General features: G+C 44.6%; 11 protein-coding genes, 2 long non-coding RNA genes and 4 other non-coding genes across 34 annotated transcripts; 7 read left to right on the top strand and 10 right to left on the bottom strand.

The window, feature by feature from the left end:
• Nucleotides 1-20,202: 20,202 nt before the first annotated feature.
• LOC4332635 (transcription factor bHLH148) lies at nucleotides 20,203-21,287 on the bottom strand. Its single transcript, XM_015773791.3, has one exon. It carries the CDS (start codon nucleotides 21,113-21,115, stop codon nucleotides 20,498-20,500), a length of 618 nt encoding a protein of 205 aa, XP_015629277.1. The 5' UTR covers nucleotides 21,116-21,287; the 3' UTR covers nucleotides 20,203-20,497.
• A 10,756-nt stretch (nucleotides 21,288-32,043) lies between these two features.
• On the bottom strand, nucleotides 32,044-49,868 carry LOC9266341 (protein SUPPRESSOR OF QUENCHING 1, chloroplastic). Of its 16 annotated transcripts, none has more exons than XR_010739902.1 (28): nucleotides 49,434-49,868; nucleotides 47,944-48,044; nucleotides 47,805-47,861; nucleotides 47,624-47,718; nucleotides 46,735-46,834; nucleotides 45,984-46,042; nucleotides 45,313-45,440; nucleotides 44,874-45,012; nucleotides 44,519-44,606; nucleotides 43,414-43,492; nucleotides 43,001-43,061; nucleotides 42,797-42,892; nucleotides 42,464-42,574; nucleotides 41,564-41,659; nucleotides 41,307-41,429; nucleotides 38,367-38,564; nucleotides 38,142-38,239; nucleotides 37,680-37,744; nucleotides 36,569-36,662; nucleotides 35,617-35,774; nucleotides 35,240-35,289; nucleotides 35,038-35,159; nucleotides 34,793-34,900; nucleotides 34,283-34,375; nucleotides 33,993-34,029; nucleotides 33,408-33,655; nucleotides 32,772-32,918; nucleotides 32,044-32,385 (listed from the first exon to the last, which is right to left on the bottom strand). XR_010739902.1 is itself a non-coding variant. In XM_015776273.3 (28 exons), the coding sequence occupies exons 1-28, from the start codon at nucleotides 49,804-49,806 to the stop codon at nucleotides 32,209-32,211; spliced, it is 3,324 nt and encodes a 1,107-aa protein (XP_015631759.1). In that variant the 5' UTR covers nucleotides 49,807-49,868; the 3' UTR covers nucleotides 32,044-32,208. The 16 variants fall into 16 exon arrangements, 7 of the variants coding, with proteins under 7 accessions (XP_015631759.1, XP_015631760.1, XP_015631762.1 ...); XR_010739905.1 differs by having other exon boundaries at nucleotides 44,874-45,003; XM_015776273.3 differs by having other exon boundaries at nucleotides 35,231-35,289; nucleotides 38,142-38,243; nucleotides 42,434-42,574; nucleotides 42,817-42,892.
• Nucleotides 49,869-53,921: 4,053 nt separating this feature from the next.
• On the bottom strand, nucleotides 53,922-54,616 carry LOC136355737 (uncharacterized). The gene is made up of 2 exons (XR_010740061.1): nucleotides 54,407-54,616; nucleotides 53,922-54,318 (listed from the first exon to the last, which is right to left on the bottom strand). It is a non-coding gene; the product is annotated as an uncharacterized lncRNA (long non-coding RNA).
• A 5,361-nt stretch (nucleotides 54,617-59,977) lies between these two features.
• On the bottom strand, nucleotides 59,978-60,848 carry LOC4332631 (calcium-binding protein CP1). The gene has a single exon (XM_015777624.3). It carries the CDS (start codon nucleotides 60,752-60,754, stop codon nucleotides 60,233-60,235), a length of 522 nt encoding a protein of 173 aa, XP_015633110.1. The 5' UTR covers nucleotides 60,755-60,848; the 3' UTR covers nucleotides 59,978-60,232.
• Nucleotides 60,849-63,107: 2,259 nt separating this feature from the next.
• Nucleotides 63,108-64,150, bottom strand: LOC9271682 (uncharacterized). Its single transcript, XR_010740060.1, has 2 exons — nucleotides 63,758-64,150; nucleotides 63,108-63,642 (listed from the first exon to the last, which is right to left on the bottom strand). It is a non-coding gene; the product is annotated as an uncharacterized lncRNA (long non-coding RNA).
• A 1,577-nt stretch (nucleotides 64,151-65,727) lies between these two features.
• On the top strand, nucleotides 65,728-69,397 carry LOC4332630 (uncharacterized). Its single transcript, XR_010740059.1, has 2 exons — nucleotides 65,728-65,829; nucleotides 69,101-69,397. It is a non-coding gene; the product is annotated as an uncharacterized protein (transcript).
• Nucleotides 67,775-67,850, top strand: LOC112938373 (small nucleolar RNA R66). Its single transcript, XR_003241572.1, has one exon. It is a non-coding gene; the product is annotated as a small nucleolar RNA R66 (small nucleolar RNA).
• LOC112938445 (small nucleolar RNA snoR118) lies at nucleotides 67,949-68,036 on the top strand. The gene has a single exon (XR_003241645.1). It is a non-coding gene; the product is annotated as a small nucleolar RNA snoR118 (small nucleolar RNA).
• LOC112938424 (small nucleolar RNA snoR109) lies at nucleotides 68,199-68,286 on the top strand. Its single transcript, XR_003241624.1, has one exon. It is a non-coding gene; the product is annotated as a small nucleolar RNA snoR109 (small nucleolar RNA).
• A 1,784-nt stretch (nucleotides 69,398-71,181) lies between the features above and the next one.
• LOC136351112 (UPF0481 protein At3g47200-like) lies at nucleotides 71,182-72,799 on the top strand. The gene has a single exon (XM_066308629.1). The coding sequence runs from the start codon at nucleotides 71,391-71,393 to the stop codon at nucleotides 72,651-72,653; it is 1,263 nt and encodes a 420-aa protein (XP_066164726.1). The 5' UTR covers nucleotides 71,182-71,390; the 3' UTR covers nucleotides 72,654-72,799.
• A 507-nt stretch (nucleotides 72,800-73,306) lies between these two features.
• On the bottom strand, nucleotides 73,307-82,608 carry LOC4332629 (uncharacterized). The gene is made up of 16 exons (XM_015777202.3): nucleotides 82,237-82,608; nucleotides 81,459-81,653; nucleotides 81,290-81,364; nucleotides 81,027-81,191; nucleotides 79,958-80,121; nucleotides 78,416-78,634; nucleotides 77,897-78,023; nucleotides 76,683-76,871; nucleotides 76,023-76,109; nucleotides 75,745-75,899; nucleotides 75,377-75,496; nucleotides 75,042-75,267; nucleotides 74,522-74,581; nucleotides 74,260-74,433; nucleotides 74,063-74,172; nucleotides 73,307-73,893 (listed from the first exon to the last, which is right to left on the bottom strand). Exons 1-16 carry the CDS (start codon nucleotides 82,426-82,428, stop codon nucleotides 73,728-73,730), a joined length of 2,424 nt encoding a protein of 807 aa, XP_015632688.1. The 5' UTR covers nucleotides 82,429-82,608; the 3' UTR covers nucleotides 73,307-73,727.
• A 766-nt stretch (nucleotides 82,609-83,374) lies between these two features.
• LOC4332628 (probable enoyl-CoA hydratase 1, peroxisomal) lies at nucleotides 83,375-85,424 on the bottom strand. Its single transcript, XM_015776836.3, has 3 exons — nucleotides 84,918-85,424; nucleotides 83,957-84,239; nucleotides 83,375-83,613 (listed from the first exon to the last, which is right to left on the bottom strand). The coding sequence occupies exons 1-3, from the start codon at nucleotides 85,337-85,339 to the stop codon at nucleotides 83,512-83,514; spliced, it is 807 nt and encodes a 268-aa protein (XP_015632322.2). The 5' UTR covers nucleotides 85,340-85,424; the 3' UTR covers nucleotides 83,375-83,511.
• Nucleotides 85,425-92,243: 6,819 nt separating this feature from the next.
• On the bottom strand, nucleotides 92,244-94,570 carry LOC4332627 (GDSL esterase/lipase At4g16230). Its single transcript, XM_015776835.3, has 5 exons — nucleotides 94,138-94,570; nucleotides 93,741-93,868; nucleotides 93,173-93,418; nucleotides 92,753-93,008; nucleotides 92,244-92,645 (listed from the first exon to the last, which is right to left on the bottom strand). The coding sequence occupies exons 1-5, from the start codon at nucleotides 94,385-94,387 to the stop codon at nucleotides 92,422-92,424; spliced, it is 1,104 nt and encodes a 367-aa protein (XP_015632321.1). The 5' UTR covers nucleotides 94,388-94,570; the 3' UTR covers nucleotides 92,244-92,421.
• A 3,202-nt stretch (nucleotides 94,571-97,772) lies between these two features.
• On the bottom strand, nucleotides 97,773-98,267 carry LOC107280282 (F-box protein SKIP2-like). Its single transcript, XM_015774012.1, has 2 exons — nucleotides 97,939-98,267; nucleotides 97,773-97,860 (listed from the first exon to the last, which is right to left on the bottom strand). Exons 1-2 carry the CDS (start codon nucleotides 98,265-98,267, stop codon nucleotides 97,773-97,775), a joined length of 417 nt encoding a protein of 138 aa, XP_015629498.1.
• Nucleotides 98,268-100,901: 2,634 nt separating this feature from the next.
• Nucleotides 100,902-105,914, bottom strand: LOC4332626 (pentatricopeptide repeat-containing protein At3g06430, chloroplastic). Of its 3 annotated transcripts, XR_001544870.3 has the most exons (5): nucleotides 105,477-105,914; nucleotides 103,829-104,954; nucleotides 103,261-103,429; nucleotides 102,521-102,647; nucleotides 100,902-101,389 (listed from the first exon to the last, which is right to left on the bottom strand). XR_001544870.3 is itself a non-coding variant. In XM_015777715.3 (2 exons), exons 1-2 carry the CDS (start codon nucleotides 105,870-105,872, stop codon nucleotides 103,845-103,847), a joined length of 1,506 nt encoding a protein of 501 aa, XP_015633201.3. In that variant the 5' UTR covers nucleotides 105,873-105,914; the 3' UTR covers nucleotides 103,649-103,844. The 3 variants fall into 3 exon arrangements, 1 of the variants encoding a protein (XP_015633201.3); XR_010740126.1 differs by lacking the exon at nucleotides 100,902-101,389 and having other exon boundaries at nucleotides 101,986-102,647; XM_015777715.3 differs by lacking the exons at nucleotides 100,902-101,389; nucleotides 102,521-102,647; nucleotides 103,261-103,429 and having other exon boundaries at nucleotides 103,649-104,954.
• An 8,144-nt stretch (nucleotides 105,915-114,058) lies between these two features.
• Nucleotides 114,059-114,628, top strand: LOC107280281 (transcription factor MYB44-like). Its single transcript, XM_015774011.1, has one exon. It carries the CDS (start codon nucleotides 114,059-114,061, stop codon nucleotides 114,626-114,628), a length of 570 nt encoding a protein of 189 aa, XP_015629497.1.
• Nucleotides 114,629-118,775: 4,147 nt separating this feature from the next.
• Nucleotides 118,776-120,890, top strand: LOC4332625 (probable pectinesterase 67). Its single transcript, XM_015774575.3, has 5 exons — nucleotides 118,776-119,205; nucleotides 119,449-119,611; nucleotides 119,725-119,931; nucleotides 120,029-120,273; nucleotides 120,408-120,890. Exons 1-5 carry the CDS (start codon nucleotides 118,940-118,942, stop codon nucleotides 120,562-120,564), a joined length of 1,038 nt encoding a protein of 345 aa, XP_015630061.1. The 5' UTR covers nucleotides 118,776-118,939; the 3' UTR covers nucleotides 120,565-120,890.
• Nucleotides 120,891-124,300: the final 3,410 nt, after the last annotated feature.

The raw sequence follows: 124,300 nt of genomic DNA, 5'->3' as shown, positions 1-124,300 counted from the left end.
TAATATAGACCTATGACCCATGGACTAGAATTATCCAATACGTAGTATATATACTATATGTGTATAGGGGCCCCCTAGATTTTGGGGGCCTTGGGCGGCCGCACGGCCTGAGCCCCCTCCCCCCAAGGGCCGGCCCTGTGGCCCCGTGACGCAAGAGGCATGGTTGACGGTGACGGGCGCCGGCACTCCTCCTGCTCCCTCACACGACAAGGACGACGGCACCGCGTTGGCTCGGCCACATCGGCATTGTGCTTTCCCTTGTGAGGGCGCTGCAGCGTCAGCGTGCAGCGAGGGGGGCGAGGATGGCAACGGCGCCGTGGCGCAGGAGGTGTGGTTGACGGTGACGGGCGCCGGCACTCTCCCACTCCCCCACCCAATGAGGACAACATCGCCGTGGGGTGCCCCTACGTCGGCTCAACCCCGTCGGCACCACGCTTCCCCTTGCGGCTCCGTTGGCCCTGGAGGCAGAAGGGAGGAGGCGGCATGGTGAATTACGACTAGTGATTTAGGGAGGAGAAGAGACGAGAAGGGAGGAGAGGTGAGGGAGGTGGTGGCTTGGGAAAGAGGAAGGAAAGGGAGAGGAGCACGGGCTGGACGAGAAAGGAAAAGAAGGAAGAAAAGAGAATAAGAAGAAAGCGAAGAGACTGAAGAGACAAGGACAGGAGGACGGGAGATAGGTATCTGTTGTATTAAAAACCAGCACTTTTACCTTGTATAAAGGTGTCGTTTTTTAATAGAAATTGACACCTTTCTTTGACAGAAAAGATAGGTGCCGGTACCATTTAAAAACCGACACCTATTTATAAAAAAGGTGTCGATTTTTGCCATTGGCACCCTTGCGAGTGTGCGTGCGTGTGGAAAAAACATTATAAATGTCGGTTTAGCTATTCCAACCCTATAGTGCCGTCTCCTTTATGGCTTTCTTAGTCGTCAAATGACATATGAACATTATATATACATAACTGTTAACCTTAAATGAAGAACACATTAAGGTGGATTTATGTCGTATCCTCTACCATTTTAATCCATGTTATGATTTATATTACCCTTCTTCTTCGATCCAGCTCCAACGAGATGACGATGTCTCCGACGAGATGGCGACGGTCTGATCAGTTTGAGTTTGTGGTTAGGGTTAGGATGAGAGGGATTGCGAAAGAGGAAAGAATATTGTTGGCCTTAATTAGAGGGATGTCAATCAGAGATGGTGGCGTGGTAGTGGGAGAGGCGCGCGATACCAAAGCCATGGGAGATGGATGCCAACGATGGGCTAGGTAGGCAACGGGATGAGGGATGTCGTTCGGTGCGGATACCAATCTTCAAAGGAACAAATTATTCATTGATGTCACTCGAATTACAAAACTTCTAGTTATGTACCTAATACAGAAGAACATTCAGTTTAATTGGTATTTACCGGGTATTTTTGCTTAAGCCGAATTTGAGTTCACAGCTGAGCGTGGTGTTGCGCCACGCATTCTCTTCTAGTGTGCTCTATGCCTCTAGTTAACATATAAGCTTATAAGTTTCACCGCGTTAGCTAGTACTAGGCTTTTGTTTGTCAAGCTTGTATTAGAGAGACATACTCATGGTGTATGTAATAATGTGTGACAACGAAACGGGCATATGTAGACAAAGGCTTTGCCCAATGAAATTATTGGTAAGGAGCTTTAAATCACTAGAGAAGTATGGTTCAATTTTCAGTAGCATCGGAAAAAAAATCCAAAAAGGAACTCCCATCATACAGCACATCGGCTTTGCAAGAAAGCCAATGGACGAAACAAATTAAAGTCTGACAATTAACATCTCCGATTGAAAGATATATTGCAAATTCTTTGCTGGATAATACTCCATATAAGAATGTTTTCTAAGGGTCAGCGTTATACGGGTATTCCCAAATTACGCTTCTGTTCAATGTATCATATTTTTTTTCTAGCTATAGTATACATTATCCTTGTACTACGAGAGATGGCTCTTTGTGCTTCCCTACAAGAAACCAGTGATCAAGTAGCTTATGATTATGCTCCAATGATGCCCCCTTGCATGTACATACGCGTGCGAACTTGACAATGTCTACGTAAACAAACAGCTGCAGAGTTATATAATACCTAGATTCTCATTGCTAGGATAAGGATGTGGGTGGGTGATCATCTCGTTGCAACGAAAATATAGTTTAGTTAGTATAAGAGCTCAAAGAGGCAGCATCTGTAGAACAAGCTAGGTGTGCCGCCTTTGCATCATGATCCCACGTGCATCCAATAGCAGCAAAACCGTAATAAACGGCACTGGAGTGACCCGCACGTATCTTCTTCCAGCGCAAGCCGTTTAAGCGAGGAGACAGGGGGCATTAGGCCGGCCTAACCATCATGAACACTCCATCATATTATTGAAGAGATCAATTAGAGACACTCTTAGCACAAGCCTAACTTGTGTACTAGTTTCTGTTTACTCTGTTTTGCAGATCTTGCTTTTCTTCTCTAAAGTCTGGAGGGAAACTATTGTAAACTCTCGAGAAGATGATATCTCGTTATTTATATGTCACTTAAATAGTTCTAAAATAATTTTAAAAAATAAGATAGATAGATTAATATGTGGTATGTCACTCCACAAACATTTAAATATATGTCAACTAGCTATAATTTAATTTGTTTTCTACAGCTCGTAAAGTTGAATTTTAGGTTGTACGTTTGTTAAGGGATATATCACATGTTAATACATCTTATTATTATTATTTTTATTTTTTTCATAATTATATTTTTATAACATGTAAACAATAAGAAAATATTTTCTCGAGAGTTTAAAAACCACTCTCGAAATCTAAAGTACGTAATCTCGGAAGTTCTGTAACGTTTTTTTTCCCTATTCATGCGACTACTCTGAGCTCACGAGAGTACGAAGCTGAGGCCATTGGATGCGGTAGGAAGCTATCTTTAATAGGGTTAACTGAATCCATGTCATTCAAAATTACCATATAAGAAAAATATTAATACTATTTGTGATTAGTTACATGTCACGGAATTTTTTGAAATTAAAACCGCATCATCGCTGTCACATTTTATGTCATTATATAGACCAAAATGCTTCTGTATGTGGGACCTACATGTCAGTTTTATCTTCTTCCTCCACCCTTCCCTCTTATCTCTTTCCAGTTATCCCTCGGTGGTCAAAGAATGTGGCGGTGGGTGGGCCATGGGTGTGTGGCACGGGTGGCTAGAGAGCGAGGCAATGGTGACCTTGTTGGCGAGGGAAGTAGAGGTCGTCGAAATTTGCTCTATGGATGGAGCCGTCGTGCGAGCTCCCCGAGGGCAAGTAGGAACTTTGAGATGTCGATGGTGTTGCACATGGAAGTAGCCGGACGAGCGACACGCAATTGACGCTAATCTCCCCTCTCTTTTCTCACTCAGGAGGAGATGCATGAGCTACTCATCCTTACTGTCAGGAGGTCGCCAGTAGAGGTGATGGGCGGCGTGAGCATATCCAATGATAAAGAAGGGGGTGGAGGGGATGGGCGATGGCTGCAGGTGGTCGGCGCCTGAAAGAGCATAGATGTAACCTAGAGGGGGGGTATGCTTTCCTGAAAAATACACAAAATAATCGTAGCAGTCAAATTAAATAGGGCCCGGAACCTCCTGGTAAAGAACACATGAACTTACGGGTAGTTATATACTGCCCGGAACTTCTGGTGTTCTTGGCTTAGGAATTTTCGGGTACACCGAAACTTAGAAAAACGACTTGAAGATTAAATTATTTTCTAATCATATTCAATCACAGGGATGCATAGAGGAATAAAAGAAGAGAAAAACACAGGCACAAACACAGATCAAGCACAGGAGAGACAAGACCGACTTTTTCCCAAAGTCCGGATCTCACCGATCCTACTCTCCGTTGAGGAACTCCGAAGAGCTGGGTCTCGATTAACCCCTTGCCTCACTTATGCAAAGATCCCAGAAGAAGTCTACAGCCTTCAAACCAACACCCCTAGGTCATTCTCTAGAATTGAGTGACAACCAAGATCCATCTTAAACTCCTTCTAGAGAAGACCACAAGTGAGGCTTGCTCTACTAGGACAACCTCTAATCTCAGCACAATTTCCTTAATCACTTACCTCTTTTACTTGCAGAGGTGTGGAATAAATTCACAAACTTTCCTAGGACATCCACAATTGCAAAGGAAGGTCGCGGGTGACACCTAACCGCCTAGGAGAGGATCTCCAAGAGTAATAAGGCCAAAGTGACAGCCCACGAGGTACCCAAAGTGCTCACACCTTCCTAACCTTCAATCCTTCTCCAAATCACTCCAACACCCTCATCAACGCTCTCAATCTCACTATAATGGCTCAAGATTTGGGTGGAGGAAGCAAAAGGATCTTGGGAGAGGCTAGAAACAGCTAGGAGGTGAAAGAACAAAAGTGAAATGGCCAAAGAGTGAGCGGGAGATGAAATCCATATATATATAACGGGTAGGTGACGCCATCTAGCCGTTACTCACATTTTTGAACTGGAATACTACCTGGAAGTTCCAGACTGGGGTGCCAGGAACATCCGGCCAACACTTAGGAAAAATCTCAATTTCACCTAGTGGCCCAGAAGTTCCGGACAAGAGTGCCAAAACTTCCGGGTGGGACTCTCTGTCCTGGGAGGGGCTATTTTCAAAAATAACTCCCAAAAATAGTTCAATGAGTTGAAGAGCCTAAGAGCACTTAGGGAACCTCAGAGCATCACTTGAAACCCCTCTTAATAGTACAGTTTTTTTCCTAAACTCGAAGCGAAAAATAAAACTAGCCTAAACCGGCTCCGGTTCTTCTCACCACATTGAATCTGAAGAACTGGTGGGGGGGGTCTCCAAGCGTCCTAGCCACCTCGTAAGCAACCTGGGACTAATCTCTTGTACTTAAGCTCAATAAAATGCATTAGTTCATTTAACCATTTAGTCATTAATCACCAAAACCCACTAGGGGGTTAGATGCACTTTCAACGTCGGCATCGGAGTCAGAGAAGCCAGGGAGGTTGATGCAGCGCGGGCTACAGGAGAGGATGCAGATCTAACAACGATGACGAAAAACGTGACGACGATGGTATGGTTCTATTTCACAAAATTCCAATGGCACGTAGGAGATATCACGAATAGTAATAGCATTTTTATAATATAGTAATTTTGCAATGGCATGATCCAATTAACCCCTTTTAATAAGGATTCTTTTATTAATAAGATGTTTATGAGTCTTAAAAAAAGTCCGAGGCTGAGCCACACGTGTTTCTATAGAGAGCATATGATTGATGAGGCATTAAAAAGGTTTTTTTTTTGTTATGCTTCGAACGGTATATAACCTACTTAAGGGATTCCTTTAAGAAAGGATGTAGCCAGAAGTAGAAATAGAATTGGAAATTCACCTTTGTATCCGCTCTTGAGTTTTTCGTTAGTCTTTGAGAGGTGCATACCATTACTACTAGGAGGTATATATCTATTGATTAGAACTACAAAGTATATATTCCTTTTTACACTACAAAAGGTGTTTTGCAGAGGGCTTCCACGGCGAGGTTGTGTGGTGGCGTGTTGGGACGAAGTCGAAGCTGCTTGTCGGAAGTGGCAAAATCAGCAATGATAACCCTTTTCTGCTTTGTCTCGGCACCGTTATGGACTTGTGGCGGCTTTAGTGTAGTTGAAAAAGAGGGGGAACTGGCTGAAAGCCGCACATGTTTTTTTACTAGTGCCAATGACGCTGTGACACCCATAGGCGTCATCCTCCTTCTTGAAGGTGTATTTATTTGCTCTCTTCCTTCTCCTTGCCCCGCCGATAGTTCACACTCTAAGTCTAGTGGGAGTGCACTCGTCGATAGCTGCCTGATCACCTTAGAAGAGGATTCGGCTTCCTGATCCTTCTCATTACCTGGAATCTCTGGTTAGAGAGGACCGCTCGCGTTTTTGATGGGGTCCTCTCCCAAGTGGATACGGTTATTGATCACGTCGTGCAGGAGGGGAGGCTCTGGGTGAAAGCGAAGCTGAGTCCTTCTGGAGTTCTTCTTGGCATATATAGTCATTTAGTTTTTTCTTTTCTTTTCCATGCGATTTTGCTTGTTCAGGGTTTGGTTCTATCTAGCTTAGCTAGCTGTTGATCTCCTTTTCTCCCCGTGTAAACCTTCCATACCCGTTACAGTAGATTATAGTTGTACAAAAGAATTTTCTCGTAATATTAACATGTAAGGTTCTTGCGTGTTCGAAAAAACAACGAATCAGTCAGCGAGATATCCCAGCAGCATTTCTTCGTAATCATGCATATCAAAAGGTACTGAAGTAGCCTCGTTGCGGTTAACCACCATATATAAATTCACGTGCTTCCTGATTAGTTCAGTTTGGGGAACGATCCATATCTCACCCAAAATAGATCTCAGCATAATCCAACGTTCTGTGAAAGAACATATAGCCGACTGGTTACAGTGGCCTGAGTAACACTCTAAGATCAGTCATGAGTTCAAATCTGTCTAAGCTAAGATCCCAATTTCAAAGGCTGCATACATAGCCTCATGTGTACAGGGTCCCTTCCTGATATACTCCCGTATCAGCGTATCTCAAAACCGCAGAAAATATGAACTCCTACCGTATATTAATTTAACAAACGAGGTCTTTATACTTGACACCAGCAAACAAGCTAGTTAGCCAGTACTAATGATACTACTAACAAATAGCCTGAAACAAAGCCCTGACTTGGGAAAATCTGACAATAATAGCCCGAAAGAACTCGTCGATGTGTATAGTTTCTTTTTTCAAATTGTCCATGTTTACACTATACCCCGCCTGAAATTTACAAAGGATCTGGCGAGAAAAAGGGCTTCCGTGTCCAGTGGATCAATAGTAAGAAGTAGTACTCCCGAGTACAGAAACCCCTATAGGTGCCGGTTGGGAACTGGCTATAGGTGCCGGTTTCTAAGCCGGAACCTATTGGTCGGCACCTTTATCTCAATCTTATTGGTGCCGGTTATAAAACCGACACCTATACTATCAAAAAAATTAAAAAAACGATGGCACCTACACTGCCGGCCTTCTCCACCGCCGCCACCACCACCTCGCCCGGCCTCCACGCCGTGCCAACCTTCGCGCCGGCCTCCACGACGTCACCGCCACGAGGAGAGGAAGCCGAGAGGGGTGAGTCTCCACCTAGCCATGCCCGCCTCCGCGCCGCCACCCAACGTCGCGCTGGAGGATGATGAGGACATCCTCCACTATTACCCGCTGGCAAAGATGCAAAATTCGGGCGGCGACCGTGTGAGCCTCTGAATAATCCCACCTTGCTTAGCTTGGGAGGAGGAAGCCACCTTAAAAGGGAGAGCCACCCTTCCCCTACCGGACTAGTCTTTTAGGGAGATTGGGCCTTTCCCCGAGTGGGTGTGCCTATGAACTGGAGATTGGGCCTTTCCCCGAGTGGGTGTGCCTATGAACTGTTGGGGTCCGGGCAACCTTAAGTTATTGGGCCTCGGCCAACCTCACCTGGGACGGATTGTTATCAAGGGGGGAGGTCCCCTGGGAGAGAGGCCGCCACCTTGCCGGGGCCGGATTGTTATCAAGGGGGGAGGTCCCCTAGGAGAGAGGCCGCCACCTCGCCGGGGCCGGATTGTTATCAAGGGGGGAGGTCCCCTGGGAGAAAGGCCGCCACCTCGCCGCGGCGGCCGCCACCCCACGCCATGCTAGAGGAGAAGAAGGGAAGGGAGGCGAGGTCCCCCGGGAGAGAGGATGCTGGCGAGATCCAGGCCTACTCCACCACCACTGCCGTCGCCGCCACCTCGCCGCGCCAGCCTTCGCGCTATCGCCACCGCGAGGAGAGGCAGCCGAGAGGGGTGAGCCTCCTCCAGCTGTCAGCCGCCACGCCGGCCAACCTTCTCCACCACCGCACCGTCTCTTCGCCCGCGTCGGTCGGCCTTCTCCACTGTCGAGCCACCCTGGAGGAGGAGAGAACGGGGGAGGGCCCCCAGGCCGAGAGAGGACCGCCGCGCCATTCTTCTCCGTCGGCCGCCGCCACTACTCTGTCACCGTCGCTGCGCAATGGGAGAGGAGGGGCGAGCGAGCGAGAGAGAGGGAGGGAGGTCAGAGGTGGATGGATGGATTAAGATGAGGCTGGCACTGTGGGTGGTCAAGAAGAGCCGGCTCGGTTTTTTTAAATATAGGTGCCGGTTTTTAAATAGAACCGACACCTATATTTATATTATAGGTGTCGGTTCTAAACAAAAAACCGACACCTACAGTGTAGGTGCCGGTTTTTTTAATAAAACCGACACCTATAATGTTTAAAGGTGCCAATTTTAACTTTTTTTTATCGTGCGGAGGTGGGAAAATGCTCATAGGTGTCGGTTTATTTAAAACCTACATTATTTATCTATAAATCTATAAGGTCGGTCCCTATGAGGGCTTTTGTAGTAGTGTTACTCCTTGAAGGAGTTTAATAATATAACGATTAACTACTAGCTCCAAAAATTGAAATATTATTTATAGATAATCTAATAGTCCACTCATACAATAAGAGCAAGTACAATAAGATGCCATAAGCATATTGTATAAGTTGCCACATCACATTTGTATTTATGTGGATAGGTAAGGAAATGAGAGAGAAACAAAGCGGACTATAGATTTATAGCCAGCTTCAGCGTGAGTTCCAATAAACTATGTGAGAGAGATGGGTGAATGATATATTAATGATGCAGTATATATCTCCAACTAACGATTATATGAGTGTACTATTATGTTGGCTATATATGATATTTAGATTTTTGAAGCCAGTAGTTAACTATATTATTGATTTTGCTCTAATTAGTTGTAGATATATATATTGTATCACTAATATCTAATCCATCTATCTCTCTCACATAGTCAGTGTTTGGCTAATAGGATAGGGAAATAATTTCCCACCAACCAAAAGACATACTTAAATCATAACCATTCATTCTCCCTCTTCCATTTAATTCTAACCCTTCATTCATTTTCCAATCCCAATCCCACTCCCTATTTCCTATTATCCAAACACACCCATAGTTTATTGGAGCTTGTGCTGCAATTGGCTAAAATTTGTAGCCCACTTTTTCTCTCTCCTTCACATAAGTAAAAATATGATGTGACAACTTGTACCTCCACCTACATCAGGCCTATCTTACTCGCAGTAACACTCCTAATACAAAGAACATGAAATAATTTAATCACTTTCTCGGTTGGATCACCTCAATAATGCGAACAATGTGATTGAGGGTTTTGATGGTATAGGATTTAAAACAAATTAATTTTACAAGATCAGAGCTGTTAGTTAAGTATGTATGCATACACGTCTTATATATTATAAAACATGAGAAAAAAGTGGTTGTGTTTTATATTATAGGATAATAGAAGTACTACATAGTAATAAGTTTCATCCGGCAGAAATTCGTGCCGAGAACATGCAAAACAAAACTGGGCCAGAGAAATGCACACATATCTGTAGAAGCCCAGCGCGCAGCCTGAGCTGAGCCGGCCGGCCTTTTCACCTTTTCTCGTGCATGTTTCCTGTATTTTCAATCAAAATCATCTAGTAATGCTCTCTAGCTATGCTGTCGTTTCTTCCCTCCGGGAAATCCTCCTCTGCATGTGCGAGCGACTGCGTCGACAGGATCCAGGCAGGCGCATGCGTGTATGTCTCCATCCATCGGGTGCCCTGTCAACCAAACTAGTACTACTACTCGTATTCCTAGTGCAATCTCTTTCGTAAAAAAAACAATAGTATTAAATATGACATAACTTAATACTATTATAAATTTAAATATATCTCTGTCTAAAATTATATTACTCAGATATATCATGTTTAAAGCTAGATTGATTTTTTAATGTAAGGGAGAGAGTACTGCACTGCAGTGTGCGTGTTTTGCCCATTCAAGCGCACCTACGTTAGTGTACGTGTGGCCGCTTTATCTGCCCACTGCCGAGCTATCTATCAATCGCGTCGACTACAGCGGAAGCCGTCAATCCACCGGCGATCGGTGTCGCGTATGCGCAAGCGCAATGCATGGATGAGTGACTTCAACTATTGCTCTCCGGCCAGTTCTCTCGTGTATATATACGTGGAATCACCAACTCCCAAATCTTCTCCCGTTGTCGGGGCGATAATCTCTTCTTGTTTCTTTATTTTGCGATTGCGATTAGCCGCGGGTTGGCCAGATGTCTGGTGATCGAGGAAATTACTCCCTCCATCTCTTAATATAGCAACCTAATATTGAATGGGACAGCTAGGTTACTATGTTATGGAACGGGGGAGTATTATTCTCCGTGGCTCCTAACCATCCATCCATCGTAGTAGTACGTTTTATCGATCAACGGTCATCGGTCGACGGATCGACTTGACGAGGGTGTGTGATCAGTGTGTTCCCTTGTTGATGTCATGTTGTCATTCTAAGTTGAACATTTGTCGCTTACTTTGAGATTTTTGAGATTCATGTATATATGTCATAAATCACATTATTGTACTTTCTTTTCTTTTCAGTACAGGACGAATCTTAACAAAAGCATTCAATGGTTCAGCATGTTGCACATGAACTTGGATCGTGAAAACAATCTTTCCGTTTCGATTTTACTGTACTGTCCGTGGATAACGTCTTACCTGGAGTGTTTAGCTCATGTTATGCCGTTCACAATTTCTATTTGGGCTTAGGCCCAAAACTCTAACAGTAACCACATTCCCCGCTGTCCCGTGACAGTTGCTCCAAATGTACACTCGAATATGATTCGACGATCTTTTTCCCTGCTCAAATCAGCGGCTGAGAGCGCTGAGAGCACAGAGAGCACGGTTTGTTATCATTACTTTTATCTCTTTCAATAAATCAGAGACAGATATTAGAACGGTGAAAGCTAAAACTATCAAAAGCATACAAGTCAATTGCAAGCCCGCCCCGCGAGACCTGCCATGTGCATGTGACATGCACGAGGGCAAAGTGAAAAAAATGCGGCATTGCGTTTGGAGATATGTCCCTTCCGCACGGGGGAATCCACGAGCGCTGCAGCAGGCTGCATCCGTACGCTCTGGGGGCCAGAGGCGGGGGCTGGCTGGCTGGCTTGCTGGCTTGCTTGCTCCAACAAAGCTGCAAGCTGCTCCCGGTGTCCGGCTGGATCGTAGGGCCCTGCCGTGCCGGAGAGCGAGCACGCGCATGTGCCGACGCCGTGCAAAGTCCCCCCCTGCGCGCGCGCAACCGATCGACTCATGGCACGCAGGCAGCAGCAGTACCAGCGACGCGCGCGCTTATTATTGGTGGTCCACGCTACTTGCTGTGGCTCCGCTCAACAGCCAGAGCCAGCGGTAGCGAAGCCGATCGATCGCGCGCGCGCTCGCTCTCTCGCTCGCTCCACCGCGTTGTTTGTGTCGCATTGGTTGGCCCTCTCTGGTCTTTAGCTAAGCTACCGTAACGGCTGGCCGGACAGGCCACATGCATGCGCGCTGCCACACAGCAGAGACAGAGCTTATCTTAGGGTGTGTTTAGTTCTAAAGTTTTTTTTCAAACTTCTAACTTTCCATCACATCAAATCTTTCATACACACAACTTTTTAGTCACATCGTCTCCAATTTCAATCAAATTCTAAACTTTGGTTAGAACTAAATACAGCCTTAGCTCTAAGCTCCGCGCCGCGACGCGATCGATCATACCACCACGGTCCACGACCACCACGAGGCAAAGCAAAGCAGCTGCGGCCCTAGCTCCCGTACGCGTCGCATGCGGGACATGCTGAGATAAAACTCGTAAGTGCACAGATAAACTAGTAGTGCGTGGTGTATCGTACGTACGGCCCGGCCGTCCGGTCGGCAGTCAGGCCACTTTGCAGGTCGGCCCGCCCCCGGCCGGGCTGGATGGCTCAGCGTGCATGTGAGCGATGTAAAACGAACCGAGAAAGCTTGCGATCGATCGAGGGGACTCCATGTCACACCACGTAAAGTACATCATCCCGGCTTCTTCCCTGCTAAGCTAGCTAGTAGTAGCTCGCGGCTTTTGCGACCCAATTCGCTTTGCCATTTTGGTGCGCCGGGGTGGTGTGGTAGTGTACAGGTGTGCGTGCATTGCCGCGCTCGACGAGCCGTGTACTCCGTATGTGTGTGTCCCGGGCATCGTGTCGTGTCCCCCCATCCCCATGTGCAACTCCGGTCTACTCCCTCTCTCCTCTCGTCAGGCTCAGGCCAGCCTGCCGTATAAATGAAGGCGTCGACGCGTCGACGTGACAGTGTGCGGCTTACTGAAGTACTCTTCATACTCTCTCGTCTCTACGTGTACGTACGAGTCAGAGTTATGCACTCCAATTATTTCTCAATCATGCATGACTGGTGAGGATGTGAGTGTGTTGAATGTGCGTGCATGCATGCATGACACACGTTTGATGGAGTGATGGCTGTCATTTCTCGAGTGATCTCGGAACCACCGCGGCGTGCAGCCGGCCAGTGCATGCATATCAGCATATCCATTGGACGGTGACGCATTTCTTGTGGGCTGTTCGTGTCCCCCGCAAGAAGATTTTTTTAAAAAAAATACTTACTCCTGATCAAAAGAGCACATGCATACGCTGAAATGCATATGCTAGTAACTCTCAGCATCTGCCAGAAGTGGCTTTGACCCCTGAATATGAATATATGATCGTGATGATCGCGCTCGTGGCCAGCCGGCCGGCCGGTCAGTCCAAACCCTGCATGCGCCGGCAAGGTTGCATGGCGACTCTGCCCCATTTTGCGAGTCTTGTCGGTACAGGCAGCCACATGTACACGCATGCTTTCAGGGTCAGGTTATACAGCAGCCCTCCCTTTCTCTTGGAGCCGTCGTGGCCGGAGCCCCTCCAATCGCTTGCTCGTGCATTTTTCAATTGCGTGCCCCCTGCGCATGTGTTAAAGACATTCTTTCCACCCAATTTGGCCTTTTCAATCCGATCGTGCCTTTCTGGCTGCCATATATTTTAGCTCCCAACCACATTTACGGTATGACGAAAAAAATGATCGATGTGACACACCCAATTATTGGACGCGGTACCAGCACAAAAATCTTGCGTAACTTTATATATATGGATCGAGACATTTGGATGTGTGATGGTCACATACAAAAGTTCAGTAAGAAACTAGTAAGAATATTTAATTTCCCTGTTGGATCCCCGCAAAAAAAAAAATTCCCTGTTGGAACATTCATGCAATCAACTTAATTAGCACCCAAACAGTCAAATTTTGTGACACAAAATTCTTTATTTGAACTTGCGTTTGTGAAAAATTATTTGTACTCCCTCCATTTCAAATCACTTGTTTTATTCTAGTTTTGTCGTAAAATAAAACATTTCTATCTTTAATATTAATTTATAAAAAGTTCGTAAAGTTTATCAACATGTGAGTATATATATGTCATGGAAGTATTAATACTAAGGATAAATCATGATAAATCAAAAATCTGAATCTTATAATATAAAACAGTATCAATTTACTTAGGATATACATACCAGGATATATAATCGAAAATGCATTTAGTCGGTATCCCGTTCCAAGAGATTGGCACGGGATCCTCTCCCTCCCTCACGCGACTACAGCAATAAAAAAAATGCAGATGCGGCTGGATTTTGCTGGGGCTATTGTAGCACAGAGGCATATGGATTTTGCGGAAAGGTTGTGGCGTGGCGTTGGCCATTCAGTGCTTTAGTGCGGCGTCGCTTCTTCGCATATGGGGGTCGGAACGGGTGCATGCAAGGCTAGGTCGAGTTAATGGCGGTGATGACGGAGCCGCCGAGAGATGGGGGCAACTCGCCTCCTAGCCACATGGTGCAAAGAAGGGAGGAGTCGGGTATCTCTTGGTCTAGAAGAACTTGAACAGAAAGAAGATTGGAAGGAGGAAGGAAAAATGAAAAGAGAAAGGAAGGGGAAATGGTAAAGGGATTGATAGAGCTATCAAAATTTTGTTTTAACCATTGCACAGGAGTGAAGCGGCTGCAACGGCTGCTTCACCGGGTCACCATGGCCACACACAGAGGAGAGGGATGAGGAGGTCTAGGTCTTGAGGAGTGGCCGAAGAAGGATGGAAAACACCGCCACCATCACGTCAAGGGAGGATGGGAAACACTACCACCGTTGTGCCGGTAACCATCTCCATCCCTTCCTCTCTCCCCTCTCCGCTTAGATTTGATACCAGATAGGTACAGGATTTGTATCGGCAAGTACATGTGTGATACCAATGAGGTTTAAGTTGGTACCTGACAAGGTATCGGTTGGTATATGGCAGATATTGGCCAGTACCGACGAGGTATCAGTTGGTAAGTAACGGGTATCGGTCGGTACCGATGAGGGCCAGTACCTACCAGAAATGATACCGATAGGAATCAGGATATGATACCTTCTCGGTATCATCTCCTTGAGACGGGTTCTCGTATAGCCGTCTCCTATATAACACTAGAATGACAAGTAATTTAAAAGAAGACTAACCATCACTATTAAAAAAACATATATTTTGTAAACATGCAAAATAGATTTTTCCAGACGGCCATCCACCCCGCCTGCACATAAAGGCCTGTGAAAATGCACGATTTTTGTAGGCGCCTCTTCATTTTTGCAGGCGGTACAACCACCCGCCTGCGAAAATATACTCTATGAAAAAAACCCCCGCCACCACCCCTACCCGCCATCGTCGCCTGCTGTGGCCCACGCCCTCCGCTGGATCTAGGTGGGAGAGGGAAGGGAGGGAAGCCGGATCTGGGAGGGTGGGAGGAAGCTAGGGGATGGGAGCGCCGCCACCGTCGCTCCCTCTACGCCGCCGCCGCCGCCCTCCCCCTCCAACCGAATCTGAGAGGTCGGGGAGGGGAGAGGAGTGCCGCCGACCGGATATGAGAGGGAGGGAGGGAACTAGGGGAGGGGAGTGCTTCCACTGACGCTCCCGTCTCCGCCACACTGCATGTGGTGGCCACCATATCTCCTTCCACACCGCCCCCTCCACCGCTTGCGGTGGTCGCTCCCCTGGCCTCTTCCTATCGGATCCATGAGCGAGGAGGGAGAGAGGGGAGTAGAGCACCGCCACCATTGTTCCCTCCATGCGTGTTGCCTCCGCTGTTGCATGCAGTGGCCGTCACTCCACCTCCTCCAGGCAGATCTAGGAGTGGGGAAGGAGGGAGAGGAGGGGAGTATCGCCTCCACACCACCGCCCTCCCCTCCTCCGGTCGGATCTAGGAGGGCCACACAGCCTGCTGAGAGGGGTGGAGGGTGAGGTGAGGGAGATGGGATGAGCGATGGGAGGGGAGAGGACTTGGTGAAAATTAGGCTAGGTAGCTAGGTGATGATTTTTATGAGGTATGACCTTTTCACAGGCAGACATATTAAGACCTCGCCTGTGAAAATCGATTTTCACAAGTGGGACTAGGTTTATGGTATCTTTAGGTATTTTTATGAACATTGATTTTATGGTCGCTTGGAAAAATAAATCGTAATGTTTGGAAAAATCGTTTTTCTATTAGTGCATGATGCGTTAGCTCATCTCAATTTTAATGCACAATAATTATTTTATTTAAGTACCTAGCTAAATGGCAGCTACTAATTAACATTCATATATACCTACCGGCTTGGTGGACTACGTGAGAATGCTATTCTAGTTTTTTCTGGCATTTGTCGTAATGGAAAATGTCTAATATATGATCATCGGATTGAGCAGTCGCCTAATTGCGAAAAGCGCGTGACTTCTCCATCAATAGCATGCAGCCTGCCTACTGTCATGATTGATGAATATTTGTTCCTCTTCTTGCTCATCATTATTGTGTCGTTTGCGTATTTAGAAACAACAATTGTTGCAGTAAAATACAAATGTATTGGTGCTGTGTGGATTGGGAACTGGCAGATCTAGTGATGCAAGCAACTAATTAGAGACGGAAAGGTAGAGGGAGGACGAGAGAAACACATACCTCTACGGCTTTACATCATGTCATTGCGAGAAAATATATAAACCATGCTTGGTATGGTCAGTTGGAGATCTATCCAACGGCTAACGCAATCCACAACTAAGTAACCAGTAACAGAGCTCTGCTACGGTTACTCTAGCTAGCTAAGGTTGTATTCTTTGTCCTGGGTTCCCAACCACTCTCCCTCTTTTTCACGCACGCACTTTTCAAACTGATAAACGATACGTTTTTTAAAAAAAAAAATTCTATACGAAAATTACTTAAAAAACTCAAATTAATCTATTTTTTTTAAAAAAATCTAATACTTAATTAATCACGCGCTAATAGACTAATCTGTTTTCCGTGCGGAGAAGATGGGTTCCCAACCCCATTAGCGAACACAGACTTAGAGGATCCATTTTCCCTTATGCTGATCAATGACTATTTTTATTTACCAATATATTGATTTTTTTTCACATTGCATTTTTTTCTTTTTTTTTCTTTCTTATCGTTAGTCCATAAAGAAACGCAATATTCGGAAGAACGTGCAAAAATCTTTCTTGTTTGTATTACAAACTAACTATGGTAGCCCGGCATGCAACGTGTTATAGCTAGCTATTGGGAGAAGCGACCTTGCGACCATCTAATTCCAACAGTACGTAGGAGAATTGCTTCAAAACATTTGCATGTCTTCATGTGCCGACAAAACAAAACCAGACCAACTGAGCCAGAGAAAACACAAAAAGGTTCCACTAAGAATAGCGATTGGTAAATTAACCCAAGCACATACTGATTGACAGAATCTAACACGGCAACAACGACGTTTGTCTTTTTCTTTCTCCCCTTTATTCCTGGTAGACAATAATCGCAAAGAGGAAATTTTAACTGCTCGGCCATGAATATTCATACCCGGCCATACCCTACGCGAAGTGGCGGCATGCGCCCCTCCGCTCCGGCCCATACACGGTTACGTAGGACCAGCCAAATTAATCGATCCGCCTTTGTAACCGACCCAACCGTAGCAGCCATCCCACATGGCTCGTCGTCACTCCTCACTGCCACTGGAGCTCTTTTTCGGCAAGTTGGCGCCACCACAACTTGACGCACTTGGCATCTGTTTGCCCTCGTCTCTCGGATCGGACCCACAATCACAGTCGGAGTTCCATGTCCCTTCGCTCTCAAACTAGACGAGCTCTCTACAGCATCGACGACCGAAAAAGAAACAGCTATACCGCACAGCACCGGCCTTAATTCGACGTCGAAGCTTAGTACTACTAGTACGTTGTGTCGTTAGGCTAGCCAACCCGGCGAGTACAGATGCCGTCGCCGATCGCACGCGGGCACAATGATTACCGGCTACGATCCGTACGCGTCACGTCGTTTCCCCGGGCCTCGCTCTGTCGCGAATTCACGGGGCATGAAGAAGGTAGCGCAAGGAAGAGAGCTGGAGGATGTAGTAAAACCGATCGACCTGCGCGACGTACGCCCGGCCGTGTCCATGTGTGGTCGCTCTCGCCGGCGAACACCAATGATTGCGCCTGTACCCGCTTTCATGCGCGTGCCTGCCTGCCCCGGCCGGCCCCCTTGCGGCGGGTCGCCAACATCCAACGTGCGTGCGAAAGCAACACGCGCCGTGGCTTCGCAACAGCTCAGTTAATTAGGAATCATCAAGGATGCACGCGACGCGCAACAGAAATTAACTACGTCTCAGAGATCGGCGGACGGACACGGGTGGGGCACAGGGCACGTACATGCATACACATACCAAAACTATATGACCGACAGCTTACATACGCATGGCCGACGCATCTGGCTTTGCGACTGAGGTATGGACCGTCTCGACTGTACGTACGTACGTATAGTACTTATTATGGTCTTATGGGCGAGCACCTGCAACCGCATTTGATGAATGCGAGAGACATATAAATCCGAACACAGATTGCGTGGCTGAATCTGGTCTGGACAAAGCCCGAGACGACAACAGAGGAAGGGATTAGGCGAAGACCATAATTCCACCCCAATTAATACCACCACGCCCTGAACAACCTGCTCCAGGTCACCGGCGACGAGCCGGTGAGATTCCAGTACGGCCGCGCGCCTGATCTGCCCGTTCGTTTCAGCGCCCAGAGATCAGGAGAGGAGATCTCGGCGCCCGATCCCAGTGACGCCAACGAGAGGAGATCAGGTGAGGCGGCCACGTCACTCGCAAAAGCTGCCAGAGCACCGGACGTTTTATAGCTGGCCCATCGGTGGGCCCGGCAAAAAATTATACACCCACGTGCTGGGCTGCTTCACGGTTTCCGTTTCCTGTTCCGTTTAGGAAGAGAAAAAAGAAAAACACAGAGAGAAACAGCTAATAGGGGGATGGCGACCCCACCTGCAGCGACGGAGAAAGCGGACGAAAGTAAAAGCGGCGCGATGCCACGCCACCACACGTCCACACCCATGCCATGCCACACATCGCCACTCCGACCCGACGAAAAAAGGGCGGGAACGTAGAACTGGACGGGACCCCACGTTTTTTATGGGCATCCCACATGGCACGTTGCGTCGTGGACTCATGCGTCGGGGGCCCAACCGTCACTCGGAAGAAAACAATCCAGGGGCCCCGGTTACCGCTGCCCCTGGCCGTTGCAGATTATGTGAGAATCACGGCTGCCCTGACTCAGGATCAGCCCCTAATTAGGAGCTCCTAGCTTCTGTCGTTGGGTAAGTTCAGTTTTTTAGATAAAGTACGAGTTGATCTTGAGCTCATTTTCCTTTTTGAGATAGAGATATCGAGGTTAGGTTTAGGTACAATTGGACGTTTACTCAAAAAGGTTTTATCCAAAACCCTATTTAAAAGACGACATGCATTTTGTGATGGAAGGGTATATCTCAGTTAATCAGCTAAACAAAACAGTGGGCAAAGCAAAAAAAAATTAAAAAAGGAGAAATTGCCAAGTTCAATATAGCACTACCCTCACTGTCGGGCTGAAAACTGCTCGGTGGTTGGATGACGCCGCATGCAGGTATAGTAGTAACAATTTGCAGCGATAGGCGGTACCCAACGTAGAGGTCAGGATATGATTCAGGTCAGGAAACAGGTAAACGGATGGCACGACACGGCAGGGACCGGAGCATCTCGCAGATCGCCGGGTCGCTTCATACAGGAGACGAGAAGGACAGAGAGGCGCACAGGGGCGCGCGCCCATGATACAAAATACAAATCGCGCATACTACCACTGTACACCATCAGTACATACATACATACGGTTTGTCACGTAGCCCGGGCAGGCACGGCACAGCCTAGCATTGCAGCGGCACACCGCACACACAACCCCCCACACCTGAATGCGGATGGCGACGGGGCCAGCCAGCCAATCATGCCCGCCACATCACCACCGTCCATCCATCCCCCTGCCCAACCCCGTACGGACCACGTGGACGCCTCCCCCCGTCGGCCCGGAGGAGGAGCCCTGGCTTACAGGTGGGCCCTGCCCTTCATTATGAGACAGCTAGGCATTAGCCTATGGCGTCCGACCGACCGAACCACCACCGGTGGCCTCGCCCGCCCGCACGCCTGCCGCGCTCGCGCGACGGAGCACCAGCGCTGCTCCCGGCCAGTGTCGCGTAGCGCGGGGGCAGCGCCGTACTTTCCCCTACCCACGCTGCCCCGATGATAAATTACAACGACGGTGAAGAAAAAGAAAAGGCACGGCCGTGCCCTCATCCGCACCGTGCAGATGAGAGACGAGGGATGTTTTTTTTAAAAAAAAAAAATTTACCGCGTGCGAAGGACGGCCGCGTCCGGCTGGCCGGAGCCGGACCCACGGTTCGTGGCTGCACCGTGGGGCCCGCGGGTTTTTAACCCGGCGCGCCGTTCAGATCAGATCGGCCACGTGCCACTGAATCCATCGCCACATTTCCCGTTCCATGTTACTCCTGCCTCAGCTCGAGATGAAGCAAACTGCAAACACGAGAGGCCTACTTCCTTGCGTTGGCATTTCGTAAAGTTAGCAGTAGTAGTATACTCCACTAATTTAGTACCGTTAATTGTAGTTTGAGAGAGACTACTACAGGCTTGGGATCCACATTTGGGATACTCCGTTCCCTTTTACCGAGATGTAGCAGAGAATTCATTGCTTTATCGTCCTTTCTCCATGCGACCATGCCTCTGTCCTTCACGAGAGCAGTAAGTATGATTAGGAGATGATGGCATATAACTTGAACCACACTGAAGACAGTATTAGATACAGTAACAAGATGGTTAATTAGGCCTTTCGTCGACAGGAGGAGGAAAGACATTCATCCCCACGCACTGGGCGCACGAGAGAAAACACAGTGGTAGAGAAGTGATGTGAACCATTCATGGTGCATTTATCAGAGATGGAAGAAGAACAAACGAGGCATCCTACAAAAGAATCCTGAGGAGAAAGAAGAGAACAAAACAAATGTGGCCTACTGCATTACAGCGCGGGTTAATCACCGCAATGCCATCACCACCACCGCCATAACCGCTCACCCAGCTCATGGAAAAGAAGAGGACAAACTAGAGAGCAGACAGCTCGAGGCTAACTAATCCCAAGGAAAAAATGAAAGAAAGAAAAAACAAATTTACAACGAATGCACGAATCTTGAGGCTTGGGGGTCACGCCGGCGAAGAGGAGCCGCCGGAGGAGGAGGCTGAGCCTGAGCCGGAGACGGTGGAAAGGACCTCGGCGAGCGCGGTCATGGCGCGCACCTGCATCTCCAGCGCGGCGATGTAGTCGGAGGCCTCGGCGAGGAGAGCCGGGAATGGGAGCTTGCGGCAGCCGGGCACCAGCCGCCCGAGCACCTTCGCCTTCCTCGCCAGAGCTGGGGCCTTCGGCCCTTTACCGGACGACGAGGATGGGTGGCGCGACGGCGGGGAGATGGCCTCGCGGAGGCGCGCGCGGCGCGCGGCCTGGATGCGGCGGCGGTGGGACGCGAGGATGGCGCGGCTCCAGCGCGTCCGCCCGCGCGCCGAGACGGCGAGCGCGCGGTCGGCCGCCTCGCGCACGGCCCGGCTGCGCGGCGGGGCCGCCGCCGAGGAGGAGGGCGACCCGGAACGCACGAGGCGGATGGCGTCGAGGAGCTTCGACGAGTAGATCTCGTGCGCCCGCCGCGTCCGCCACTTGGAAGGCTGCGCCTCGGACCCCTCCGACTCCCCCGTCGCGCCACGCTTCCTCTTCCGCTCACTATTCCCCCTCTCCTCCACCGCCGCCGCCGAGCCCGAGGTGGACGCCATTGCCTCGCGCAGCAAAGAATTCTTGCCACAAACCCAACTTACAGCACAGAGACCACCAAAAAACAGCAGGATCAGGATATCTGTGACCTCTCAAGATTCCCTCCTCCTCATGGAGCATACACCTGGTTGCTGTGCAGAGGAGGAGAGGGGTGGTGAGATGGATGGAAGGAATGGGGGAGGAGGGGAGTTGGGAGGTTGGGGAATATAAAGGGGGTGGTGGCATGTGCAAATGCCAACACTGATGGTGCTCCCATTAGTCCTGTGATCCTTTTGGATTTTCCGAGTTTTTTTCTCTTCTCTGTGCTGCTGCTGTGTGTGTTAGTTAAATAAGTGTAATTTTGCTCGTCCCATTTCTTGTAATTTTTTTTATATCCCTATGGTCTATCCATTTTGCATGTGTGACACTGGGAGTAACCAGCTAATTATGAGGTCCACCAGGTTTGGACTTTTTCAGATCGGTGTCCACCGGTTGGTTCAGGGTGGCAAGAGGGTGCGAGTGTGTAAAGAGAGCGGACAATATCTGTTTGTTCAATCGACCGAAAGCTTGAACAACCGAAATCTTAGTATGAAGCAAACAAGGAAGATGTACATGTATTTTTAGGCGTGATCTGTTCTAATTACGAATCCAACGGAATGAATGTGGAATATCAAATGCTTTCTCTATTGGCCTTGCATATATGCAAATTTTATAATTAGGTACTAAGAACAAAAATAATTTAATCTCATCAACAATTTCAAAAATCAATATAATTAGTACTTTTAAAAAAGAAAGTTACCGAAAAAAGCGTTAAGAGTGGATTTTAAAAAGATCATAATTAGGTACTCGGCTTTGGAGTCAACTTTTTCCCCCAATTCAATAATTTATAAATTTAAAATGAATAAATAAATGGGATTTAACTCTTAATTAAAAAGCATAATTATAAAGTTGTGACTGTGCTCATTTTCGATTTAGTTAATTAACCTGTTATGATTCAGGTGTGTCCTCATTTGCTCCAATATTATGCACTATCGAGCGAGGTTTGAATACAATTGGTCCCATCTTTTCGCTTATGTTTATGCTTATCAACCAAAATTTAAATTTTCAACATTAAATTTGAAGCTGATTTTGAGGTTTTTCATCGAAGTTTATTTTTCAACCTTTGCTTTTAGGTCACTAAGAACACGTAAATAAAAGTTTTATTCACAATTATTTATCGTTTGCAAATATGACGTTTAGCTTATTCCTGGGGCGGAACATGTTTATCATGAAGATCTGAAAATTACCATATTAATCGAATTAGAAAAAGAAAGAAGATGCACACTTAGGCCAACTTGAGCTATTCGGTAGCTTGAGCTGCGGTTGGGGTGTAGCCCAACGCCAACGGTGTCGCAAGCATCATATAAACGTTGGGTTGTGCAGCCGTAACCTTCTGAACACCCCCTTATATCGTGATGGTCCATATTATGACATCTAGTGATTTTTTATGCAAATTTTTTGCAAAGCTATATAAAAGTAAAATTGAATTTGATATACAACTCTTAGCTTCTATTTTAATAAATACAAGTATATTTTTTATAATGTATTTTGAAAAAAAAACATAATTGGATATCATATACAATTGTTAGCTTTTGTTTTCATATATACAGTGTGGTTTGTATACAATGAAAAACACTCAGGGATCTTCCGGCTAGCTTCAAAAGATGGTGGGCTAGTCGACTTGGGTTCAAAGCCCTACTCTTTTTAATTATTTGATATTATGTCATTCCCTAATATTCATATTTTTAGTTTGTATACAATAGTTTTGAAAGTAGAGTTCGATTAGATATGCAATTATGATTTTTTTATATATATATACAAGTATTTTGTGTACAACTTATGATTTACGTACGAAACAATCTACACATCATCTGAACCCATCATGATCTAACGGCACAAATATTTAATTAATGTGAAATTTTGTATGTCTCTAGAACGAATATGGTAGCTCCTTTTAGATCTATATTGACAATATATATAGATAGATAGATAGGTATATATTTATTTATTTGTATACGAAGTATAATTTTACATAGAAAAAAAGGGAAAGATAAGTACTGTATATCAAATCAAGTTGCACTTTCAAATATATTACATATATAACACAATTCTATAGGGATAAAAGTTGAGTAAATTTCTAAAACTATAAATACTTTCGTCAAAGTATCACAAAACTACAGATTTAAGAGCGTATATCACGAATTCATAGGTTCGGTGTAAAATTTATGTAAAACTACATATTTAAATCATCATATCACAAAACTACAGAACTTGTGATGAAATTATCAAAGAACTACATGTTTTAAAGTTTTTATCCATAGCACTGTTGAGGTTACAAAAGTTGTAGGTTTATGATAAAATTAATATTAAACTTATAATTTTCTAGTACAATCAAAATCTATAGTTTTTTTGAAAAAGGGTAAAATGATGCTAAATATGTATTTTGTTATATACATTCTCAAACATATATGTAGTTTTATAGTTTTATGATAGATTGATCAAATTATCTGCAGTTCTTATGAACTTACTCATAACAGTTATATATAATATCTGATTCAATATTCAAATTATAGCTCCGTGCAAAACTGCACAAGAAGATAAGTTAATTAGTCACCTCTAATATTGTATGCCATAGGTGCTTTTGTATGAAGAAGTTGCATGTTTTTTTTTATCAGTTGTATAATCAATGTCGGGGCCATTGAAAATTTTAATGTTGTTGAAGGGATTGAAAACTGAATTTTTACGTAACAAATATGTAATGTACTTAGATATGCTCGCGGGCACTTTGAAATTCGATCCGGGCTCAGCCACTTATAATATAAAAAATATCATGTGTAAATTGCGAATAGAAAGAGTCACTAAATTTTGTTCTGAGTACGGTCTGGTTTAGTTCCCAACTTTTTTTATAACTTTCAATTTTTCTATCACATCAAAATTTTCATACACACAAACTTCCAACTTTTCCGTCACATCGTTACGATTTCAATCAAACTTCTAATTTTTGCGTGAACTAAGGCCTGGTTTAGTTTCCAACTTTTTCTTCAAACTTCCAACTTTTCCATTACATCAAAACTTTCCTAGACACATAAACTTCCAACTTTTCCATCACATCGTTTCAATTTCAATCAAACTTCCAATTTTAGCGTGAACTAAACACACCCTACATCCATCACATGAATAAAATCACTTATATTTTAGACTGAAGTAGTACTATTAAATTATGAGATGAACCGCAGAAGTAACAATCTTTCACTGTGAGATGTGGCCGGCGGATCCACAACTTCAGTTGTAGCGCCAGTACAGCCTAGGCATCGCATTTCCGGGGTGTAGGTGAGGTATACTAAAAACGGGGGAGCTCCAAACAAGGAGTACTTTGCTCATGCAGCGAGCGAGTGATCCGATGCTAGTGGCCATCATTAGGGCAGTACTACATGCAGGCCATAACCACGGTGGTACTACCAATCTAGCATACTCCTATGCATTGAGCTATAGCACAGGCAAGCAAGCATGCACGTTCCTCAGGGGCATCCAGTGATGAGCCACTAACACTAACATGGAGCCAGGGAGAGGGTCACATGCAAGGACGTTGCTCGGCACAAGCAACCTGCGCTCAACTGGGCTAAATCATTCGTGCCCTTTGCTCCTCAAATAATGCCGGTATTCCTCCCCTCGAAGACGTACGTGCTTATCCTGTCGATCGATCACATGTCGTTTTCTTTGAGTGAAACAAACATGTTTTTTACGTACGTTAGTACGTACCCCGGTTCGGTCCAAATAAAACTATGGATTTACCCCGGTTCGGTCTAAATAAAATTCCTACGAGATTCTGTGGATTTAGATTATTACCGCTCAACACGTCCTTATCTCTGTCTGTCCAAATTAAACACGTGCAGTGCCATGCAGTAAAAACTTGTTAAACAGGTTGGAATTAACGGGAGTATATGGTCATTAATTTGATTGTCCGTGTAAAAATGATGCGTGCATGCATGGCTGTGTCCTTGCAGATGCTCGCCCCCGTTTTATGAGGCGGCTGCCCAACCTTTTAATGGCCGCCAAAAGTCAAATGCTCGTCTCGGTAAGCGTAAACTAAGCTGAAAGCAAGCCGCGTTGTAGGTAGCCGTCGCGATTCGACTGTTTTTTAAGCCGTCAGCTAGCGTGCTCTGCCAGGCCGGGCCTTGTTTTAAATTTGAAAGCCTATCTACTTAGGCTGCATGCTTGCTTGTTTGCTTCCGTGTTAGCACGTACTAAGCCGCTGCTAACCTCTAATTAGAGTCTTAGACTGTGTATTTACTAGTGGCACTGCTAGTACAAAAGTACTACCAGTGCTGTGCACTTGCGTTGCAAACAGGGGGACAGCTTGATCCACAGCTTAGCTGAGGCAGAGGCGATGGTAAATGCATGGTGCTCCTTCAATTTGTTTTGCTCCATCGTCACACACTCGCAGTGAATCAGGGATAGGCTGTTGTAATCAATTATGGTATCTCCTTGCAGTGTCGTCTGATGTTGTAACCAACCGACGGCACAGATCAAAGCACCAATAGAAAACCCTGCGCCTTTTCCCTATGGCCTGCGGCTCTGCATGTGCTCCCACCGGGTGTATCGGTTGACTGCAGCAGATATATATCAATCCACGGGCCTGTGCCGATCGAACGCAGAGACGAGACGAGACGAGACGCAGGGTACGTGCCTAATCAGGCACGGGGCTGACGCACGCATCACTCGCTCACCGCCAGTTCAACAGTTGACAAATTGCGTGCGTATCGTGCGTCCAAGCCAACGCAGATGTGTGCATGCAATGAGGGATCAAACGTACACTCGATTGGTTGGTAGGATCAGAGAGACGCAGGCAGGCAGGCAGGTGAAGAGAGATCGATGGCCAGATTCCCTCCTGGACGATGCCCCCACATACGCCATGATAACGCCCGCACAGTAACTAGATAGTAGTAGTAGTACCCAGTAATAATTCAGCATGCATGCTGCAGGAACACATGAGCCAAGTAAAGGCAAGGCAAACGCACTGTCATTTCGTCCCCAGCCGAGCTTAATGTAAGACAGTGAAGAGAAAGAGATGGGGTCAGATGCTTGCAGCTATATGTGCTTTGGTTGGTTCGCTGTACGTACGAGCGAGAGCGATCAATCGCACACGACGAGGACGGACCGGCGCTTGTGTTCAGTGCTCGTCTCGTGTAGTCGTGTGTGGGGGCGCGCGCGCGCGCGCGCAGCGCGGGTTTACAGCTGCATCGATCGACCGAGTGCATGCGCCTGCAGCGATCGAGCGCAAACGCGGAAACGCGCATGTGAGCACGCGCGAGGACGGAGGGTGCATGGCAGCGAGCGAGCGGACGCTAGCTGCGCCGCGCCACTGCACGGCGCGCGGGCCGGGTCAGGTCGTGCAGCCGCGGCCGTACGTGCAGCGGGACAGGGGGGGGGGGGGGGGGGTGGGACGAGCCGTGCTGAATGAAAGGCTGGCGCGTGTCGCGCTCCAATTTTGCGAACGCGCGAGTACGTGCTCCCTGCTGTAAATGGTTCCAAAGCAATCGACCCGGACCTGATCAAGTCTACAATGCGTTACCATTGCCCACTTTTTGGAGATGTGAAAGTCGTGCTTTTGTGCATGTCACTGTCTAGCTAGGATTCATGAGAATTGAGAACTGATGCACTGTTTATTACTACTTCGTATGTATAAGAGAAAGCTCAAGCTTGGTGGAATATTTGTGTTTTCTGTAGTGAAAAAAAACAGATGGATATATTTTACACGAACACATCTAGAGACCGTGAAAATCAGAAGAAACAAGAACTTGAGGACGCGGACGCCCGAGTCGCCTCCGCTCAGGCGACTCGGGCGGCGACCCAAGCCACCGCCACCGCCGTTCTTCCCCCCTCTCCTCTACCTCGCCGCCGCCTGAGCAAACGGCCAGCAAAGCCAGCAGCTTGCTAGGATGGCAGCGGCGGGGCTCGTGGCGGCGGCCACCCTAGATCCGGCGTGGGCGGATCTGAGGGTGGAGGCCGGTCGGAGTGGCGCCGTCGTCGAGGCCGGAGGCGTGCAGGGCGTGCAGGCGACGGCAGCAGGTGGACGTGGTGGTGACACGCGGCGCAGGGGCACGGGGTTGGCGGCGGCAGGCGGAGGCGAAGACTGGTGGCAGGGTGTGGGCCGCGGTGGTGAAGGCGGCGGCGGCGGAGTCTGCGACCTCGGGCATCACCGGATCCGCGTCGGCCATCGCCGGATCTGGAGCCAGGTGCGGGAGAGGAGGCGGGGTGGCGGCGGGGATGCAGTGGCGGCGGCAGGCGACGGGGATGCAGGCGGCAGCGGGAGCAGAGGAGGCGTGGCTCCGGTGATGGTGGCGCGTGGAGGAGCGTGGAGGCGAGGCCGGCGCGGCCCGTGGAGATGCGGCCGGCGGCATGGAGGCCAGTTCGGTGGCGTGGCGGAGGCGGGGGTCTGGTGCTGCGACAGGAGGCGGTTGCGGGAGGCCCTTTGTCGGCGCGGTGGCAGCCTCCAACTCCCACCGGCGTCTTGGCGGCGATGCAGTGAGGCTGTGGGCATTTGTGGCGACGGTGGCTAGCCGAGTTTCGATGACCGGTCCCTTGGCCGCCTTGGCCGGTTCTGGTCGGTGCAGCAGATGAGTGTGGGTGACGGTAGGTTGCCTCGAGGGTTGACTGCTTGTGAGACGTCGTGGACTATCGTGTGGCCGTCGATGTGAGGGTGCTTGTGGGTAATGTGCAGACGCTGGCTAAAGCCTTGCCGTGCCTTTGGCCGGTTCGATGACGACGACGCCGTTGGCACCGTTTCCCTTCTTGAAGGCGTTGTCATGACGCTCTCCCATTTGCCCCACAAATCTCCGGGTGTAAACCTTGCTCCAGCTTCGGACGAGCGGCGGTGGCGTTACACGTCGTGTTCTCCGGACGAGCGGCGGTGGCGTTACACGTCGTGTTCTCCTTGGGGGCGTCGCTTCGGAGAAGTTCCTTTACATCGATGATATTGATAGTCTCTTCGGTTCAAAAGCTTTCTTTCCTTGGTGTTCGGCGAGGCCTAAGCCTCTTGGGTCCACTTCGTTCTGTGGTGGGCGACACACTCTTCGGTTGCTTATGCGGATAAAGTTGGAGCTGCTCGCTGTTGGGGTGCTGCGACGCTTGGCAACGATGACGTGTTGTAGTCTCTTTCAAAGAGTTGGTGCTGGCTATGTGAAGGAAGTGGCTCTTTGGTGGCTTGGCTGATGTCCATTGTGGATGTCGGAGCTGCTTTCGCTTTGGCGGCTTTCGTGGCTTCAGTGTCGCTGCGGTGGTGAAGTCGGCGCTGCTGGGTCGCTTGGGCGGCTAGCTCGGTAACGATAACACCTCTTCTGTGATGTCGGAGCTGTTGTGCCCCTTTTGTGCTTAGCATGGCAACGATGTCCTGCATTTGGGCTCCACTGTTGTTGTTAGTTGTGTAGTTAGGTCCCATGCTTTCTTCTGTCTGTTGGGTTTCAGCCGGTTCTCCATAATTAACCGTGTAGCTGTATGGTTTTCTGGCCTGATTTCTCTTATAAACTGGGTCATTGTCTCTTGTTTATACAGTTTCTCCCTCTCTTAATATAAAACAAGCAATGTTGGCTTAGGTTTTTTTTTTAAAAAAAACATCTAGAGACCGTACGCGCAATGCATGCATGGGAACTGGAAGTGGACCAGCATGCAGCTGGTCTACCATAAAACCGAAAGTACATGCTCGTGCATATGCATGCTACTCGAGGGCTTGCAAGTTGAAGCTTGCAAAAGCAGATATCTTTTCCCCATCTGAAATAAAAGGAGGACAGGCACACATGCATCCGCTCTCGATCGATCTGTTGCATTTCACCACCCCCTGACGTTTTAATGCCTTAGCCTTCCTCCTGCACGTAACGTTCGTACGTACCCCGCGCTGCGCGAACGTACGTACGTACGGCGCACCAAAATCCTCGCGATCCTGGGACATCCGGGACGCTCGCGGCCTGCGTTGTTGACGAGGCCGCCGGGTGGGCGAGACGTCCGCGGGGAAAGCGGGTGTCTCCCGCGGAGGGGCAGCTCGAGCGGTACCGCGCGCCGAGCAGGTTGGCGGGTTAGGCAGGCACGGGCACGAGCCGTGGCCATGATGCGCGCGGAGGCAGGGGCGGGGGCGTGGCGTGCGCACGGCAGCGCAGTGCGGTGCCGGGGGGGGGGGGGGGGGGGGGGGGGGGTGTGGAGCGTTGGCTTGGGGTGGGAAAAGACGTGCCAAATGCCCGGGCGGGTGGCTGTGGGAACAGCACGCGCTGCCGCGGCCCGGCGGGCAGCCCATGTTCCGTCAGATTCTGCCCCGATCTGGGTGTAGTTTAGCCTGGTTCTTTCGTGGTCTCTGGCTTCTCCAGCCGTTCAGTGCGGTGGCGGTGGGTGGTGCGCCTGTAACGACCTGTTTACCAGTGCAGATTTTTGGGGGTCTGCATCATGCACGTATACTGGTATCGTCGTTGTTGTGCAGGATATATTGGGATTTGGGAACAACTTACTATTGCTCTCATCGGATGGCCTAAACAGTCAGAGAGTAAGCTAAATTTTAAATTTTTAAACTTAATTTTAAAATTGATTTTGAGATATTTTTAATATAGTTTTTTTTCAGCATTGACTTTTAAGTCATCAAGAACATATATATGAAAGTTTTACCTATAAATTTATTTTTATTCCCTAATAAACCGTTTTGGCTTATTAGGGAAAAAACCAAACGATTGGGGCTTATACTTTTTTTAGCCATGTGAATGAGGCAATCTAGCGAGCCGTCTGCACGGTTAAACAAGCAAAGGGTGTTTTCCCATGACAAATCTCGTTATAAGAAAAACGCTAATCTCGTTTGAGTTAGCTACGATTTTTGTAGGCGAATATATTGATTGTATTGAGGTTCGGGGAAACAGAAGGAAAGATTCCCAGTCAGAGTCAGTTTAAGTAATCCTATATCTGCATGGTATATACGGTCATCTTTGGAGTTTCTTGACCTGACTCGAATTGGGACTCTCGCAACTCCTTTTTCTTCAAGGAAACAAACAATGCGACACTCCCATTAACCTAACCCAATGCAAATGAACCATACAACACCTGGCTGCAGCCTACTTGCAATGCTTCAACCTAATCTACCCCTGCCCTATAAACAAGCCAGTCAGGCGCCCAAGCGAAATATACGCATGCTGCTGGCCCTCCATGAGGCCAATCTGGCCAACAAATACTGGAGTTTCATCAGTGCCCATTTACAGGGCAGCCTCTGGTCCGCGTCTGCACACGAGATAAAGGGGAGGCGGAGTGGAGCACGAGCTCAGTATCTACAGGGCGCGGCAACACCGCCTGCCTGCCTCCCTCCAAGGCTTCCGACCCCAGGAGCCAGGCAGAGGGGGACCGGGCCACCGCCGGCAGATGCCATGAAACCATGTGGATCAACAGGTCGTTCGAACAGAGCTCACTGTGCTTGACAAACGTTTGCAGGACGGCTCACTCGATCACCAGCCGTCCGTCCGCTTCTGGGGCTCTCAATGGACGGCCCCGATTTCGGTTGAGCATGGGGAGGCGCGCACTCAAGATCCCGTCTCAACTAGCTGGTCAGGCTAGAAAAAAGACATCCTCTCTTCGAAAGAGCGGCAACACGAAAAAATGCAAAGGTTTTGTCCGGGTGATACAGCCCGTGACTAATGGGTGATCAGGTTCTCACGTTATCTAATGATACCACCAATCCCAACAGCAAACAGCACTGTACTGTACTGCTGATGGAGCAGCGCGCATGATGGCCAGAAGCAGTATTCGCTGGCTTTGCAAATGGCAGCCATGGTGCTGTTCAAACACATGGCAGCGCTAGGACCTAAACCATGGATACTGAAGGGGACGTAACATTAACAATCTGTCAACTGGTCATCTCTCATCTCTGTGTGTCCCACTAAGATTAATAGGCCTTGATCTCAGTCTTCTCGGCTGGATTCCAATCAGACCTAAATCTGTCATCTTAATCATTTGGCAGATGCATTTGCAGATTATGAAAAGGTAGTATGAGCCAATACTGGTAGTAGAAGACGCAAAGGCAAACAAGATGTGTCGTCTAGTGCCTCGTATCATCTGAATCCAGAATCGCAGAAGCTCCGGCGATAACTTTTGGCCAGCGCAGAATCGCCCCTCAATGTGCATCATATGAAGACTTAAATGGGATACCATGCTCTCCAACTGGCCCATGAGTTATCACATTCCAACGATGCAATCTGATCCCCATTCTCCATTGACATCTTTACAGGCGAACAACGGTTTGCGTCAAAAAAACAGGGGAACAACGGTAAGATAAACTGATAGAGATATTATACCAATAAAAATCATAGCCGAAGGGGCCCAACACACTGGTTTAGATGTTGTAAAGAGAAGGGTCATGGCACCCAAATTACTGAAGATTTAAATATTCTCTCATTACATTCACTAATGAGAGGTACCCAAAAGTTGGATTCCTAGGACTAGGTGGAAAATTTGAGTTTCCTGGTGACACGTCCACTCTTGTTAATCATAGAACCGATCAAATGATTGATCTTATTTAGCAAATTAGTCCAGTCCCATGTGCCAGATTTAATCAGTACGATGATTGGGGAAATCAACACGCGTGATTTTCTGCAAAAGAAAAGGTTAAGCACAAATATACTCTTTTGGAACACATGCAGGCCACTACATCGCAATACTGCAATCAGTTTGTTCAGTTCAACCATAATGGTCGTCCATGATTTAGATACATAAACGGAATGCTATAGGATGACAGTGAAACAAAACTCCATACGGGCATTCCAATCAATCACTGAACTTGCAACATACGAAACTATCTGTTGTGTTGTCACACCACGGGACGATATCATTTTTTCTAGGCAAACAGGGCGATGTCAATATATATAAAAATGAATTGGTCTAGGATTCTATAGGGTGGAGGTAGCATGTCAAGCATACAGCATTATATTACAACATATACATCATCCAAAGGCAGTTGGAACTTTAGACACCCTCCAAAAAAGAGCTTACCTTTCTGGCACTAAAGCCAAATTCACAATCAGCACAGGAATTAACAGTAAAACAATCACCCTAGATCTAACTATACCTTGCCGTTCTTTCCAGCGGCTATTAATTGTGCGCTACTTGAAGTATCTCTTGGTACCACAGAATAGGAAAGAGTAATCTGCGCTGGACTGGGGACTGCCTCTTCCCGGAATTTGACATCGAAGGCAACAGATTGGTAAAGACAAACTTCGTCTTCTTTGCAGTAGTAAACCTACATACAACAGCACACTATACTCAATGGAAATAGTACAAAACTGAAAACGATAATTCACTTAGCTAGGTTACCAACTTAAACCAAAACAAGTCAAGATGCATAATGGTTTGTTGTGTGTCCTAATCCAGGGAGCTACCCAAAAGGGGCAATTGCGTTGGATGATCTTGCATTAGCTATTGGCAAATCCAGTTTTCGTTAATATGCATGCAGGTTGGCAGGAAGTGCAGACAAGCAACAGATAAGCAATCTGGTGAACTAGTCTCAATCCAGTTTAACTGAACCGTTTTTGTTCACCCATTACCCTCTACTGGGTATTATTCCAATCTGAATCCTACTACCAACAAGTTAAACAAAAGTGTTGCTTGACTAAAATGCATTACTACCTTGCAATTGATCCTTCCCGTTGATGACGATGAAGATTTCCTTCTGTACTTGAGTGATGCCTGTCCTGAGTTTAGAAAACCATTAACTGGCTCTATCTCAATTGCATCAGCTGGTTCTATGTCCACATCAAATTTACTTCGAGCTTCCTGCAAATGAGAACGTATATCATCACAAGTAAATCATGCTGACAGCCATAAAAAACGTTTTGCACTAAGCTGACATTGAACCCAGAAGACTCCATGACACTATGAAAGTAAGCACCATCCACTTCGGTGGTGTGACCAGATCATTCAGGCCTTTAACAAGTTAACTGTTCTCTTTTTTTCTCAGAAAAAGAGTGTCCAAAAGGAAGGAAGAATTGATATGCATGAAGTATGATTGCATGGATGTTATGCCATATATTTCATAGTAGGTAAAAGCAACCAGAAAGACCTTATAGCATAAAAACAAAACAAAAATAGTATAGTCCTGTGAAGAGTGCTGACAAACCATCGAATGAAATGATATTTCTATTTAAAAAGTGTACCATACAATAACATTCACAATATAACGGGAAAATGCTCGTCAGTAACTATATAAGGCTACCATATATGATGCAAAAACATTATAGCTAAAATTCTGTGATGATTTTGGACCTTGGAGAAATGGTAACCATCAGGGACAGAGATTGCTAGAGACAAATATCCTTCAATTGAAGAACCACCATCAATGTTAATAACATCCGTGTCTGCTGATAGACGTCTTCTTAGGCGTTTCAATGTCTTTGGTTTTGGTGATGGTGGCTGAACTCCAATCAAATCTAGCGTGCGCACCTCAGCGCCTTTCTCATTCAAAACTATATACCTGATTGTGCTATTGTTTGTATCTGCTACAAGAAGCCTTCCTACGATATATCAGAAAAGCAATAGTTTGCACCATATTATTCATCTTGCAGCACAACAACTACTGTTTGCCTATTCTGTCACTGACCAGGAAAAATGTAAGCAGCTTACACATAACATAGGGTTGTTCATAAAACAAGTGCAAATGGTGAAATACATAAAATAGGCAAGGTTAGACGATTACAGGCAAGGTGATCCAGTGAATTGCTAGGTCCATCACCTAATCGGTGTATTCAGGAAATTAACTCTAGAACACCATTAGATAGCGTGATTGTTCTAATTACTATCTCATGTGTCAGTTAAACTAGACAAGCAACACAGCACATGGAAAAAGATTACCATCTCCCACTTCAACAAGTCCTGCTGGCTCAGACAGCTGCATAAAAAATAAGTCAAAACAATTACGGTATGTCTTAGAGCTGTTCCTAGGAAAAAAACATATATTTCTTTTCACAAATAATACAAAATAGAACACACTCTAATACTCTATTGACCTATGGACTGCGTTAGCACTAGTATATAATATTGATTATATATAATCACGTTTTAAAATGATGAGGATGATATAGCTATTGTAAGTTAATTTACTTATATACCAACAAAAGAAATTGCCAAAGTTGTAGCTTTACTTGAGCTGACAAGGCTGGACCATCCTTGTATCCTGCACGTCCCGTACCAGCAATCGTCGTAACTTTCCGTGTGACAGGATCTAACCTTTTTATCTGCAATTGCATAACAATGCATTAGAAATATTAGAACAACTTGCAGTAAAAGCAAGCAGTAAAAGCAAGTTTAGTCAAGAGAAATAGTTTAGGACATGGCATGGATCACTTATGCTGTTATGCACAATTCAGACCAACGAACTATTTGATAATGGAAATTGCATGATTCAGACCAACCTTGTGCGCTGCTGGTAATGGAAAGTTGATTCACTGCCTGATTACCCCATCCATTAATTTGATAAAATTTTCACTGGTTACCTTTTTTGTGAGTGTGAGGTACATACACACCAGCACAAGGCATAATTTTGTGATAACTTGTTTATTAACCGGAAAAAAAAATCTAATTCTTGGTAAAGAAGACACCTTCATGAAATTTTACATACTGGATGGGTTACACATATTAGAGATGGTGGTTACCTTGTGATTGTAAGAGTCCGCAACATATATTTGATTATCACTAGCATAGACAACACCCAATGGATGCTGGAGTAGCACATCCGAGCCAGTCCCATCATGATCTCCAAACTGCAAACAAATAAACAAATTTAACTTTATACTTCGATAAAATTTAGAGCAGAACAAAAAAAATCTTAAAATGTTCAGTCACATTAATGCTGAAAAAAAGAGAGGCAGAATCCTTTAGTATCAGGATATATAAATACCCTAAACAAATTCTCTGGAATCATTGGGTCTCCCCCAGCTAGCGATCTTGAACCCCCAGATTTCAAATTAACAACTCGAATGGAGCTGCTTTCACTATCAGCAACAATCAACTCCTGCAATTCTGTGCCGATAGTTCATGTGAATCTGTGCTCTCTGGCATCAGAGCACAAAGGAGAGAAAAAAGGAATCAACCAGAAATACCAGGAGCTAATGAAATCCCAGATGGCTGTGCAAACGATGTTCTGGTCGAACTGCGACATGAAATTATTTCTCAGAAAAAGGATCCAACAACATGCACGCACAAGGTACTGCAGGAACCAAGTGGGCCCAAGGTAGCACAACAAAGGGTAAAGCGAACAGTTCCAGCATTCACAATAGAAATGAGATTCTAATGCAATCCCATGAGAGTAGAATGAAACATAAACAACATGTTCATTAATACACAATGGATAACTGCAAAAATATTTTAGTAGCAATCATGTATCTGACCCAATACGGCCATGTCATTTGTAAGCAATTAAAAAGTTACTTTCTGATGGACCAAACGGATGAATGTAGAAGTTGATAAACATAATTACCTCGATCCATTCAAATTTCTCTCGTAGCCATCACCACTGAGAACTTCTGTTACACCGTCCAATGTGTTGTGTTTCCAGATCTGATGTTGTCCAGCCATTGCGATGTATAGGGTCTCCTTTGAGGGATCATAGCAGACATCCCATGGTGAATTTAGAACCTAGATAAACACTTTCAAGTCAGACTGTTTTCTATCAACACTAGTTTGTACATTAGTATTTGCATTGATAATCGTAATTAACTCAGAATTTTTTGTACAGATTGGACTTGTCAGATCAATTATATAATATATAAACATCAGTCATCAAATTTACATCAATACAATTTATGCAAGGGGCTGTATCATGTGTAAATGGCACAAGTGTCACAAATCCCTTTTTACTAAGCCTAGATGTTCTTAAGGGCCATTTTGGTTTGAAGTCCTATCAAAACTTTGTTTGGTTTAGTGCCAATTTCAGCTAATAAGAAACAAGTAGGTAATGCCAAGATTTCACTAAAAGCTAATTTGGTTTGCAACCTACCAAAATTTTGGTAGGGTAGCAAACCAAAATGGGCAAAAAAAAAATCCAAATTCAAGATGGATTTGTGTGTTGGCATGTTGGTTTCCTTTACTCAACTGGCCTATGTAGGTAGACTGCAGGACTATGAGCTCATTCACAGTCAAAATGGGATAATGATACTGCAAGATTATGTTTCAATCAAACTATCTATTCTTCTAACTAATTTCTTAATTTCATCTTATGTGAGAATTAAGAGTTAGAACTGAGTAGCATGATTTTATAACGATCGTGGAACTCGACCAACATTCTGATTTTCCCAAACAAAACAGCACTTGCATGTGAACAAAACAGAGGATTATAGCACAGCAATATGGCCTATAGACATAAATGAGCCTTGATTTCATGACTACATTAGTAGAGTATGTATACATAAAAGAACCATGAAGAAGCATGCCTGATTAGTTCCCTGACCTCCTCCTCTGTAATCAGAGCCTTTCGTTCCATTTCCCGCCAGTGTTTTGACAGTCTCGCTCACAAAATTAATCTCTCTGGATAACAAGAAATAAATATCCAATTCAGGAAATAGGAATAGTTTGTTGCATATGACAATGATATGAGGACATAGTTAACCATGCTAATCAACTACGAAATCAATTTTATATATTACAACAAAGAATGACTAGCAGAACTAGTTCATCGTTCATAGCAAAAGGCATTATTTGTTTAAAGAATTACACATTTATTCCTTTTCAATGAAAAGATGCATTCAAGATAAGTGAGGCAAGAATAAAAGGTGCATATACCAGTGGCACTTTTCACCATCAAAACACAATATGAGATGAAAGGAAGAACCCTTACAGAATCAAGAAAACAAAGAATTTTCTGTTGTTCAGATAATACAATCAATTTGTGCTTGAATAGTTTATTTATTTATTTTTTGTTTTTTAAGAGGATAGCTATCTCGCAAATATCGGTTAGCTACAAAAAGTTTCACAACTCTTCTCTCCATAGGCCATCCACATTTTCTCATTTTTCCCTATTTACCCACATTCGGGTTACAGGATGGTGTATTCAGCATAGAATATACATTAGAAGAAGGATGAACGATTATCAGACCAACATGCATCATATCAGAGGAAGCCACCTGCTACTAGATTTCTAAATGATTATGGTTACAAATTTCAGTTTTACCTTCAGTTTTCCAATATTGATATTTTGAGACGTGGAGACTGTGTAATAAGCAATAGTAAACATATGACAATCTGAAATCAGTATCACATGGAGGCTTAGAACTATGAACCAGGTCAGGGTTCTGTAAAAAAAAGGCAAGCCAGTTTTGAGCCAGCAGGTAGGTTCCTGGAGGTATTCAGAGCCATAAAACTACTGAATGCGAGAATTACACTGCATGTTGACACACGCCATTTCCATCAAATACCGACATTATTTTATTTTACATAAGGCATAAGAAGATCAATAACAAATGTTGTGTATGCCACCATAAACTGAATGAATTAGCCTTGTAAAAAAAATGAAATAAGCGAAGTGAAGTCAGTGATAGAACTAACCGCAGTGCATGGTTCTCAGTATCTGCAACATACAGGATATTCTTTTTGGAGTTGTAAGCAAGACCCTGAAATTAATAGCAAGTATTATGAGGTCATATAACACATGAAAACACAATGAATGGAAGTTCAATTCAAGGAGGTAGCTAGACAGGGCCCAGGAATTGGTTACAAGTATATGAGGTCACAGAATAAAAATATCACAAAAAGGACAGTTCGATTCTAAAAGGTATGAGTTCTTTTCAAATAAATTCACTTAAATAAACAGAGCATTTGATATCTTAGCCTCTGCCCGAGGAGATATCAGTTTGGTTCATGCTGTACACAGGAACTATCCAAATATCATACCCTAGCTCTCTACTGTAGCCATGGTCCATACTACCAACAAAGTTCAAAAGGAACTCCTAACATGGTGCTACAAAAGCATAAATTTATTGTAAGAACAAACAATAATTATTTCCTTACTTGAGGGCGATTAAATGAAGCAGTATCAAATGTGCCATCAAGTAGTCCTTCTTCAGAACTTCCAATTTGACATATAAATTCCCCTTCCAGGTTGGTAACTACCTTAATTACAGAAATGAGGATAGAACAAACAGCTAAATCAGATAAGAAATAGATCATACATGTGAAGTAAATTAGCCTAGTCAATGCAATGCTATATCGTTGTGCAAAACAAAGAATACTCACAATTCGATTATGATTACTGTCTGATATAAACAACCGATTGTTCAGTACATCTATTGCAAGTTTCCCAGGAAATTTAAGCGGTGAAGCTAGTAAACGACTATCCTTGTCCTTCTCCAATGCCAAGGGAAGAGAACTGTTTTGTAATAATTTATTTTCTTCATAAAATTCAAGAGCTGCACCAACCACATCATCAAGGTCCTGGAAATAATGAATAAGTGTGATTGACTAGGCATTGACACCATAACTACCATGAAAAATGTATGAACAACTATGCCAGTGGAAAAAAAAAACAGGGGATGGCTTGTTTGCAGAAATCGTTGTACAGGTTAGACAGGATAAATTTGTCCTCATATCACAGGATAGAGGTCAGGCAGGCAGGCATATGCAGCAACTTCTGTTATCTTGTAATAACGAGATTTAGATTTTAGAATAGTTAGGTAGTCCAGAACAGATGCTAAAAGAACTTGACAAGCAAGATCAAGATTACCATGGACTATTAGGTTCTACTTAGCCAACACAATTCGTAATCGTTTGCAGCTTAAAGCAATCAAAATAATCAAATAAAAATTTTGTGTTAAATATCATGTATGATGGCCAAGACACCTGGCAACAGGAGGCTGATTCCAACAAAGGTAACATCATTGATCTGGAAAAGGTTCAGTGGTGCACTAGGAGAGTTGCTAGGAGTCTGACCATGTTCAGAGTTGACAGAATATAGTACAGTATGAACCAGATTGAACTTTTATCAGGGGGCTCATCTCAGCCTCCTAAGATGCATATACCTCATTTTTAATCAAGCAAAGCAAGAAAAAAAATCCCCTTCTGGATGGCCTTTGTAGTTATTGTGATGTGAACCTAGGTTCTCATCATGAACCAAATTCATGTTTTGTGCTCATCTGTTGGTATTAACCTGATGCAAAATAAAAGCAACCAACTACTAAACATGTACCATATTTATGAACTATATGGGTAACACCCTACAAATATATGCTTTGCAATGTAACAAGAGTCGCAGGAAACGCTTCTCTTGATAATACCATCACTAGGTTTCAGCCTGAGCACAGCCATGACATGGAGGCAATGTAGTTTAAACATCAATAATGAATAAACCATTTAGTTCGTGTGGTTTAATGAATGGCAGTACAATCAATTTATGTCAAACAGTCCAGTGTCGCCACTAAAATTAGCACAGACGTCACCTAGTATATCATGTTCATTTGAGGGTTGGGGCAGGTACAACATAATCATATTTGTGGTATATCAGCATGGGTCAGTTGCCAATAGCAGTTAGGACAACACAGAGCATAAGAAATTAGCAAATGTTGATTTGCTTGGTTACTCTTAAATAAAACTAGCTACAAACCCCAGGTAACTGTTTGGTATATGGCTCATGATGGCATACTCGATTTGCCAGCCATATAACTCTAATAAGTACTACAACCTTATATGGAGTTGTATTCAAAACGCTTCCCTCAGATATTCTTCTATCTGATTATTTTGCTGTTATAGTTTAGACCTACCAAAATATTGTTGGATTTTTCCTCCTCTCCTGATCAATTTATGAATTATAACCTTTCAGTAAATATTGTCGCTCCCTTTAGCATTATTTTAATTATGTAATAGATATGGTTTTGGAACTTAACTCCTAAATTCTTAATCAATGCCTAAACTCTTAAGCAAGGATTTAAATCTCCGGCTATAGCTGCCGCTATAGCCGGAGATAGCTGCTAGGAGAAGCAACCACTAAGATATATCTAATTTACAGCTACACGTTCTAAGGCGCTATTAGCTGCCTTTAGCTGGAGATAGCCGCTAAATGGGCTCTCAAATAGCGGCAGCTAACTCGTTGGTGGGCTGAAATCCTGAAATTGGCGAACGGCCCATATCACCTAACGAAACCCTAACTCTCTCCATTTTCCACTCAGTCACTCTTCGTCCTCTCCTGTCGACGGCGGCTTGCAGGCTTGCAGCGGCTGCTCAAGGAGGCAGCAGCAGCCGCGACGGCGGTTGATCCCGAAGGCGGTGGCTATGACCTGCAGTGGCGGCGGCTGCTCCCGAAGGTGGTGGCTGCGACCTGCTGCGGCAACGGTGGCGGCAGCGGCGGCGACTCCCGAAGACAACAGATCCACCAATCCCGGCCCCAAGCGATGACTGTGACAGGCGGCAGGCGGCGGTGCTTGTTCTGTCAGTATTCTTTTTCTTGTGCTCGAGCCAACCTTGTGTTGTTTCTTGGTTCAGAGATGGATTGGTGGCTTGGCTGCTCATGAATTGTTTCTTCTTGGTTTGTTGGTGGCTTGGCTGCTCATGAATTGTTTCTTCTTGGTTTGTTGGTGGCTTGGCTGCTCATGAATTGTTTCTTCTTGGTTTGTTGGTGGCTTGGCTGCTCATGAATTGTTTCTTCTTGGTTTGTTGGTGGCTTGGCTGCTCATGAATTATTTCTTCTTGGTTTGGTTGGTTGCAGTGGCCTCAGGGTGAGGAGTATGGAGGTTCTTGAATTGTTTTTTTTGGGTTCAAGTTCAGGAATTCATGGGGGAGGAATTCATGGGCATGTTCCTCCTGTAATTTAGCAAGATGGTTGAGGAAGTGGTGAGGATTTGATCCTACTGATTATCAAGCAATTCCTCTCTCCCTAGTCTTCTCTGCTTTCCCCAAGTTAAATAGCTTTCTCTTCCATATAACTGATTATCAAGTTATTTATGTCTAATTTTTGCAAAAACCGCTAAATAGCTTAGCTGCAGCTATAGCCAGCTATAGCTGATCATAGATGATGGAGAACCTAGCAGCTAAATGTCTTAGCCGGAGATTTAAATCCTTGCTCTTAAGGTGCATCTAGTAGAATCTGTTGCAGGATTAAATGATGCAAACTGGCAAACACAGATAGTACTACACAAGTTAGGACTTAATGCTTGTCTTTTGAATAGAATGTTCTAGTGCTAATACCTTTCTGTGACCTTCACCTGATATTTGTGCTAAAACCTTCCCGTTGGGCCCAATCACAACAAATGTAGGCCAAGAGTTCACCCCCAGTTCTCTCCACAAGTACATGTCCCCATCATTTACAACCTTAAGAAAGACCATAGCTTTAAAAAGTTAAGAACACCACAAAAAAGCAATAGACATGAAAGTCTATGCCAGGGAGGAGCACAGGAATGATGTTTCTCATTTCAACATTTCACAAGTTATCACAGCTGTATTACCGGATGAGTAATGTTGTAGCGCAGAACAGCATTTCTGATGGCTTCAAGATCTTTTTCATTATCAAATTTGGCAGAGTGCACACCGACAACAGTGAACTGCACAGGAACAAGCAACATTATGTAAATATCAAGATATCTTCAAATCATACCAGTTTCATCAATGAGAGACAGTGTTGCAGCAAAATTTCACATTATGGCTCGATCATGTATTATATACTTATATTCAAATTGCAGGTGCCATGAGCAGATCCATCTAATTCCTAAACATAATATCCATGATTTATAACTTACAGATGTAAGAACTAAGAATATTGGATGAGTGTAAACATGTGAGCTTATAAGGACGGAACTATACTACCAACTTTTTTTTTTTAGAACACGCAGGAGATCTGCGTATCATTTCATTAAGATAGAGAAGAAAAGATGAACGGTGTTAGAGAAAGACTCCGACACCCGTCCACCAAGGATACAACAGAACACCACACACCCAAAGGAACACCACACAAAACACACTAGTGCATTAGCAGCCCAATCCTAGTACTACCAACTTCACAAGTTGATTTTTTTGTGATGGTGAATTATAATAAATTACAAGTTTTTACAGCTCAGTTCAGAGGATCTACAGTACAATATTTTGAGGAAAACTCAGTTTCAGGACTAACGAATCACCATATGATCAGTAGAGAGTAGTTAGGAGAAAAGGAACATGAAAAAAAAAACATCATTAGAAATAAAATTAAGATTAGCATCGTCAAAATTTACGGCGCAGAAATACTGCAGTTATAATATATCAGAACAAATGTTAAGTAGCAAAGTTATAAATCATTTATTGATTCCAACCTAAAGCTCTTGAAAGAAAACTAAACATACAGTCCAGCATGCGAGGAGACAGAAGCTCACAGGTTTATCCTTGTACTTCTTCTCTATAAATTCCAGGTCGGGCAAGACATGCATGCAATTGATGCAGCAATAGGTCCAAAAATCCAACAGGACCACTCTTCCTTTTAAATCCTGCACCAAAAATTATGTAATTGCTTTAAGTGATAATGCTATATTTCCACGGACCTAAATTATGAAGCAGAAAATAAACGAAAACAAATTGTCATTCGCCAATCATCATATCTGTATACAGCTGAAAATCAACCCAACTGAAAATGGTGCCTTGTCTTGAACAGGAATAAAGAAAAGGGAAACAATCGGTACTGTAGCAAAGTTGCAGCTACTGAGAATAACCTAAAATGAGTTTAAATTACTCTTCCAAACTGAAGTGGCGCTGTATTCAACCAATCAAGCTTTCTTGGGAACTCAGGTACACAAGTAGCAGAACCTCTGAGGAAACAGTTTGGAAGTAAATTAGTGCTTCAGTAAAAATAAAAATCAACCTCAGCATGAAGCATTAGACCTTGAAAATTGATGAACATGTACTTAGTTACCTACCCAGTTTCAAAATCAGCTAAATACTTCTTTATTTGTTGAACCCTTGATGTGAGTTGTTCTCCTATAGAAACAAGGCAGAGTGTGCAGTATGTAAGAGAAAAGATTGTGAATCGAATCAAAAGACCAAGGCCAATCTTTAATTAGTTTTGGATCCGATTTCTTCCAAGCTAGTTTCACTGTAGTACTCACCAAAGTTGACTAGCAAATCTAGTCTAACGGACTAAAATGAAGCTGCCATATAATGCCAGATGGAACAAAAAAAATATGTAGCATCAAATCTCACATAACACCCCATGGTCTTTTTTCAGCACAAATCAAATCAAGTTACTGACCCGGATGATTAGCCAGGATTGATTGATTATTCAAATTATTCATTAAAAATGAACATACAGAACCTATATAGAAATTCTTACCTTCATTACTAGCAAATATCGAACTATTTCCACCCGTGAAATAATTAAGCAGCCCTTTGGGAGATACAAACTGCATGGCCTGAACAAAATAAAAATAAAAACTTCGCAATCTGATCTCAGCACAATTATAGGTGCCCAAAAAACATAGGTACCCAAAAGAATTTGCCCACTACAAGAGTGGAAATTATGGAGAATGGAACGAAAACTGCAAGCTATATTAAAATAAATTATAGAAAGTGATAACATGTGAGATGGTGCCATTAGGTTTCTTTAACATGTCATCACCCACCATGCGATACATTCCTCTTACGTAAGTTGTTCCGACAGAGAGCTCTGAGTAATTGATGCAGCCAGGCTCATACCATGGACAGTATAGAAGTGATAATTATATGTGTTGAGGAAAATGACTAACTGCAACATCGAAGACAGGAATGGTGTGAAGTGAGGCATTACTAAATTGAGGCTAAATAGCTAAGGATGTTAGGTAACAGCTAACAGTCTAATGCCCAGGTTGTGAAAGTTAGTTTAGAACCCTCATCTTGTATGTGGCAGTGCTATTATTTGAAATCATTCCTAGCAGAAGCACATTTGCAGTAATTTGTTTGGTAGTACTTAACAAAAAGAATTTAACCATTGAAGAAAAAACTAAATGAAGTCATGAATATTTGCGCTTTCGGCTCCTTCGCTTTGGCTACATCGACTACGGCACAAAGGGCTATCATCGTGTTGAGTACTCTTGCCGGTTTTTTCTCCAGTCCAAGTGTCCGCGCTGCTCACGCTTGGACTGCGGGGGGATGTTAAAGTATATGGTAGTTAGAGTCATATTAGGATAGGATTAATTTGTGTGGACTCCTTCCATATCTGTAATCCTTCCTTATCTCCTCCCCATGTACTCCTATATATACCAGCCCTGAGACTCAATAAAATCGTCCCACGTTACGCAGTATTCCTCTCTCCCTATACTATTCAACAAAATAGAAGGTGTGTAGCCCGGATATGTAAAAATCAAAGTCATACAACAAATAAGTATTGTCTCACACATGCATCAAGGGATCAAAAGCAAAGCTGAAAACCGTGAAACAACTTTGTAGTATAACAATGGTACCTTCCAATTCCTGGTTGTATAGATAAGACAAGAAACAGCTATTCCAAGACTTCCATATCTTAATATGTTCCGACGAGAACCTACCAGCCTGCAGAATTTCTTTTCTGGATGTCAATCAACTGTGTCATACCGAACTACATAATAATCCACATATTAGACCAACAGCATTGCATTCTTTTGGGCATTATATGTGAATAACTCTTGTAGCTTTTTTTTTAACAATGAAGGTTTAGTGTAAGCTGCGAGTTCTTGGAATCTGATTTGGAATAAGCTGGCAGTTTAGTACATACAAGATAGAAGTGAAGCTAAGATTCTATGATATAGTTTTAAGCTTCTTTCCAGAAACCAACCTTACCCTTCACGGGAATCATCAATTGAGCTTGCAGAATTTGTGCTCGGAGCAGATTCAGCATTAGTTGCTCCATTCAGAATCTCTGTTGAGGGTTTTAAGGAACTAATATTCTCAGTATTTTCTGTCCGTTCATCTGCACCAACTTTCTTTTAATCAGCACCAAGTACTCTAGTAGAACCAACAGCAAATGTTTCTAACTCCATTAACAATGAGACAAAAGAATGCTAAATGCTGTAATTTCTGCATTCCAATTTAACTACTTAGAAAAGTGAAGTCCAACCCCAATTCAAGGAAATGGGATAGGGGTCTTATTCAAACCAATGAAACAAAGCAAATATAATGAGTTTTGCACAACAAGATATGCAGATTTTTTTTTTCTTTCCAGTTTCAAATACAAGAGATGCATTATTTTATTGAAATAAACTTTGCTTGAACTACATACTGTGGTAAGCATTAGAACCACCATACAAAATATCTCTAATTGAAATATCTCCAATATTCTTCCGTATGAGTGAGGGACTGGCTTGCTGTAACGCATCTTCCTCCAGAGTAGTCATCACAGCAATGCATCTGCAAAATTTGTAAATAGCATAACTATTTATGCTAAATGCTCCTTCGTGTACAATTTTTTTCTCAATTAAATGAAACCTGAAGGGGGTTCCTTATGTTCCTCAATCAAAAACATTAAAGATAATAAAAAAGATACATTGCACCACTTATTTGAATTGCATGGATTTGAACAGTCAGACTAAATAATTAAAAGATGGTCGTTACTCAGGGCATCCCTCCTAATAAGGACATCATAAATGATTTGGACTGAAGAGCATATATCTAATATGTGCTATTTTTGCCACAGCTCAAGGAAGTACATAAAACTAGTGGCTTAGGATATCAACCAAAATAATGCCATTCCATTATTGCCTCCCAAGAAAATATCAAAATACGTCTTCTGAGAACTTAAATACTGTTATCATTGTTGAATTGGTCATATGATAACATATGGTACTAATCTTTTTCTAAGAAAATCCATATTAAAATATATGATTGCAATCAATAAAGGTTGTGCAGTAATCAAAATAAGAAGACATAAACATGACGATAGGTACCACGGACCTCATTTCGGCAGCTTTTGCAGCTTGAACTCCAGCAAGTGCGTCTTCTATCACAATGCACTGGTACAATACCGCAAATTCATCACACCCCATTCAAAATGTTTAGAAAATAAACATCTGGAAAGTATTACTGACATCTGGAAACAATAAAATAAGGCAACTAGCCAAGTGGTAACATACTCAACATTTCATTTCACTACTACCATCTTTGGGCTTGTAATGACAAAGTACTGCAGCCACCACCCAGAATTAGCCACAAATGCTCTACATATAGGTCATGAAGGTGCATATTTATTATTGCCAACAATGATGCATTGTCTAATGATGCTTCAAACAGCGATACAGGGGAAAGGGCATCTATTTTACATGTATGATGGGTCTTCCATAACATGGAATAGGACTTAACTCCTCTGCAGTACTGCTTCTGCAGTAGGAGTCGCTGACATTGGAATAGCATTGCTAGTCATAACCATAAATCATTCAGAAGCTATAAAAATAGCTAGACAAGCCTTCTTCCGCTGTCTGTTTGATCTAGGATGTATTTCTCCGTGTACCAAGAGGCTATTTATGAACTATGTCTTACATATAAAGTGTTTGTAGGATTGAGGTTCACATCAGAATGATGGAGATTTACCAAATTCACTTCCACACAGCATAAAACCAGAAAGTAGATATTTTCCATAGCCAGTAAATTCTAAGTTGCTGATCTTATCATAAAAGATTGTCTCCATAATAATTTGCTAGACAATTACCTCATCTGTGTCAACACCTAGGGTTTTAGATGCTGCCAAAAAAATGTCCGGAGCAGGCTTCAAATTTTCAAATGCATCAGCAGAAACAATGGCATCGAATCTGAAATTTGAAATAGGTTTATCAAAACTAAATAGCAAACAATTAAGAGATTAAATTATTGCAATAATACATCTTCAGAATTATCAGTGACTCCCAATGGTTTTAGAATATTTGGAAATACCTAACACGACACTCTCTCTGAAACAGAATTATGATTTAATTTCTATCAATTAAATAAAGCTCTTCGCTGGTAAAAGAGAGAATGTCGTGGAGATTCTCAAACATAAGATTTCGAAGAACATCGAAGGAAATTGAAATTTCAGTAGCCTGGCAAGTGCAGAGAAAAGGGTCAACCTATGGGTTTTGCTTTAACTTAGAACTTTATTCTGGTTCATGGGAGGTATGAAGAGGTATAGCCAACTCATAGCATTAATAGTTTAATACTCGGTACCTCTTGATACAAAAAAAAAATCATGACTTAAATAATAAGACAGTAGCATGATAGCAACAAGATATCCAGTTTATATTCCTACTTTCCTTGATGGTTTTTTTTTCTCTGACCAATAAATAGCTACTCTCTTATGTTGAGTACCTACTGGAACCACCATCAGAGAAAGTTTGATTCAGACTGAAAAAAATTGTGAAGACAAACAAAAAGGCAACTAACATATATGATCTTAGGCAAAATATGACAAGATTCTCTCAAAAAAATGACATAAACCATGTAATATATTGGAATAACAATGATACTTAAAATGCTAGTAGTAGCAAAGAAATCTTGGAACGTGAGCACAACGATGGCATTAGCAAGTAAGTGCTTGGAATGCAAAGGAATAAGCAAACACCTACAGCGACAGAGGCAAACCAGCAGCTGCCAAATTTGCATCCACCTTAATCCTATCAGCACTGGATGCAACAGCAACCTTCAAACCTGCATTTTTGCACTGAAATATTGACAGGAATGAGCTGATGATCACTTATTACCAAAGTACAACAAGTTTTAACTCAGGCACTGCAAATACAGAAATACCTCTGTTACGAGATCTAGAGCCCCAGGGAATCCAATGCCAGCATTTGGCTTTGCATACTACAGAATGGAACATAATTTAAGAATGACGCCATCAAACTACAATGAGAATAAACAGGAGAGATGGTATGAACAAATTAACCTTGTCAAGATATATCTCAAAAAAACGTTTCTTGGCACTTTCAGCGTTGAAATCTTTCACTCCCTTCAACTTCGCTACACCTCCAAGGAAATTAGCCTCACCTAGAATATATATTACAACATTTCAAACAAACTACACCCAACAAAATCTGAAGGTAGCTAAATTCATTTGTGTAGAGGGCGATCCTGTCAAAAACGGCAGCAGTTATAGGTTGTCATCCCCCAAAGTAAAATAGGTAAGACATTTTCTGTCTAGAGATAGCCTCAATACTTCTCCCAACTTCTATATTGAAAAAAAAAGTAATATTTTCTTAGTCCTCACATACTTGTCATACAAAGTAGGCAATTAACATCTCTCGCAAGCACTCTGATGCAACAATATACTCTATAGGCATTAAGAGCATGCTAAGGGGTTTACGGTTACTATCTAATTAGCATTCAGCTTAGCAATCACTACAATTGCCAAGGGATCACAGAAGATCAGCAATGGTAGGCCATATGACATACTGATTGCCGTATCCACTTTAAGAAACATAAAGCCACAGAACTTCAGAGGATACAAGCAGCGGCGGAGCTTCCGATATGGCAAGATATGGCACTCGCCATACCTCAATTCTATTAGCCACCGGTGGAGTCTATGCTTGCATGATTAACATTCACTGATTCCTCCTTGTAATTAGCTGACTTGGATGTTAGTTAGTTACGTGAAGCAACTAACCTAGTATCTTGTTTTCACTCCTTGTGATTAGCTGCTTGTATAAGCATAAGTTGTTAGCTAGTTACATGATGTAACCTAGATCAAGGTTTAATCTATATGTTTGGCAATATCTATCTTTCCGAAATAATTTGAAATTTGAACAAATTTTGATCAAATTTGAATAGATTTTGCTATATTCAAAAGTTTTCTTTGAAAATTTCCAAATTTTCGAAAATTTCATTCGGGAATTTTGAATCCTAACATAGATCAATATGATTTGTTGCATCAAAACAACTTTTGCAAGAACTTTTAGCGATGCATGGGAACACATTGCAAAACTATGCCGTATTACCTACAAAGTATTATGTTGTTTTTGCTGCCACACCTTATTGTTTTCTCTTCCTCCGCCACTGGATACAAGCACCCTGTCAAAAACTATTCTGATGGAAATGTATAACTATGGATGTGACCACAGACCACTGTTACAGGCATCCTAATGAAATAGGAGTATAGTACTATAATACATATAGAGTTTGGCAGGTAGCGGAGATACGAAACCAACGACGTCAAGGGAGATCCCGGGAAATATTATGTCTAATATAGGAAGCTACTAATTGCTACAATTACCGAATCACACGCAACTTAAACAGCCTACGACCAAGTTTATGTCACACAAGCATAGCTACGCTTACCAATCACGAATCATGAGTAATCGAGAAAAGTAAAATAAAAATGCGCGAACTACATTGTCAATTCCCAGTACCAGTAGGTTGTTGAACGTCGAGACAATTTACCTGTGCCCATGTAAGGAACAAAGTCGTCCCCGGTGACGTCGACGCCCATCTCGGCAAATAAGTCGACGCCCGCGAGGCGCGAGAGCTCCTCGCTGTTGCAGAGCACGCCGTCCATGTCGAAGAGCACGGCGGAGACCTTCCCCCAGGCCCCCGGCGCTACCTCGGTCTCCGGCGAGGAGGATGCCGGGGCGGAGGCGGCGGCGACGTCGCGCCGCCCGCGGCGAGGGAATTCCATTGCGGCGGCGGCCGGCGGTATTAGGGTTTTGGGGAGGAGAAGGAGAGGGCGCGGCGGCGGTGCCGGGGAGGAAGGCGGGTAGTGCCGGGAGGCGAGGAGGCGGTGGAAGCTTCCTGGTGGCGCGAGGTGCCGCGCCATGGCGAGGTGGGCGTGTGGTTTGTCAGGTTTTGGGCTCGCCGCTCGCGAGCTCGAGTAGTGTCGAGTGTGTGTGGCGGTTGGTTGGGGACGGTTTATGCGCGGCGATGGCTGCGACGCACGAGTGGATGGACGAGGTGTGTTTCTGCGGCTCTGTTGGCCTGTGGTGGATACGTCTGCCGTGTGGTGTGGCCTTATCTTGGCGTGATCGACTCCAGTCACACAAAAAAAATAGGAATGGGAAATTGAACTTTTATTTTGCTCCAAAAGCACCGCGTGAGGAATACTCACAAAATTCAACACAAGTATTCGCTGCCAAAAATTTAAATTTTTAAAATTAATTTTAAAATTAATTTTGAACTATTTTTCATCGAGGTTTATTTTTTACATTGACACTTAAATCACTAAGTATATATGTATATAAATATTTTCCCTATAAATTATTATTATTTTGCTAATACATCATTCGGCATATTATCCTCAATTGGCCAACATTATGTCTATGAAATTCCTTTATCGCTCTGAAAGCATGAAATTCAACATGACTATATGAAATCCTCGTATGTGCAATACTTTATGAAATTTTGCTTTGAAAAGACTAGGGTGAACATTCAATTAGTTATATATGCAACAGGTAAAGACGTATTTTATATAATATACTCCCTCCATCTACTTTTGATATTAATATTTCACCTTGGTACACAGACTAAGGATAAGTAACTCTACTTATCATCCATTTAAACATGCTACTAGTTATTCCTCGTAAACAAGCGATTCATTAATATTTGCATTTCTCAATGCCCATGTAGCCAATCTTGTGTAGAAGAATGGAGAGTCACGCATTAAATCCGAGAAAGTCATTAAAATGATAGGTTGTTGGATTGAAATATGCCTATTAAAAATAAATTTTTTAGATTTGAAAATATGGCTATCAACAGTAGATGTAGGGAGTATTAAGAGAATAAGAGCTGAGTAATAAATTGAAATATTGGGATCACTTTACATTATAATTGAAAAGGTTAATGAAAATATAAACATTAGGATCAAAGTATATATATATATATATATATATATATATATATATATATATTAAAATTGAAAAAAATAATGAAAATCTTTTCTAGCTTTTGGGCCAAAAGCCTTTCTTCCTTCTCAGTACCTAGGCCAGTCCACTGCCTCCTTCCGTTTGGCTTGCTTCCCTTCGACCAAGGGACAACCAGAGACAAGTGGAGCCGTAAGCCCAGCTCGCAGTGTCCACTACCATCTTCAACCTCCCGAAGATAGTCTCGTCCGTGTCCATATGGCTGCCTGTCACCCAAAATTGGTTGAGGATTTTTGATCCACTCGATCTATTAAAGCCGAATCGAAAGGGAAAATCATGGAGAAAATGATAAGTGAGGAGTGGAATGATTTTTGCAATTAAATTGGAGGAGAAAACACACTATCGATATGGTGGCGGTGGGCGGCGGGAGGCGTGCGGGGAATGGATCGGATTAAAAAGCGCACGGGAGAAAAAAATAGCAACAAAAAATTGACAAAAAAACCAAAAGCGCCAGGCGCGCTGTGAACAGATAGGAATTAAAAAAACCGGACGAAAAAAAACCAAAGCATTAGCGCGTGCGAAAAAAACTCTTTCGCGTGAAAAAAAAGGTCGGGAAAAAACCGGTGCAAAAAATCAAACGGACTTTTTTGTTTTTTTACAGGCGAAAGTCTTTTTTGGGAGTCGGACAATTTTTTTTTGTACGACTACAATTTTGAGTAAGTCGAACCTTTTTTTACAAAACGGAATTTGTTGTCTCGGTAGTAGAGATAGAAATTAGAACCGAAACATAAAATTAAAACCGATTCAAACATGGATGGCGTACCAAAATACCGATAAAAACATCTTCAATTTTTATAACAGTAAAGATATGTAGTACAACTAATTCATTTGTTGCTTATTCTTTTACGTTATTTTCTACTCCCTATCATCATCAATATTTGGCATTTAGGATAAGATTCAATCAAACTTTTTAAACGCAGACACATATGCATAGACATGCTGCCAACCGCCTTAATGTTGTGGCCCCTTAGCTATGAAAGTCCACCTCGTATGTCTCATAGGTCACCAAACCACTATCACCAAGTGCGCGGGTGTTGCACACCTATCGTTGTTCCTGCGTCGGCTCGTATCCAGAGCCAACTCATTGCCGAACCACATGGCGTGTCCACGCACCCTACCTCATTGCCAAGGACCTAGATCCACTAATCGCAGCCAGCGCTGGTCCTGAGTTTTTAGGGACCGGTGCAAATTATAATATAGAGGCCCAATTTTTTATGGTAATGTGTATCATGTTTTTCATAAAAAAAATTGTGTCTAAACACAATCTTAAGTATTTATTGATAACAATTCATACAAATTACAATACAAAACTAAAAAATTAAAATTTAAAATCTTACCCAATTAGTTGATCGTGGGAGGCCCGATGTGCATAGCAAGTGAGTCGACAACACACTAGCGCAACATCATTCAACCGTCGAACCCCAAGCTCAACCTCTGATGCTATGAACTCTGATTCTGCTTCGTTGAAGAACTAACAAGAGAAACAAACAAACCTTTTAACATAACATAGCAAGGTGCAGTGCAGATGGCAACATATATAAATTTTGCAATTCAATTGACGATGGCAACGTGGTAGTGTCATTGTTTCTTGCTGCTCACTTCTTCTTGATCGTCAGGATCCGAGCATCGGTGCAGTTTAGCAGTTTCAAACTACAACATCACTTACACTTGCAACATATGGAATTGATCGGCTGCCTGAGACGAGACAAGATGAACGACTCACGTGCGATTGCAGCCGACGCTAGCCTAGGAAGTGTCGATTTGGAGGACGCCACATGCTGCGGCGGCAACTAAGCCAGCAATATTGCGACTTGCGTTCGTGTACACTCTCGGCTGTTCGGCATTGCTTACATTCGATGGTTAGCTGCTTTCTATTGGGCCACGACAACAAAATCCCATATCGTGTGGGTTGGGGGTAGCCAGGTGGGGGGCCCTACGACTAGGGGGTCCAGAGCAACCGCACCGCTCCCCCTCCCCCTCCCCCTCCCCAAGGATCGGCCAATCCTGATCACAACCTCTTGCCACACCACAACATAGACATACGAAGTGTCACACCTTAACTATTGAGTTCCTGAAGGGAGCTATATGACCAAGGTTTAGGTGGAGGTTGCTCATGGCCTCAAAGAACAATTTTTCTAAGCTTGTCCTCACCACCACCACCAATGGATGCCCCAGCCACCAAGCTCCATTGGGTCACTATTTTACATTATAGCATCAATTACTCTGGATCAACACCACCATGATCTTTGGTAAGGCAAATTTCCGCCAATGTGTCTTCCATTGCATCGGCAAGCTCTTGATCATGTAGACAATGTTGCATTCGTTCATCTGCTTCCATCCAGTCTTTAAGACAAAAGATTGACTCAACTGTCTCGGCTGTCAGGCATGACCTTCGTTCTTTTCTCCCTAATGATTCCAGTAACGCTGAATGCTTGCTCGGAAGAAACGAAGGAGGCCGGAACCAGAAGAATATCTCGAGCAAAGTGAGCTAACACAGGAAGAGTTCGCTCTTTCTCTTTCCACCACCCAAGGAGATCGACATCGTCGCCACCAAGCGTCGGATCATGCTTAGTATGATTGGTGACGAGGTAGTGGTTAAGCTCTGAATCCGGGTTCCATGTTGATTTGTTCTCTGAGGATGGAGAGGCTTGGTCGTTTCCTATATACTGCTTCCACAAATTTACTGCACTTGACTTTCTTGCTTTCTTTTGTGAGGTCTGCTCAGGAACTCGAGGAGTACCACCAAGCTTGGTTCGGTACAGATGGAAAACCCTATAGAGCTCATCATTGACATGTTGAAAAGCTTCAGAATAATCAAGCCCCACTGCATAACCTATTGAGTTCATGGCAACCTTGGCGATTTCCAACTTTTTGCGAGGATCAAGTATCAAAGCAAAGTAATAAAGGTGAGGTATAGAGGTGAAGTATTTGGGAAAATTTTCTTCCATGGGTTTAACAATGGAAGACAGAATACGATCAGATCGGTTTTCATCAAAAACAAGTGCTAGTTTCCAAATCCACTCAAGCACCAAACAAGATGTAGGATAGTAAATTCCTAATAATTGAACTGTAGCATTATAAAAGGGCTTCAGAAATTTACGCACACGTGTAGTGATCTCTCAGTCCTAATCGGTGAGAATCAAAATCTCACAATCGCCATCGTCATCGGTATCCTTCATTCTGACATGCATCGAATTGATGAAAATAGAAATTAACTCCTCATACCCTTTTAACTGACGCAGCAACAGGTATGTTGTGTTCCACCTATGTTTGACATCAATGCCAAAACATCCGTCCAGGTTTCTTCTTTGCTTTACAGTAGTCTTGGAACCTCGCTTTGACCACTGTGTTACCTCCTATGATATGAACAGAACGGCGAATTTTGTTTAACAATTTATCCAGAACAATCATGCCTGCAAAACAAATAGGTCGCATACATTAAAATAAATAAGCAATATGCCGCATACACTAAAATCAATAAATTATTAATAACATTAGTACCTGGTTGAACGATGAGATTGATCATGTGACAAATGCATCTCTGATGAATAACAAAGCCTCCAACATAACTTCGTAGATCCGGCTCCAAAATCGACATGGCCATTGTGTTTGCTAATGCATTGTCAAGAGTAATGGAAAAAACCCTAGATTGTAAATTGAATTCTCTCAATACCTCTAGGATTGTCGTGGCTATGGCATCTCCCATGTGTGACGTCATGAGTTTGAACCCTATGACTTTCTTATTTAATGACCGATTGTTGTCAAGATAATGAAGAACAACACTAAGGTAAGATGTTCTTTTGTGTTGGGATGCCCAGTTGTCTGATGTCATAGCAAATGAAAAACTAGTAGTACTGAAAGTTTGCTTCAGCACACTCAACTTAGAACGGTATATAGCTGCAATATCGTTCTTGGTGGTTTTCCTAGAAACCTTTATGTACTGTGGGCAAAAAGCTTTTTGGATCATTCTCTCAAAATGTTTGCTTCCCCCATTCTAATTGGTAGATCCTCAGCAACAATGAACTTAGCAATCTCTTCTCTAGCTATTTTTGGATCATAGGTCCATGTACTTACTAAATCATCAGGGCCGAAGGACAATTATGTCTGTCTTGCACCTGCTGGCGCCTTGTTCTTGAGATGCGCCAAGTAATGCCGGTTGAGATGGCATGTCCCTGAAGAAGTAGCTGCAGATAAAATTTTGTCGCAATATTTGCATTGAGCACGAGGTATACTTTTACCGTCAACTATCTCGGTGAATACTTCGAAGTGCTGCCAACACTCCGCTCTTCTGGCAAATGGCTGGTTATCGGAATTTGGTGTGGGCAACGTCGTGGCGTCGGCGTTGACGGAGAAGTTGGCCTTGCCAGGAGATGGCTGATCATTGTCGTCGCCCTCCAGACCATCCATGTGGCGATCATCCATCCCGCAGTCATCCATGCCCAGGGATAGCTGTCGGGCATCGACCGACCTCTGGGATGGACCGGTTGTCGACTCGTGTTGACGCTATTTGGACCTCCGCATATTTTCTATAAAAAATGGATACGGTGGGGAGATGTGTTGAAAGAAGAAGTGTGTTGAAATAAAAAAAAAATGGGTATGGTTTATATAGGGTATGCCAGGGCCGAGTGCCAGGCTCTTCTCCTCTACATTGCCTCCTCGGTTACCGGCCGGCGATGCGTCTGAACTCTGAACGACTCCTCGACGGCTCGACTGATCGACTCTTCGGCGGCTTGGCTAAGCGCGTGACTCCTCGCGGTTGCGGCCCATATCTGAACATGTCGGCTGAAGTCTGACCACGCACGCACGCGCTCGGTGGCTCGGCGCTCCTGCCTCCTGATCTCCTCGCGGCCGGCCCGAATTGCACGCGGCCACGCGCTCCTGAGTCTTGACACCTGACTCCTCGCGCACTCGGGCCGCTCGGCTAGGGTAGAGCTCGGGCCGGCCTTCGGGCCTTTTTCGTGCTAGGCCGGCCTTCGGGCCTTTTTCATGCTAGGCTGGCCCAGGCACAACCCAATGGCCGTGCCGTGCCTCAACTTACGGCCCAGGTACGGCCCAACTACGGGCCATGCTGGCCCGGCCCATAGCCGTGCCATGCTGGGCCATCCTGCCTTGGGCCGGCCCGAGAAAGCATGGCCTAAGTCCCAGCTCTATCACAAGATGGTGGGCTAGACGACCTGGGATTGAAGTCTCACCCCTTCTAACTATTTGATATTAGGTCCTTCCCTAATATTCGTGTTTTTTTAACATCAACATCCTGCAACTAAAAACCAGTCGCCATCTAATTCATGTGTCGTCCATTCTCTCACGAAACTATCAATATAATCTTAATTTATAAAAGTACGAATCACCCCCCCCCATTATCACGGTCGACCAAATTACACCTCCAAATTGAAATACCAGACACTATACACCCTCAACTATTTATACCGGACAAATAACCCCCCTTAACACTGTTTTGAGCGGTTTTGACTTGAGCTTGCACACGTGGAGCCAAAGTGGAAATCTAGTCAGCAAAAAAATGAAAAAAAAAACTCCCTGGGCCCACCTGTCATACCCCTCCCTCAAGGCCTCAACCCAATCCTTCCCCATGGTTATCTCTCTCGCGCACGCGCTCAGGCCTCAGGCGGCCGACTGCGGAGCTCGCGAAGGAGGCGGCGGATTGGGTGGCCGGCGGCAACGGCGCGTGGCCCAGAGGTGGTGGTCTTCGCGGTCTACGGTGAGCGCCGGTGACCCCGAGCCACCCTCCTCGAGTTCCTCCGCTCCGGCACCTGCTTCACCACCACCGGTGCTTGCACGGTGAGACGACCGTCGGAGTGGCGTTGTCTCGAGCACACCCACCCATTCCCCGAGCAAGCTCGAGCTCCTGCGCGTGGGATTGACGAGACGCCGCCTCGAGCCCACCTCACCGCTGCCCCGCCGTCTCCAATGCCCTCCTCGCAAGTGCCCCGTCGTCTCCAATGCCCTCCTCGCAAGTGCCCCGTCGTCTCCAATGCCCTCCTCGCCAGTGCCCCACCGTCTCCAACCCCCATCGCGCCCTCCCCGTCACACCCGCCATGTCCTCCCAGCCGTCGGCCGTCGACCGCCCTCTCGCCATGCCCAGGGTAGCCGACCAACTCCTCCACTCCGGTCAAGGACCGCCGCCGCCTGAGCTTCGCTAGTGTGGCCCTGTCTCTACCACCACTGACGCCGGGGTCCAGACTCTGCTCCCGCTCTACTTCGGCATCACCGGAGGATGGATGTTGCTTCACCGCCTCGATCTACTCCGCCGACCCCGTCGTCAAGAGGCCACCACTGACCGTCGTCCCTTTGTCGCGGGATCCCCCGCCGGTTGGCCCCGGTCCTCTAGCGTCCGCAGTCGAGGCTGCCGGCGTCGCTCAGGGGAACCCGTCTCTGTCCACGGACTTCCCGGCTCCGGTTGGCGCCTTCTCCTGCAATCGCCGCCAAGGCGCCAACCGGTTCCCCCTCCCTGCCGCCCCGTCGCCGCCTAGAGAGCACTCCCAGCCGCACCCCCTCCTCGTCGCTCCCGCCGCCACTTGGAGTGCCCTCCGCCGACCGATTCCCCTTCCCCGCCGCCACTTGCCTCCAACGCTAACAGCACACACGGAGAAGGTATTAATATGACATGTGGCCCTATATTATTTTATTTTATTTTTTGTTGATTGGATTTTTACGTCGGCGCCACTTGTATGCCACGTAGGACCAAAACTACTCCGGATTGAATCGGGGGATAATTTATCCGGTTTCAATAGTTCGAGGTTTAATATGTCTGGTTTTATGGTTTCAGGGGGTAATTTGTAATGTCGCAATAGTTTAGGGGGTAATTCGTATTTTTTCCATTATTTTTTATACCAAACTATCTCAATATCGTCTTAATTATTTGTACCTAACTATACCTCGATATCGTGCTTTGTACGATTAATCTAAGATGTAGCTTATCCAGAAATTTTCATAAAACTAGTTCACTTTATTTGTCATACAAAATTGTTGTAACAACTCACGTGATATTTTATTTCAGTAATAACACAGATTCAACGGCATGATATCGATCTAGGGGAGATGATGTCAAAGCAGTGCTAGCTTATTTACTTGCACTACACATACAAGTATGGCAAAACATCGTGAATATCATTGGAAAGCTATGGCAAAACAACGGGATTATATATATACCCACTAACCGGATCCATATATATTCGATTTTGGGTGGTGGTTGTTAAGTTGGCATTTGCAAGCTTAAAAATAAAGGAATAAAAATGACCTATGTCGTGCTTTTATAAGGAAAACCTAGTGGCAAGGACCACAGTTATATCGTACTGACGTACTCCACTGAGTAGTGCGTAATTGCGTATGTCCAGCCCTGCTCATCAGTTGAAGGCTTGAAGCAAACAAGACCAACAATCCCGCTCTCGCTCAGCTGGGACTCTAGCTCCCGTATGAACAAATTTGCATCCATTATCTTTGCCTGCACACCCTTTTTTTCCCCTGATTACGATGCAGGTTTTACTTTAATTTTTATTAGCATGTTTTTAAAGCTGCTAGGAGCAAGTATGATAACAAACTATAAGAGCAGATACGATAGCAGGCTATAAGTCAGCTACAAACACATATCGAGTAGATAAAATAGAAGAGAGAAGAGCAGCGAACTATATATTTATAGTCAGCAGCACGGACTGAAAGACGTAATGTGTGTATAACAGGTGGCACCATATACCAATAGTACACTAGTATAGTATATTTTTATATGTAACTATTTATATGTATTGGCTATTAAATTAACTATAAATGGTTTGACTATACTATTACACTTGCCCTAAGTCAACCATGAACAAATGTGAAGGAGACAAGAGAGAAAAGAACACAGTGTGAATGTGCAGGGCGTGACCGTAGCCTCCTCCCAGCGATGTCGCCGAGGACCGCCATCACCGGAGAAAATCCGCCGCCACCACCGCTCGGAACCTTGCCGCTGCTCCGCTGGAGAGCTCGTCGGCTGCACCTCAAAGGAGCGCCGGCGAGGAGAGGCGGGGTCGACGCCGAGAGAGGAGGGGCCCGGCGCCGCTCCAGATCCGCGCCGCCGCCGCCGCCGTCCTCCTCGCTCCGCCTCCTCGTCGCCACCGAGAGAGGAGGAGCCCGGTGCCACTCCAGATCCGCACCGCCGCCGCCGTCCTCCTCGCTCCGTCTCCTCGTCGCCGGCGCGGCTCTCCACTCCAGTCCCCCACTCTCGTTGAGCTCGGCGAGGTGCGGCGTGCGGGGCGAGACGAGAGGCGGCGCGCGGAGAAGGAGGAGGCGTTGTCCCGGCGACGTGCGAAGCTCGGGCTGGCGGGGACGGCGCGCGTCGCCACGGGCGACGACGACACGGCGTCGGTGGCGACGACGGCGACTACCACCACCGCGCACAAGGCGTTGTCGAGCACCCCGCCATTCTACTACGCGCACGGCGTTATGCAGACGGCGGACACCAAGGACCTCATCCTCGCCATCCCCAAGCTGGAGTCTGCTGTGTGGAGGTGGTCGCCGGCCCGGCGCTGGAAAGGGGAAAGTGGGATAGAGTGGAGGTGGTCGCTGAGAATGGGAAAGTAGCAGAGAGAATGGGTTGGAGTGGTTGGCTTGAGGATCCCGTGTAGTAACCTGCACCATGTGAGACTATGTGTGGTGTGGATTCGTTATGCATCTACAAGGTAACTCAAACGAGGGACTTGCACTGCTACCGCCCTTACACCTCAATTTTCATAGAGCTGCCCAACCTTTTTATGAAGTCCAAACTGAAAAAGAATAGGAGTAGACTGCAGTTGGGTTCCTCCTTTTCGAGGATCTTTCCCAAATTTTCGGTTCAGATTGAAAAAGAAACTTGCTTCAAAAACTGCACCACAGTCCACAGCACACCCTGCTCCTTCGGTCTGTCGTCCTCCTATGCAAATGCGAGTAGTTACACCTGAATTTTCATAGAGCTGTCAAACCTTTTATAAAGTCTAAACTGAAAAAGAATAGGAGTAGACTGCAGTTGGGTTCCTCCTCTTTTTCGAGGATCTTACACAAATTTTCGGTTCAGATTGAAAAAGAAACTTGCTTAAAAAAGGATTGAGAAAAGAAACATCTCATTAGTTCCAAATAAAACCTACCCCCAACTCACACCATCGATGCTCAGCTTCAATACAAACTTTTCAACTTTTTTCTATGGAAGAAGCTGCATCGGGGAGTTTTTAATACCCCTATTTTCGGGAGCAGTTACGCCCAATTAAACATCCCTCACGCTTCTCGAAACTCGAAAATCGCTCAACAATCACATCACCACAACACCACCAACCAACAAATTGAAGTCTCCCAATCAATGCATCAATGCAGAGTTTGAGAAGATGCGGTCCAATTTGTGGGCGAGCAGCCGAGGACGATGGCGAGCTCCTCGAGCCCCACGCAACCATCGCCGTCGCCGCCGCCGGCCACGCGTATCATGGCGCGGATCTCCTCGTCGGCCGCCGGCATCCCGGCCCAGCCGAGGTACGCCTTGAGGTCGTCGAACCCCACCTTGCCGTCCCCGTCGCGGTCCATCACCCGGAGCACGTCCTCCATCGCGGGCCGGCACCCCGCCCCCGCGGCGGCGCGCCCCAGCAGGCGCTCGAACTCGTCGTACTGCACGAACCCGTCGTTGTCCACGTCGGCTGCGGCGATCATGGCGGCGATGTCCTCGTCGTCGAACCGCTCGCTGGTGGCCGCGCCGCTGGCGTAGAACGACTTGAGGTCCTCCCGGCTGATGCGACCGTCGCGGTCCGCGTCCAGCACGTCGAACGCCGGCCTCAGGTCTCCCGCCGCCGCGCAGGCGGGGACGTCGAGGCCCGCGTATCTGCCTCCGGGACACATGCTCGCTAACGCGAAGGGGAGAAGAGGAAAACAAAAACTCTGGAACAATCTGTGGCCTCGACGGATTCTTTTGGATCTCTGGTTTGTGTTCCTCGTTGAGGTCGCGGCGGTGGGGCGCCATTTATAGAAGAGTGGCCACGACGGACTCTCCGGGCCAGCGAGGGCGCCGTCCCTGGACTCGGTGTATGAGCTGTCCTGCACGCGCATGAGATCGATGGCGTGGCCCACGTGCGTCCTTCGGTCCGCGAACGTGAGACGGGGTGTTTGATGTGTTGGTGGGCTCGGTGCATGCAGGTTATCTGTTCGTCAACGCGCGACTCGAGAGATTTTATAAAGATTTTGTGAATTGGTTTACAAAAAGAGATTTCAATGGTGGGAGGAAGCTATAGCTTGGAGGGCACGGAGGACACGCGCTGAGGTCGCGGACGGGTGGACCGGTCCAAACGGGAAGACGTGTTGGGTGACGTCAGTGGTGTCTTCGTGGGGAGGAGGAGGACGCGTCGGTCGTTCTACAGGTGAGATCTTTCGTGGCGTCAGCGGGGCAGCGGATGCGAGGGCACGAGATCGACCGTGCGAGTTCTCTCAGCTCCGTGTGGTATGGATGTGTGGTAGCTGGACTGTTTCTGCCATGAGTTTGGAGCTTTTCGAAGTGAGGTGTACTAGCAGCTTGCCCGTGACTGCTTTCCAAGAGTTGCGGATCCATGTCCTCGCAATAATAAAAAGAAATTGTGCGGTTTTTTCTGCCGTTATTTCTTTTAAGGGTGTGTTTAGTTTACGTTAAAATTGAAAGTTTGATTGTAATTGGAACGATGTGGTGGAAAATTGAAAGTTTATTTGTGTAGAAAAATTTTGATGTGATGAAAAAGTTAAAAATTTGATAAAATAAATTGGAAACTAAACCAGGCCTTAGTCTGATCGTTTGTGCTGCTTTTGAAGCGGTTAGAGCTGCGGTTATACCGTATGTGCAGTGAAGTAGTAAAAGTGTGTTAGGTTTGGTGTTGCACAACTGCAACAGTCCCTCCCGATCAGCCCTTTTGGCTTAACGAGATGCGACTTTTAGAAACATTTTACATAAATTCTAATAATATGATTTCAAAAAATAAATTTCAATTTTATAATATTTAATTTATTCTTTTGAACTCCACCTTTAAATAATTATCACAATTTTTTAACTACTAAGCCATTCAGCGAAACCTCAATAGATAATTGCGAATCCAACATGAGCATCTTAATTTTCAGGCAACGGAAGAAGCACTTTGGTCTGATTCCATTTTTTGTGGAGGAAGAATCTCATGCCGCCGCAACAAACGGTCACAAACGAAAGACCCTCACCTCTCACCAGTCACCACGAGGGGAATATGACAAATTGACAAGCTCTTTGAGGTGACAGCAGGGAGATTCCGGCGCATGTGCTCTACTACCTCCGTCCAAAAAAAAAAAACCCTAAATTTACATGTCCAACATTTGACTGTCTGTCTTATATAAAACTTTTTTATAATTAGTATTTTCATTGTTGTTAGATGATAAAACATGATTAATGCTTTATGTGTGACTTGTCTTTTTAATTTTTTTTATAATTTTTTCAAATAAGACGGACGGTCAAACGTTGGACACGGAAATCCAGTGTTTGTCTTTTTTTGGATGGAGGGAGTACTCTCTATCGTTGAAATAATAGATATGCCTTAGCCCATTCAAGTAATAATTCGAAAATCATAAAAATCCACCTCATAAGATGGTATATATGGGGTGTTTGGTATTAACTTCCCTATTCTAAGAGAGGGAGACATCTTTATAAGCGAGGGTGCTCTCCTAGCCACTTGAGGCATGTGAGGTGGAGATAAGAGCATTACCAACAGTATTCCTATATTTCATCCCCAAATATTTTTTATGGGAATGCCAAACAAAGTTTAAGGTGTAAAAATAGTGATCCCTCCAAAAGATTAGCTAAAATTGATTTCCTAAAAACTAAAAGTGAAGCCACACAAAACTACCAACAGAAATTTGTTTCCCTTTCCTTGCTGCGATATCATGCTCCAAGCGACTAGTTATCGCACTAGATCACCGATCGGTGTCACTCCTCTCCACGCGATCCAGTGAGATCGATCCTTACGATGCTCTCCTCGGCCGGGCATCTCCCAGCTTCCCTACCCTCCCTGTTCGTCGTTGAGCAATCTTCTTGTCCTGCCGCCTCTTATTCCTCTCCGAAGGAACAAGGAGAGATAGAGATGAGTTTTTGAAGTAACTTCTTCCAAATGCTTGTCAAAACCTTTGCACGTATATTTCAACAGCAACAAGTAGCAGATTTAACGTGGATAATGTGGAATCAATTTGTACTCTAGTGAAACAAGAAGTCTGAATCTTGATTCTGAAGCTGAATTTTACTAAACTTGAAATCTCCTTTTTTTTCCCATCCAACAATAATTGTGGGCAACAGAGTGCATGAACTTGGTAAACTATACAAACTACGATGAACTATTGCTACTTGCAACAATTTTCAGTTTTCAGCAGCAGCCTTTCCAGCAACAACAATTTGTAGTAGCAACAGTTCCAGCAATTTTTAGTTTTCAGCATCAAACAGAAGCAGCAGTAACAAGCAACAGCTCCAGTAGCAATTCCAGCAGCATATAAGCTGTGCACTTGCCATATCAGGGTTCAACTGCTGCAAACTACTAAGTATATCAAAGGAAAAGAAATGCTGCTATGTGCAGAAATTTCATGACTGAAAATCCTTTTATTTCCAAATTTATATCCAGTTCAGGCAGCTGCAATTGTCACACAATCATATCAGCAACACCAACTTGAGTTCAGCAGGCAACAACAGTTCTAGTAGGAAGCAACAACCAATTCCAGCAGTACGAAGAATCAGCAAGCAGGCACCAGCAACAAATCTGGCAAGAAGCATCCATACTTACTATCCATGGATCACAATTCATCAGTTTAGCATATATACTTCAGAGAAAACAAATCAATATATACTTCTTTATAACAAAATTCAGTATATACCCATGTTCGGGCAGCAAGTAGCAACCATCAACAAGTTAATCGATGTTGGGAGCTTCATAGTCGATGGGATCTAGTGCTCGGGAGATAGGCCATGGACGGCACCGGGCGGTTCACGCCGACGCCCAGAATTGAGGCATCGCTGGTGCTTGGGGGAGCGGCGACAACTGTCCTCCACCAGGCTTCGATGGAAAGTGTTGCTGCCGCCATACCATGCGCCGTCACCGGGAATGGGAAGAAAACCGACGCTAGGGAAGCATGGGGAAGACGACGCCGATGGTGAAACAGAACCGGCGGCGTATGAGGGCGAAAGGAAGCTATGTGGGAACATTTCGTCTTCCGCACGCGAAGGAGCGAAGTGCGATGGATTGGGAGCGGGACCTCATCCCCAGAAGTGGAGACTGAACAATCCGGGTTTGGGATTTTCATCCATTGGGAGCTTCGCTAGAGAGTTTGTTGGAGACAGTTTTTGAACAAAAATCCTCAATTCCAGGACTGGAAATCATATACAGATACTGTTGGTGATGCTCGGGGAACACACGCACGCTCTCGCTAGCCTGGCCTAGCGTGGCGCGCGTGCTCGACGTACGCGTCGAATACTCCTCCAAAATTGGTTCCTCACCCTTACGCATTTGCAGTTTTGGTTTTTTGCGGGAAATTCGGATTTGTTTGTTTCGGAAACACTCCGAATAATCCGGTGTGTGAAACGGCGTGGAGTTTGGATAAGTTACACGTGACTTATCATGTGTAGTGGAGATCGTGCTAGGCGTCCTGATATCTCTATATCAGTTAAGTCGCCGCCTCCACGCAAAATACACGCGAAATCAAGTCGTGTGTGTTTGTGCTTCGTCAAAATTGGTTCCTCACCCTTACGCATTTGCAGTTTTGTTTTTGCTGCAGGAAATTCGGATACGTTTGTTTCAGAAACACTCCGAATAATCCGGTGCGTGAAACGACGTGGAGTTCGGATAAGTTATGTGTGACTTATCACGTGTAGTGTAGATCGTGCCAGGCGTCCTGATCAAGCGTCCTGATATCTCTATATCAGTTAAGTCACCGCCTCCGCGCAGGCTCGTCTTCCACTTCATCCGCGTGCTGCGCGCCGTCATCAACGCTCGCAACCGCAAGTACTTCTTGCTGAGCAGCCAGTCTTCCGGTACCCTCGTTATGTGTTCAGCATGTTGCGCATATTCGATCTGTTTATATTTTATTATCTAGTTTACATGTGTAGATCATATAATGTGTTTATGTTACTTTACACCTACAATATCATAATTTATTTATAAAATAAATTAAATTATGTGCTTATAAATTCAGCATCTATCAGTCCTGGACTCCCTGGAATCCACGGTGTGACGGGCATCGTTGGGCAAACGGAGCCGACCTACCTTGCAAACACTGCACATCCACCGCTCGCGCCATGCGGCGCACCGTGCATATGCCTGGAGGAGAACGACGCAACGTGGCAGTGTGGCACCGTGATCACTTCTCGCCATCTTTGCTGCCGGTGTGGATTTCGGACCACGTACGCTGAACCCCTATTTGCTAGGAGACGGCACGTAAGAATTCAGATGTAGACGAACGGAATTTGTGTGTACTTCCGGAAAGGCCCTCGTTTTCCTATTAACATAGGCTCTTAGGGTTGGTTTGGTTTGTGGTCTAAATAGGCCTTACCAAATTTTATCAGTGTCAAATTTTGGCAAGTTTTGGCATGACTAATTTTGGTAAGAGAAAGTTGTGTTTGGATTGAAGCCAAAATAGCTTAAGTTCACTATTGAAATAACCTATTTTCTTAGGCGTGCCAAAATTTGGTTTAAACCAAATAGACACTAAACACTATTAAAATTGCCAAATATTGATAAGCCTAATTTAGGCCTCAAACTAAACCAGCCCGTAATAGGCCGGGATTTTCTCGTCCATTGTTGCCAGCAAACCGCCCCAAGAAGATACCGAAGCCCATCACGAGCGGCCTCGAAAACCCAAGACATCGGATCCACCCCTTTATAAGGCGAGACACGGTAGACGGGATCGAGACCCTCGTACATCAGCCGCCAGCCACCGCATCGCCGCCGTGGGTAAGATCATTTCTTTTACTATTTTGTTTATGATTTGACTACAAAAATGGCCCGTGTTTGCAACGGACGAAATGTTTTGTATCACTGTACATTATACTCATTCCTTAAATTTGGTTTAGTTTTTTTTATTTGATACGGACTCCGGATGATATTTGCCACGATTGGGTTTTTAATCGATCTTTGATTTTGTGATTTGTCCGCTATATGCGATTAGGATTTTGATTCGATCTTCGATTTTTTTTCCTTTGGCGGCGTACGTGATGAACACATCAGACATCACGCATGCGGGGACGCAGGGCATCGCTCGGTCGGACTTACGGAATAATTTTTATTATGTGTTTTTCAGTTTGTTATGCAACCTCCTTGAGAAGAGAGAAGGTAGGGAGAGAAGAGGGAAAAGAGAGGGGTGACAAGTGATGACATGAACCCATTGTGTTTTTTTTATTTTTAATCGGATACTCTCTGTTTTTTTTTTTACCTTTTTGTGTCATGCCAACACCACGTTAGCTAAAACCAACATCCAAACCGTCTTACGATCTTATTTGCACTGATTTTAGAAGTTGAGGGACATGTCATGTCTGTTATTCTGTTATTGTGGTTTAGGGACGAATTTTAGATTCGGAGACAACTTATGTTGTGTTCGTGAGGTGGTAGTTTATTAATATATAAATAATAAAGTATCCGCTAAAAATAATTTGAAAAATAGATTATAGATTGATATGATTTTTTAAAACAAATTTTGTTTAGATAATTTTTGTAAAAAAAATGCACCGTTTAGCAGTTTGAAAAGCGTGCACGTAAAAAATGAGAGTTCAAAAGAAAAGAACTCAGCCTTTAGGAACCTAAACTGAACTTATTCCGTGCACTTACACGCGGCCCATGATGCGGCCCAAATATGTGGCGGCCTGGGAACGGTGGCCCGACGAGCTGGAGCCGTCCGATCTGATCGACGGTCCCGATTGATCCGTACCTATATAGAAGTTCTACAGCCAAAACCCTAACCCTAAAGCATTTCTCCTCCCCTCTCTCTCTCTCAAAACGACGGCGTCGGCAGTGCCTCTCCCGCTCCGCCGCGACAGCGCCGCTCCCCTTCTCCCTCCCCCACCGGCGGCGCCGCTCCCTCTCCCCCTCTCCTTCCCGTCTCGCCGGCACGGCGCCGCATCGGGGAGTGCTCGACGGGGGTACGGCGGCGACGACGACCGTCCTCTCTTCCCCTCTCTCCGTCGGCCTCGATGGTGGGGCTACGGCGCGGGCCATCCTCTCTCTTTCTCTCCTCTGCCTCCGAGCAGGAGGAGAGCGCCGGAGGACGGGGCGCCGGGGTAGAGGGAGGGGGTGCCGGCTCGGTTGGGGAGGCGGCGAGTGTGGCCGTGCCCGGCGGGCGCGGCCACGACAGGAGCGCGGTGGACGGCGATGGAGACGAGCTCGCCCATTTATGTGATTTTTTCCTCTCCTTTTTCCCCTTTTTTCTAGGGTTCTCGATGTGCATATCTGTCCGAATTGATTCTTTTTCATGTAGATTTACCCGATTAAATTTTTATGGAGCTGCCCTATTGATTTCGTACCGATCTTTGATTTGATTTTGTGCTTTTTCCATCGTACACGATTGGTATATAGAGTGATGACGGACGAAAACGCGGACCAAAAAGATGTGACGAAATGGAAGTTACAAATTATCTAATTAGTTAAGATTAAGATTAGGATAAGCTAAGATATATGTTAGTGCTGCGTGTCTTTGTAAAATTCGTAAGCGACTCGAGCCCCTTGATGAGTCGATCCCTCAGATTTTTTTCTACGTGGCTCGAATTTTCCAGAGGGGCTAGATTCTGGAGATCTTGAGTCGCTTCGCCTACTCTCATCCGTGAGGCGCTTGAATAACATTCTCCAAGATTACCCTAGATTGAGTTTTTTTCCATTCATTTTTACTTTGTTTCTTTGGTATGGGCTACCCCGTGATGGCATGGATCTTTGAGACCTGAGAATTTTCTTCCTTGATGAAAATCACAAGTATGATCCCTGAGGGCCTTAGACTCGTCCTCTGTTTTTCTGTCCCTTTCATCTGAGATCTTAGGCTGTTTTGAATCTTTTAATCAAATTTAAACATCTGTTTTGTTATGGTACTATGAATGATGAAATGCACTGGGCTCCGAGCAGTGAATTACGCTGCGTTTTGATGGATATGCGTTTGCCTAGAAAGCATTGTCTGACACTTTACCTATGCAATATCAGCATCATCTCTACCTAAGATCGGCATTGTTTATTGTATGGAGTAATTTTTTTTCTTAGATTGAAACTGTGAACCACAACTCCTCAAGGCTGCATTGTACCAAGATTAGGGGTTCTACCTTTGCCCTCATCTTGATTGCCATTATAGGCTGTAGCCAAATTAATATGGAAGTAAAACTGGTCGGGTTGCCAATTGATTCCATGGGCATTCCGCTTACCGAACTTCCCATATCTTAGCACCTCCCCTCGCGCCGTTGCCATCGCCGAGCGCTCCTCTCCTCTTCCCCTCTCGTCCTTCCTCTGCCTGCGTCGTCAACCTTCCATCTGTCGATTTTGGAGGAGGGAGAGGTGGAAGCAGCAGCAATATAGCTCTGAACTTAAACTGGTTTCAGTTTGAATCCTGAATAGATGTTCTACCTGAAGACTTGTAAATGATCAAGTAATGTATCTAAGAGCAGTGTAGATGCAAAGCCTTAGTTTTTTGCTCTAAATAATTTGTTCCTTTAATTTTTATTACTGACTACAAGGTCCATGATTTATGATTTTGTTTCAGACCATAGAAATAGGGGGACAAATAGGTTATACTTATATATTGTGCTGTTTCAAACATGAAAAAACTGGATACATATATCACCTTTATGTTTGCTTACATGGTATAGAGATTGTTTATCTCACAAAATATTACAAATGCATTCTGCGGATAACTTGAGGAAGAAAAAAAATTTATTAATGATAACATCTCCTTTAGTCACAATAATAAGATTAGCCATTTAGGGAAGTGGTAACAAAGAGTAAATTGCCTAACACATGTGTTGCTTCACTCTTTTTTAGGGAAAATTGGAACCATGCCATTATAATTTTGCAAAATTTGAGATATGTCATCCTAACCAACATGTCATTGACTCATGTGGGTCCTACATGTCATTGAGATACTGATGGCATATCTCAAACTTTGCAAAATTATAATGGCATGGTTCCAATTTACCTTTTTTTTAGCCACACCACTTTTTTTTAAAAAAAAACTGGAGATAATGGATGTTGTGATTAGGATGACATAGCAGGCTGCTGATGATCCTGAATACTATCACTACAATGACATCATTGAGACGTCTCCTCACTGCCTCCACGAGATCAAATGCTTCTTTGAAGACTGTAAGACTATCCTCATAGCCCGTTGTATGGTTTAAATTGCAAGTCCATATATCCTCATAGCCCGTTGTATGGTTTAAATTGCAAGTCCATATAGTGTACTATTGACCATACGTATATCTGTTACTATGCTTAAATGTTTTTAGACAAGAAGAATGAGAAAGAAGGTTGTTGTTGATGCATTCTTGCCTACCAACACTGCTTATGATGCCATTCAGTACTTCCAGTAAATTCTCTGATTTTAAGTGAACTATAAGTCTATAACAAGAAGTGATTGTGTGTGTTGCGGAATAGGTATTATAGAGCATTAAATATATATAAAAACAAAAACTAATTACACAGTTTTCATGGAAATCGCGAGACAAATCTTTTGAGCCTAATTAGTCCATGTGCTAATGATGGTTTAATTAGGCTTAAAAGATTCGTTTCGTTGTTTCCAGGCAAGTTATGAAATTAGTTTTTCATTCGTGTCCAAAAACCCTTTTCAACATCCGGTTAAACATCCGATAAACATCTGATGTGACACTTAAAAATTTTCTTTTCATGCACTAAACACACCCTGATTTTTACTCTGTTTTCTGTCTAAAGATATATTTAGTTAGTTCCGGTTGGGAACGGGGACAGTTCATCCTGCAAAATAAGGGCCGAAAATATGGGTGTTACTACTTTGGAATAGAAGCAGGGTATATGTGGGATTAGGGCTGAAAACGGTACGGAAACTTTCCGGATTCCAAACATATTTTCGAAAACGGAATCTGTTGGTCCGAATATTTTTTTCAGAATTTGGAATTTCTCAGAAACGGAAACTAATTCGGAAATATTTTCTCGGAAACGGAATCGAAAATGATAAGGGCAGTTTTCATTGGAACTCGGAATCGGTCGGAAACTTTCTGGAAATTTTCTTGGAATTTTTGGAATTTTTTTCGGAATTTCCAGAAATTTTGTGATTGAAATACCCTGAGTTCTTTTTTTTAAGCACTTAATAGTGAATAACATGTTGTTTTGCTCTTATTTTCTTGAAAATATTTGTTATGCAAATCTAAATTTACATAAGAATATTTTTTCCTTCATTGGGATTTACCAACGTCATTACTCTCTTAAACATAGATAATTTATTTCATAGATTGTGCATCATTACTCTCTTAAACATAGATAATTTATTTCATAGATTGTGTTTTGTGATGTACTGTTAATACTTAATTGTGTTTCATGATGAATCGTTGACCGTTGAGACTTGAGAATTGGATTTACCAGTTTGAGGGGTTTTTTATTCCGATAAATTTTCGTTACCGTATTTGCGCCGATTCGTTTTTGTTCCGTTTTCGGTTTTGATAATATTCGATTCCGTTTTCGTATCCGGGGTTTCCGATTCTGATTCCGAAAAAAAAAATATGAAAACGAAAATAATAAAGATGGTTTCTGTCCGTTTCCGTACCGTTTTCACCCCTAATTGGGACAACCCAATTTGCAGTGTCTCAATTAGGACCTAGAAAAGTTCAATGGCGTATATGACAGATTTCTACCTAACAAATCACAAATGAATAGTCCCAAGCTAAACTGCACGTAACCTCCAATCTTTGAGAATACCATGGCAATGAGCTGTGTTTGTACAGAGAAGTGCGGGCCATGATGTAACGGATGGCATCGTTTGCTTGACGTGCGACCCAGTCCGTGTGCCAGTCATCACAAGCAATGCAAAATTGCAACCTCCGTCCGTCCGTCCGGATGTTCGGAAAGGTCAGCGTGCTTACGGTTTGTGTCCAGGCGGCGTTCTGGTCTGGGCCAACCATAAAAGTATCTCTTACTCCGTCTTTGCTTGGCTCATCGATTGCCATTCGCCGTCGCCGTACGTCCCGTGCCTAGACCACGTCCATGCGTGTATTAATTAGTGTCACTCGAGCTAGTCGTCTCGGCCATCTCTTGCTGGCTTATGATCGAGCTCTCTTGTTTTGTTATAACACTGACGGTGGCCGCCGATCAGGACGTGCACCGGCCGGGTCTCAGACTCTCAGGTCAACTCCGCCCCACGCGACGTACGCCTCCTAGCTAGTTCGAGCATCCCACGTCGAGTCGCCGAGGCCGCGCGCGTCCTCTCAAGCGGCTAACCCCCGCGCGCGCCGGCGCTTCTCCCCTTCCCGGGCCTCTTCAAAAATCCCCGCGCCGCGTAGCCGATCACTTGTCGCACCAACATGGAGGAGGACGGCGGCAGCGACGCGCGGGTGGTGGAGTCCATGCAGCGGCTGCTCGACGCGGTGCCGCCCGGTGCCGACGACCCGTACACCATCTTCCGCCTCCCCGCGGCCGTGCGGGAGCGGCACCGCGACCTGTACGAGCCAAAGCTCGTGTCCGTGGGGCCGTACTACCACGGCCGCGACGGGCTCGGCGCCGCGCAGCGCCACAAGTGGCGCCTCCTCCGCGACTTCCTGTCGCGGCAGAGCGACGACAAGGCCGGGCTCGGAGCCTACGTGCGCGCCGCGCGGGCGGTCGAGGCCGACGCGCGGCAGTGCTACGCGGAGGGGTTCGACGACGTGGGCGCCGACGAGTTCGCCGAGATGCTGGTGCTCGACGGTTGCTTCCTGCTCGAGTTCTTCCTGAGGAAGAGCGAGGGGCAGCTCGCGGCGCCCGGGGGCGCCAAGTGGGCGTGGCAGCACATGTACCACGACGTCCTCCTCCTGGAGAATCAGATACCGTTCTTCGTCGTCGAGAGGCTGCACGGCGTCGCCTTTGCCGGGGACGATGATGGCGCCGCCGACCGTGACGCGCTCCTCGACATCTTCTGCAAGGCGTTCGCCGGCGACCTGCCTTCGAGCCGCGTCATACGGCCGCCGAGCGACAAGACCATCCACCACCTGCTGCACCTGCACTACGAGTGCAACGTCCGCAACCCGGCCGCGGACAGCGACAAGGCGCGCAACGGCGGGGACGCCGCCAACGGCGGCGCGTCGTCGCTGGCCATCTGGAAGCAGCCGCCCGTCCCGTCCCCGCGCTCCAGCGACGGCGCCATCAAAGGGCGGATGACGTCGATGATCCCGCCGGCGGCCAAGATGGAGGAGGCCGGCGTGACGTTCAAGCGGAAGGCCACCCCGCGCGACGTGTTCGACATGAGCTTCCGGTACGGCGTGCTGCACATGCCGGCGTTCGTGGTGGACGAGGGCGCCAAGGTGCTCCTCGCGAACCTGGTGGCGTTCGAGCAGGGCGGCGGCCGCGCGGCGCGGAAGCTGGAAGGGGGCAACCTGGCGACGGGGTTCGTGGCGCTGCTGGGTTCGCTGGTGAACTCGCGGCGGGACGTGGAGGTGCTCCGCCGCTGCGGGATCCTGCACTGCATGGTCACCGACGAGGAGGCCGTGGCGTACTTCAGCCACGTGGTGCAGTACACGACCATGGACTACGACCGGCACCTGCTGGCTTGCCTGTTCCGGGACATCCGGGAGCACTGCCACTGGAACCGATGATTTGGGTGTTTCATCCCAATGCTGCTTGGCTGGTTGCTATACGATTGTCTTCATAGATTTCCTTTTACTGAACGATACCTCGATCATAATTTGCCTTTTAGTACATGCGACTCTTACTACCGTTAATTCATAATTTGCCTTTAGTACATGCGACTCTTACTACCGTTAATGTAGTTAAACAAAAACAGCAATACCATCCATTCATGTTTTTTTTTTTACTAGCAAGATGGAGTACTTCATGTTGAGAATGTTAATCCCAAGTCAAACTTAAACTGCGGACCAACTAGGTAGCTCTCTTTTGCTGCGTGGTTGCCAAGACACAAAGCTTTGGTGACAAATGACCATTTCCTTACCATGTAAGGAACGGAGCTAAATTCTCAAAATGATCCCTAATTGTTATGACAAAACTATTAAAGAAAGAACTACACGGTTAACCTTTTGCTTCAGAGAACTGCACATTGGACACATTCAGTTTGGCTTACGAGACCACAGGTTGCTAGTAGCCATCCAATGGTAATTTATCAAGAACTACAATAAGTTATACTGCAGTTCGGCAGTTCCCTTCCACAGGCCATAATTGTACAATTTTTAGTGTAGTTGCAGTGAATCAAATAAACCACAAAGGAGCGTAGAACACTAGAGTGAAATCATTGTTAGAGAAAGGAAAACAATTGTTTGCATCATGAGGATTATGGGTTTTATTAACATACCAGGTTTTTCGTAACATACCGGCAAAGGGGAAAACCGTAAATGGCCTGCATTAGACCTTATCTGAACTCCCCTCTGGATTATATCGGCCATTTATGATGGCCGAATGAATCATCTAACTATGGGGTTGCCTGTAGGTACTAAAGAGCAAACATTCTCATAGACAAAACTGTGCCGAGAAAGCCCCCAACGTATACAGCAGATTGTCTAGTCATGGCTGAATGCAGATTGACATCCTTATGAGGCCGGGCACACCTTGCATATCGCAGTGACAGCTTTTCAGCAATCGTTTCAAATTCTATCATGCTTAGCCATCTTGTCATACTAGAGAGAATTCAGGGTCATCTTCATCTGGACGCATGTGAATTAGCGGACTGGTGAAGAGAAGAAAATAACCAAAGAGTAGACAAGAAATCCAGCCAGAAGGATCCCTCCGTAAACAAACGCCTGTGATGACTGCTTGGGGTGATTATATTCAATAGTGCAACACTTCATCTTGTCTCTTTCCGCAGACAATACACGTTCTACGTACCTGTCAAATCGAAGATGTTAACAATGACTATTATAAGAAAATAGTGAATATTGAGCAGATAATCACAAAAATACTAAGGGAAATATAATGGGAAATATTTGATGTCTAAGTCAGAACAAAGTGCAAAAGGTAGCTACAGGGAAATCTTGCGTCTCAGAAAAGTACATACTGCTGTGTAAATATAGTGCTCTGCAGGATATCAGAACTGTTTTGATAAGCATCAACTAGACGATGGTCATAGAGCAAGGAGGATAAATCCACAAGTTGTCCTTCAAGCCTCTGAAATGGGGTAAAAAAAAGGAATCAGCTGCAAATAGAACTTTGAATTAAAAATAAACTGGTGCAGTAACAAAAATAAATACTTACATCCAGGTATTCTTCCAAACGTTCAACAAGCTCATGAGGGAAAGGTTCTGGCATAGTTGTTACCTTCTTATAGAATTTCTCTACCCATAACTCTGTGTTGGACTTGTTTTGTTTACCTTTAACAGGTTCTCCTAATGGCGTCTTAAGATGCTCTGATGCAAAGGATTGAACAAACTGCACCAAAGCAGACGGGAGTTAAAGTCTCCAGCGCATGTTAAGAAAATAAGAAAACGAAAGCAAGTTCAATTGAATTCCAGAGGACCTCCGATGTGTCCCTTATTTTGTGAAGAGCAGCATCAACTTGAGCATAAATTGTAGTTCTCTACACATTTAAAAGCATACATTAGATTTAGTGCAAATGAATATGACATGTAACAGCTGAAGAAACCAAGGTTTACATAGGTAAAATATCACAAAATCCTGGCCATGCTGATTGTCACGAGTCATGAAGCATAATATCAAGATTTGCTAGATACAGTCATATAGACTACAATTTGCAACGATTAATTAGAGAAATAAATGTCCATGCTACTCTCTTAAACAGGAAACCATAGTCAGAAATTGGTAAAAGGAGGCAAGAAGCAACGGAAGCACATTTGAGCTCAATTTATGACAACCTCCACTCCCATGCTCTCATAAAACCATAGAAGGTACTAGTATAAACTATTGATGTCTCATGATGATGCATGAACATGTTTTGTGCATTCCATTGACGTCTCACTCTGATGCATAAAAATGTTTTTATGTTCAGGAGAAAGGAAAAGCATCATTGGATAACATACCAGTGCAACATCCTGAAGGATTTGACTGATCTTAGAGGAGTTTGAGAATGGTCCAAAGGGATGGCATCCAGCAGCCCACAACCAATTCACAACAGGTCTTTCATGAATATGTGATGCCCTTTCATATGGTGCACTCAGACCTCCAACTGCTGAAGCTAAACCTGCCAAGATGTGGCGCTGTGCTAGAGACGGAAAAGCGAACTGTCTAGTTGTTTCTGACACATAACTGCAATGCAAAATAAAGGGTATAAACACAGCAGCACTTGAACACATGTAGCCATGTCAGAAGCCATAGAACAATTATGTGTGTAGACCTGTACTGAAACTTTGCATACCTTAGAGGAACCTTTTCATTGTTATGCTCAAGTACAATGACAACATCTTTGCTTGTCCAAACAAGATTTTCCTCTTCCATCAGAAGCTCAGCATCAACATCAGCCAATGACAATACAAAGCTGTCAATTCATGTTTTAAAAATATTAGCAACAGCGGTGATATAACTTTTGCCTGAACAGTGCATTCTTAGGATAAAATTTTTATCGCTATACCCAAATGATACTCCTTGATTTTCTACACCATTATTTTAAGGATGGGGCAGCTCTTAACTTGGTAAGTTACATTTTGATCCTCAAACTGTATATCAAGTGAGTGAGGGTTGGTTTTTAGGCAAGCGTATGTTGATGGAGAAAGGATAGTTGTTTACACTGGAATCACTCTGGTTCCATAAGTCCGGTACAGATCTCCATGTTTCTTCTTTCCAGTTCCTCGTTTTTCTTTCTTATTTCTGGGCATGTAAGATTCCCATATAGGCTTATGTTTTATGGAATCATGCGTGTCGTCTTGCTCGTTCAACCAATGCTGTTGTTCAATAAGATTCGAACATACTTTAGCAAGAATAAAAAATCCAAATTACATCACACATGGAGATCCATGAAACTGAAGTGAAATCGCAGGATGTCAATTAGGAAATGTTGCACACACCTGCTTCAGGAAGAACCTACTTGAGAGGGAAGGATTTGCAACTTCTAATAAACCAGCGGACAGCACATCGGCAGAGCGTTCCATTTCCTGTACCAGTAGACAGCATATAACTGTAATGTTGCATTTCATAAGACAAACATTTTGGATCCATCAATTAGTGACATATTCATGCTGCTTCATGGTTTCACCACAAATTTAAGTCAAAAATGCAATGTGGTCTAGACCACTGTGCGTCAAGATATCTGTTACTTGACTTGCTTCGCATTTGTTTTAGCCCTTTTCTTCATTAAAAAATATAAGTGGAAATCCCATGAAAATTGTCAACCATAACATGTTCTTGTTGATGGTACCACTAAAACAGTTATATGAAAGATATGTTCAACAGGATAGGTGAGATCTAAAGTATAGTTCTCCATGTACACTGCTCACATGCAGTATGCAGCAGCCTGTTTGCTAAATATGGAAATAGGATGATGATTTTCTTAGTTTACATTATATAAATACAAAAAGTGGCCTTCAATCACCAAGGTTGAAGCATTCATGATTCATGCAATACCTGTAGATCTATTAACCTACTCATCATGGCGATTCGCCAGTGTAAGCTTGCAATTCAAACATTGGAGTATTTGGATAAAGCCAAAATTCAGTTATCCAACAAACCTCTCTGAGTATTGCTCCATCCAAATATGGTTTGGTACGAACATGAAATCGACCATCGGTCTTCGTTTCATGAATAGAATGGCTGCGCATTGCTTTGGAAACTGCAACAGCTAACTTTTCATGCTGATGCAGCGCATGTGAACCAGAAATAATTATTACCTCCTGCCCAGCATGAACCATTCTTTTAACCTGAAATACACAAGATTTGGAGACTCAGTGTGAACCATATTTTCAACAAACTATGTGCATTTCATAATTATACATGTCTGGCAGAAACACATTTTCATTTGGAACATACATCAGTCAGACATTAAATTAGCCCATTTAAGAGCGATGATGTTATTTTTTAAACAAATATTGAACAGTGATGACACTCTGCTTCCGAAATCGAACAGCTTGACATCATAGTTTTTTTAGCAGAGCTTACAACAAGACTGCAGTCGCTGCATGATAGTTCATCACTCTCTACTTGCTTTTAATTGTCCTAAAAGGATCAGGCCAAAAAAGACAGAAGAAAATTACTTAGTGGAACTTGCTGCAGCTACTTATTATGACTGCACGCAAAGTGGCATTGACGATGATATCCCATTTGCATTATGGATTGTGTAGCAACAATGAACAGTCATAATGCTGCCAAAACCCAAAACCTTTGCTTGTGTGCCATTAAATATCGTCAATGCCATATGTATATTTAGTGTTTCCATTTCATAAAAGTGCAGAAGTACCCCCAACATGGTGGAATATCTACAGCTTTGTTTCATATTTACGGAACAGAAAAACAACCAAATTCTAAATCACATTTAGCATTCCAGGGTTCTTGGGAGTTGAGATATTACTGTATCATTTGTAGTATTCCCCAAGTCTCCCACCTAGCCTACCTAGGAAACAGGTGCCACCCTCCCACCTTAGCCGCCTATCCCTGCATAGCCAATTTATCCCACCTAGTCCTTAACCCACTTAATCCCACCAAATTGAAAGTTAGGGTGGCACTAATCTGCTGCCCGACTAGCTCATATTGCCTGGTGAACATATTCTGACATCCATTTGCTTGTTATTGTGGAATACATCTTTTTGTCCAATAGAAATTTATATGGCTACAAGGTGCTCCAAATGTCTGTAATTAGTGCATGAAGTAAAACAAACCAGTAAGATCGCTACAAATTGCAGTGGCCTCAGCAACCAACAGATGTATTCATGCAAGAAAATCAACGAACCTCTCTTTCAATAGCTTGAACATCTATGCTGTAGTTGTGACCTGCTTGAAGAATGTTGTACCGATTGTGATTCTGCAGCACAATTATAGGTACAAGTAACCTCATTGCCATGTCAACAGTTTCAAACCTGAATTTGGTAGAAAATAGTAATATTAAATACAAGGAAAAAAATAAAGGGATCATATAATACTTAAAAGAACAGATAAGGCTTGGAGTGTTTGACATGTACTCCCTCCGTCCCAAAAAAAGGCAACCTAAGTACTAGGTTGCCTTTTTTTGGGACAGAGGGACTATTCAAGAGAGATAATTCTTAATCTTTAAAATCATAAAATGTAGTGAGAATGACGAGTCAGTGAGGTCTTTTAACTTGAATATACCTGAATACTTGGTTCAACTCCTATTTCACTAAACATTCCAAGAAGTGAATACTTTAGACAATCATTTGATTAATGGAATTACCAATTAACTTTGTCAGATGATAAAGCAACTGTGATCCAAACGGTAACTTTCAAGCAATACCTGACATCAGGAGCAATAACATGCTCAATGGTAGTTGAAATTAACCCACCAAGCTGCCCAATAAAAATATCTTGTGTTGAACTAGCACTGGGAGCAGCAAGCCCTCTTGGGAAGATTATATTTAATAGCCGTGGCAATGACCTATAACTCACACTGCCCTCTTCAGTTTCTATTTTTCCATACGTACAAGGGCCTGCTGACAGATCTATTACAACAAATCTGCAAGGACCAATGCAGTGGTGGTTTAGAGCATATCAGCATACAGAGCTTGGTTACAGTTGCTCAAATAATTCCAGTATAGCATAAAGGGGGAAAAAATCCAACATGGAAATATCAACAGTAAAATATGACAGGGCTGGACATGGATCATACATCATACATCATGCACACAAGATGATACATGTATTTCAAAAATCATCTCAGTTGATCTTTCGGTTTTGCTCAACATTAGTTCAGAGGACTGTTGTTTTCTGGCCAACTTGTTATTTTCCCTTTTGTCTATCAATATTTCTTAACTGGGTCTTCCTCATTTCCCATAGTCACAAGTATTACATCCAAAATTGCACAATAAATCTGAAACAAAACAAGTTCCTAATACCAATTCAAGTGGAACTAATCGGTTCTTTTCAGGATCTGCAACCCTGTTTGCAACTAACAATAATAAGCAATAAAATATAAAAACAATGCACGGCTTTTCTGAAATAGCGCTGAAGAGAGACAGTCCGAATATCAACTGCACTACAAAGTAAAATTCTGGCAGTAGACTATCTTACTGGAGAATAGATGCAACTAAAAACATTTTTTACATATAGCCAAGAGCATATTTGCATATATCCGGGTTCAATCATTACCTGTTACAGCATATTGTTTCTGGTGAATAGAAAGCTTAGAGATATATTTATTCGTGTACTTGCCAATACTTGGACAAAAAGGTTCTTACACATTGATTTATCAATGCATGCAAAAATCTAGACTAGAATACTGCCCGTAGGTGGCAAATAAATAGATTCAAAATAAAATGCAAAAAAATAATTATATTCATATCTAAAGACTGTATACATGACCACATGAGATCAATTAGCAACCCGGATATGCACATGTGCAAAGAGAGCTTTTTGTTTATCTTGAAAACAAAACATGCATGTCTACGTATATGACACACAGAGGGCAGGGTGTGTGTAGAACACCCAAATCCTACTTTTAGAAGAGTAACTAATAGTGCTAGCACATACATTTAATGGTAAAAATAGGTTATCAATAAAGAAATGAGTGACAAAAAGAAACAAGTATATGGAACGGTTTGCTGCAACGTTTATTATGAAATGCAATATCCAATAGCTTATAATGTTTGTATGGTTTTATTTCTACAGACTACTGTTTGGATCTGGCAAGATGCAGGTTGATTTTGTCATTTTTAGTGTCTGCTACCTTGTAATAAAGAAGTTGATGCATACTACATCTTGAATATTGATAAAGAAGTTGCAAAGCTACCTTGTAACAAAAAAGAAGAAGAGAGAATTGGAAATTTAGAAGAACAATCACCTTCCAGAACTCAGCCATACTTGAGTTGCACCACCACCATTGTAACGGTATCGGTAGATGTAATCTGCTTCTTGTTTTTTTAGCTCTTGTTCTGTTAGTCTTCCTATCGCACCATACATTAAACTATCAAGATCAGTTTCGTTGTTCCGAGGATCCATTCTTACCTGCCAAGGAAAACTTGTATTGGTGTTTGATGCCACTCTCAGGTGTAATGGTAAAGATAGACAACAAGAGCACTTTATTTCTCCTGTCTGTTAGTAAGAAGCTACTAGACTATGTGTTACAATTTAACAAAAGCATTTTCTTATCACAAATCAACAACCACATTTAGATGGACAGACTGGTTTAGACTCAGATCTGACAAAGTGAGAGTTTTCTTGAGTACTAGTGAACGTGCACGTGCAAGGCACGTTATCGTAATATATATTATTGCAAATAAAAACATACCAATTATTAAGTGATAGTTACAAAATAACTTATCCCTTCTATAAAAAAAATGCAATTGTAGAACAATGTTGTCGCCTTAGCAATCTGCAACCAACAAATTAATGTTTCATGACCCTATTGGATACATGTGAGATCCCTAGCCCCTAGCTAGATATGTGAACTAAAAGCATGTAGGATTTCTTTCATAAACAACACAAGGGAAAAGAAATCAGATTTGATCTTTATGAGCTTTCACCTTGTCAAATTTAGTGTCCTATAATCTCATTTGATCATACCAGATTATGTAAGATTTCTTTCATAAAAAACACAAGGAAAACAAATTTTCTTGAGTATAATTCTCATTGGTTTAATTAGCTTCCTTCTCTTTTCCTTATTTTCTAAATAACTTTGTACAATTGCTTATTAATACAATTTCATTAGGGTTCACCTCTATTGTTTTCTCCAAAAGTAAAAGACAGGAAAAATGAACAAAACCAACATGCTCCTTGAATCCAGTATTACCATGAAGGACTGCACTTTCTAATGTCTAGAATTTGCATACAGGTATGAATGACATAAGAAGATTAGGCAGTCAATATAATATGATACAGAAAGAAACAATGATAGATAAAAATCCCCATACCTTATCAAAATTAACGACAAATATTGCAACAGGCGCAGGCCTATCCATCTCAGTTGATGAATAACCAGGTTCCATGTCAAAAATAAATGAATAGAGCCTCTGGAATACAGGCTCTACCATAGTCGCATCTACCTCAAAAAGAGGGAATTCCCTGCCGTATTCACTCTGGAGGGACAGAATATTTAGTGCCATGAACTGTGTCAATAAATGATTTGAACAGCAACTAAACACTACTTTTTAGAAAATAATATAGTCCCAATTACCTCTCTTGCAGTTCCTGCAGGAACCATTGCCTCCTTAAGTGACTTCTCAAGAGAAATCAGCTCTGGTTGTCCAGCCTAAAGAAGTATATTTTTTACAATAGAACAGTATAAAAATAACAGCGACATATTGTAAAAAGAATAATTATGAGACCTTAAAATGAAGCCTTACCGCTATGACATTGTACATAATATGATGCTCAATATCAATTGGTTCTCCTGTCTCGAAACAAGAGGGCCTATGAAGCGGAAAGCTCATCTTTAAGAATTCTTCCAGCCTATGCCCATCCAAGGAGTATCTATACCCTCCATCACCATTGAAACCAATAAGAACAACGTTAACCTCGAGAGGCACCTGAAATGGAACCTGCGAAATTCTCCCAGTGTGTCAACAGACATTGCAAACGTAAAAGATGCACACAATGAATGTTTCAGAAGAAACATAAAGTAGAGCAGCAACAAATGATTACAGAAAGTTAAGATTACTACAGTTTGTTATGCTATTCTTGTTGTATGAGCACCAGTGTGGACAAAAGTTACAACAGCCAGTCAACTACAACAAAAAACTTCTCACAAGGTCTTTTCTTTCCTTATGCCATCTTGCAGGCACTCATAATGCTAGCACATCTAAACAGTCTCACACATGCTCGGAGGAAGAATTCCAACTTATAAGCATACAAATTCTAAAATCTACAAACTTTGCACGTCCCACAACATCAAAACGGCGGTCGATCTCACGAGGGGAGAGGAACGAAATCCACCTGCAGATCCCGTACATCGAGAGTAAAATTCACCGCATCGCAAGCTACTACCAAGCTCGAATTCATCCGAGCTCAAAACCACCGGATCACCTCTGTCGACGTGCGCCACTCGTGTGCGGGCGAGAGAGATTTAACGGGGGGAGCCGACGAGCGACGAGGGGGGGATGAGAGTGACGATGAGTAAGTTACCTCTGCGCGCGTGTGGAGCATGCGGCGCACGTCGGCGCGGACGCTGTCCTCGACGTCGTGGAAAGCGCCGTGGTGCCACTGCGGGTGGCCGGGATCCCGGCGGAACGCCTCCCGCCGAGCCGCCGCGGAGGTGGCCACGGCGACCGCGAGGAGGAGGAGGAGGAGGCGGAGGAGGAGCAGGGAAGGCGCCATGGGAGGCAGCGCCCGGGGAGGCGGGGAGAAACCCTAGGGTCGGGGTTTCAGGAAGCTTCGCCGCCGCCGCCGCCTACGAGGCAATCGGGAGGCGGAGCAGCGGGGGTGCGCGGCCGGCGGAAGTGCGGAACGACGACGGTCCACGGCGGGCGCGTGGTTTGGGTTGCGCTCTCTCGGCTTGGCCGTTGCTTTGAGATCGGTGATGTCTTGACTTGTGTGGACTGGTCGATGTTGCGATGTCTGAGATGGATTTCAGAGACTTAACTCTTAACGATAAAAACTCGGGTCTGTTTGGCATAGCTATAGATCACGATATATTTAAATTTTGTATATTAAATTATAGTAATGATTTAAATTTTAAATTTTTATCTAAAGTGAGAACAAAATTATTTATATAAATATTATCAACTTAATCGCACTATCGCAGGTCTAGATAATGAATTTGTGAAGTTAGAAATACACATATTTAAGAAGAAATATTGAATTTGAAGTTGTGCCAAAGAGGGTAGTCTAGTATATAACCAGAGACCCAAATAACCCAAAAAAAATTCAAAGCGCAGACACAAATTTAAGTATTTGAACCATAAAAACATTACAAACCTTAATTCATTTCGATCAAAGGTGATGTCTCAAAAGTCAAAACTAAACAATTGAACTAGACACGGATGCTTGGTTCTGGTGGCTCCATGGAATAAAAACACCAGCACCAGCATGATAAAAAGAGCAGCGGCCTCAGATTTTCACCAGCAACATTGATCGCTTACTCAGAAACTTCACCCACGCATCAAAGAAGGCACTCGCACTTCACCTTCGAAAGTTTAGGAAGTGATCGTCCAGCTCGGAACGCCATTTTACCAACAAAATTGCAGGCGTAAAGAAAAAGGGCGAACAGGAACATACAGGCAAAGAACAGAAAACAGCAGCATAGGCTGCGATACTCTTCCAATAACACATGTGAAGATGGTACTTTCTTTGTATGCAACATTGGCAGTGTTTATTTTTCTTTCAGGTCATTGAACACTTCAGTGGATGTATACAGTACATTGATATTTCGGTACATACAGTGGTACAGAACATATATCATCACAGCTTTGATGGTGGCTTCGAACTCCGGCCCTGTATAAATTTCTGCATACTTGCGAATTGCTCTTTTGTCATACCATTGTAATAGTCATGAGCTCTTTCCTGAAATCATAACAATGCTAACATGAGGATGCATTTCTGGAGCATATTAACAACGATAGAAGATATTTCCTGTTTCTTTCTGTTCAGACCCAATATAATCCCATAGACAATATCCATCTTCAATCGGTAAACACAGTGTCAATCTAAAAAGCTTGCTACCTCGCCCAAAAAAGACTTTCTTTTTACAAAGTTTGTTCACCAAAAAGGATTTATCAGATGTTATATTTCTAATGGAGGAAATCACCATAACTCTGCCTAGTTTCACTTGTTAATTTGTTGTTAAATTCTGCCAAGCTCTACTAGAAGTTAAATAGTTTAAGCACCACATTGTGTAGGTACAAACCTTTTCAAGAGCTCGAGCATGTTCCAAGTCCAGCTGGAGCCCGTCATTTATAACAGATTTATACAACACAACCAAGTTGCGATTGTTCCTTGCAATGGCCTCACAGACCTCTATTGCCTTACTCAGCACCTGGGTATCATCCACAATGTGGTTAACAAGACCCCACTTCTCCGCCATTTCAGCTGTGATAGGCATGCAAGTTAACGACACTTCCCGTGCTCTATTTGGTCCAATGACACGAGAAAGCTTCTGTGAAAGACCCCAAGAAGGGAATATCCCAAACCTACATCACATTGAACAAAAGCAGATCAGAAAAATAGGGCACAATGTTGTGGCAATGGCATTGATACAAACATGATTACATACTATTTAAAGATATATATTGAACAAAAGCTGATCAAAAAACAGCGCCCAAGGGTGTGGCAAGGGCATCAATCCCTACATGATTTATATGCATTGTCTGAAGATAGAACAAGTATATGCATTTAGCAGGACTTCAGTGTGTAACTCTGCCTAATAAAAGTAGAAATTCCAATTCCAATATCGAGTTCCCCCTTCTGAAACTGCAGGATAAGATAGGATCTCTTCCATGGAACTATTCAAGACAATCTTATGGTCCAAAATCAATTACCAAAGGAAAACAACTGTAATTAAACATTCAAATTTCACCGTGTTCTGCCCATGCTCACACTACTCGAGCGTAGAGGATAATATCCAAAAGGCAAAAGAGCTAGGGCTTTTCTAGTAGATTTCATATAAAAAAGAGACTTTCTAGTACATCGCACTGGATTACTTGTCATCATATTTTGTACTATTTGGTGACCAAGGTATCGAGCTCAAATTGCCAAAATAGAGGAACTAAGATACTCTAATTGAGAAAATCAAGAGCAGTATTTACAACTTGTGATCCTTTTTGCAAGAATAAGTTGTTGACTCAAGAGGTGGAGGGGGGCGAACTCACTTGGCGTGGGTGTCGATGAACTTAGCGGAGCGGCCGGCCACTAGGATGTCGCAGGCGAGGGCGATCTCAAATCCGGCGGTGACGGCGAATCCGGCGATGGCGCCGACGATGGGCTTGCGACAGCGCTCCATCTGGACGACGGGGTCGGCGGCGGGATCCTTCACGTCGCCCTTGAACACCTCCTCCGCAGCGGTCAGGTCCACGCCGGAGCAGAACGCGCGGCCGCGCCCCGCGAGCACCACCGCCGCCACCCCGTCGTCGGCGTCCAGCCGCCGGAACGCCGCGGCCAGTGAGACCATCATGGGCCGCGTCAGCGCGTTCAGCGCTTTGGGCCGGTTGATGGTGACGACGGCGACCCGGGACCCCGGCTTGGCCGGCTCGACCAGGATGAGGTCGCCGGAGTCCGGCGATGTGGCGGCCATCGGATCGGGTGGGGTCGGATTGACTAGCTTTTCGGTTTGGTATACCGACGAGCGACGAGAGTGGGGATGGGAGTAGCGTGTGCTCGTGTCTCTTTTTTTTGGAAGAGACCTTTTGACACTGCAATACTGCATGTGGACCCCACTTTGGGGGGGGGGGGGGGCAAATAGGCAAATAGCGGTTGATGTTGATAAGGCTGGTGACGCGTGACGTGTCATTTGTTTTAGGAGTAAGAAAATAAAGCATATCAGCAATTCAGCATATTGTGCGACTCATCAACGCTGTGCCGTGAGCCCGTGACGAACGGGATTGCTACTCCTGTGCCAAAAAGGGAAAAAAAACTTAGATGGATTTATGGAACGTATATTGGGTAGTTTTTTTTTTTGCGGGGAAGTATATTGGGTAGTTATTGTGTTTAAAAGATGTTCTTAATGAATGGATGGATAGGAGAGATTAACATTTATGTTTTTTTATTCATATATGTTGTTTTGTAAACTTTATTATATAAAATGTATGAGTAATTAGGTATGTAGTCTAAACTTCTAAACTTTAAGTGAATAGCATTGATAAATAATCTAAATTTATCGTTGATTTTTTTTTAATTTAGACATAATTGCACTTTGATTCATCTTTTATTACGAAGCTTCACTTTAAACTACTCTTTAGATAATCTTTTCACTTTGTACTACAAAATATTACTTTTACTTTTGTTGCACTCTGAACCACTCTAAGGTTGTGTTCGGGAGTAAGGGTTAGGAACCGTCACTCCCTAGCACGGAAAACAGAGCAGCGATTAGCGGGTGAATAATTAAGTATTTGCTATTTTTTCAAAAATGATTAATATGATTTTTTAAGCATTTTTCTTAGAACGGGTACAATAGCAGGCTATAAGCTAGCTATAAACATATTTTAAAGAGATAAAGGAAGAGAGAGAAGAGCAGTGGGCTACAGATCTGTAGCCAGCTGCAGCATGGACTCCAAGACGTAATGTGTGTATGACAGGTGGGACCAGATATTAATAGTATAGTAAGTAACTATTGTATGAATTGGCTATTACATTGGCTATAGATGATTTGGAGTTAATAGTGGGCTATACTATTAAACTTGCTCTTATAGAATTTTTTTGCAAAAAAAACGCACCGTTTAGCAGTTTGAAAAGCGTGCGCGCGAAATACGAGGGAGGGAAGTTGGGAACGGGAGGTAACGAACGCATCCTCGGAGCAAGGCTAATAATACAGCCGACCTGTTGGCTATAAGGTTCTTTGTAGCTTTCTCTCAGCCTACCTATATAATAGTTAGCTCTTTACAATTAATACATGGCGCACCTGTTTTTCTCATTGAGTTTCTTGGTTCTTGTGTCGAAGATAAGTTTACAGTTCGCTTCTCCTCTCTCCTCTCTTCTCTCCTCCACCTTAGCATTTAGCCGGCTTATAGCCTACTACTCCCTCCATTCTAAATTGATCTACATATTTCATAGGTACACCAAGACCAAGAAAAGCTAATAACTCTCTCATACTATATTTACTCTAGCAACAAACTCAATACATGCACCATCCCCACTATTTCCTAGCCAATAGTAAATCAAGATATTGCATCTGGATTATAAATACTTGTGTGCATGGATGCATGTATCAATGTTCATTTACTCCAATGCACAAATAACGAATAGACTTAATAAATGAACACAAATATATAGATCATTTAGGAATAACCTTAAAAAAATTATATGTAGATCAATTTAGAATGGAGGGAGTATTATACTTGCTCTAAGGATGAGTTCTTTTTGTTAAAGTTCACAACTCAACTCCATCATTTTTCTACATGCATCAAACCACTGAACAGTGTGTTTTTTTTCAAAAAAAAAGGAGAAAAAAATATATGAAAGTTACTTTAAAAAACACATTAATCTATTTTTTTAAAAGCTAATACTACTTAATTACTATACACGCTAATGACGCTAATGAGTCACTCCGTTTTATACGCAAGAGGATTGAGTTTCCAACACCAAACAACAAACTCAGCCTAAGTCTCGTCTGCATTTATCCACTCGTCCGGCGAAAAATAGCCAACTTGCAAGTTGGAAAGATTATCGATATATAGGTGCGGATGTGGTTGAGGTTATTGATGCACTCCAGAAATATTTTAAGGTGGTATAAAATGAAACAAAGGCAAAACAACTTTGTCCACAGTGAAAGGATAGACTAAATGGTGTCCAAAATAAAACTTTGGTAAAATAATAGCTGAAACTCAATTTACTCTTTAATAATTAGAAAAAGTACGAATTACCCCCCCAACTATCGCGGCAGTCCGAATTACCCCCTGAACCATAAAACCGGACATTCTTCACCCCTAACTATGCAATCCGGATGAATTACCCCCTCGACCTAATCCGCGATGGTTTTGGTCTACGTGGCGTACGCGTGGCAGTCCAGTCAATAATTTATTTATTAAAAAATACTGGGACCCACCTGTCATACTCATATTGCACTTTTCCTCTCTTCTCTCTCTCACTCTTCCTCTCTCTCTCTTCTCTCACTCTGTCTCACGCGCACGCGCACAACGGCAGGCGGGGTGCGGCGAGCGGCGGCGGTGGGAGCTCGCGCTGCTCGAGCGAGGCGAGGCGGCGGCGGCGTGGCGAGGCGGTGGCGGAGGAGGCGAGGCGGCGGAGAGGAGACGAGACGAGGTTGTCCCATTGGTTTCTTCTGGTTGTCTCATGCTCTCACGATTGGTCAGTGTGTGTCGTGTTCGATCGATCTACATCTACATGTACAGATGATCGATCAATCTTCGAATCGATCGCCGTGTTTTTGTTGTGTTTGGTGATGAGATGGTGGTTAAGTGGTATGGTTAGTGTGCGCTAATGGCGGTGGTTTGGTTTAGGGGGTGGTTGTGTGCGTGTGGTTGCAGGGTGGAGAGCTTCATAGAGCACCAGGATGCGTGTAACTCTGGACGGGTGCGCAGCGAGGTCGTGCCCGTGGTGACGACGCTGCTAGTCATCCGTCCCGCGGCGCTGCGGCATCATCATCATCATCTGCCGCCGCCGCTGCTGCCTAAGCTGCAGCTCTTCCCGGCGTCCATCATCGTCGCGGCGTCCGACAGCGGCGCCGCGGCCGCGGCGGTAGGAGGGGAGGAGGAGGAGCAGCGGAAAGAGGTGAGGCGCGCGCTGGAGGAGAAGGCCGTAGCAGGCGCGGCGCGGGAGCGGGCGCGCGAGGAGGCCGCGGCGGCGGAGCGCGCGCTGGAGGACGCCCGCCGCCGCCCTTGCTCGAGCAACGCGAGCTCCGCCGCACCCCGCCGCCGCTCGCCTCCTCCGTCGTCGCCACCACGTCGCCTCGCCTCCTCCGCCGCACCCCGCCGCCGCTCGCCGCCTCATCCCCCGCCACTGGCCTCCTCCGCCGCCGCCGCCGCCGCCGCCTCACCTCGCCGCCGCCGCTCGCCGCCCCCCGCCTGCCGCTGTGCGCGTGAGACAGAGAGTGAGAGAAGAGAGAGAGAGGAAGAGTGAGAGAGAGAGAAGGGAGAGAGGAAAAGTGCAATAGGAGTATGACAGGTGGGGCGCACCTATTTTTTGATAGAGCCCCTTTGAATCAAAGGATTTATGTAGGAATATCATAGGATTCAAATCCTATATGAAATTTTCCTATGTGGCCCTTTGATTCAAAGGATTGAAGCTTTCCAAATCCTATAAAATTCCTATGGAATGACACATTGCATATGGATTTTGGAGAAAATTTAGCAAGAGCTCCAACCTCTTGAAAAATTTCCTTTGAGTCTATGTCTCTCATCCGATTCCTGTGCTCCAATCAAACGACTATTCCTGTGTTTTGCAATTCTCTGTTTTACACCTCAATTCCTGTCAGAATCCTGTGTTTTTCCTATTCCTCCGTTTTTTTACCCTACGATTCAAAGGGGCCCTAAATAAATTGCTGACTGGACTGCCACGCGTACGCCACGTAGACCAAAACCACCACTGATTGGGTCAAGGGGGGGTAATTCGTCCGGTTTGCATAGTTGGGGGTGAAGAATGTCCGGTTTTGTGGTTCAGGGGGGTAATTCGGACGACCGCGATAGTTCGGGGGGGTGTAATTTGTACTTTTTCCTTAATAATTTGCTATTGAAACTTTTCGTTGGAAATAGCACCCGATATCTGCTACACCCTCCGTCCCAAAATAAGTGCAGTTTTGCACTATTCACGTTCAATGTTTGACCGTTCGTCTTATTTGAAATTTTGTTATGATTAGTATTTTTATTGCTATTAGATGATAAAACATGAATAATACTTTATGTGTGAGACTAAATATTTTTAAATTTTTCAAATAAGACGGACAGTCAAACGTTGGGCACGAATATCCACGGCTAAACTTATTTTAGGACGGAGGTAGTACCAACCATTAATCTGCTATCAGCCCCTTATTCACAATTTATTACTTTGGTTTAACACTATCATTCTAAATTTAAGCTTCTCGTCATGTGAAGGTTTTTTTCATCGGTCACACCTCAAATTTCAATCTTATAGAGTTATTTTTAAGGTTTTTCATAGTAGATTATATTCTAGCATTAACTTTTAAATCGCTAAAATACAAATATAATAATTTTGCCCTAGTGTATTTTTTATTGCATAATAGTTTATTTTTCCTAGCTTATCAACCATAGATAAAGATAATTGGAATATAATACTCTAAGCAAACTGTCAGGGTTATGGATACCACATACCTAATAGTAGTTGACTAAATCTCGGCAGGACCCACCACATACCATGTCTTATACGGAAACAACCTTCGGATATAGGAGAAGTTCCGGATAAGGAAAGACAAGTTCTACATGGAAACGACAAGGACTACTCGAATTGTATCATATTGGTTTCCCTATTTCTACTTGGACAAGGGGACACCTATGAGTATAAATACAAGGCCTCCTAGAAGGAGAGGGGAGATGGAGCAATAGATCAAGACACAAGATCAACATACAAGCCAACATACGTCAAGACAAGCCGCCAGATATCGACATCGGAGATAAGCCTAGTTAGTCCCCATACGGTTCCTACGACTACCGTCAGTAGGGATCTAGTGCTGTCTCTGATCACGCCGAACACGGATTCGAGGAGAAAGACTACTCTGTTGTCGACTACAGGATGGTTTTATGGTCGCCAAGTCGACAACAGATATATAGGCTACCCTAAATATTGTACTGATGTGATTATGATGAATAAGAGCAACGATCGGCTTCGGCCAACAGGAGTAGGGTTATTACCTGACAATTCAGGGGCCCGAACCTGTATAAAAATACCTGTCTCCAACTCTTTTACCTCAAACTCGCATATATCCTAGTACCAACGATCCCCATACTATGTAAATACCGGAATCGCGACATCAAACGTCGATACAAAGTGAACGTAACCCAACTAGTTAGATCCCTTGGCAGAACCTCCACATCAAGATATACCGGTTCAGTTTTTCGGAGATGCTCATATAGATAGAGCGTATGTGTGTGTTCATAAGGATGAGTTTGTGCACGTTATAAGCATATGCATTTGTACTATGTTTATTTAAAAAATAATATAATATTTCCTCCATGTCAAATTACCTGTCTTTCTAGGTTGTTTGGTACTACCTCCATTACAATATAGTTGATGTTCTAAGTTATTTGGTAAATATTAAGGTTTAGGGAAAATGACTATAATAACCTCTACCAAATGATGTATGGTTGGTGGTTCGGTGTAGAGTGGAGAAATTTTTGAATTGGAGGTGATTGATGTGATAAAATGTACTCCAAAATGATAAGGGTTTTGGAGAATTTTTAAATCCTAAAATGACATCTATTTTAGGACGAAGAGAGTATACACTAAGGTTTAGAATGACTATAATACCCTTATCAAATGATACATAGTTAGGAACACAAGGTTGGTTTAGGGTAGAATAGAAAAAAAAAGAATTTTGTATGATTGATGAGGGTAACTAAATATTTTGGAGTAACGAATATTATAGGACGAAATTTGAATGTTAGAGAGACAACTAATTTGGATCTTTGGGATGGAGAGAGGACTTCAAAATCGTCGATAAAATTCGTTCCGATTGTCGACCCCTTCACACCATAAAGGCATTCACAGTGTACACACATGGCGTGTGTGGCAATGTTGGTCCACGTAGACAAATCACTTGCGTGGAGGAGAGAGGGGAGTGGGGACCGTTCCTTCATCGGTTTTGCGTGACCAAAGTTGGTCACGAGAACCTTGCAATAGTTTGGTCAGAAAGAGGTGCTCATCCGCGCGTGGAGAGAGAGAGGGGGGCGGAGGGAAGAACGGCATTGGAGTGAAGAGAAAAACTTTATTTGTCTCGGAGAAGCTCGCCGAGGAGGGTAGGGGCGCTCAGGGAGGTCGTCGCCACTGCGAGGGCTCGGGGTAACCGAGTTAGGAGGTGGGAGAGCGAGGGGAGAGGTTCCCGCGGCCACCGCCACCGCGTCTTCTCCCAAGCGACGCCAACGGTGTGGGGGGGGGGGGGGGAGGGGGCGCTAGATTTGTCTCACCGGTAGAAGAGGAGGCAGCGGAGGAGTCGCTGCTGTGCACCGCCAGTGGGAGGAGAGGAGTGGGCGGGGGAGTCGCTGCCATGCGCCGTTGTGGGAGAGGAAGAGGAGGAGGGAGCGGGGGTCGCCGCCGTGGAGTGAGGATAAGAGAGATTTGGGGAAGCACGAAGCAGTGGCAAAAGTTGGGGAGGTGCAGCAGATTTTTCTCCCAAGGTGCAACGATTTTCGTGGTGGGGCCAGCGTGAAAAAATTGGTGGTGAGTCCCATCTAGAGCTACGCGCACTGTGAAGATAGAAGCCTCATTTACTTGTTCATACGTGAAGGTTGGGCTCCGTGGTAAGACCGGGACTACGTATTGCTACTGCCCTAACAGAGCGTGTGACGCTCAAGTCCAAATCAAATGACTTACTAGTGTAGATCGAACAGTCCATCAATGGCATCACATGCACATATCCATCAGTGCGTCTCCCCAAAATATGCGTCCAAACGGACAGAAATCAATAGCTATCCTGCAAGTTCCTTCTACTACTCCTAGCCCGTGAAGGCTAGTACTACAACCGAATTATCGGTATCAGCTCGTGATCAGCTGGCGCACGTTGATCGGGAAGATGTCCGCCGGCTCGCCGTCGATGATCCGGCGGGCGATGAGCGCGTTCGCGGCGTCGCTTGGGTGGTACGGGTCCCAGAACACGTACTTGGACCTGTCCGCGCAGTACTGCGACGTCGGCCCGCACGGCAGCAACCCGCCGAACCTCCCGCTCACGTAGCAGCACGCCGAGTCCGCCACCTCGAACCCTGCCACAACAACACGACGACGTGATAAAAAAAATCATTAGAACGTGGCACGCACAAAACGAGGGAACGTTTTCTCGATGGTAAAAATCCACGGAGAAGGATGTTACCGTGCGACTTGTAGTTGGCGATGATGTCGGAGAAGACGCGGTAGACGTCGGCGTAGAGGAAGCGGGAGCCGGTGAGGTTGGCGCTCAGCTCGTCCACCAGGCCGCGCAGCTTGCGGTTGAAGTTGCGGGCAAGCTGGTTAGGGAACTCGGCGCACGCCGTTCCGACCGTCGGCGTCGTGTCCCTCAGGTACGGGATGCACCCGATCGGCCCAACGTTCGCCACCACGATCTTACGGGCGTCCAGCAGGTACAGCCTCTGCCACACATTGAATCGCACGCGCGCCCCACGGTTAAGTACAAGTAATTACCCCTCTCGAATTACTGCTACTTGCAGAGAAAAAAGGTACGGTGCACGGGTGCAGCCTCGAGCCCAACACACACAGCTTGTGTGATCTGTGGCAAACCGGCAATGGCACTTACTATGAGCTGCTCCCGGTATTTGGATATGAGGGCGTCGACGAAGACCTCCGGTGGCGTCACGGCGCGCTCCGGCACGCCGAAGATTGGGGTGAGGTAGTTGTTGATGAAATCGTTGGATCCCATCGTGACCGAGAAGAGCGCGCCACGGAGCAGGGTCACCGCCTCCAACTCCCCGTGCCGCTTGATCAGCTCGTGCCGGTTGTTGGCGTAGTTGTCGATCTGGGCGTCCAGATTGATGCGCCCACCCTACAAAAACAAGATCCACACGTATAAATACGCTATGTTACCGGTCGGCAGGTCGATTAAAAACGTTACCAGCTGCAAAAGATCATGGAAGGATGAACTAGGCCAAAAAAGAAAAACGGTCAACTGGCAGCATTCCGATCTGATCTGTTACTGTTAGTTGCCGCACTCACGCAAGAGAGAGGCTACGGAAGAAGCGCATCACGGAGAAGCAATGATCATCTCTCTTCTCAACTTACGCGGGAACAAGTGCATTTTTTTTTAAAAAAAAACGAAAAGCAGAGTAGGATTTCACACGAAAAAATGACTAGTTTAGTGAACTGACGAAGATGCTCCCGGTTTGGTTCAGAATGCCTCCGCCGCCGGACGCGTAGTTGACGCCCTTAAGCAGGACGTCGCCGGCGGTCTCCGGCGCCAGGTAGGGCGGCACAAATCCTCCCGACATTTCCTGCCCTGAAAATTAAACCAAAGTTTATGAGCCCAATTAGCCATGCATGTTCCGGCAATGAAGATCGTAAACATTGCTGTGAGAATTAGCTTTTGCCTATATCTCCTGTTCCTAGGTGATCTAATGCGTCCGTGCAGGTCAGATCGTTGTATCATCTGAGAAATCTCCACCTAATCCTAACATAACGATGCATAAGTGTTTTCCCCCCGTATTTTCCAAAAAAAAGGCAATGGAATAGTGCAGTTCAGGTAAGAAACCAAGTTAATGTGCTCACCTAGTATATCCACGATGGTGCGGCCGTTGGTGTACCGGCCGGTGGGCTGGTGTCCGTCGAAGTCGATGCCGTTTGGTGGGTAGTTTGCCTTGGACAGGGAGACGAGATAGTTGTTGTTGCCGGCGTCGACGAGCGAGTCACCGAACACGAAGGTTGCCGGCATTCCACCGCCGGCAACAACAAGTACGCATGTGCGGCCGGCAAGGAGGATGGCGATAAAGATCAGCATAGTAAGACGAATCAACACCATCGTGTGCAGTTGTGCACGGCTCACGGATAGGAGAGCACTGTTGATAACTTGATATCAAGCGAAAGAGGACGAGAGAATGTATCTCCTCTGCCTTTGCAGATGAGGAGGGACAATGCTTAGCTGCAAGTTTCTGCCGCCAAAGTGTTGGCTTAGCTCACTTTAATTTTTAGTGGTGGTACTGGTGGAGAGTGGTAGAAAGTCTGCCTACTTATTTATAGCATGGGAAAACAGAATTTAAGAGGGCACAAGGAAATGTTAGATGAGATTATTGTGGGGGAAATTAAATGCATGGAATGGACAAAAACAAAGGAGGCTGATTGGTTCAGTGAATCACACGGATGAAGTCTGAAGCTCTGAGTTACTAAAAAAGAAGAAGCGATGCAAGTGCAAATAAAGCAGCCAAGAAGCAAGAATAACGATGGAGAAAAGATCGTGTGAGCTGTGAAGGTCGTTGGCGATATATATAAAAACTCAGATCGGCATTGTTCTTACATGAACCTATTGGTCACATTACACACTTTTGCATTTGGCATTGAATGGGTTACTCATTCTTCAAGCCTTCATCAACTACCCGTGAACTTGAGTCACTGGAAAGGGGACAGAATTTCACGTTTAGGAAGAGACGGATCTCCGTGCCACCAATTGCCCTGTTTTTGGGCAGAAAATCAATCTACATATAAAGCGTCAGATCAGATTCTTTGCAATAGGACGCCGTCAATTTTGTTGGCTTTTTATTCTTCTTAGGACATCAGAAGCGTACCGTGCATCATAAACGTCACCTGCGGCCTCACCAAGATCTGAAGGAACGGCTGGCCATAGGCGACTCCTCGCAGATCTGAACACTGCAAATTTCATTTACTACTGTCCTTGGAAATGAAACATGCGGTGGTGCCAAGCGATGAATCTTGCAGCGATGACAATTACTACTCGCCGTATTACGGCCTCCGTCTCACGTCTCGATGGACCACGATGCGTTGAACCGTCTTACTATTATTATCTCATATTTACTGTACTGTCCATTCGATAGTTATAAATAGCAACATCCGTGTGCCTCCCGTTCTTTTCTCCAACCAGAGTTGAATGAAGATTAGGATTCTTATGACACGCTTTTCAAACTGCTAAATGGTGTTTTCGTGCAAAAAATTTCTAAATGAAAGTTGCTCTAAAATATCATATTAATATATTTTTCAAGTTTGTAATAATTAAAACTCAATCAATCATACGTTAATACTATCTCGTTTTACGTAAAAAACTTAATCTTTATCTTCAGAGAAGAAAAGAACACAACCTAGAATCTGAGGTCACTTCTGAAATATTCTCACTCGGCCGGTTTCATAATTTTTAACTTTCTAAATAATAGTACGGTCTCCAAAATATACTTTTATTATACCTTTTCTACTGTAATATATATAATAAATACATACATTTTTATTTTATTAATAGTATTTTATTTGATAAATCTATATAGTACGCTATTCTAGTGCCTTTACTTTATTTTGAAAGTTATTTATAATTAAAGTTGTATAAAAGTTTAACCTTAATCTTACCCAACACGTCAAGAACTATGTACTATGTAACTAGAGGGATTAGGAATTAATTTATGACATTAAAAATTTATCCTAAAATATACTCCTATTTAAAATATTGGGCATAACCTTTCATAATACAAGGCGTATATTGATAAGCAAAATTAACTAGCACATCTTTCCTAAATTCGTCTGTTTTAATCTTTCACCCTAAAATTGTCTAATTACACTGGATCCATGTATTGTATTTATGAGATTGATCTAAATGAGAAGATGATAATTCTTTGTTGGTCTTTACTCCCTTCATTTCTAATTGATTAACACATTACAGAACTAGTATGTTAGTGTCGACGGGGGATACTCGTAGACCGGATATAGAGGGTATTGGGGTCCGTTGATACGAGGATCTACGTAGTACGACATCAAGCAAACAAAAGACAAGGATTATACTGGTTTAGGCTCCTTGGTAGGTAATAGCCCTAATCCAGTTGATATGGGATTATATGATGGAAACCACAGATTACAAAGGGAATAGCATAACTCGATGATACTGACGAGACTGTAGTCGAGTTGGTCCGACTAGATCTCCCGACGACTTGGCTCCTACACGCTCTGGCTCCGTAGGCTGTGGTGGGTGTGTTGGCGGTGATATTCGATGCCTTCGGTCCTGCCTAGGGGGTCCCTTATATACCGCGGTCAGTTGATCTCCTGCTCAGGGGGTCCCTTATATATCACGGGTCAGTTGATCTCCAAGTAGGACTCGGAGATATCGGACCCCTCACGATATGGTAAAGACCCAGTCTTGTCCGAGTAGAACTCCTTCCATCCGTAGTTACCATCTCTATCACGTGATAGATTTCCTTAATGTATACGGAAATTATCCGTATACGCACGGGTATACCGTATCAGTATACAACGTACATCTAAGGATAGAGGGTATACCTTATCCGTAACCCTGACAGTAGCCCCCGACTTCTGCTTAAATGAGCTCATGTTATCGATCGCGACTTCTGATATCGGAATTGTTGTCGCTCTCATCTGGTCGATCTCGGTGTGAAAACTAGTGCCACAGTGGTTACAATCGACCTGCTGTTTTCTTCGCAGTGTTCGAAATCGTAAGGTCTGCCGGCCCCTGCACATATCAGTTGCATGGGTAGTAAATTTGCCGAGTCCTTTCTATATACTCCCTCCGGGCTGATAATACTTATCGTTTTGGATAAGGGTGAGGTCAAACTTTAGAATCTTTGATTATGAATCATTTTCAAAATATTTGTCTTTCAAATATGGTGACTACATGTATAGATTAGTCTTAAAAAGTACTTTAATAAGATCATATATTTGTTAATACCATTTTACATATTATGATTGAAAATAATGGTCAAAGTTGTTTTTTAAGACCGTGCCCTTGTCCAAAACGACAAGTATTATCAACCCGGAGGGAGTAGAAGAGCATGGCCTGTACAGTGGGGCACTTTGGCCTTACTCGCCTTACTCGCCGTTTCGCCGCCTGTGCCTCCCAGAAAATCTAGGCAAAATTTGCTACAGGACATCCAAAAAACTTGTAATTAGCTAGGAGACACCGTAAGAACCCGTATTTGCTGGAGGACACCATAAAAAACTGGTAATTAGTTGTTGGACACTCGCAGTATTATTTTATTATTTTCAGAGAAAATGGAGAGAGAAATATCCGTTAAAGACAAGTTTGCCCCTATGGCTTCCTCACCGGCTCCCCCGGTCTGCTCCTCGTCGTCTCCGGTTCCGGCTGCGTCCACGGCCCCGCGGGCCTCTTCCTCGCCACTGCCAACGCCTAGGTGCTCCTCGTGGTCTCTGGCTGATGCTCCCAGCCGGACGCCGTGAGGTTACAGGAGGCCGCAAAGGTGCTTGACGGAGAGGTCCTCGAGGAGGGGGCACGACCGGAGGACGGCGACGAAGGCCTTCGGCCCAAAACTGATGGATGCGACGGACAGTTTACGGATCACCGGCGTGACCCCAGCAAGCGACGCAAACCCATCGTCGGAGAGCTACCGAAGGCCGCGGAGCTTGAGCCTGGCGAGCCGTTCGGACGGCAGCACAGCGACCACATGGCGTGCCCCGTCGTCAGAGAGGCTGTCCGTCCCGGAGCCCTGGGCGCAGCGGAGCGTGAGCTTGGTAATGGCCATGAACCGCGCGAAGATCCTCTGAGCGATGTAGCCAAGTGCGGCACGGGTGTCGAGTGAGAGGCGGTGGCGCGTGGAGGCGTCCACCTCCTTCCACTGCGCGTAGGTGAGCGAGCAATCCTGCGTGTGGTCACGCCCCGGCGGCGGTGCCATGAACTCTATCCCTGGAGCCGCGATGGGTGGGGAGGCGCTGGCCATCGTGGAAGAAGACATGACGAAGAAAGGAAGACCGAGGAGTAGAGTATGAGAGAAAAAGAAAAAAAATAATATTCCCTGATAGGTGGGTCCCATAGGGGAGTGAGCCTTTACTGGGGTTCAAGGGTAAAACCATAGTTTCACAGCTGTTTCTCTCTCCATTTTCTTCAGAAATAATAAAATAATGTTGCGAGTGTCCAGCAGCTAATTACTAATTTTTTACGATGCTCTCCAGCATATACACATTATTCTAGTGTCCCTTATCTAATTATACGTTTTTTGAATATCCTATAGCAAATTTTGCCGAAAATCTATTAGCAGTACGTACGGCATGTCATTGCCATTGATCCACAAAACCATAGTACTAGCACGATATTACTACGGGTAGCAACGAACGAAATGCTTCTAGCAATTTTAATAGTAATAGCCAACTGTTAGCTCTAAATCATCTATAGTCAATTTAATATTCAATTTATATAATAGTTACCTATAAATATATACTACAATATTAATATATGATCACATCTGTCATACAAACATTGTGTCTCAGAGCTCGTACCGTAGGCCGGAATGACGTTAGTGAAACAATTAATAATCTTATTGGTTGATTAATTAATTGCTAATGATGCTAATTAAATAAATAATAATTAATTAATTGTTAATGACGCTAATTGATCCATTAACCGCGCGAGTACGTGTGGTCTCGCGTCCTTACCGGGCAAGGTTACGCGGTTTCACGCCGTCGCCGCGCGAGACCGTGGTGTCGCGTACCCAATACGCGAGACCGCGTGGTATTACACTTACATTATGCCATAATGGTATATTTTTTGTCATTTCTTAATAGACGTGCAAATTAATGTAAAATCGGTGAAAAAGTATATTTATATATTTTTTCTTTTTTATTAGTTAATATTTATTATTATATTAGTATATAATAAAATGGTAAATTTTAAATTATAAAGTGATTAGGGCCTCTTATTATATGGTTACGATTATGTGATATATGTCTTTTATTTTGTCATAAGTCAATTTCACGTTATAGGCACTTATGGCCTTCCCATCTATGTCTTGCGATAATGATACTAATATTTAAGAATTTCCTACAAACATATAAACATAAGTTTTAACTAAAATTTAATTATGTATTTCTCTTCATTTCTATCACAACTAGTAATATGCCTCGTGCTAAATGTTATGGTGCAATTCTATTTGTCTTTAATAACTATCGCCAATACCTATATTAAAAGATGGATTTTCACATCTTTCTTCTACATATCTGGCATACACAAAATATATTTTGTTTGTCCCCATTAATCGAATTCCCCCATTTTAAAAGCAGTACAATGTGATTCATGTCACGTGAGAACTTTTTTTTGTGCAATAATAAAATAGTTTATTTTGCAATCATGTCGCGCTTTTTATGGAGTGCATGTCGTGATTATTTTGCAGTATATTTAAATGGGCAGTCCAATTTAATTTTTCATACATATGAGTATAATGTATTTTGAGATGTGTATGTACATATTATCGTGCACCTCATTTTTTTTTATCAAAGGGACTATCGGTGTCCCAGGATATATTCTATACGGTACACCTTTTTTATTGCGTCGTGACACGCATAACATTTCACAATAATTTTTGTGTGTGCTGTCTATATTTGTATATACATCCATGTCATTTAATACTGTGGATTGTGAGTACAAGTATTTTTCCGACGGAATGGGCTGAAACCGCTCGTAATTTTAATGTGGTACAGCCCATCCAAGCTTTCCACCCTGGAAAAGTTTTGGGACCATAATTTCCAGCGTTTTTAGCTCAATTACTGTTCTTCCAAACAGGGGAATGGTTGGAAGTAGTGTAATAAAAATCAAACCCTAAAAACTAATAAAACTACCAAGCACCACATCGGTGAATTAAGAAAATTACTTTTCTCGGACTCAATTCACAAAGAGAGGAGGAAATATTGAAACAAAATTGCCTACTAAATCAAAATCAATTAACATTATAATGATCTTTCATCTAAAAATCAATTAACATGGCAGTACAGATTAGCAATAAATTCCAACCAAATCAGCAAACAATTGACGCGGGCATAGAATGAAAGCAGTACGGCCCAGCGAAAGAGTTGGAGAAGCGTAGGCGGCAGTGGCCTCACAGGGGCAGCGATTACGGGCATCACTTTAGCCGCCGGTGCCGCACCGTGGGGAGTCTAAGTTGCGGCTGCGGTAAGGGAGGGGAGAGGCACTACAAGCCCCCTGAATGGCGGGTTTAATCACACGATACTCCGCCTGAATGGTTGTTAAGTAATCAAACAAACATATATCTTTTGCCAATCAAATTTAATATTAAATAAGATAGGTTTAAGAATGGTACATAAGTTATTAGTGGCTTTAGCTTGTTGAGTAAAGGCCGGATATTATATTCTATTATTAAAAAAACATAAGTTATTATATTGCTGATTACATAGACATGCATTAAATAGTTGTAACATGTAATGTACCGCCACTTTGCTGGCACTTCAAAAATTTAGTAGCGTATATGTCCTCATTCTACACTTCGGGCTCAGAACGCATGATTGAAAAGGCAGATATTGAAAAAACACAGATTTTGATAAGAATATAAGTGCAAAATATAAAATTAGAAACACAAAAAACACAAAATCAAATAAGAGAGATAGGCTCAATTGTTTTTTACAAGGAATCGGATTGATTAGGCTTTATAACTTTCTATTTAATTTCATAGGAATGTCACCAACCTAACCACAAATACAGTATAATCGTCGATTATGGACTCGTTTCAATACGGACTATATGTGGATTTGAGTAATTTCGAATTTCACCAAAGCTACAGAACAGGCCTATGTATATTAATTGGATGAACAAATTGAAGAGCTGGAGCCCACCATTCCATTTCCACCCGTATTGTCTAGGTTCCTTTTGCACTCGCTTTTGCCGCCTCCTATGTATCAAGCATGAAAATTTTTCACAAGTCAAGGCTATTCAAGTCAAGCAGCTTTCTAAAATCTTCTTTTCCTATTCTGCTAGCCACATTTTAGAACCACCTCTACTCAGTGCGAGACTCCATCCTCTTCTTCTCTAACAATCGCTTGCTGAGCTGCTTTCATTCTGCAGCACAAAAGACATAAAAAGGATAAAATACCCAATACCGCACATACAGAATGGCAAACACATAATTGCCGATGACCGTTTCTCTGTCCTCTGGTGGGATAGCATGATCAGGTTCCCGCTAAAATGTTAGGGAAAAAAAATTCAGTGGTAGGCTGGCAGCCATATGTTTAATCGTAAACAGGATACTTGTTTGATATGCAATGCCCAGACCATTGATAGCTGGTAACGAGTACTATGATCTGCACGTCAGAGACCACAAGACTCACGAAGAAAAATTGATCTACAGATGTCTGTAACACACTAATTCTTGAGGATATATTAGCAACAATAACCTTTTGGTATGTAGTGTCACAAATTTTATAACATCGAATGAATAACAGGAAACCTAACCATTACCAGAAGGATATCAATAGTGTCAGCAAATAAAGTTGGGTAAACATGGCAAATATCATCTCTCCGAGGGATCAAGGTATAGTGCAATCATGCTATCTTACAGGAATCCTGTTATAAAAAGCAAAATACCAGGGCCTATATTCTCCATGTTGGAAGATTTAAAAAAATTGGTTAAAACAAATGTAATTGGCACAGTAAAATGACAGGAAGGAATAATACGAGATATAACTTAGGAGGTTGACAAATTACAGATTAATTAGCATTCTTTAACAGTAGATAGAAATAAATGTAAGATTTGTTGCAAACGCCTACCCAGTGCTCTGTGCTCATATTCCTTTCAAAGATACTCCCTCTGTACTCGTAAAGTAAGTCGTTTAGGACAATGTTTAAATCAAACCTTGGGTCATGAATAACTCTCAAGTTGTTGAGTTTGAAAATGTAAAAGTTATATGAATAGATTTGTCTTGAAAAATACTTTCATAAAAGTATACATATATCACTTTTCAATAAATATTTTTATAGAAACAAGAAGTCAAAGTTGTGTTTTGGAGACCGTGTCGCTGTCCAAAACGACTTCCTTTACGAGTACGGAGTGAGTACTCTCCATGCACTTTAGCTTGTTTTCACTTACAGAAAATTGGCATCCTTATGAGAGATTTACAGAGTCTCATGGGAGCATAAATCTCTACTATCTCATAACCATTTATGACACCTTTTTTTCGAGGGTGATCATACCTGAACACAAAAAACTCAACTACATTCCTGTCCTTGAAAGTTATCATCAAAGGCCATTGATATGCAGCTTGAGGTGCCAGGGTAGAAATTAGGCGAGATTCCCCGTGTTGATACATCTGCTGATGATCTGCAGTTATGCACCCATCCACAACAAAGTCAATTAGTATATCTGGGGATACTACAAGCTTTATACGAATGCCAATCAAATACTGTGTTCCCAAATTAGATAAGATATATTGAGCACTCAACCATTGGGAGTTTATAAATTGAAGGACAATAAGTACGAAGTAATCTGAGAGCATATTTTGAGAGTTTATGAACCATTGGGCGGCGACCGGCAGCGGGGAAATCCGTCTGCGGCGCGATGTAGAGAGACCACTTAGCATAATGGTTCTAGCATGTAGCTCATAGCATAATCAAATAATTTGACACCCTGGGTACCCCTATTCTGGAAATAGTACAACTGAATAAATTGGCTAGACTACAGTACAAAGAAGAATAATTGAATAAATTGGCTAGACTACAATACAGAGCATAATAACTGAATAAGTTGGATAGATTATAGTACCAATCAAGTCTAGGTTTTATTCTGCCCAACAGAATTAACAGTGCACATGTTATTCTCTTCAAAATTCACATGATTCATACCAAAATTAATGGTTCAGGCTTAGTAACATTTTTAACATGGAATCAGGTAAGGAAAAATATATACGAGATGAGAGTTGAGGAGAAACAAAGACCTTTCTAGCAGCTGTTGTTAGGGTCTGGCCGTTTGGGCGTCTGACACCCAAATTCAGATGCTGTTTGGGTGGGCGTCTGACACTGAAATTCAGATCCACAGGAGTCAGAAAAGCAGCAGTGTCGATCCCATTGAACTGCAGCTCATCCAATGTATAGTCTTTGAGGTACCTGATTTAGATTTCAGTAAACAAATGACTACATATGATTGAGTAAATAATAAGTATGGGCACACATCTGCAAATAAAAGTAACATTATGATATAGTTGTTGTACTGAATACTCTTTTCATATATATACTAAAACTGCTTGTAAAAAAATTTAACAACGATGTTCTCTTCTCCATTGCAAATATACAAATAAATAAAAACCCATGAAACATGAAGCTCAATTTGTTGTAAATCCCATCATCATGACATCATATCATCTCATTGTCATATTACATTTTCAAAGAAAAAATTATCAGTCTGCACAAAGCAGAACTTGGATGACAACTAAAAGTAAAAACTGAAATCAAGAAACTGAATAATCTGAAAACGCTTCACTACATTAGTTAGTACAGAGTACGTACAGATCAGTGGTGAGAGTTACACATGGACAAGGTCAGTTGGAACCAAAGTCGGGTTCTCCTGTTGCAGAACATAGATCTTGTCAGTCATTCCTTCCTTCCGATAAGCTCCCACCAAAATGGAGTATGTTGTAGCATCTGGGATACACTGTATTTGCTTCATGCGCATGAAGACCCTCTCCATCTCCATCAAATCCTCAGCTTTTACACATGTCATGAGAACAGCATTGTGGAAAGTTGTATCCATTGGCACACCAAGCCTCTCAGCCAGCTTAACCATGCCAACCACCTTATGGAAAAGACCCGCATTGCCAAACCCATTTATGAGACAACAAAATGTCTTTGTATCTGGCTTCATCCCCTCTGCACGCATCTGGTTAAATGTGTGCTCCATGTTTTTTGCATCGCCTGCGTCAGCGAATGCCTCAATCACATTGTTGAATGTCGCAGTGGTCCATGGAAACGCTAACTTGCGCATGTACTCCATCACTGCAGACATCTTGTCATACATCCGCTTCTTCCCATATGCGCCAATGAGAATGTTGAGTGTCCGAGTCTCCGGTTCGATCCCATAGCCTCGGAATTTCTCATACCACTTCTCCATAGATTCAATCTGACCCCTGTTACCAAATAGGCTTAATATAATGTTCATAGTCCATACATCTGGTTTGCTAGTTGTGCTGTCGAGCATTGCAGAGAGTACTTTCTCCATGTCATCCAACCTTCCAGCCCTGCCATAGCCACTGAGGACAATGTTCTGCGTGACCGTGTTGGGCGCTATGGAGCGGTCAGCCATATCTTTGTACATAGCATCGACTATGTCAAATCTTGAGGCATCAACACAAGCCTTGATGATGGTGCTGTAGGTATAGACGTCAGGCTGGCAAACCGGAGAGGCCTTCATATCGGCAAGAAGGCGGAAGGCGTCGTCGAGGAGGCCATTCCTGCAGTAGGCAGCAATCAAGGCCGTGTAGAGCTCCGGGGTGGGCTGGCATCCTTGCTGCAGCATCTCATCGAAGAGGTAGCGAGCACGGGAAGGCTGGCCTGACCTGCCCAGCAGCAGGAGGAGCTTCATGAAAGTGCCCTCTTTGGGATGATAGAAAGGTTGCTCCTTGAGCATCTGGAAGACCTGGCTTAGCAAAGCATCCGTGTCGTCAGTGAGTGCATAGTGAATAATTCAAAATTATTCACTATAGTCCTATTTAATTTCTGGATTATAAGGAAATTTACAGATCTGAGTGGCTGAGATCTTCATTTCTCATGAATCTCACTGATGTTGAACACCGAACAGAGAGCAAGTATTAACGTATTAACAGAGCTGACTCTGGGTATTAACCATGGGTAAGAACAGACATGCCTTAATTTGTTCAGGTTACTGATAAAAATGCCAACAAAAATCATCAACTTGTTATGTTGCTATTGCCTGCTGGCATATCGCCGTCTCAGGTAATCATCATATCCCAGGATTGAGTTAACATGGGATCGATCGATCCACCAATTGTGGACAAGAATATCTGGTTGAACTGGAGGTATAATAAAACCGGTGGCATCATGTTGTCAAATGTAGTATATAGTATACAGGAGATTGTGGGTAGGGGGGCGCTACTTTATTGGAGTTGCTAGTCGGAAGAGAAATGGAGATTGAATGTACCTGGAGCGCCTCTTGCCAGTTTTTGGCGTCGATGCGATCAGCGAGGGCCTCGGTGACGGTGCAGGCCCACGCCTTGGCCTCGGCGCGCGCGTCAAGCCGCTTCTTGACGTTCTTGATGGGGCTCCTCCGAGGTCGCCTGGAGTCCTCCTGCGTGCCCGGGAATTCGCCTGCCTTCCAGTGCCTGCGCCCAGTCCTCCTGCTGCTATCCCCATCTTCATCCCTCGGCTTATCGGGCGGACGCTCGGCGGTGCGGGCGCTCCGGCGGGGAGTGTCGGAAGAGGTGGGGAAGGGGAACTCACCGGCCTTCCAGTGGCGACGGCGAGTGTCGGTGTTGTCGGCTTTGGCGGTGACGACGAGGCGAGGGCGGAAGGTGGTGGCGGCGGCGGCGAGCGCCATGGAAATGGAATGGGCGATGCGGTTGCGGATGCGCGGCGCAGCGGAGGCGAAGAGAAGAGAAGATAAGATAGAAGAAGAGATGAAGCACGTTGGGCTTGGGCCCAAGGTGCGGCCCATCCCTTCCCAGCCGTCTCGTCTCTCTCTCTCAAGAAAAAGAAAGAGGTGGAGAAATTTTCCCGTCTCCTTCCTTGTCCATCACCATCGGGCGGCAAGGAGCGGAGAAGGCGTCCTCCGCCGCTACGCAAGCATCCATCCAGGGAAGGGGGGAGGGCTCACGCTCGAAGGTGGTGGCAATGAGGATGTTACTCCACCCCATGCCAGCGGGAGCATGCGCCCCTCCAACCCACCACGCCGGCCGGCTGGCGGCTGCGGCCGTCAGCCCTGCGCGCGCCCGCCGGCTGCCTCTCGCCGCCGCCTTCGTCCGCTCTTCCGCGCCCGTCGGTCGCCGCCATCGATCCTGTCAGCGCCGGCCGCCGGCTGCCTCCGCGCCCGTGGGCCGTCGCGCCTCCGCGTCCGCAGGCCGCGGTGCCTCCGCGCCTGCCGGCCTCCACCTCCGAGTGAGAAAAGAGCAGACGGCCCGTTTGATTGGTTGGAGGGAGATTTTAGGAGGGAATGGGAGTTAAGAGGGATGAGGCTATTAAGAGTTTTGTTTAGTTGAGAGATATGAGAATTTTGGTGGGATGAGCATGGAGAATTGAGGAAGGAACTCCCTCCTTTTCAATACCTGGGTAGGGGCAGGTAATTGGGAGGGAATTCCTCCTTTACTTTATTTAAGCAAATCTCAGCCATCTGTTTTTATTAATGACCTAATCTCCAACTAAATTCTCTATCAATTTTCATCACCTCTACCAAACAAGATATTGGGATTAAAAATTAAATTCTCATCTTAATCTCATCATCAATTCCCTCGTGTAAACTCCCAATCCCCTTCCCTCGAGTTACCAAACAAGCCGAGAAAGAAAAAGAGGAATTTGCAAAAGAATGGGAAAAAGGCAGACTCTGGGCAGAGTAAGGATGTATTTGAGGGAGAGGCGATTGAGAAGATTGGAAAGATACACGAAACGAGGTGAGCCATTAGCGCATGATTAATTGAGTATTAACTATTTTAAATTTTAAAAATGGACTAATATGAATTTTTAAAGCAACTTTCATATAGAAATTTTTTTGTAAAAAATATACCGTTTAGTACTTTGGGAAGCGTGCGCGCGGAAAACGAGTGACAATCTCCCCGATCTCCTTTGAAAGAACGCAGCCTAAAAAGAGACAGACTGGGTAATTTAATGCAATAGATTATCCATTAAAAATATATCCGTTAAGATACAGGAGTAATCATTTAGATTACCGTGATAAATAACATTGTTAAATTTAGGCCATGTTTATTTCAGCTTAAGATTATTGTAATCTAATTAAATCAGATTACTCTAAGCTGGCATATAATAAGCTGTGAGTTGTTTGTTTGTCTGAATTATTGGAGGCATATAAGGGTAGTGGGTCTTTAGCAGAAAAAGCTCCTCCAAAGGAGATTATTAGATTATACTAATCTGGCTTATATATTATAATAATCTACTTATTTGTTTCAGTTTACTCCAAATAATCTAGATTATAATAATTCTAAACTGAATTAGTTGTTCCAAATATAGCCCTTAAAAAATAATACAAATGTATGATTAGTTGGAAAATATTAGTAAAATATAGAAGGATGTGATGTGAAGGATGCAATATGGATGATCTGTTGGAGTGGGAAAGGATATGAAGGAGGAATCTTTTTTGATGACCATCCGTATGAAGATTAAATTTGGATGAGCTGCTAGAATGCTCTAACCGCGCATCACTCCTCTAACCGCACACGTCGTCCGGTGGCGGTGATTCCCTCCTCCTACTCCGTGCACGGCGCACCACGATCTCCTCCCTACCTCGTCATCACTCGCCGCCTCCTCTCTGTCATTGTTGCTGCTGTCCTTGACATCCTCTCGGCATGCGCCCGAAGCTCGCACGTCCCAGCCAAACACCTATGTGCCTATCCTCCTCTGATCCGCCGCCACATCCTCCCATTCCTCTCCTGTCTCGCCATCGCCTACCGCCTCCTCACTAATGTCGTTGTTGTGGTGCCACCGCTGTTGCCGTACTTGACTTTATCTCTCCTCTCCGTGCGCCTGAAGTTTGCAACATCTGCCGTTGCCATGAAAATGAACAACATCACGACTATGCGGGTATATCAGCTCCCCTAAATATTTAAACCAGTGAAAAACGACTCCTTCAGTAGTCTTGAGGGTGTTTTTCTAACGTGGTAGCCTAGTCATCGAAAAAAGTTAAAAAAAATACGTGGAGCCCACATATAAGCTACTAATTCCTTTCTTCCTCCTCCACCACTCACCTCTCACCGCGGATGAGATTGGTGACCTGCGCGATGAACTCTACGGTGCGGTCCTCCTTGGACAACTCCATCGTGCGGTACTCTACACCATCGAGCTTTGCTTCCACTGTCACATCGCCTTTTTCAAGTGCTTCCCATAGCTCGACGTCCTCGTCCACCATCACCAGCATCACGCGGAAAGCGATGCTCACGCTGGCGTGGCTGCCCATCAGGAAGAGTGGCTTGTTGGACACGCCGGCGACATATGAGCGCACCCACCAAACGACGTCTGCGGCGTCATCGAATGTGGCAGGAAAGCAGTGCTCGGGCACGAGGCATTAATCGATGGACACAATCATCATTGGGATGGTGGCCGCGAGGGCCATGCAGGTATTGTGGAATGGCTCGGACGCCCCTTGGTGGCACTCGCATCCTTCGGCGGTGTTGACGTGAAAAATAACACGAAGTCCTAGCACATCTGCTTAACTCCAGTGCAGATCCTAAATCTTGAATAAGATATGGGTGTGCCAGTCAGTTTGATCTTGCATCTGACAAGATAGATAAATGTGTTGATGACCAAAGAACCGATCGGCTAAATAAAAGAGATCCTGCCATGATTAACTCAACTAAATAAAGAAGTCCAAAAAATATTTGACGAAAAACAGAACAAAAGCTACATGTGATCAATTCACTTTCATGACCTGAATGTTAACAATTCTAACCATATACCTCCAAATAAGCAGAGACCAAAATGCAACCAAGATGATATGGGATTACTAATTTAAGCCTGTACAAAATGTAAAATGTTGAGCATGGACTCTACATATAGTATATTACTTCATATTGCCTTTGAAGATGCATTCAAAACATATAAATGAGTTAATGAGATGGAAGTTTTCAAAAACTACTTTTATATCCATGCAATTAGACATACTCATAGATAGTAAATAGATAAATAAATAAAACTCAGGCATATATGTACATGTTATGAGATCCATGCATTCAAGCATTTAACCATTTTGACACAAATGAACAAAATGACACAGATATACGAATTTTTAAAAATCAGTTATTCGGTTATCTTCCCTTTTTGTGATTATGCCTAATGGATGCAATGCTACCTCATTCAGAAAGCAGAAGAACAGAAGTGCTTGTGCATGCAGTAGTTGACCATAACCAAGCAAATAAAATCATAAACACGAGGGAGCACTTATGATAGTATGGAGGCACATCACGTTTCTCTAATCAAAAGCACAACTTCATCTAAATCAATTCAACATATAATCAAATGAAGCCCATTACGTAAAACCTACTAAGCAAAAACAAGAATAAAAGACACATTCAGCAAACTGCCAACTCTCCACAGAACAATTGGTATAAGATTCACTCATTTAGAAGCACAACACCACTATAACGATCTAAAGCCAAAAAGCAAGGCAAAACCATCCCTTGATCACATTCTTAACCGCAAGCACAACCTCTTGTATTGGACCATAGTCAAGCCTATTTCTATATACCCATTACCCAGACGCACTCTTGCCCGGAAGCAAAACCATACTGACAACTTAAGCAATAGAACCTAAGATAGAATCATATCTTAATCACAAATCAACCACCTCACCAAAAGGAATTTATTTTATCGGCCACTCACGACATGCATCGGTCCTAGACCAAAACCAAATCAATTCACTCAGGACGACCTCCTTACTATATGAACAGCTAAAGCCAACCCAAATCAAATCAATCCACTCCTCAAATCATATTCTTAGGCATATGGGCCACATGTCACCACAAAACCGACCAGACAAATGAATATCACGCCTGACACCTCACTGTAAGCACAAGTACACCAAACACAAATCAACTCGCCAACGTTAGCACACACGTCCAATCTGCTCACCACAGGGACAATCAAAACAATTCACATCAATCTGCCCATCGAAATCGCACCATCTATGAAATCAATGCCATTCAAATCGCACATCTTGTTGTAAAAACAATAAAAACACAAATCAACCCGCTGTTCGAATCGCACTAGCCGCAAAAACAAAAAAGAACACAAATCTCAACACGCCGCTCAAACCGCTGATCTCACTGCCAGGACAACACAAAAAATCACAAATCAAATCGCCCTATCGCCCTTATCTCCACAAACAAGTCATCACGACACGAATTACAGAATCAACGTGCGCGCCTCATCTTAAGATTTAAGAACACATGCAAACGCAAGCGCAGAACCAAATCGACATCAACACTTGCAAAATCGGAAAGAAAAGCAGACCCAAGCCAAGCACCTCGAGCACGGGGAACGGACGAATCGGTGCAAACAACAGCCGAAACCCAAACTAGCGATCACCCTTGCCCCTTGGCTGCGCAATCTCGCACCAAAGGAGACGCCACGGAAGCCAAATGAACGAAAGGGGAACAAACTGACCAGACCAAACTAGATGGGGTGAGACAAAACGACGTTACAGCGGCAGGCGATCCCCGCGGCGAGGCAGAGGCACCTCGACGACGACACAGCGGCCCAACTCCGGCAAGCGGCTGCCCAACTCCGGCGGGCGCACGGTGGATTCGACCAAGAAGGTAGGCGAGGTCGAATTTCGTGGCGGTGACCGTTGGGATCGCCAATTTGGCCACCACGAGCGCCTCTTGAACTCCCGAACCCCACCCGTTACGGACTTACCGTTACCAGTTCACAAGCCACACATGCCCTCGTCAGTTAATGGTCGCGGGTGGAGCCTTCCCCTGAAAGGCTCGCGGTCGCGGTCGTACGTGTGTGTGTGACCCAGCCGGGCCGTTGTGCTCGTGGGCTGAAATTTAGCGTGGGCCTACACGTGCAGGCCCAAATCAAATCATCAATCAGCGAAGCAAAAGTGCAAGGGACCACCTATATATTTGTCGACAAATTTTCTAGTAAAAATTTGACAGATGTAATTATAGTACAATCGTAGTGTAATTACACTATAACTTGTATGTAATTACACTGTAACTTGCATGCGACTATAGTGTAACTTGTATGTAAGTTTCACGTAATTTTGAATCGTTAGATCTATTACAAGATTTGTTCTGGTGAGGAAGAAAAAAATCATAGCACACACATATGTGAAAGGATTTGTTCCCACGACCTCTATTTTACTGAAATAACATGTTACCGAGAGATTCTTGAAAGTTACATACAAGTTACATTATAGTTATAGTGTAATTACATGCAAGTTACAGTGTAATTACACTACGATTGTACTGTAATTACATCTGACAAATATTAGGGGGAGAAATTTGATGACAAATATCTAGCAAAATCGAAAGTGCAAAACGATGAACAATCTAAACTCATTACTCTGTACTCTCTCCGTCCTATCTCTATCTCTACAACTTAAAAAACCAGATTTGTCCGATCCAAAAAAATCGGGCGAAAATAAAACTGTGTGGAAAAAAAAACCAAAGTTATCCGATAAAAAAAACCGGGCGAACAAAAAAGTTTGAGAAATTACCGTCGTTCGTGTGCCAAAAAAAAAAGCGAATTTTTTTCTGTCCGATCCAAAAAAAAATGTGCTAAAAAAGGGTTTCTGTTTTCCATAAAAATAAATAGTGCGAAAAAAAATATTTCTGTACGAAAAAAAACTACCGCGAAAAAAAGGTGCGGAACTATCCGATCAAAAAAAAAGTGCGAAGGAAGGGTTTCCGTCTTCCGTAAAAAAACGGTTTTGCTATAAATCTTGTTACATATCATTTGATTTTTGGACCGTTTGATTGCGTCAAGATTCGTGCTTACACGGGTGAGGAAATAAAATGTGCGTGTTCACGTGTAAGCGAGGAGTCGACCGCACGATCTCTTGTTGCCGAACAAAGGCCTTTCACCAACTAAGCAAGGAACCAATATTATTTTTGTGTCCAAAGAACAAAGTTACATACTACTTACAAATTAATTACAGTGTAATTATGTAATAATCACACTGTAACTACTAAAATTACAGTTAAAATTACAGTGTAACTATACTAAAATTACAATATAACTATACTAAAATTACAGTGTAACTTTTTAATGCATATGTTGATGACATTTTTATTTATTTATTAAACCTCTTTGGACTTATAACTGTCAGATTGGGTCCGTTGTTACGATTAAGCTAGCCCGTTTCCCTCTTCAACGTGGCGCACATCCATATGTTAAAAAATCCGAGTGAGATGAATGAAAAAATCATTCGAATGATTGCTAGGCACTCCAAAAAAAAAGTGCGAAAAAAATATCTCTGTAAAAAAAACAACCGTGAAAAAAAAGTGTGTATTTTTTTCTTGTCCGATTCAAAAATAGGGTACGAAAAAAAGGGTTTCCGTCTTCTCTTAAAAAAAGAAAAAAATAGTGCAAAAAAAGATTTATATCCAATTCTAAAAAATATTTCATCGTCCGTGCCGAAAAAAACAAGTGCGAAAAAAGTGCTAAAAAATTATTCTGTCCAATTCCAGTAAAAAATGCGAAAAAAGATCTCATTCAAATTTATATAAACTGCGCTCGAAAAAAACCCTTATAAAAAAACGCTCCAAAGAAATTGTTAGAATAAAACGCTGTTTGTAAAAAAAGATAAAAAAACTGTCCGACTCAATGCTAGGAAAAAACCACCGTTTCTTTGCGAAAACTTTATGATTACGCGAGAAAAATATTGCCATTTGTAAAAGAACAGCTCTGAAAAAAAGTCTGACTCAAAGCGAGAAAAACACCATTGTTTATAAAAAAAATATGGTTCGGCACTGTGTAATGAAAAAAATCCGAATTTAGGAAAAGAAAACTCTGATTCCATGAAAAAATTCATAACGTTTGTATCGTCAATCGTCTACCACATCGGTTTGGTTTTTTAAGCATTGGTCGAATGTTCTGATATCTTGAACTAAGACAAGTCTTGATTGGGCTTTTTTTTTCTGACCACGAGATCAAATTGACGGACTTTTGGGTCAAATAGGATCCGTCGATTTTTTTCCATCTCCTACACAACTTTTGTTTACTCATCTATTATCCTATATTCATGGCCCTGCATGTCTCTGTAGGCAATTATCATACTACTATAGCTGCTATTCTTTATAACATATTATATGAAAATAATATTTAAAATAATATTTTAATTAATATTTAGAGAAGATTGCACGGTGGCTCTATTTTGTGTAGACTTGACCGTCCCATGCGAGCCAGTGTAAGATTTTGATTGATTATACGGGAGGCAGTGTAAGATTGAAAAAAGTATTTTAGATTATATAAATGCTGCCACATGAATAATCCAATTCTTTTGGGTAAAGCTAAGCATTGGTAAGGTTGCCATCGCCGAGGTTGAGCCATTAATTGAAGTTGTTTCAATTTTCCTTATGATATGTCTTAGCTACAACGATCAATACAAATATTATCATTGGCATGGTTATTTATGAAAAACATATATTGTCATTGAAATTTTTCACCCGTTGCAACGCACGGGCATTTTTGCTAGTAATATAATAATATAAAGGATTTTGGAGAGATGTGACACATCCGTACTACGAATCTAGATATAGAAATGTGACACATCCTAGTACTACGAATCTAGACATAGAAATGTGTCACAACCCTCCAAAATCATCCCTTATATTATAGGACGGATGGAGTATTTACTTATTGAAACCTAATCGGATTCGCTTTAGTATACTAGTATTACGTGCTTTAATCCGAAACGGAGACATGAAAGTTTCTGAAAAAAGGAAAGGAAGTCGAACTACCAATCCGAGTCGGACATGGCCTCTGCAGGTGCGTGGCTATAAGTAGAATCAATTCATTCATCCATACACACACACCGTCGACGTGCCACACGCCATGGACATGGAGCTCTCCTCCTCCTCTACCACCGTCGCTTCCTCACCTGCGTCGCCGCCGCTCGGGAGGTGCGTCGTCCGCATCAGGCTCCCGCCGGCGTGGACGCCCGAGGAGGACGCCGTCCTGCGCCTCGCCATGGAGAACGGCTCCCGCCACTGGCGCCGCATGGCGGCGCAGATGCCGCGCCGCCGCCGCTCGCCCGCGCAGTGCCGCGACAGGTGGAGGGACCACCTCGCCCGTGACGTCTTCCACCGCCATTTCACCTCCGCCGACGACACCGAGCTCGCTCGCCTCTGCCTGCACCTCGACGACGCCGGCCACCGATGGAAGCACGTCAGCAGGGCCGTCTATGGCCGCAGCTCGTGCGCCGTGAAGCGACGATGGAGGGAGCTGCGCAAGAGCGACGCGTTCCTCAGCGCGCTGTGGCGTCCGAGGACGACAGCGCCGCAGCCAATGCGGCGATCACGACGACGTGTTGATGAACTGTGGATGAGCGCGAGAGCTCGCGTCGTCGCACATTTGATCGACGATCTGCTCTTCCAAGAGTGGTTTTTGCTAGTTGGTCACTAGCTGTAGGCTGTATCTACTCGTAGCACGTCTCCTTTTGTGACTGTTGGAGTAGTTTCTTTTGGGGGGACTCTGTTGGAGTAGTATTGGTAGCTAATTTTTTCCATCTTTTTCAAGAGAGTCCTCTAGTCGTGTTGTCTGACTGATGATCAATGTTTATATCGACAAGATAGTTTTAGCCGATCGCAACAAATATTTGGATTTAACGACATCGGACCTCCGACTGATGTATATTTTGACGATCAGATCATCACTTATTCTATCATATATGATTGGTTTCTATTGGATTATATTATTGTTTTGTTACATTATTATGGATCGGTTATCTTTATATCGTTATGTACTCAAGTGTCAGAATCTATATTGGATATATAGCTGATTGCTCAAAACCATATTGACATCGGCTAGTGTTGCAATATTGGCTCATCAACCAAGCGACTCTTTGATCTTAAATTTATATATCTTATCAGTTACAGGATGAAACTGACTGGCACGCATGTATCTTGTCAATATTTTAGGACCTGCATTGGAGTTAAGCAGATCTTCCAGGCCTTCGTGTTGTTTTTCGCATCAACAATATGATAACCTAATACTCAATAAGCCGATAAGCCTATGCAAACATGATGGATATAACAAATCTATTTAAAACAACATTGTGATTGTAGAGATATATCAGCTAAGATAGAAGATTAGACCTAACCGAGACAGTCCTAATTAAACCGACGTGTCTCTAAACACAATACAATTAAAGATAGAATTGAAATATCAGGTAGACAACTATACCAACCAAACCAGAGCAACCCGAGAGATCGAAGCGATGTAGCCTTGAACAACACCAATATAAAGCATCAGTTGCCAAGTTCCGCTGGTGATAAAAAAAAACCTCGGAAAAGAGAGTGACGATGCACCAAGAGTAGTTGTATTGATCGAGAGATAGATTACAAAGACCCCGGGCGTACATATTTATATCCATGGGTGACTAGTCCATATCGGACACGACACATGTTTCTTAAAGACGAAAGGAAATATACAAGCCTGATCTGACACTAGACCAAACTTTCTAAAGATAAAGGAAAATTACTAAACCCTACCTAATTAATAAATAGTATTAAATCGTCACGCCATGGTCTTCATGGTTCCTACTTGAACTCGAACTCTTCTAGATAAGCTTTCCATCGGCTGATTGTACTCTTTCCTTAACCAAATTCACTAAAATAAATCTTACCAAATTTCAACGTTAACATGTAGTCCCTGCACTTTCGGTGTCGTCGCCACCTTCCCTAGCCAGTGGCTCCGTTTCGCCACTACCGAGTGTGCCCCTGGTGGCAGCCGTATCCTCGGTGGTTTGCTGACACCAAAGAGAGATAATGAAGAGAGAGGGGGAGAGGTTTGGGAGGAGAAAAGGAACGATATGTGGGGCCCACCATGTATGTTTTGTCATGTCTCACTAACATGTGGGCCCCATATGCAGAAACCACTTCCCAAACCTTCGAAGAAGTTTATTATCTCTGGTTTTTAGAGATGGGAAGATGTTATATCCGGTTTTACGGTATTAGATAAGGGACGCCAAATAGACTTCTTTCTTCCAAATGGGCCTAAAAACAAAATCATCCCGAGGAGGCTGACGGACCTAACCAACCCATCCAGCGAAGGAATAAGTCCACTTTGACTCCCTTAAAAGTGACCCAAATCTAATCCATTACCCTAAACCGCAAAACCGGATATCTCGACCCCCCGAACTATTGAAACCGGTGCAATTTGACTCCCTTGGTGGTTTTGGAGGGCAGTTTTGGTGATGTGGCGCTAATGTGGCAGTGTTGAACTAGTCTATGGGGTTGATGTGGCGCTTAGGTGGCATTTGAATTAAAAACATATACATAGGACCCGTTTGTCATTCACACACATAAAAAATTATAGGGCCCACTTACATGTGGCCCCACATGTCATCCTCTCTTTCTCTTTCTTCTTTCTTCTTTCTTCTTCCTCCCCTCTTCCTCCCTTCTCTCTTTCTTTCTCTTTTTCTCCCCTTCGGCCGGCCGCGGGGAGCACGACTGGAGCAGCGGCGAGCGGGGGCTAGAGTGGTGGCGGCCGGCGGAAGCTGAAGCGGTGGTAGCGGCGGGCTAGAGCTGACGGCGGGTTCCAGAGCGACAACAGGCAGCTCGATGGCTGGCAAGGAGGCGGGAGAGGACGGCAACGCCAATGCCGACGTCGACAAGATTGAGCAGGGGGACGGCGGTCGACGGCATGGCACCTAAACGCCCTAACCCCAGTCCTCACCTCCACCGGCACGGCGCCCTCACCGGGGAACGAGCTCCCTGCTCCCTTCGCCGCCTCCCGCCGTCCATGATAACAAGATCCGGCGCTCTGGCCTCTTTGCCGATTGCAACAACAAGATCCGGGCATCCGGCGTATGCGACATCGAGCCTGTCAAGTGTCAAGCTAGTTAGGGGCAAGGGGCGCCATCGAGCTACGCCATTTAGCATTGCAACGACGACATCGTCAAGTCATTGCTCGAGCTCGCTGCGTGGCCGTCAACTCCCGCGCCAGCCCTATCATCACCACCAACTCATCCCCCATTGCGTCTCCTTCAACTGGTGCTGCTAAGGCCACAAGCATCACAAAATCCAGAAATAAAATTGATTCATTTAGCAACTAACCAGAGATAAAATTGATTGTTAGCAGGTCGTTCACCATCCACTGAAGAATAGGATGAGTAGGCATAGGGGAGCAATTAATTTTGTCTGGCTTGAACACACCCAAGATGGTCACCCTCCCGGAGATACTCGTGCTTGCGTCGAGCGGCACTGACCCGGACATCACGTCGGCGATAATGAGCTGGCTCAGGTCGCGAGTGAAGCAGTCGGCCTGCAGGGCGAGCGCCATCCGCCGCCGCTCCCACCGCCACCACCGCTTCAGCTTTCCCCGCTCTGGCATCCACCCGCCGCCGCTCCAGCCCGTGCTCCCCCAGCGGCCCGGCCGGCCAAAGGGGAGAGAGAGAAAGAAAGAGAGAGGGGAGGAAGCGGAAGTGCTACTGGGCGAGCGATCACCCTCGCTCGCCCAGAGCGATCAGTTTCCACCCCCCCCCCCTCTCCCTCCCTCCACCTCTCCACCTGGTTTCCTTTTTTTGGCACCGTATTACTTTCCTATTTTCATAAATTTATACACCTAAAGTTTACACATCTAAAGTTTAGAGACCAAAATTTATAAGTCAAAAGTTTATATATCCGATTCAAATTTGAATTTGAATTTAAATATTTTTTATATATATAGTATTTCTATACATCTAAAGTTTATACACCTAAAGTTTATAGACCTAAAGTTTATAAGTCAAAAGTTTACATACCCGTTTCAAATTTGAATTTGAATTCAAATATCCGTTTCAAATTTGAATTTGAATTCAAATATCCTATTCAAATTTGAATTTGAATTCAAATATTTTTCATATATAGTATTTCTATACATCTAAAGTTTATAGACCTAAAGTTTATAGATCTAAAGTTTATATACCCGATTCAAATTTAAATTTGAATTCAAATATTTTCTATATATAGTATTTCTATACATCTAAAGTTTATAGACCCAAAGTTTATAAGTCAAAAGTTTACATACTCGATTCAAATTTGAATTTGAATTCAAATTTTTTATATATAGTATTTCCATACATAAATTTTTCTAACTTTTATTTTTTAAAAAATTTTGTGTGGTCTACTGTAGTAGAAAGAGGAGAAGGGGAGGAGGAAAGGGGAGAAGAGGGAGAAGTATAGGGGGAGGGGGGGCCGGATCCGATCGCTGATCGATCGATCGCCCATTAGCCCCCCCGGGAGGAAGAGGGGAGGAAGAAGAACGGGTCCCACATGTCAGTGGGCCCCACATTTTTTATGTATGAATGACAACACCGCCACGTCAGCGCCACGTCACCAAAACCGCCCTCCAAAACCACCATGGGAGTCAAATTGCACCGGTTTCGATAGTTCGGGGTTGAGATATCCGGTTTTGCGGTTTAGGGTCATGGATTAGATTCGGCTTACTTTTAATGGAGTCAAAGTGGACTTATTCCTCCAGCTAATGCCCAACCTCCAAAGCCGACGCGTTGGTTTCAACGGCTTTTCAACCAAAGCCAAACCAAAAACACCGAAACATCACTGCGCCCGCGCGCGCGTCCGCCATTCCCTCCCGGCCCTCCCATGCGCCGGGGCCAGCGAGAGGCCAGAAACCGCGCGCCCTGTTAAGAGCACCCCTCCCCTGCATTGCACTAGGAGAAACCAAACCAGTGGCTAAGCCATCTTCGATCGCAGAAACCCGCGGTGCGTAGCGATGGCCCGGCCACGCCTCCTCCTCCTCCCTCTCCTCGCCGTCGCCGCGGCGGTGCTCTCGTCGCCGCTCGGCCGCGCGCTCGCCAAGACGGCCAAGAAGAGCAACGACATCGTCAATGGCCCACTGCTCACCTCCAAGATCAACGCCAAGCGCACGCTGATCGTCGGCCCCGAGGACGAGTTCAAGACCGTGCAGTCCGCCATCGACGCCGTGCCCGTCGGCAACACCGAGTGGGTCATCGTCCACCTCCGCTCCGGCATCTACAGGTTCGTACCGATACCGTCATGTGTACGGTTGCATGCACCTATATATGCGTGTCTATCTCAGAGATTGTCTGTGTTTTTTTTTTCCTCGAGCTTTCTGGCATTCATCCAAATAATTATAAATTTTTTTGATAAGATATATTCATGTGTAAGGATATCACCACACAAATACTATACAAAGTTCAAATTTGATCACTAGAAATTGTAGTAAGGAATCTTTTGCATGCGTGCATTGACTGCGTTCAGGGAGAAAGTTATGATCCCGGAAACCAAGCCGTTCATCTTCGTGAGGGGCAACGGCAAGGGCCGGACCTCAATCAACCACGAGTCCGCTTCCTCCCACAACGCCGAGTCTGCCGCCTTCACCGTGCACGCGGACAACGTCATCGTCTTCGGCCTCAGCATCAGGGTCCGTCCCTGTTTCTCTCTCTGTCTCTGTGCACAGTGCATATATCGCTGTCTCTGAATCTTGACACGATCCTTGTATATCCATGCGTGCGTCGACGGAACGATCGATCACAGAACAGCGCGCGCGCCGGGCTGCCCAACGTCCCGGAGGTGCGCACGGTGGCCGCCATGGTCGGCGGCGACAAGATTGCCTTCTACCACTGCGCGTTCTACAGCCCCCACCACACCCTCTTCGACGTCGCCGGCCGCCACTACTACGAGAGCTGTTACATCCAGGGCAACATCGACTTCATCTTCGGCGGCGGCCAGTCCATCTTCCAAGTATAACAAAGCACAAATTAGCACACATCACCCAGTCACCCATACATGCAAAAACACATCTTCGAATGGTGATCGATCGATGAACGCGAATGCGCAGTGCCCGGAGATCTTCGTGAAGCCTGACCGGCGGACGGAGATCAAGGGCTCCATCACGGCGCAGAACCGCAAGCAGGAGGACGGCAGCGGCTTCGTCTTCATCAAGGGCAAGGTGTACGGCGTCGGGCAGGTGTACCTGGGCCGCGCCAACGAGGCCTACTCGCGCGTCATCTTCGCCGACACCTACCTCTCCAAGACCATCAACCCGGCCGGCTGGACCAGCTACGGCTACACCGGATCCACCGAGTAATATAAAATCATATATATAGCGTGATCACTACACATATCTCACCACCTTCGATCGATCGACCGGTGGTGCATGCATGGCTGATGCGATGTTGTTGTTGTTGCGTGCGTACGTGCTTTTGCGTTGCGTGCAGCCACGTGATGCTCGGGGAGTTCAACTGCACCGGGCCGGGCTCCGAAGCGACGAAGCGCGAGCCGTGGTCGCGGCAGCTCACCCAGGAGGAGGCCGACAAGTTCATCAACATCGACTTCATCAACGGCAAGGAGTGGCTCCCGGCGTACTACTACTGATCATATCCAACCAAAAAGAGAAACGTAGTAACATGTATGTGCGTGTGCATGCATGCTCTGGGCCGGCTAGCCGTAACCATGGTGTCAAGAGTTCTAAACTTCTAATCGAAACGGAAGCGCACTGGAACGATTGGTGTCTTTGCAGTAGGAAGATGGCAGATTTAATTTGTTGATCATGAGCTCGAAATGAACTTGCGCATTTTATTGCTTACAAGTTAGAACTGAGGCACATTGCTCGGTTTATGACTGTCCAGTGCATAGAACATCACATTTAATTTTCATGTGTATATTATATGCCCTAAATATATTATTTCTGCTACTTTTAATTCGGTTCCTAAAGCGATCTAGTGTGAAATGGCTACTTCAAAGGGGAAACTCTATTCATCCCCATAAGGGGACGCCCCTCATTTTTTATGTCACCTAAAAATCATCAAAAAAGTTAAAACAATTCAGAAAGATAAATCAATATATGATATGTCACTTCATAAACATGCACGATCAAATCCAACTTATATAAGTAGAAACAAAAATAACAAATTTAACAATGAATATAACGTGTCATTCATGGTTAAATTTGTTATTTTATTTGTTTCAAATCGTACAAGTCGAATTTTAGATCTATCTTGACATTTTTTAAAAAAAATTAATGATTTTTTAAACACCATGCATAAAATAAGGGGATGTCCTATCGAGGAATAAAAATCCACTTTCACTCTAATGGGTCCTTCTAGGACGTTAGAAGGCTGAAATTTAACTATTTGTCACCCTCATAAACTTCAACTCCCCATTTACATTCTTGCGCTTATCTTTACAAATTTACTCTACGAGAGATGTTTTCTTAACTACTCCCTCCGTCAAAAAAAAATTGAACCTAGGAGAGGATTCGTTGTCATATATGGCGTGTCAGCGAGGACTAACAAATGTTCCATTTATATATACCTGAGCTCTCCAGTTCATAAATATATATAGCTACCTTTGTAATTTAATTTATTTTGATATATAGGGAATGGGAAAGAACAAACTAGTGCAAATGTACAGTAGAATTTACTAGTTTATTCCCATACCAACAAGATGAATAAGTAAATCATAAAGACAAACTAACAAGATCGTTAAAACTTAAATAAAGTACAAGATCAGCTATTACTTATTAGCCAATCATATAGTATATCTGTATATATATGTATGTATAACCATCTATATGCATCATACAACCGAGTACGTATGCATGTCAAAGTGCATGCATTACTTCTCACAGCTTCCCGCCAACGCCGCCTCCGCCACCGAAACCTCCACCACCTCCGCCTCCGGCACCTAGCCCTCCACCACCACCCGCACCGGCGCCCCCGCCGAAACCCGCACCAGCACCACCTCCGGCTCCACCACCAGCACCAAACCCACCACCGAAACCACTACCGCTGCTGCCACCGAGCCCCCCGCCGAAGCCACCACCTTTGCCGCCCCCAAAGCCACCGCCTGCTCCTGCACCACCACCAAGGCCGCCTCCGGCGCCACCACCAAGTCCGCCACCTCCTCCAGCACCACCGCCGAGTCCGCCACCTCCACCTGTACCAGCACCAGCACCACCACCAAACCCACCACCCGCTTCTGCACCACCTCCAGCACCACCATCTAGTCCGCCACCTCCTCCGGCGCCACCACCAAGTCCGCCACCTCCACCAGCACCGGCACCGCCTCCAAACCCACCACCGGCTCCTGCACCACCACCAAGGCCGCCTCCGGCACCACCGCCTAGTCCACCACCTCCTCCAGCACCACCACCGAGTCCACCACCTCCACCGGTACCAGCACCGCCACCTAGCCCTCCCCCTGCTCCTGCACCACCACCAAGACCGCCTCCGGCACCACCGCCTAGTCCGCCACCTCCTCCGGCGCCACCACCGAGTCCACCACCTCCACCGGCACCAGCACCGCCACCTAGCCCTCCCCCTGCTCCTGCACCACCACCAAGACCGCCTCCAGCACCACCGCCTAGTCCGCCACCTCCTCCGGCGCCACCACCGAGTCCACCACCTCCACCGGCACCAGCACCGCCACCTAGCCCTCCCCCTGCTCCTGCACCACCACCAAGACCGCCTCCGGCACCACCACCTAGTCCACCACCTCCTCCGGTGCCACCACCGAGTCCACCACCTCCTCCGGTGCCACCACCGAGTCCACCACCTCCACCGGCACCAGCACCACCACCGAGTCCTCCCCCTGCACCACCGCTAAGCCCGCCACCTCCACCGGCACCCCCACCAAGGCCGCCTCCTGCACCACCACCAAGTCCACCGCCTCCGCCAGCACCACCACCAAGCCCACCTCCGGCACCACCACCACCACCGGCTCCACCGCCAAGTCCTCCTCCAGCACCACCACCAAGTCCGCCACCTCCACCTGCACCACCACCAAGTCCACCGCCTCCGCCAGCACCACTACCAAGCCCACCTCCGGCACCACCACCGAGGCCTCCTCCAACACCACCACCACCACCGGCTCCACCGCCAAGTCCTCCTCCAGCACCACCACCAAGTCCGCCACCTCCACCTGCACCACCACCGAGGCCACCACCAGCTCCGCCACCTAGCCCACCACCACTACCAAGCCCTCCACCTCCACCGGCTCCACCACCAAGACCGCCGCCTCCGCCAAGACCACCGCCCTTCCCACCACCGAACCCACCGCCAAGGCCACCACCATGACCAAGCCCTCCACCGAAACCACCACCTGCGCCACCTCCGCCACCAAGACCACCGCCTCCGCCTAGGCCGCCACCTTTACCCCCTCCAAACCCACCGCCAAGACCTCCGCCATGACCAAGCCCTCCACCGAAACCACCACCTGCACCACCACCTCCTCCAAGACCACCACCACCACCAAAGCCACCGCCACCACCGAAGCCTCCTCCGCCACCCAACGTCTCCTTCTCAAGGAGCCGTGCCTCAGTGGACGCCACCAGAACAAGCACCGCGGCCAATGCCGCGAGCGCCAAGGCCCTCACACGTCTCCCCGTCCTCCCCATGAAGCTCGTAGCTAGCTAGCTATCACTGGACTAATGAGTGTTGAGCTGCTGCTCCGATCCGATGATTGAAGCGAAGAGCGTTCGCGTGCTTATATAGCTAGCTCTAGCAGGGGATGGTACGTTGATACAAGCTGGATCAAGTATTCAAGTGGCCGAGTGGACAACGCCACAACGGAGTGAGTGTGTATCCTGTGTGCGTGGAGTTAATGCAAGTGGTTGGGGAAAGGATGACCAAAGTCCAGAGTTTTGTACAGTAGGGCTTGGACCTCTCATCAGCTTCGACAGACCAAACACTAAAGCCTGCAAGGACGAGGGACGAGGGTTTATGGTCGATTTTTGGGTTTTGGGGTGCGTGTGGACGTGTGGTTCGGGTCGATCGGAGAAGGGGGCGGCGCGGTGCGCCGGTGCATTTATGTTCACGCGTAGGCGTCCGTCGCCGAACCAACTTTTGCTCTGCTCTCGTCCGGGCGCCGGGCATGCAGATGCACGTTCCACAGTGCAGGGATGCAGGTCGCGCGCGGCCCCGCGGGCCGCGGGGTGCTTGACGGGCACGTGCATATCAGTGCATGCATACCGGCGCACGCAGACGATTTTGTGGCAATTATTAGTTCGATCGTTAGATGGCGTTATTGCACAGCTGCATGCCTGTGTGTGCACGTAAGGTTCAGAAAAAGTGAGATAAATGCATGTATACCACGGTATGTGCGATGCAGC

Source organism: Oryza sativa, chromosome 3, assembly GCF_034140825.1.
Source record: "Oryza sativa Japonica Group chromosome 3, ASM3414082v1".
NCBI lineage: Eukaryota > Viridiplantae > Streptophyta > Magnoliopsida > Poales > Poaceae > Oryza > Oryza sativa.
This window is presented reverse-complemented; position numbering and strand designations above follow the sequence as displayed.

What these genes read in the sequence shown, in the direction of transcription:
- LOC4332626 (XM_015777715.3), bottom strand. Translation starts at nt 105,872, where the DNA reads ATGGCGCTCGCCGCCGCCGCCACCACCTTCCGCCCTCGCCTCGTCGTC. An exon ending in ACTGGCAAGAGGCGCTCCAG is followed by an intron (nt 104,955 to 105,476) that starts GTACATTCAATC and finishes TTGCTAAGCCAG; the next exon opens with GTCTTCCAGATGCTCAAGGA.
- LOC4332625 (XM_015774575.3), top strand. Translation starts at nt 118,940, where the DNA reads ATGGCCCGGCCACGCCTCCTCCTCCTCCCTCTCCTCGCCGTCGCCGCG. An exon ending in GCGGCCAGTCCATCTTCCAA is followed by an intron (nt 119,932 to 120,028) that starts GTATAACAAAGC and finishes GCGAATGCGCAG; the next exon opens with TGCCCGGAGATCTTCGTGAA. An exon ending in GGCTACACCGGATCCACCGA is followed by an intron (nt 120,274 to 120,407) that starts GTAATATAAAAT and finishes CGTTGCGTGCAG; the next exon opens with CCACGTGATGCTCGGGGAGT.
- LOC4332631 (XM_015777624.3), bottom strand. Translation starts at nt 60,754, where the DNA reads ATGTGTCCCGGAGGCAGATACGCGGGCCTCGACGTCCCCGCCTGCGCG.
- LOC9266341 (XM_015776273.3), bottom strand. Translation starts at nt 49,806, where the DNA reads ATGGCGCGGCACCTCGCGCCACCAGGAAGCTTCCACCGCCTCCTCGCC. An exon ending in TAGGTGTTGACACAGATGAG is followed by an intron (nt 46,043 to 46,734) that starts GTAATTGTCTAG and finishes GTATTGTACCAG; the next exon opens with TGCATTGTGATAGAAGACGC. An exon ending in ATTAGCTCCTGGTATTTCTG is followed by an intron (nt 35,160 to 35,230) that starts GTTGATTCCTTT and finishes CTATCGGCACAG; the next exon opens with AATTGCAGGAGTTGATTGTT.
- LOC4332627 (XM_015776835.3), bottom strand. Translation starts at nt 94,387, where the DNA reads ATGGTGTTGATTCGTCTTACTATGCTGATCTTTATCGCCATCCTCCTT. An exon ending in ACCAAACCGGGAGCATCTTC is followed by an intron (nt 93,419 to 93,740) that starts GTCAGTTCACTA and finishes TTGTTTTTGTAG; the next exon opens with GGTGGGCGCATCAATCTGGA. An exon ending in CGCCAACTACAAGTCGCACG is followed by an intron (nt 92,646 to 92,752) that starts GTAACATCCTTC and finishes TTGTTGTGGCAG; the next exon opens with GGTTCGAGGTGGCGGACTCG.
- LOC4332635 (XM_015773791.3), bottom strand. Translation starts at nt 21,115, where the DNA reads ATGGCGTCCACCTCGGGCTCGGCGGCGGCGGTGGAGGAGAGGGGGAAT.
- LOC4332629 (XM_015777202.3), bottom strand. Translation starts at nt 82,428, where the DNA reads ATGGCGCCTTCCCTGCTCCTCCTCCGCCTCCTCCTCCTCCTCCTCGCG. An exon ending in GTATGGCTGAGTTCTGGAAG is followed by an intron (nt 78,635 to 79,957) that starts GTGATTGTTCTT and finishes TGGTCCTTGCAG; the next exon opens with ATTTGTTGTAATAGATCTGT. An exon ending in ATGGAGCAATACTCAGAGAG is followed by an intron (nt 76,110 to 76,682) that starts GTTTGTTGGATA and finishes CTACTGGTACAG; the next exon opens with GAAATGGAACGCTCTGCCGA.
- LOC4332628 (XM_015776836.3), bottom strand. Translation starts at nt 85,339, where the DNA reads ATGGCCGCCACATCGCCGGACTCCGGCGACCTCATCCTGGTCGAGCCG. An exon ending in TTCATCGACACCCACGCCAA is followed by an intron (nt 84,240 to 84,917) that starts GTGAGTTCGCCC and finishes AATGTGATGTAG; the next exon opens with GTTTGGGATATTCCCTTCTT. An exon ending in ATGCTCGAGCTCTTGAAAAG is followed by an intron (nt 83,614 to 83,956) that starts GTTTGTACCTAC and finishes TTATGATTTCAG; the next exon opens with GAAAGAGCTCATGACTATTA.
- LOC107280282 (XM_015774012.1), bottom strand. Translation starts at nt 98,267, where the DNA reads ATGGCCAGCGCCTCCCCACCCATCGCGGCTCCAGGGATAGAGTTCATG. An exon ending in CTCAAGCTCCGCGGCCTTCG is followed by an intron (nt 97,861 to 97,938) that starts GTAGCTCTCCGA and finishes CGCATCCATCAG; the next exon opens with TTTTGGGCCGAAGGCCTTCG.
- LOC107280281 (XM_015774011.1), top strand. Translation starts at nt 114,059, where the DNA reads ATGGACATGGAGCTCTCCTCCTCCTCTACCACCGTCGCTTCCTCACCT.
- LOC136351112 (XM_066308629.1), top strand. Translation starts at nt 71,391, where the DNA reads ATGGAGGAGGACGGCGGCAGCGACGCGCGGGTGGTGGAGTCCATGCAG.